At 43.0% G+C, this 121896-nt stretch overlaps 6 protein-coding genes, 1 long non-coding RNA gene and 2 pseudogenes across 9 annotated transcripts in view; 3 read left to right on the forward strand and 6 right to left on the reverse strand.

Moving 5' to 3' along the window:
- LOC135520040 (zinc finger protein 407-like) overlaps window positions 1-15025 on the reverse strand; it is a 193947-nt gene extending 178922 nt beyond the window's left edge. The window contains exons 1-3 of one of the 2 annotated variants that reach the window (XM_064945356.1): window positions 14952-15025; window positions 8050-11755; window positions 2700-2814 (exon numbers count right to left, since the gene is read on the reverse strand). In XM_064945356.1, coding sequence (XP_064801428.1) covers window positions 2700-2814; window positions 8050-11674 — 3740 coding nt within the window. In that variant the 5' untranslated portion in view covers window positions 11675-11755; window positions 14952-15025. The remainder of the gene's footprint in view (window positions 1-2699; window positions 2815-8049; window positions 11756-14951) is intronic. The other variant, XM_064945357.1, reaches the window with a different exon arrangement.
- Window positions 15026-23985: 8960 nt separating this feature from the next.
- On the forward strand, window positions 23986-25922 carry LOC135520041 (nuclear receptor subfamily 0 group B member 2-like). Its single transcript, XM_064945358.1, has 2 exons — window positions 23986-24662; window positions 24923-25922. Exons 1-2 carry the CDS (start codon window positions 24131-24133, stop codon window positions 25162-25164), a joined length of 774 nt encoding a protein of 257 aa, XP_064801430.1. The 5' UTR covers window positions 23986-24130; the 3' UTR covers window positions 25165-25922.
- Window positions 25923-31288: 5366 nt separating this feature from the next.
- LOC135520042 (keratinocyte differentiation factor 1-like) lies at window positions 31289-37223 on the reverse strand. Its single transcript, XM_064945359.1, has 4 exons — window positions 36946-37223; window positions 35299-36419; window positions 34879-34956; window positions 31289-32139 (listed from the first exon to the last, which is right to left on the reverse strand). Exons 2-4 carry the CDS (start codon window positions 36398-36400, stop codon window positions 32051-32053), a joined length of 1269 nt encoding a protein of 422 aa, XP_064801431.1. The 5' UTR covers window positions 36401-36419; window positions 36946-37223; the 3' UTR covers window positions 31289-32050.
- A 14397-nt stretch (window positions 37224-51620) lies between these two features.
- Window positions 51621-54880, reverse strand: LOC135520045 (trophoblast glycoprotein-like; annotated as a pseudogene).
- Window positions 54881-54980: 100 nt separating this feature from the next.
- LOC135520044 (transmembrane protein 222-like) lies at window positions 54981-59167 on the reverse strand. The gene is made up of 6 exons (XM_064945360.1): window positions 58923-59167; window positions 58587-58671; window positions 58436-58467; window positions 58219-58315; window positions 57872-58002; window positions 54981-56454 (listed from the first exon to the last, which is right to left on the reverse strand). The coding sequence occupies exons 1-6, from the start codon at window positions 59033-59035 to the stop codon at window positions 56367-56369; spliced, it is 546 nt and encodes a 181-aa protein (XP_064801432.1). The 5' UTR covers window positions 59036-59167; the 3' UTR covers window positions 54981-56366.
- Window positions 59168-60250: 1083 nt separating this feature from the next.
- Window positions 60251-72692, reverse strand: LOC135520046 (WD and tetratricopeptide repeats protein 1-like). The gene is given in 16 exon segments (XM_064945361.1): window positions 60251-62372; window positions 62828-63020; window positions 67083-67251; window positions 67505-67761; window positions 68009-68179; window positions 68341-68434; window positions 68828-68900; window positions 69116-69231; window positions 69476-69570; window positions 69902-70084; window positions 70877-71064; window positions 71173-71284; window positions 71386-71432; window positions 71554-71637; window positions 71820-71955; window positions 72434-72692. Coding segments are annotated over 15 exon segments (2052 nt in total). The 5' UTR covers window positions 71886-71955; window positions 72434-72692; the 3' UTR covers window positions 60251-62168.
- A 1264-nt stretch (window positions 72693-73956) lies between these two features.
- LOC135520047 (centrosomal protein of 85 kDa-like) lies at window positions 73957-93846 on the forward strand. The gene is given in 18 exon segments (XM_064945362.1): window positions 73957-74029; window positions 74413-74539; window positions 74621-74675; window positions 74884-74986; window positions 75074-76050; window positions 77972-78103; window positions 82928-83407; window positions 83410-83729; window positions 87237-87370; window positions 87795-87912; window positions 88055-88240; window positions 88437-88589; window positions 88840-88994; window positions 89230-89347; window positions 89485-89535; window positions 91246-91353; window positions 91669-91912; window positions 92331-93846. Coding segments are annotated over 13 exon segments (2349 nt in total). The 5' UTR covers window positions 73957-74029; window positions 74413-74539; window positions 74621-74675; window positions 74884-74986; window positions 75074-76050; window positions 77972-77985; the 3' UTR covers window positions 92495-93846.
- Window positions 93847-94445: 599 nt separating this feature from the next.
- On the reverse strand, window positions 94446-108501 carry LOC135519651 (UBX domain-containing protein 11-like; annotated as a pseudogene).
- A 226-nt stretch (window positions 108502-108727) lies between these two features.
- Window positions 108728-116635, forward strand: LOC135520048 (uncharacterized). Of its 2 annotated transcripts, none has more exons than XR_010452338.1 (5): window positions 108728-108814; window positions 112074-112166; window positions 113357-113545; window positions 113736-113762; window positions 116337-116635. It is a non-coding gene; the product is annotated as an uncharacterized LOC135520048 (long non-coding RNA). The 2 variants fall into 2 exon arrangements; XR_010452339.1 differs by having other exon boundaries at window positions 108800-108814; window positions 112079-112166.
- The last annotated feature ends 5261 nt before the right edge of the window (window positions 116636-121896 follow it).

A 121896-nucleotide genomic window follows, 5' to 3' on the forward strand; every position in this document is an offset into this window, starting at 1 on the left:
GGTATCAAAAAAATAAATGTAAAAAATTATTTGAAAATATTGAATTTGGTCTTTACTACTATAGCCCATAGAAATGCATTGTATAACACTTTCATAAATGGCAAAAAAGACAGTCGCAGCAGTCTAAAGCACTGCATAAGAGTGTTTGAGGCATCACTACAGACCCGAGTTTGATCCCAGGTTGTGTCTCAGCCGGCCGTGACCGGGAGACCCATGAGGCCGCGCACAATTGGCCCAACATCGTCCGAGTTAGTGGAGGGTTTGGCCGGCCGGGATGTCCTTGTCCCACCGTGCTCTAGCGACTCCTTATGGCGGGCCAGGCGCAGTGCACGCTGACTCTGGTCGCCAGTTGTACAGTGTCTCCTCCAACACATTGGTACGGCTGGCTTCCGGGTTAAGCGAGCAGTGTGTCAAGAAGCAGTGTGGCTTGGCAGGGTCGTGTTATCGAAAGACGCATGGCTCTCGACCTTCGCCTCTCCCGAGGCCGTACTTGTCCCAGTGATGGGACAAGACTACTACCAATTGGATATCACGAAATTGGGGAGAAAAGGGGGTACAAAATAAATACAATAAAATAAAATAAACTTGCTGTAAAAAGCAGAGGATATCAGCTAAGAGACGTGTCAATCTGAAGGACAAGAAAGACACAACGAAAGAGAGAGGAACCGAAACAGAAAAGAAGAGAGAGTAACTGTTAGCTAAAAGAAGAGAGAGAGAGAGAGAGAGAGAGAGAGAGAGAGAGAGAGAGAGAGAGAGAGAGAGAGAGAGAGAGAGAGAGAGAGAGAGAGAGAGAGAGAGAGTGTAAAGGCATGGTGTACACACGACACAGCCTACCTATACTGAACAGCCCTCTCACAGCCTTCTCACGTTTGATTGGCAGCTGGGTCAGAGGTGCCTATCTGTCCTGGCCTTGATTTGCATTTGTTAATTAAATGCCACAACAATATGATCTTTAACTATCAACAACTTCCCAGAGTCCTCTGCGGAGACGAGCAGCCCTCCGTGGCTCTCGGCTCAGCTAAAGTGAGGTGGACAGCAGAGGTGCACCACATCCATTTGGGGGCGTCTCAATCGTTAGCGCACAGTGTCAAAAGCGGGTAATATTCGCAGCCACAGAGTTCACCGGGGGGGAGCGCCAATCGATGGCGCAGGGAGAAGGACCACACGCGTATTTAGATTGAGTTAAACAAACGCTGCTCCTCCTCAACATTCTAATGAGAGCAGGATGAGCTCACTCTGTGACAGCAATGGGAAATGAATGAACAGACTGCTGGTTACGTTACATTGGCTTGTCTTGCAAAGCAGGGAAGCCATGTAGAACCATAGAAATAGAATTACTGATGAATGTTCCAGTCAAATTGCCATGGTCTGAGGGGCTTTGTGCGTTCCAGTAATTGTATCTCTGCGTGTAAAACCACCCCATTTTGCTTAAACGTATGAATTTCAATTTTGTAGTGCCAGAAACGTTGGTCGAGTGAACTTAAAACGAACGCTTCAGCTATAGTAATCAAGATGATAAATCGTAATAACGAGAAACGATTTCATTAGATAAAGAGGGTTTTGTTTCGCAAAATATCACCTCACCCAGTGGGTGTAACAGAATGCCTAATGGCCAGCCTACATTGTAATCTCACATTCTAGGTCAGCCCAAACCCGAAAAAGGGAAATTACATTAACTGAGACATGAACAACCATTAGCAACATCTCTGCATTCAGATTAACCACCAAAACGTAGGCCTATATTATCTAATCGGAATACTTTAGGAAGAGAGAGTATGTCTACTTTGGCCTTAATGAGGGTGTTTCTGGTCTGTTCGTTGTTTGCTGCTCTTTAGTCAAGAGGAAAGTTGCCCCAGTGATCAGTCAGTAGTGAGCGCGCGTGCGCACACACACACACTCACAGGGCCGATTTGTCACCAGTGTCTGGCTCAGGCAGGAGATAGCTCCTCCATCCGCAGTGATTTGTGAAACCAGAAGCTGTATTTAGTACACTCATCTAAAGGCAGTCAGGCACATTGGAAAACTGCTCTCTCTCTCTCTCTCTCTCTTCCCACACACACACACACACACACACACACACACACACACACACACACACACACACACACACACACACACACACACACACACACACACACACACACACACACACACACACACACACACACACACACACACACACACACACACACACACACACACACACACACACACACAGAGAGAGAACGTGGTACAAGCTGAAGATCCTGCTATTTGGTCCATTTCCAAATGACACAGAAACACTCCCACGTGTCTATTTGAACACAGTAAGATGGTAGGAAGCTCAAGCATGGGAACACAGTGCTTCTGTGGCCGTAGGAAAGAGACGCAGAAGTCTTTTACGTTGAGTTTATGGGCTTTCATGTTGACTTACGGTGAGATATGACAGATTGTATTGAAACATATCACAATAAGAGAGGAAATAATGGTTTGCCGAGCAAGAGTGTCTTTTTCTTGTGATCCAACCTAAATGGCAAAAAATGACTTAAAAACTCAATAAGACCGTAGCAACGTAAAAAGGAAAACAAGCGTTTCTTCAGATAGTACCTTGCCGGTTCCTTCCGTTTAGGACCTTTTTTCTTCCGTTTGGAACTTAATGAACACAACCCGGGCATCCCCAGTTAAAAAGGTAGTGACTAGTCACTGACTGTGGTACTCACCCACAGATGTGGCACTTGTACTCTCTCATGCCCAGATGTCTCTTCACGTGGTTCCTGGCGTCACCCAGCTGGGCGGTGGCAAAGTTGCAGATTTTGCACTTAAACGGCTTCGATCCTGCAAAACAATAAGTGGCGTCAATTTATCCTACTTTATGTATTGGAAAAAAATACACAAATGATTATGAACAGTATAATAAAAAAGAAAGGAGTGGTTGTAGACGTAGGGGTGAAGGTAGAGGAGAGCTATAACGCCGAGGAGGGAGGGACATTCTTTACTAGCATTCTAACAGAAAGATCTTTGCACAATTGCAGAGATGGTGACACTGTGAACGATGGCGTGCTGTATTCTGGTTGTTAGTCAGGTTGTTGAAATCTGGAGTATTGTTAACAGCTACTGTACTACTTTACTACCCAAGATTGACTGCAAAACAACCAGACGGCCTGAGTCCAGGACATACATCAAAACTATGAAATAAGATGGTTGAGAGAATTCCAAAAGTGTGCAAAGATGTCATCAAGGCAAAGGGTGGCTTGGAAGAATCTAAAATCTAAAATATTTCTTTGGTTAAGACATGATTCCATATGTGTTATTTCATAGTTTTGATGTCTTCACTATTATTCGACAATGTAGAAAATAGTACAAATAAAGAAAAACCTTTGAATGAGTAGGTGTGTCCAAACTTTAGACTGGTACTGTAAAAAAAAAAAACACACACAAGCTCCTACAGTGAGTACATGGCTTATCTCTCCTTCAATCTCCTCTCTATCTTTCCTCGTCACTCTCTCCATCTCTCTTCCCTACTCTTCCTTTGCTTCTGGATGCATAAATTGGATACCAAAGGTCAGGCAGAATACGTAAATCAATTTTGTGTGCACTCACTACCACGTTCCATCATTAAAAGCGCTAATCACTCTGCCTGGCTTTGCAGGGAGGTTTCCTTCTAATCATTGTCATTAATAAATGGGGGGGGGGGGTGGCGCTGGCGTTTGAGAGAGGGGCACAGTCTCTGCCCGCCATTTGTCATTTAAGAGCAGCAGAGAGAGAGGGGGCTGCTATGGATCATCAGCGCCCATGATGGCTAGAAGGGACACCACACCCCTGGCTAATAGAACACACCTACTGGGGAAGGCCTATTCAATCAAACAAGCGCTGCAGCATGCTGCAGCATAGTACTGTAACATTGTAAATATGCCACAAAATAACAGTCCAATGCGGTTGCAGTTTGACTAGTGATAACATTTATGCTTAAGTCAATTCATGATTGCAACAACAGTGCTATTTTTCCTAAATTAATTGAACCCCAGCCATTGCTATTTCTTTGTGTAGATAGAATATACACAAGATGTGTATGCAACTACAAGTAAGGGCCATTCATGTGGATGGGCCAGGTCCCATGCAGACAGCAGGCGGACAGACTAGGGCCAGGTCCCATGCAGACAGACTAGGGCCAGGTGCCATGCAGACAGACTAGGGCCAGGTCCCATGCAGACAGAATAGGGCCAGGTCCCATGCAGACAGCAGGCGGACAGACTAGGGCCAGGTCCCATGCAGACAGACTAGGGCCAGGTGCCATGCAGACAGACTAGGGCCAGGTCCCATGCAGACAGACAAGGGCCAGGTCCCATGCAGACAAACTAGGGCCAGGTCCCATGCAGACAGACTAGGGCCAGGTCCCATGCAGACAGACTAGGGCAGCAGTTCTCCAGTATGACAAACCATTCTGTCTGGGAACCTCCTATAAAATACTTGCTATGCATTTTTTACAATCCTTTCTCCCAGTGAATATCCCAAGACGCATTGCAATATTTATTTCAGGGGCAGCCGCTGATTTGATTAAGCACTTTGTGTAGATTACTAATTCGTTCATACACGGTTCACTTGCCGCGAGCTGGAAGTACGACGCGTTGAATGTTAAACTTGTAACGAAGATTGAAAGGCAAGCGCGTGCTAACAAGGCCTGCAAACAGATGAGGGAGGGGTGTTATAGCACATGAGTGCCGGTGAATCGGGCCTCTTCATTGAGCCTCGACACACACACCCCTATGATGCGCACCCAAAACAAACATACAAATACACACGCACAGACACACGGACACGCGCCCAAGCCGAGGTGAAGCGAGAGACAGGCGCAGAGGGAGAGGATCTGGCCAGATGGCTGTGTGAGTGAGTATGAGACATGGCAGGAGGAGAGAGATGTAGTATTCCTCCCTTCCCACGTCTCATCATGTTAATACACCACCACTCCACTTAAACAGCCTACATGAAACTGAAATTGACCATCAATGCAGTGTCATGTTAAATTAATATTGCCAACCACAATGTGGCTCCCTCACATCCCAGATGAGATGGGTAATGACTAATTCATTTCCTTGAGAACCCTCCCGCAATGTTTAACCCTCTCTCTCTCTCTCGCTCGCTCTATCCACCCTCATCTCTCCCATATCTAAAGCCTAAGGGATACTTCAGGATTTTGGCAATTCTTGCAGATACCCATAGACTTCCAGTCATTGCGTTAACGCTAGTTAGCATTAGCTTGCACAACTACCTCGAACTTCCTTCATAGTGGACACTGAGACATAAACATGGTGTCCACGAGTTCATCTGACTCTGGGGAAGTAGATAAAGGGCATCGTTGCCAAAAAAAAATAAAAAATCCAGAAATACCACTTTGAAAACGGAAAACCCAGTTTTAAAACATATTCAAAAGAAACATCTTTTTTTCCCAGGGTTGAATATTCAATCAAATATCGTGGGAACATAATATCCATGTCTGTCTACCACCCCAAGATAAACGTTTTTTTTATCAAGAGAGGCCCGATCAGACATCATAGAGCCAGACCAACACATACAAACCGACCTTCTGTAACTAGCTTTTATACACCTTCAGAAACTCACTGTGTCTGTGTGTGTATGTGTTAGAGAGAAGAAGTGTGTGTGTGCACGCATGTGTGTGATGATTATGTGTGTGTGATGATTATGTGTGTGTGCCCATTACTTCAACCCACCCCAGGCCTCAGGAGGTCAGACAGTTCTCTCAAGTGAAAAAGTGACCAATTTAGCTCAAAATGCAAATCCAGTTGCATCCTCATTGGCAAAAATGGAAGTCTTTTTTTTCCCCCAGGGGACAAATTGACAAATATGCGTGCAGCCTCCCACCATCTCCTGATTTCACTGATTAATCAGGTAAATAAAATCTTGGTTTAATTAAAACCATCTGGACGTGCTCCCAGTCCAAACACTGGCGGAGCCCACAGTCCTGTTCCACAGCACTGGAAGAAGTGTACACGATAAATGACCACATACAAATAGAGAATAACTCAATGTTATGAGGGAACTTAGCGATAATAATAGCTAGCATAAGCTGTCAAAATGCTAAGAAATAGGTGCATTCTACAAATAGGCAACAAAAACAAAAAGAAGAAGAGCAAACTCATAAATAAAAAAGATAATTCAATCGAAAAAGCCACCTAAAAATAAATAACGACAATACTCAGTCGAGACCTCCAAATGTGCCCTTGACTTTGATAAACACATCTTCTTAAAGTGTCACTGTTTTCATTTGCTTAAGTAACACTTTTCCTCAGCTGGACCCAGAGTAATGGCGTTGTTTACATGGCAACATGAAATGCTGTAGTAGGCTCATAAACGGATATTACAGATTCAACAAATATCACACAAAGGATACATCAAAATGTTGACCATTGGGCCTCATAAGCTTTCTCTTGTTCATGTTGTCCGTCCTTTCTGACTACTCGACTGTACAACAAACAGAATTGCATTCAGTCTTATTGTACAGTAATGTGTGTCTCCCCATAACCACGTAACCACAAAGAGTGGTTTTGTTGAGCCATTAGAGACATGAGGGGAATGCCAAAATAAAGACAGTTAGTTGCTCTGCTCGTATGCTTTTATTTTGCGGAATTAATCAATAGTAGGACGTACCCCAGAAAAACAGACCATTTGCCAACCTGAACCGGTTCGCAATGGTGAAACCACGGTGACTCCTCCCCCATATTAGAAGTTGAGAGGTCATCACAAACAGAAGTAGGCCTCATCATGTCGTCTCAGTGATGGGTGAGGGCACACACTTAGAGAAAGAAGCAGCAGCCTGAGTAGGTGAGGATTCTGACCCACATGACCAGACTACCATAGTGCGTGGTGGCAGCACTCTCATTGACTTTGCTACTGGCAACCTCTCCGTCAACTCTCCGAGACGGTCCACACATCTTAACACTCCTCGGCCATTAGTCAGTCACTCCACACACACAGAGAGAGACACAGACACAGACACACACACATAATCCACCCAGACCTGGCCATAGAGCTCTGCCTGTAGTCCAATTAAAGTCCCATTAAAGTTTGGGCGGTAAGGGGGACGGACCGGAGGAAGCAGAGAAGGGCATTTATTGATGGCGCCCTCACTTCTCATTCCTACATTAAGTTGATTTTAAAAGCAATTAATACACATGGTCAAGGAAGAGTAATGGAGCGCCCTCTATTCTTAACCCGCCAGACATACCCCAGTCATAGACCTGACCAGCCGAACCCTGATTTGCATTATAAATGACAAGATAAATCTTAATGGATTGAGGATAATCAGCTCACCATGTAGGCTGACACACACACACAAATTACACATACAAACACATACACACACAAATTACAAACACATACACACACACAAATTACACACACACACACACACACACACACAAATTACACACACACACACACACACACACACACACACACACACACACACACACACACACACACACACACACACACACAAGGGAAATTAAGGGCTTTGAATACGCCTGCATTGATTATTTTAAATTATTAGCCCACCTCTCTTTGGGTCTCCAATGCTTTTAGCCTAAGCTTTAACACATTTACAGAGACTTATTGACTATAATTACAACTGAGTCTTGGTAATGGACACATCAATTATGAGTCGCACATGTCTTTGACCAGGCGGTGCACAGGGAATCCTAATCCGTGGTCCATTAGCATCTCTCCTCCTGCAGCTCAGTCTTTACCTCCTCCTTTTCTCCAACGTGTGGCCTAAGCTCACACAACTACACAAACCACGTCTCTCCTCTGATACCTGGCCAGCCCCTAATATAGGCTCGACCCCAGTATCTCAAAACCTGATGTCCAAACGCATGCAATGATTGACACGGATGGTAAATTCTAAGTGGGGAATACACTGTATAATAACACCGATGAATGAGTGACGCAGTTACCATTGACTTTATAATAACTTGCAAAAAAATGAAGTATGTATCATAAAAATAAAAAACTATATCAGTGAAGGTTTTCAAATAAGTGTGTTGGGAGACAACGTACCTGTGTGTGTGCGGATGTGAGCCAGGAAGGCCATGGAGTTGCTGCTCTTGCACACCTTTCCGCAGTGCTTGCACACGCTGCCCTGGTTCTCCTCGCGCTCGCGGTTGATCTGCTCCGTGTCCTCCAGGACGTACTTGTTGACCTCGCGCAACAGCTCCTCGTGCTTCTCCTTGATGTGCACGAAGAGCTCCTGCTCTGTCTCGAACGGGTCCGTGCACTTCACGCACTTGAAGGTGGCGCCGCCCTCCGGAAGCTCCTCGATGCTGGCCTGCTCGTTGCGCAGGTGGGCGGCGCTGGTCAGGTGCTGGTGCAGGTTGCTCTCCGTGTAGAAGGACTTGCCGCACAGCATGCAGTGGAAGTGCTTCTCCTTGGACGGGTGCTTCATGGAGATGTGCACATTGAGGCCGCTCATGCCGTCCGCCACAAAGCCACAGTCCTCGCAGCGGATGCGGGGGTTGGGAGTTAACCGCTTGGACAGACCTGAAGCCCCTACAGGTTTGGTTCTTTTGATCTTCTGAAAACTGCCCGCCCCGGCCAGGCCACTTACAGCCGGGCCAGAGTGTCCCTCAACAGAGTGAGCCATTCGTTCTTCATGCAGAGCCAGCTCGGCTTCAGTCAAGGACTTGAGAGGTACGATGCAAGCGTCGAATGGCAGTGCCCTGGTGAGCTGTTTCTCTGGGGAAGAGATGTGAGGTTTCTCATCTGCCATCTCAACGTCGTCGTCGGAACAGACTGGCTCTGCCTCTGCCTCGACCCCTTCCTTCTGGACTTCCTCAGGCGGTGTTATGGTGATTTCTGCTGGTGCTTCCTGAGGCTCAATTGTACCTGGGGCATCGTTGCTGGTTTGTTCCGTGCCACCACCGGATGCCTCAACAGCCACCTGAATCTCTGTGTTTTCCTCAACAACAGTGCCACTAACTTCCACTATTGGGGCTGCATGCTCGTTGCTCAAAACGTCAGAGGTCTGTGTGGAGTGTTCGGTGTCTGTGGGCTGGTCTGTAGCTGTGTCTGTCAGTTGCTCTGTATTGGTGATAGGGGGCTGTTCTGTGTCTGTGATGTTGGGCTGGTCTATGTCAGTGATGTTGGGCTGGTCTATGTCTTTGGATTGGTCTGTATCTGTGTTAGTGGGTTGGTCTGTATCAGTGCAAGGGGGCTGGTCCAATTCTGTATCGTTGGGCTGGTCTGTGTCTGTAGGTTGGTCTGCATCTGTGTCTGTGGGTTTTTCTGCATCGATGATAGGGAGCTGGTCTGTGTCGTTGGGCTGGTCTGTGTCTGTAGGTTGGTCTGCATCTGTGTCTGTGGGTTTCTCTGCATCGATGATAGGGAGCTGTTCCGTATCTGTGTTGTTGGGTTGGTCTGTGTCTGTAGGTTGGTCTGCATCTGTGTCTGTTGGTTTCTCTGCATCGATGATAGGGAGCTGGTCTGTGTCTACAATGTTAGGCTGGTCTGTAGTTGTGTCTGTGTTAGTGGGCTGCTCCATGTCTGTGTCAGGGGGCACTGAAGGGGAAGGATCCTCAGTGCAAGCATTGTTGTCAGCATCAGGGTCAGCTCTGTTCCCCAGCTCCGTGGCCTCCTCCTCCGGCTGCGCTAGGTCTTTCGCCACGAAGCTCTCCAGGTTCTCTAGGTAGACCTCGCTCTTCTGCTTATGCTTGTCTGTGGAGGCGTGGCGAGACATCTCTCGACGCGTGACCGCATAGTAGCTGCACGCCAGGCACACAAACTCAAAGTCCCGGGTGTGTCTCCTCTTCACGTGGAGGTCGAGGGAGGGAATCGAATGAGCTACGAACTTGCAATGGCTGCAGGAGTTGACCAAGTCGTACTTGCTCTTTTTCGGGCTGCTCACTTGTGCTTTGTCGTCGTCTTGCGACAGCTCCCCTTCTTTGTCCATGGCCCCCCCCTCTCCTTTGGACCCTCCTCTGACTGGACTATTCTGATGTATAGCCTCACCCTCGCTGGCCTGAGAGCCTGACTCTGTACTCACGACCTGCACTGATGTATCCAGATCCACTTGGCCATCGCTGCTAGCATCCTCCACGCGTTTAAGGTGCTTCTTTGTGACACTGTGGCGGTCCATGTCGCCTTTCGTCACACAGTTGTAAGAACAAAGCCTGCAGGTGTAGCTGTACTGCCGGCTGTGCTTACGACGAATATGCACATTTAGATTGGTACTATTGGAGGCAAGAAGGCCACAGTATTCACATGTAGTTGCAGCGGGCCCCTTTGGCCTGCCTCTCCTCCTCTTGGGGGGGATTCTCTCGTCCATGTGCTCTTCCATGTTCTCCAACACGGCCTTCGCAGCCTCAACAGCTTCCTCATTAACATCAGGGTGCAGCTCTCCATCATGTCCGATGACCCCTACTGCCATGTCATCTGTCAGCATGTCGTCACCGACCGCATCTACGCTCACCTTCTCAACGCAGTCCTCAAAGGAGGACCCTGCGTTTTTCTCCTCAGCCACACGCTGGTGGCTCTCCGAGGACACGTGTGTGTCCATCCACTCAGATGTAGCGGTGTAGTAGTGGCAGACGTTACAGAGGAAGCGATGCTCGCCATGGTGCTTTAGCCGAGCGTGGCTCTCCAGCAAAGCAGAGTTGCTGACCCTGAATTCGCAACTCCCGCACTGCAGCTGGAACCTGGCACCGAGGGCACGCTTGGACGCCCGGGTCTGAGTCGTCGTGGAGGCAAAGATTTGAGCCTGTTCGACTGTCTTCTTGTCCGTGGGTGACGAGAGGCCAGGGGATTCCCTGCTTTCCGTGACACGTTTGTTGTGCTTGTTACTAAGACAGTGCTTTTCGTAGTCGCACTTTGCCACACAGGCGTACAAGCAGAATTCACAGAAGTAATTCATCTCCTTGGTGTGGCGTCTCTTGATGTGTGTATCTAGGCTCGGCTTGTCCTTAAACTCGTGACCACAGTAGCTGCAAGCATGTATAGTCTTTGGCTTGGTGACCCGTTTACCTACCATCTTCTTACCGGGGGTCTTTTCTTGCTCCTCCTCTGCAATCTCCTCTGTAGCTATTGCAGTCACCTTCCTGTCAAAAGCATCTCTCCCTGTCCCTTGTTTCTCAGCTATTTCTTCTTTGGCTATTATTGTAGTCACCTCCCCCTCAGAACCTCCTGCCTCTGAGCCCTGACTCTCTGGGGCATCCTGCTGTCTCTCTCTGCTGCTCACTTTCCACTCAGTGTCTCCACCTGTCTTGTAATTTGAACTCCGTGCTGTTGCTCCGGTTGTGGAGCCATCTATTTCAACAAGTACCTCAGCTGAGCTCACACCCCTGGTCTTTCCTCTACCGGTGTGCTTCCTCTTGGAGTGAATCTTCAAGGAAGTTGGAGTTTTGGCCACAAAGCCACAGATGGGACAGGCACAGCTGTAACATGTCTCCGGGGTAATGTTCATCTCAGCCCGAGGGGGCTGGTCTGACTCCTTCCCATCAGCCACCTCACCGCCGGTGTCCTCCTCAATCTCTCCTGTGCTGTCAGCTGTGACATCATCAGGCCTGGCCCTCTTTGCTAGGGAAGGACTTCTTCCACTCTCCATTTCCTCTGTGGAGACATTTCCTGTGTCACCATGATGAGGCACCTTGTCCTCATTAATTTCCTTCCCTGACCTTAATTCTCCATCCATGTTAGACACCTCCTGATGCCTTTACATGAGAAGAGGAAATTGGACTCTGTTCCAGCAATCAATTAAGTTATGATCCTGTTCCTGTAAAGTAACATTTAAGATGGGCAATCCTCATATAATCCTCATATAATTGACTGTGAACAAAATAATCATCACATAACAAAACTGTGTTTCAAATTGTATAGATGGAGTAGGCTACTCAGAGATCATTCTGCATGTACAAAATGAACTAGGCCAAATGTAGCTATTGGTCGCCATCTAGTGCTTTTAGAACGAAACTGTTAAATGATAAGGTGGTTGATGTTGGATATTTGCATGTGATCAAATAACTAAATCTAGATAAAAAGAAGCTAAACCCTAGGGAAAGACAGTGAGTGGTCAGTAGCATAGATTGAAGTAGGTTACAATTAATTAGGCCTCGATTCGATCTACCTCTCCCTTTTAAATATATTTAACTTCAAAATATTTTACAATAGACTTTGCACAGCTGATGGTTGACACAGACGAGTCTCCTAAAAATATTTCACTCTCCCTTCTAGTGACCTATCTACTTGTTATGGGATTTTTATGAATAATGACTAAATTGTGTATACATTTAACTTAGAACCATAACTAAACAGAATACTACTATGTTACTGTATGAATGTATGAATCTTATTATAATCATAATACTGAATATAATGTGTGTAGTTTTTGTCAAGAATTAGAACAAGGACTTTCTGTTCCTTGTTAGAAACGAATGGAGCTATCGTCAGACCGGCTGGAATACTGTGTTCCTTACAGGACATTCTGTCCCTACCCAGGGAGGGGAGAGACCTTGGGCTTGTAGTAGATTGTTTAACAGGTGGCAGACAATGTGAGAAGGCTTGTGAACTATATTGCCATGGTATCTGAGAGGAAGAGGGACATTTATGACGAAATGTGAGGTATATAAACCAATGTACATGGTATTATGACCAGAGCTCTCGAGAATAAACGCTATTGGCTAATTTTGGTGGCTGGTCTCTGTCCATTTCATGTAAATAAGAACCTTACAAAGTCTTAGAAACGGACAGAGTGTTTTAATTGAATTGGTTATCCAACAACACTGCAGTCTACATTTAGGCACCATCTCTCTGGATGTGGTGCCAATCACTTGTGAGAATTTTGATCAAAACCTCATTGCTATGCAATATCTTTTTCAACCTGATGCCAAAAATATAATTCCCAATTACATGGGACTTCGCCCCACCTTGACATTACATTAACTCATTTTTGTTCCCCATCAAATTTTATGACTACTCTCCTCAAACTTTTAGATACTACGTCAAATGAATTATATGCGTGGTCAAGTTTGGTTTAAAAGTAGGCAATGATTTATACAAAAAAAAATCGAAATTAACTAAACCTGACCTGAACCTCATCCCACCTGTTCCAGTAGCCAGTCTAGCCACCCTCTCATATGCCTTGCCAGGACACGTCGTCAAAGTATTGATTTATCTCAAGATAGTTTCCAAATTGATGAGAGATTACATGGTATGTATACTAAACAAAAATATAAACACAACATGCAACAATTTCTAAGACTTTGCTGAGTTACAATTCATTTAAGGAAATAAGTGAATAGAAATAAATAAATGAGTCCCTAATCTATGGATTTCACATGACTGGGCAGGGGCGCAGCCATGGTTGGGCATAGGCCCACCCACTGGGCGCCAGACCTAGTCAATCAGAATTAGTTTTCCCCCACAAAAGAGCTATATTACAGACATAAATACTCTTCTGCACCCACCAATCCCACAAGTGAAGAAACCAGATGTGGAGTACCTGGGCTGGTGTGGTTACACATGGTCTGTGGTTGAGGTTGGTTGGACATACTACCAAATTCTCTAAAACTATGTTGGAGGTAGCTTATGGTAGAAAAATTAACATGTAATTATTTGGCAAAAGCTCTGGTGGACATTCCTAAAGTCAGCATGCAAATTGCACTCCCTCAAAACTTGAGACATCTGTGGTATTGTGTTGTGACAAAACTGCTCAATTTAGAGTGGCCGGTTATTGTCTCCAGCACAAGGTGCACCTATGTAATGATCGTGCTGTTTAATCAGCTTGTGATATGCCACACGTGTCAGATGGATGGATTATCTTGACTAAGGATAAAATGCTCACTAACAGGGGCGTAAACATATTTGTCCACAAAATTTGAGAGAAATAAGCTTTTTGTGCATATGGAACATTTCTGGGAACTTTTATTTCAGCTCATGAAACATGGGACCAGCCATTAACATTGTGTTTATATTTTTGTTCCGTGTAATTTAAAGATTTGAAGTCAGGTGGTTACTGGAGTGAGAAAATACCGTAAATACCGTACTAGAGTAGAATCATTAAGGGCATGTTTAATCAGTCAGGGAGTACAATTATCTGACGAGCTGTGTTTATCACTTGACAGCCAACCAGGTACATTTCACATATTACTACACGAATTCAAACTTTATTTTCCTGCTGAAGACTCGTTTTTTCAGTCCCTTTCTCCAGGCTACCCTGGACAGCGGAATGTTAAGCAGAGCTAGGCTCTGGCAACTGGGAGTCCAGCTTTCCCACCTATTAGCTCCTTAGCATTAGCCAGTTACAGCCACGCGGGTCTAACTAGCTAGCTATCATGGTTGGTCCGGTGGTTATGCATGTACGAGATAGTTAATGTCGACGGTATGCATATAAATTGGAAACAAAATTACTAACGTCAGCTAATTTGACGACACTGCTGGTCGGCTATCACACTGGCTAGTTGCTACCAAAAGTAGCTCAAGTAACCTTAGGTGCGGCAAAACTTCTCAATTTATGGGTCATCCTTCCAAACGTATTTCAAATAATTTGAGAACAAGGGTATCAAGTAATAATCGACTTTTGGGAAATTGGCGTCAAACTCGGTTCGGATGTAGCTATTTGATTTCGACTGGTTCCTATTCGTGTCAACCATCAATCCGATTCCGATATGTTCAAAATATTCATGAAAATACAGAAGAGACAGTAATTTAAGTTACGTGAAGCCAGCCCTATCAAATAACAATATTTTCACTATCGTCCAATGAGTGCGGCATAGAGGTGGGACTTGTTTGCGCTTAAGCTCTAAAAACGACGGCAGCACAGAGGCCCAAAAAGGAAGCTAATGTTGACCTTTGAAATACAGGTGTTTGTAAGCTAAACAGTTGCTGTACATAAATTGGAAATATCCATAATGCTTTAGGAATTACAGACCCGTATTTAAGTAATCCATATGATGGTAGTTTTAATAGCTTACCTACAATTTCCCCAGTAATTCTCAATGTCCGCGCTTTTCTCCCTTGGTCACAAGTGGCGTACCGTAGCACGTACTATACGTCACTCTAGCAAGCTGATGCCGTGTTCAGGACAATTCGGAAAGTTCCGATTTAGATGGATGGTGGACACTTCATTTTGGAATTTCATCCGTCATTATATCTTCTCCCGTTTTGGTGGCTTCAATTGTATGTTACTTTGTAACAATAACATTGATAAGATTCCTACAAAATGATCTGCTGTTCATAGACAATTCTTAGCGTGGTCGTTAATATATAAACATTTTTTTTACCCACATAGGTATTTAATTTGGAACCACAAGGATATTTTGTATAGAAACCAGTCTTTCATTTTTAAGAACTGTTTTAATAATCATATCCAGCGTTTGAGTCAACTTTTTAATGCAGAAGAATTGTTACTCAATTATGACTTTATTTATTTATCTCCTTACAATATCCCGGCAACACCTACAGAGTTCGCCATAGTCTTTGATGCTATTCCATCTGGAACTCTCATGTTATTTAGAGGTGTAGCCAGACCTCTTCTTGCCCTACCCTCGCTTAATCCACTCTCCAATGGGGAAAATATCTTTCTCTTTGCTCTATATGTGCTTTATTTCAAAGGGACATTGTATATTTTCCTTATGTCATAAGTTACTGGAATACATTGGTCACTAATATATGTTGGGGAAAAAGTCTGGTTATTACCACACAAATATTTGCTTGTTAACAAGGTCAAAGAGGTCTCTTTCAGAATGATCCATAAGTATTACCCTGCGAATCATTACCTGAAGAAACTCAAAAAAGACAATAACGTTGATTGTACTTTTTGTGTTGCGCATCCAGAAATAGTTTCGCATTTATTTTGCCATTGTCTACATGTAAAGAAATTATGGCAAGATATTCATAGTTTTATAATTGTTAATATTCTTTCTTTATAGGAGAATGTGCTGCTCGGTTTCACGAATAAAAAAGCACTCTTCCTTGTTTTCTATAAGGAATTCAAGCAGTACATTAAGATCATTCTACATTATTCTAATAAGAAAGCTGTTAAAACAATCAATACGTTTGTATATTTTCATCTTTGTGTAATTTGTTGTACCCCCTAGCCTAGCATGTGTTATCATTGTCCGTTTGTATTTATCCTGTTTTTTGCGATTTAAAAAAAAAGAAGAATGATTATGGATTGGGGTTTAATGCCGCGTTCATATGCTAGTCGGAACTAGGAAATTCAGAAATGTCTGAGTCGTTGAACGCAGCACGTGTATAACTTCAAATTGTATAACTATTTCAGAGTTTCCTAGTTCCGACTAGTACGTGAACGCGGCATTATGGTGGGGACATCCCAATGATCACAGATGGCACTGACCAAGATTCAAAACAACTGGGAGCTCGAAAATCTGCCCTCAAAGACATGATAGCCTGGGTGAAATATGGAGGCTGATAACCAGGCTTTCACTTGTAGGCCTATGTTCTTACACATAATTGCAGATGAAAGAAATTAGATGGCAGAAAGGAAACTAGCCTAGTTTTTAGACAATTGAGATGCTCAACAACAGGTATCAAATTATCTCAAATGTGATCAGGGGCTCAGTTCCAACAAGGCAAGGAAGGCAGAATCAATCTCATAGTGAGTAGATTTGGGACGCAAGGTGATTTGTAGATCAGTGATTCTGCACGGTCTGACTGCAATGTTGTTGATCTCAAACATGCACTATTTCTCACTGTAATTCACCTTCGACCCTAGACTTCTTTTGCACTGTCCCTGTATTCCACTGCTCTGTTTCATTGGCAATTGTATACAGCCCACAAGTGGGAGCATCACTCCAGACAGACACACAATGTATCAATTAACATTGGTCAGTGATTAATCACCGTAGCCGTGTGACATCCCTGTTCGTTGGTGAAGTTTTGAAAATTGATTAATGCATGTGCCTTAATTGATATGGTAGTCTATCAGGTCAGTAGATGATAAATGATGCCCGTGCATTGAGTACACTGTTTACTTTCCCAGTAATTTTGCTTAATTCATCACAGTCAAAATTATATGACATGGATGGTTAGAAACGCAGCCCCCGTCTCCAATTTTTCACAACGTTCATTAGTCATTTGTACCTAGCGGTCTTTACTAAGAGAGGATGGGTTGGCTATGTTGGACACTGATTGAAACTCTGCCTGTCTTCCTTGCAGGATGCCTCGTCATCAATAAATAGATTTCACGCAACAAACCAGCATTTGCTCTTTGGTCCTTTTGATTAGTTATCTCAAAGAAGCATGACATAATTGCAAGTAGAAATGCAAATGGTTATTGATTTTTAATGACAGCTTGATATACAATTTAATGTATACCCATTGCAAATATTTAAACAATTAAAAACACTGCTTGAAAGACTGACCATGTTTCTCCTAGAAAAACACTAGAGGGCGCTAAAATATTCCCAGGGTTAGTAATACATGTAATAACACAGAACCCATAATATCTTCTTTTAGGTATTTGCCTGGATTAGATACAGAATGGATGGTGCGCAGTATTGCTACCAGGGTTGTGTCGTCTCGTCATTTCTCATTCCTTTATACTGAAGGGGCTGATTTGCGATCAAATCGCTCATTTGCGATCAAATGTCCAGGTGTTTTAGATCAGTGCAGAAATTGAGATGAGAAGAGGACCCCACTTAGGCTTTTAGGCTGAATCCCAAATTCCCTACCCAGAACCCTGAGCAGTCTTGATAAGATGGTCATATTTGACAGGTTTTGTCCCTCCAACGTAGACTTTGGGACAGCAGGTTACTTACTTATTTGAATCCATGAATCACAACCTTATTTTCCACAAGGACGCTCTGTGTAAAACGTAACAACATGTCATGCAATGCCGTGAAAATCAATCTCTTTCTGAGTTCCTTTGTTACTACTGTCTTGCCCTCGACACAACTATTGTAGAATACCTGTAGGTTATCACAGTTCAGCAACCTGGAGATGAGGAAGGCCTCTCCTTGGCCTTGAACTCTGCTTTTATGGCAGTATTTTTTAATTGGAGACAATAAAATGAGAAATATAGGTGGCTTCTGGGTGCTGACACACCAAGTGACACAAATCCACTTCAGCCTGAAAAGTCTAGATAATGGGGCTGATGAAATGCGCTTTGACATGGGTCTCTCAACTTTGAATTCAGAACCCTTCAGTAAGAGTTTAGGATACAGGTCAAATTAAAATAGAGTTGGAGAAATAAAATGGTGGCAACGTTTAAGTCTCCAAAACTACAGCAAACTCTTGAGGAATTGAAAAAAATATTTGTATTTTCCCATAAAACTGAATTAATGGTGAAAATAAGAAAAAGCACCAAAAAAAGACTGGTCATCCAATCAGTGAAGCAATGAAAATCACATGCTTTTGTAAGCGTCATGATATACACATTCTAGACGGAGGAAGGCCAAAAACTACCAAAAGACTCCAGTCACCCAAGTCATAGATAGTACTCTCTGCTACCGCACGGCAAGCGGTACCAGAGCGACAAGTCTAAGTCCAATAGGTTCCTTAACAGCTTCTACCCCCCCCCCTGTATATATCCTAATTATTGTTATTATTATTATTTTTTTGTAAATATTTTCTTTAACTCTATTGTCATAGAACTGTATTGATGGTAAGGTCTACCTATTTTATTCAACGCATGTGACAAATAAAATGTGATTTGATTTGATATTGGCCTACTGTACACGTTTGAGGGAGCTCCACGTCCAGTTGGGAGTTCGACATGCTGTCACGAGGAAGCGACGTCACCGACCGGGTCTGGTGCCCACAAGAACGTTGACTCGTTAACCTTTGTGACATGTATAGTAGATCAAGGCCACTAAGAGTTGTGCCTGTCACACACCGAGTTAGACAGGATGGTATTCCCCGTTCTAGAACTCAATGACCGTGGTAGCAGAGAGGAGAGATGCTGCAGTTTACTATCTATTTCTGTGCTTAGTAAGTGATATTGTTCTGGGGAATTGAATATGACAAAGAAATATACCACGATAATTATAGTTGTATAGTAAGTTCATGGCAATAATTAAATTCTTGGTGGAACTGCGCAATAAACTTCCTCATGGGAAAACGTTCCAGTAATGATTGCTGTTACTATCAAATGTTTCTGTTTTTCCAACACAGTATAAACAGTGTAACAAGCTGAAAGTAGAGGCATTAGACATTGGCTAGGGTGTATTAAAAGCAGTGTGAAAGCAATAAAGCATGTCAACAACTTGTTGCAAGTACATCACCGCAGGTGACCGCGATGGCCATTGCGTCATACGCCTCAGAGCAAATGTAGCACTTTAGGGGTCTTGTTCTCCAAAGATCGAAGAATGCAGCCCTTACGACATTCTTCCAGAATGAAGGACAGTGTTTTCTTTTTTTTTTTTACTATCTCTACGGCGATAAGCGTCTGTCCTCCGTGCCCGTCTCAGACTGCTCCTCACCTCAATAAAAAACCAGCCTTATCAAAGGCATTTACAACTGCCAGGATGCCTCACGACTTACAATACCTGGATGCTTGGCCTGGGAAGTGGAAACCTGCATGTCTGACTATATCCCTGTAGAGAATGTATCTGGCAAAATATCCCCATGTTTCCGTTAAACTAGCTAGTTACGCCCTTGAGAATACAGATATATTACAAAAGAGCCCTAGGAGACGACGCAATACGGATCTCACACCTCCCTGTGCAGACCGTAACAGGTTATTGCCAGAGAAATGTTGTCTGTCTTAAATTCAGTTGCCTTTTTAGCCAGTTTGCCTCTTCGTCCTTACTCAATAAGGGCTTTATATCTGAAATTATGGATTTCAAGTCAGACGCACACCAATTATGCACACCACTCCACCAATGTATTTCAGCAAACCACATCTTGCATCAACCACATGTTGCGTGAGCACTGGCCTCCTGTGAGCTACTCAATTTGTTATGGGGGAGAGGTTGAGGTGTTTGGCCTAGTGTAGAGTGGCTGAACCAGGGCAGATCCTATTTCCACACCTTCCTCTAAAATCCTCCCAGCCAAGTCCATGGGCCTGTCACACCCTGACCATAGTTTGCTTTGTATGTTTCTATGTTTTGTTTGGTCAGGGTGTGATCTGAGTGGGCATTCTATGTTATATGTCTAGTTTGTCTATTTCTATTTATGTTTGGCCTGATATGGTTCTCAATCAGAGGCAGGTGTTAGCCATTGTCTCTGATTGGGAACCATATTTAGGTAGCCTGGTTTGTGTTGGGTTTTGTGGGTGGTTGTCTCCTGTGTCAGTGTTTGTACCACACGGGACTGTTTCGGGTTTTCACGTTTCTTTTTTTGTAGTTTATTCATGTATGGTTTCATTAAAGAACCATGAATTATAACCACGCTGCATTTTGGTCTGCCTCTCCTTCACCAGAAGAAAACCATTACAGAACCACCCACCACAACAGGACCAAGCGGCGTGGTGACAGGCAGCGGAAGCAGGAACAGCACAAGGAGGAATGGACATGGGATGATGTATTGGACGGCAAGGGTTGCTAACCATGGGAGGAGATCCTGGCGGGAAAGGATCGCCTTCCATGGGAACTGGTGGAGGCTGCTGTGAGAGCAGATGCAGCCGGAGAGAGGAGCCGGCGATATGAGGGAACACGGCTGGCAAGGAAGCCCGAGAGGCAGCCCCAAAATTTATTGGGGGGAGGCACACAGGAAGTATGGCGAAGCCAGGTAGGATACCTGTGCCAACTTCCTGTGCTTACCGGAGGGCGAGAGACCGGTGTCCCAGTGCGGGTGCATAGCCGGGCTCGAGTGAGCATCGAGCCCAGCGCCATGAAGCCAGCTCTACGTATCTGGTCTCCAGTGCGTCTCCTTGGGCCGGCTTACATGGCACCAGCCTTGCGCACGGTGTCCCCGGTTCGCCTGCATAGCCCAGTGCGGGCTATTCCACCTCGCCGCACTGGCAGGGCGACTGGGAGCATTCAACCAGGTAAGGTTGGGCAGACTCGGTGCTCAAGAGCTCCAGTGCGCCTGCACGGTCCGGTCTATCCGGTACCACCTCCACGCATCAGCCCTCCGGTAGCAGCTCCCCGCACTCACCCTGAGGTGCGTGTCCTCGGCCCAGTACCACCAGTGCCGGCACCACGCACCAGGCCTACATTGCGCCTCGTCTGTCCAGCGCTGCCAGAGCCTCCCTCCTCTCCAGCGCTGCCGGAGTCTCCCGCCTGTCCAGCGCTGCCAGAGTCTTCCTCCTCGCCAGCGCTGCCGAAGTCTCCCGCCTGTCCAGCGCTGCCAGAGCTTTCCTCCTCTCCAGCGCTGCCGGAGTCTCCAGTCTGCCCAGTGCCGCCTGAGCTACCCGTCTGCCCAGCGCCATCAGAGCCGCCAGTCTGCAAGGAGCCGCCAGTCTGCCAGTCAGCCAGGAGCCGCCAGTGCCGCCAGTCAGCCAGGATTTGCCAGTGCCGCCAGTCAGCCAGGATCTGCCAGTGCCGCCAGGATCTGCCAGAGCCGCCAGTCAGCCAGGATCTGCCAGAGCCACCGGTCAGCCAGGATCTGCCAGAGTCGTCAGCCAGTACGGAGCTGCCCCTCTGTCCCGAGCTGCCCCTCTGTCCCGAGCTGCCCCTCTGTCCCGAGCTGCCCCTCTGTCCCGAGCTGCCCCCTTGTCCCGAGCTGCCCCTCAGTCCAGTGGGGTCATTTAGAAGGGTCGCCGTGGTTAGGAGGCCACGGAAGCGGACAATGGGGTGGACTAAGACTATAGTGACGTGTGGGCCACATCCAGCACCAGAGCCGCCACCGCAGACAGATGCACACCCAGACCCTCCCCAATAGATTCAGGTTTTGTGTCGAGGCCCAGATCTGGGGAAGGGTACCAAAAAAATGTCTGCAGCATCGAAGGTCCTCAATAACACAGTGTCCTCCATCATTCTTAAATGGAAGAAGTTTGGAACTTAAGCACTGCATCACGTATGGAGGAAATCTGTCACCATCCCTACGGTGAATCACGGCGGTGGCAGCATCATGCTGTGGGGATGTTTTTCAGCTGTGGGGATGTTTTTCAGCTGTGGGGATGTTTTTCAGTTTTTCAGGATTGAGGGAAAGATGAACAGAGCAATGTACAGAGAGATCCTTTATGAAACCTGCTCCAGAGCTCTCAAAACCTGAGACTGGGGCGACGGCTCACCTTCCAACAGGACAACAACGCTAAGCACACATCCAAGACAATGAGTGATCAGAGTGGTCAGCCAGAGCCCGGACTTCAACCCGATCGAACATCTCTGGAGAGACCTGAAAATAGATGTGCAGCGACACTCCCCATCCAACCTGACAGAGCTTGAGAGGATCTGTAGAGAAGAATGGGAGAAACTCCCCAAATACAGGTGTGCCAAGCTTGTAGCGTCATACCCAATACAACTTGTGGCTGTAATCGCTACCAAAGATTCTTCAACAAAGTACTGAGTAAAGGGTTTTGAATTTTTTATGCATATGCAAACATTTCTAAAAACCTGTTTTTACTTTGTCATTATGGGGTATTGTGTGTAGTTTGACGAGGAAGAAACAAATTAATCCATTTTAGAATAAGGGTGTAACGTAACAAAATGTGGAAAAATTCAAGGGGTGTGAATGTATGACATGCTCACATCCTGTCAATTTATCAGACTAATAAAGTAATCAGCTTATCTGGTTCAAACCTCTGTACTAGGCACTGCAAAGATAACAAACCATATCCACCAATTTTTCACATTTGTGTTTTTTCACTAATTAAATCATGGCGTGGAGTTGTTCAATGACATACGTATAAAATCGATCACTTGATTGTTTAAGTTCAGAGAGACAATTTTCCCGCTAATCCTGTTTTTTTTGCAAAGCTCTTTAAATATATTTACATACTTTAAATGGTTGGGTTAGTTGGAACCAGAGACGGGATCATGTTGTCTTGGTCTTGAGATCACACAATGCCACGTATGGTAAATGTGGTCATGGTCTTTTCACTGGGTCTGGATCCCAGCATCAATGTTCAGGTCTAGGTCGGGATCTCAGTTCATGGTCCCAGACCGTAATTTGTCTCTCAACTCATGTGGTCAAGATATCTCCTGTCAAAGTTACAGGATGTGACTAAAAGTAGTGACACAACACAAACGTGTCAGGTCACCTTGCTTTTTGTGGGAGCTGGGTCTCGTTTTGTGGTCTTGCTCTGGGTCTCATTCTGGATCTTGTTTTTTTCCCCCACATTTGAACTGGTCTTGGGCTTGTCAGGCTCTCGATACACTTGGTCTGGGTTTCAGTCTCAAGAGTTTGGTTCTTGGTGTGTGTGTGTCTCAAAATGTTGTGAATTGGTTTGGTTGGGGTCTGGTATTAATTTGGGTCTGGGTATCGAGAAGTCTGCCGGACAGATTTGCCCAGAAAACTCACATTGATGAGACAAGCTTCTGAGTCAGTGTGGAATATATGGTGGGGACACATGGCTGGGATCCGAGTTTAGGGCAGAAGGGCTGTAGCTTCCAAATCCTCACTGAATTACAATATGTTTCACTATTATTTTTCTTCACTAATTCCGTCTGTCATTCCTGGCATTGTACAAAACACATTTTTAAGCTTTTGTTCAATGTATCCTAGAAATCCATTCGGTTATGCAGGCCTATTGGTTTAGGAATATTTAGCCCTTGTAAGTTTGAACTAAACTTAGTAAAAAATAAAAAGTTCTGGTCGGGTACATCGATCAAGGACTTAACTGACAGGTCAGTGCTCCCTTACCTGTTTACGTTGGCCTGTGTTCAACTTAGGTGTGAGCTGGCAATGAACGGAGCTATATACAGTGCGCTTGAGTACTCCCACAGTCCTTGGTAGCTTGGTACAGCCTGGGGTAATGACCGAGTCACACAGATTAGGCTCACCCCGCCCAATATGCTCTTTACTTTGGTTTCCATTGAGAAAACCTTATCTGCTCTTTAGGGGACGCTGTCAGTCGAGTTGTCTGCTCTTAAGGGGCACTTTGTTTTTCACCGAGGGACTATTGACAGGTCAAGGTGCACAAGTTTAGCTCAGTGGGATGGCCTTATAAATAGAAGCATGGTGCAAGGCATCTGCACAACCACACACCACCTCAACAAGAGCCTGTCTTGGTAGTACAAGAAGATTTTCATGTATTTCAGCTTTTCATTTTGTTTTTGAGAGTTTGTTCTGTATCTCGTCAAAAATGGATAACGTATGTCAATGTACAGATTACAATGATAGGCAGTCAAATGCTATCCTTTACAACATCCTCAATCGAGAAAATGACAAGTCAAGCCACAACAACCCGAACTACAACTTTATGCCTCGTAGATGCAACTGTGAGATGCGACGGACAGTGTGCTTGAAAAGTCCAGCAGACATTTGCCAAGAGGCGTCGGGAGTGCTGGTGAAAACAATTCACTTTATGAGGAACTTACCTGCTTTCAACCAACTCCCACTGAACGATCAACTGTCGCTCCTCCAAAGTTGCTGGGGGCCACTCTTTATTTTGGGTCTGGCCCAGGAAGGCATGAACTTTGACGTCGTCGACACCCCTGCCGATAGCATGCTGAAAAGAATCCTCTTGAATTCTCAAGAGAGCTCAGAGATGGAAAGAGAGCAGCCCACCTTGGCCGGTGTGAACAAACTCAAGGCATGCCTCAAAAAGTTCTGGAGTCTGGATTTAAGTCCAAAGGAGTACGCATACCTCAAGGGCACCATGATATTTAACCCAGGTGAGGTTTGCCTTAAAGCTTCAATATTTCAACCAGTCAATGGAAATGCATGTTCGGTAGGGATTCTACCTCCCCACAGCTGCTTGATAATCCAATAAACCTCCCTACATACAGAATTCAAACATCAAATAACTTCAGCGAATCCAGCTGACCAGTAGGTTTACAAAAAGTCTATTGCATTGTCATATACAACTGAAAAGTTCAACGTTGCATAAAGCATAGCTTGTCCACTCATGATACATTTCTGTCCTCCTCAACAGATGTGAAAGACCTGACGGCAGCTCTATTCGTGGAGGACTTACAGCAGGAGGCCCAGCACGCTCTGAGGGAGGTGGTCCAACCGCTCCACCCCGCGGACCGAGGCCGCTTCGCTGGCATCCTGCTCGCGGCCTCCATGCTCAAGACCATCACACCCAACCTCATCACCGAGCTCTTCTTCCGTCCTGTCATTGGCCAAGCAGATCTACTGGACTTCCTGGTCGATATGCTCTTCAGTAGGTAGCTTACTGTGGAGCTGATGTACAGAGACCTGATATAGTTTCCCGCTGTGAGGGATATTGAGCCCCCCCAGGACTGAGTTGGAGTGCCTGGTCATGTGGTGAAGAGTTTGACAAATAAGTGCTCGTCATAAGGGGAAACAAAATACACGTGTATTCTTTATTCACAGTAACACTATCGCTGATAGGTTTTCATGTCTGACCAAATAGGAAAATGTTTTGTTTTTTTTTCTCAAAAATATGACAACAGTTTGCTATTGTTTACATCCAAATATGAATGAGCAACGTTTACTGTATATTAGCAACATTTTTGGTAGAAAATTGAGGTCACAATGGCGGGTAGTTATAACAGACATTTTACTGGTTATATCAGACAGGATACACTCCAGTCTACAATACACATTCCTTAAAACCATGGATATTGTGCAGAATACTGTTTAGATACATTGTTTGTTTTGTGTAATGTTTGCATGAGTAATGTAAATCATTTCTGGGACTGCCCCCAGAATATTCTTTCTAAATATATTTTTATACAATTACTGTGTTATGTCTTTACAATTTGGAATATGGTTTGCGAGATAGGAATACGAACAGAATTAGCCAAGCCAAAGTAGATTAAACGTCCCTGTTCAAGAGGTCTATATTACAGCAGGCATTGCCATTCAAGGAGCTCTTCAAGCTCAATTTAAACATATCTCTTCTTAAGCACTGGAAAAATATGTGTAGAATTTAAAAGCCCACATTCTCCCCCCTAACCATTGGATTAGAGTGAATCTGTGTTGGGAATTGGGAATGAGTGGCTCATCAGTGATGTTTTCATACATAGCCTTGTCTATCACAGTAGTGAGAGTGCTCCTCAAGTTTACAACTTCCTGCTCCGATTCCTGTTGATTCATAGTGTTTGAACAAGTAAGCTTTATCTGTATTACCTCACCCGTACAGAGGGCACTTTGGAAGGTGGTTTAACAGCTGGGTTACCCTGTACCGTCACCTTGCTTCCTCTCTCGAGTGGCTCACCGCAGCAACGAGACAGCCTCAACGGAACAGCATAGTGACTGTCTCAACAGTCGATAGCAGTCACTAAGCTCCACTTATCACCAATAAGATATGAGGAATAATATTTTCAGTCTAAAGGAGCCAAGGTCGGGCTTGAACGAAATGTCACTGTTGTGCATATCTAAATAAAGAATACAAATCTCTACATACAGTATGTAGAGCGTCACACCGTCTAACATTAGGTTGTCCGTAGAGTGGACACGTGAACAACTATTTGCAACAACAAATATTTTCTATTCAGACTGTGTTGAAGTACAATGTTACCGAAAAATAAGTCTCTTACTGCTCTTTGAATACACAGTACAGAGAATTTATTTATGCTGCAATAAAGACAGATCTATCAGATCTCAAAAGATACATTCTACATGGTTTTATTACTTTCCTTTCACAAATTAGTATAGACATTTTTACAGAGCAATTCACAAAAGCAAAAGGCTTTGGAGCCTGGGGATGAGTCTCCAGAAAACATTTAAAATATATATAATACATGCATGTTCAAATCAAATTTATATAGCCCTTCGTACATCAGCTGATATCTCAAAGTGCTGTACAGAAACCCAGCCTAAAACCCCAAACAGCAAGCAATGCAGGTGTAGAAGCACGGTGGTTAGGAAAAACACCCTAGAAAGGCCAAAACCTAGGAAGAAACCTAGAGAGGAACCAGGCTATGTGGGGTGGCCAGTCCTCTTCTGGCTGTGCCGGGTAGAGATTATAACAGAACATGGCCAAGATGTTCAAATGTTCATAAATGACCAGCATGGTCGAATAATAATAAGGCAGAACAGTTGAAACTGGAGCAGCAGCACGGCCAGGTGGACTGGGGACAGCAAGGAGTCATCATGTCAGGTAGTCCTGGGGCATGGTCCTAGGGCTCAGGTCCTCCGAGAGAGAGAAAGAGAGAGAGAAGGAGAGAATTAGAGAACGCACACTTAGATTCACACAGGACACCGAATTGGACAGGAGAAGTACTCCAGATATAACAAACTGACCCCAGCCCCTCGACACAAACTACTGCAGCATAAATACTGGAGGCTGAGACAGGAGGGGTCAGGAGACACTGTTGCCCCATCCGAGGACACCCCCGGACAGGGCCAAACAGGAAGGATATAACCCCACCCACTTTGCCAAAGCACAGCCCCCACACCACTAGAGGGATATCTTCAACCACCAACTTACCATCCTGAGACAAAGCTGAGTATAGCCCAAGGGGGGGGCGCCAACCCAGACAGGATGACCACATCAGTGAATCAACCCACTCAGGTGACACACCCCTTCCAGGGACAGCATGAGAGAGCCCCAGTAAGCCAGTGACTGAGCCCCTGTAATAGGGTTAGGGGGGATCCAGGGGAATGAAGCAGGACTGACGAGACGAGGGACAGGGACCAGAGTCAGAGCAGACAGAACTGTAGCAGAGAGAAAAGCAGAGTCCGGCTAGAGAGAGACAGGCACAACAGGAGAACAAGCTCTATGCAGGAACGAACACAGACTGACTGAACAGAGCCTACAAACTGGCAACGTGGAAGTGGCAGGGTTGAGTATTCGTAGAGTCCTTGATTATGGAACTGTTTGCAGCTGGTGGGGATCTGCTCTTCCTCCAGCACACCTGTCTCCACTCACACAATCACATACACACACAGAGAGAGGGAGAGAGCACTGGGGGAGTGGCGGCAGGTCAGGGAGACAGGACGAGAAGTAGAGGGCATGGCAGGAGCAGATGTAACACTTGGCTGGTGGGCAGTGGCATATTTCAAACCATACTTATTTAAGTGTGATGTTCATGCCATCCATTGTGTGGATCCTGCTTGAATGCGTTCGGAGGCCACATTTCCAAATGAATGGGAAAGATTGGCACCATCACTCATTCGTTTTGGATTTAGGCCTGCAGATTTCTCCTGATGCAATAGAGGGATCTATTAAACAAATAGTATGGGCTCAAGGTAACTTTTGACTATTAAAATCTGAGCAATATTGAGGTTATGAGGTACTACAAGGTTTTCCACAATATAAACTGAACAAAAATATACATGCAACAATTTCAAAGATTTGAGTCACAGTTCATATAAGGAAATCAGTCAATTGAAATAAATTAATTAGGCCCTAATGTATGGATTTCACATGACTGGGAATATAGATATACATCTGTTGTTCACAGATACCTTTAAAAAAAGGTAGGGGTGTTGATTTGAAAACCAGTCCGTATCTGGTGTGACCGGATGCCTCGTGCTTGGGGTTATTTTCCTGCTTGAAGATCCACTTGCTGACAAGTTCCAGCCTCCTGGCAGAGTCAACCAGCTTGGTTGAAGCAGAAAGTTTCTGATGCTAAAGAAAAGTTTGTGATGCCGTTGGCCTTAAAAAGAGACCCAGGACCAGTGGAAGCAAATTAGCCCAAAAAAAACAGTGAAGATCCACCACCATATTTTACAGTAGATATGGGGTTATCTTCTGCATATGCATCTTTCTTTCAATGCCAAATCCACCACTGGTGTGCGTGGCTACGGAGCTCTATTGTCATGTAATCTGAGCATAGCACAGGTTCCAATTGTTGTTTAGCAAACTCCAGGCATTACCGTTTGTTGTTTTACCTGAAAGTTGAGCTCGTTGGCCATGCACACCAGTGGTGGGTTTAGCGTCAAAAGAAAGGACGTCACGCTTCCTGCTTAGCGAGTACCACTTCCTCCTGATTGGGCTCAAACCGAAGCTCGAACCTCTGATAAAGAATTCACCTCTTTATAAACAATGTTTTTATAGATTAGATGTGTTTATTAGTCACATGCAGAGGGTGGCAGATGTAATTGCAACAGCGCAGGTCAAAAAGAGAAGTGAACAAAACTATAATACAAATAATAATAATCATATATACACTGAGTATACAGTACCAAACATTAGAAACACCTTAATATTGCGTTGCACTGTGTTGTCAAGATATGACCTATCCTAAGTGTCATTTTGTATTTATATTTATTATGGATGCCAAAGCAGCAGCTACACTTTCTGGAGTCCCATCAAAATGAAGGCAGTTATATACAATTCAAAACATTACATTTCACAACGCATTGGTAATAGAAGTGACTGTGTGTGTGTGTGTATGTGTTCACAAAAATATGTATGGAGCCAGCACATGGAGACTTCCAAGAGGATTTGACTGACATGCATTGTACGGGCGAGACCTGGCATAAACATTTTACTAGACACAACTTTGAATTGTATTGTCTTTTTTTATATAATGAATGTAATGGTATCAGTCAATATGGGGAGGGAGAAACCCTGTGTGTTCTGCACCAGGATCAGGTAACTCCTGTTGTATACGGAATACCACACAGGAAGGTATGACCACTCCGATAGGCTTGCCAAGGTAGCCCCATTACCACCTGACAAAATTGTCGATAGGCACAGTACCTGTATTGGCTGTGAATGACAACAAAAGATGCACACTTATATTAGCAGAACACTGCTTCTACGGTATTAGGTAAAGCGTTGTTATTCTACATGGGCCCGTTTTACTACAGTTGAATGTTATCAAAACACAGTTTAGAATATTGACCTAAATTCAGCAATTGCATTCTTCTCATATGACCCTGTAAGCTACTGACCTATCCAAAGCTTCCTCCAGCTCCTCACCATACATATGGCTGTATTTATTAAACTCAACCTGCAGGAGGTTTGTTTGCGATTGCGTGGTGAGAAACGGCTACGGGCAAGGTTCTGACAGGTAGGTGTGTCTCAGTGTAGCAAGGACAGACCCGAGAAACACCCATACCAACTCGCGTTTGGCTTGAGTCATGGCCCGCCACCACCTCTTCTGGAGCAAGCCAAAAACAAGGCCAGATCAGCAGGTGCATTTCCTCTTTTAGCTGGAGCAGGGCAACAATTTTCAGTTATTGGTGGTACGCTGCTCCCTCCTGTGGTGGTCATTTAAACTGACACCAGGGCAAGAAGGGTTCGGCTGTCACCTGCATTTGGTTCATGTTTTTAACACAATACAATTCTTCCAAACAATCATGCGCACATGAATCGAGATAAAACTCCATGACACATAAAATCTGTTATCCACTGCAAACATGGGCTCTGTGTACACTTAGTGAAACATGTTACCACGTAATAAGTCTATTGAAATATGTCAACATCCAAGAGAAGAGACATTCTCTGTGCCACTCGGTTTAGAGAAGGTATGTAATAATGTCATGTGACCGGGTGTGAGGTGTTAATTGTGAAACCATTATTTCACGATGCCTCACACAGGTAGAACTGGAATGCAGAGAGGGGTGCAGAGAGCCGGGGAAAACATAAATGAATCTCAGAGTGCCGGGACACAGAGAAATTCTTAAAAGCAGGTTTTCGTAGTGCTCCCCTCTGCAATGAACTACTCAGGACAGACGGCAGGATTTGATATCCTTTCTTTTGTCAAGACCAGTCAAACGAGTTCCTCCTTTTTTTGCTGAGGGCGGAAATAGACTGACGACACACTGACCCGGGGTGGGGGCTGACAACAGTAATGAGAGAGACGGGAAGAGAGAGAGAGAGAGAGTGTGTGAGGTGCTGGATAAAGTAGCACAACAACATTGCACAAACATGTTGCTGTGACAGGGAGAGCAAGCAAAACTAGAGTTTAGGAGTAGTTGGTGTTGAAGGAATAAACAGCGATGCCCGTTACCACAATACATGGTTATGGAGAGATTGAAAGCTTGACAATTACCAGCACGGGCTTTTTTTAAATGTAGTAGACTACATTCGATCTTTTTAACCTTCTGCTGCATAGCTGACCATTAACATATGATCAAATGACAAATTAGAGATGAACCCAACATAAAACACACCATCCCTAGTGTTCCTCAATAACACACATCTGTGTAAACATAAGCAGCACAAAGTAATTGAAGACCCAACGGACTGAATCCATCCTTGAGATCTGTGTTTCACTCAAGCGTTGGTGTCAATGGAGATCAAGCACAGATCAAGTTAAAGACGCAATTCAATGTGCATACCGAATCCCATACTCTATTAGATTTAACTAGATTATCATATATTTTAGATCAACAGAGTTGAATTAAAACAGTAGCAAGTTGGCATAAAAAGGCAAGGGTATTCATTGCTTTTTTTATTTTTATAAAAATGTACCTATACATTGACCAACAACAAAAAAAAGTTTAAAAAATGCCCCTATTCCAATTTCAAAAGAGATGTTTAGACAAACCAAAAATGCAACATACACTTGGAAAAAAGTTTTGTACAAAGTTGACACTGAAAGTAAAGTATGAAGCTAAACCTGCTACTGGGTCCAAATGGTAGGGTGCCCTAACACACTGTCACACACACACACTAAAACAGGGACGGTTATGCGTTAGGGTTCAGTCACTTGACTGAGAATGGAGTTAAAAATGCATGGAGTGATTTTGGTGTAACAACATAGGCAACAACATAACTGGTATAAAAACAACTTACAATATAGCATGCAAATACACAACAAAAGTCCATAGTTTCTTTCCCGTAAAAACAAAAAAAAAATCCCCTTGTTTTTTTCCAATGTTCAGATATGTGCCAATTGGGCACCTGTAGACTGGTGCCACCATCTCGCCCTTCCAAGCAGGCCTCCCTCACAGACAGTTCCATGGTTTGGAAGGACATGCTGATTCCACACCAGAGAGAAGAGATGACTTCAATAGTCCCACACTTAGGAGCCTCTCTGTCATTATAGGATGTCCTATTAGTTCCAGGAAGGCAAAATGACGGCGTTGGAGGAGCAACATGTCCCACTATCACACAACAGCCGGCCCCAGTTCGATTGAGGCCCTTGAGAACGTCGTGCCCTGGATGTTGGCGTTGACCTTGTCATGTCGTTCAGAGGACGTGCAGCAGTGGGACCCCTGACGAGTCCGTCTCTGTGTCATGCTGGTAGGGAGAGTAGGCTGTAGCTGAGCTGGAGTCAGCTAGGAGGGCCAGAAGAGAGAGAGAGAGAGAGACATTCACCAGTCAGTATTTGAAAATGGACAGAGACTATCAAATAAAAGACAGAAATGACATTGACAGCTGATATCCTGGCACACTCCCACAGATGCATATGGTGTGAAAACACTGCAATGTTCCTCCATTCAAACGGCACTGTAACAAGACTCTTCCCCCTCACCATCGTACAACAACAAAAAGCTGTAATCAGAGTTACTCCCCAAATTCCATAAAATTTACGGTCACCTGATACGCTGCCCGAGGGGGGCGATATGCACCGCCACTACCACCTACCCAGAGCATATAGAGAAACTGAGGTGGGATGCAAGGTGTGTATAGGGTGGCAGAGAGGGAGAGGTGGTATAATAGCCAGGGGAAAACAGCACACGGAAAAAAGAGGAATGTGAAGGCTTTCCTTCTCCAGGAGTCACGTCAAAGCAGTGTGCCACTGGTGATCAGAGAGAAGGTTAGAAAACGCCTGCAGCTGCACTGGGCACTACAGCTGCGTTGAACAGAGCCCCTCAGCTACAATGACTTAGCGGAACAGTCAGTTAGGCCAGAGGATAGGCCTACTACCTCTGCTGCCGCATAGAACCCAGGATTGTATTTATTAGGCCACGCAGATAGAAGCGTTTTGCGACAGAAAATTAGCGTTTCTAATTGGACAAGTCTAGCTAGTCCTTCCCTGTTCCAGTCACTTTTCTGCTGTTTGGTGCCTAAATGAAGACTGCCCAGGACATGTAAAGAGCCATTCCATGAGCCGCAACAAGGAAAGAATGTGTTATTGTTCTGAAAACATGTATCGGATCAGATATGGGAGAGTATTTCCAGTGTAGAAAAATTACACAGATGCTACAGAACCCACCAAACTGTAAATAGATGCTGGCTCAGATTCAAGATATACAGTGCATTCAGAAAATATTCAGACCCCTTAACTTTCCACATTTGTTACATTGCAGCCTTATTCTAAAATTGATCCGATTGAGGGGGGGAACAATCTCCACACACACACAACAGTCCAAAATGACAAAACTTTTTTTTTTTAGAAATGTTTGCTAATTTTTTTTTTTTATAAAAATAAAAAACTTAAAAAAACACATTCACATAAGTATTCAGACCCTTTACTCAGTACTGTGTTGAAGCACCTTTGGCAGCGATTACAGCCTCGAGTCTTCTAGGGTATGACGCTGAAAGATTGGCACACCTGTATTTGGAGAATAAATCCCATTCTTCTCCGCAGATTCTCTCAAGCTTTGTCAGGTTGGACGGGGAGCGTCGCTGCACAGCTATTTTCAGGTCTCTCCAGAGTTGGTCGATCGGGTTGAAGTCTGGGCTCTGGCTGGGCCTCAAGGACATTGAGACTTGTCCCAAAGCCACTCCTGCGTTGTCTTGGCTGTGTGCTTAGGGTTGTTGTCCTGTTGGAAGGTGAACCGTTGCCTAAGTCTGAGGTCCTAAGCACTCTGGAGCAGGTTTTCATCAAGGATCTCGCTGAACTTCGCTCCATTCATCTTTCCCTCAAGCCTGAATAGTCTCAGAGTCCCCGCTGCTGAAAAACATCCCCACAGCATGATGCTGGGACTACCATGCTTCACCGTAGGGATGGTGCCAGGATTCTTCCAGATGTGACTCTTGGCATTCAGGCCAAAAAGTTCAATCTTGGATTCATCAGACCAGAGAATCTCATTTCTCATGGTCTGTGAGTCTTCAGATGCCTCTTGGCAAACACCAAGCGGGCTGTCATGTGCTTTTACTGAGGACTAGCTTCTTTTTGGCCACTCTACCATAAAGACCTGATAGGTGGAGTGCTGCAGAGATGATTGTCCTTCTGGAAGGTTCTCCCATCTCCACAGAGGAACTGCGGAGCTCTCTCAGTGACCATCGGGTTCTTGGTCACCTTCCTGAGTAAGGCCCTTCTCCCTTGATTGCTCAGTTTGGCTGAGCGGCAAGATCTAGGAAGAGTCTTGGTGATTCCAAACTTCTTCCATTTAGGAATGATGGAGGCCACTGTGTGTTTGGGGACCTTCAATGCTGCAGAGATTTTTTGGTACCCTTCCCCAGACCTGGGCCTCGACACAATCCTGTCTCAGAGCTCTACGAACAACTCCTTCCACCTCATGGCTTGGTTTTTGCTCTGACATGCACATTTCAACTGTGTGACCTTATATAGAGGTGTGAGCCTTTCGAAATGTTGTCCACAGGTGGACTCCAATCAAGTTGAAGAAACATCTCAAGGATGATCAATGGAGACAGGATGCACCCAAGCTCAATTGAGTCAAATGGCAAACGGTCTGAATATTTGCGTTTTTTTTGTTTTAATACATTTGCAAAAACGTCTAAAAATGTGTTTTTGCTCCGTCATTATGTCGGATTGTGTGTAGGTTGATGAGGAAAAACATTGTATTTAATCCATTTTAGAATAAGGCTGTAAGGTAACAAAATGTGGAAAAAGGGATACAGTACAACATCTATGGTATGGGAAACTACAGGGTCTTGATACAGTAGTAGTCTAAACACTGTAAAATAAGTGACAAACAATGTTACTGTAGGGGCAGGTTTGGCCTAGACTAGGGCATGTTTTCAAAAAGCATCTCAGATGAGTGCTGATCTAGGATCAGGTACGCCATGTCCATATAATCTCATTCAATATGATAAAAAAATACTAAACTGACCTTATATCAGCACTCCTACTGTGAGACAGTGAATTCAATTCAAGAAGTACTTACTTCTTCCACTGTAGTACCTCATCTTTCTGGCTAGCTCATCTGACTGTGTCAGCTCTGACACTTTCACCTCAGGCTCCACTGTGGTAAAAACACAACAGAGTTACTCAAACATAGATGTATATGAACGAATAGAAAATGGAGACTCAATGATACCGAAGAGGTGAGACAACAAACACTAGCGCACAAAAAGCATTTCAGCAGAGTAATCTATGGTTTCGGTATGCAACATAAACATGAAGTAAGAATAGGGGAAAACTGGGAGGTTAAATGGGAAAGTAAGGTGGAATCGAATTCATTGTTGGATTTTCTGACTTAAATTGAAAGACAAAACTTTGTCACCCTTATTCTCTCAAGACCCTCAATACCTGAAATGCACTAGTTATTTTGAATGGATACATAAATGTAGTAACCCTCTCTTACTCTCACTGCTGTTAAAGGTGTACGTCATTGTTTCATTGCCACTGTCAGGAAGGAGGGTCCCTCGGTCATTCCCCCCGTTTGCTCGCGGCTGCTGGTGCACTGGCTCCTGGGCCTGGGAGTTGGAGTTTTTGTTCCTCTTGCCTTTGCGCGTGCTGATGCGGATGACGCCATGCACCAGCCTGCACTCTGCCTCCCGCTGCTCCAGGTTGTAGTCCTGAGCAATGCTGCAGATCAGCTCGCTGATCTCATTGGTCTTCCTTGAGAATGACGAGTCAGACGTGCACTTGGCCAGTTGGTCGATCTGGTGCAGCGCATAGAGCTCTAGAAGTTTCTTAGTGATGAGCGAGTCAATGTCCGTGCCGCTGTCGCTCAGGTCGTCCAGATCCAGGTCCTCCCGGGAGTAGATGGTGCTGGTGTTGCTGACGGGACGCTGGCTGTCGCCCTTGCCGCCCGTACGCGTCCGCTTGGGGCCCGACGATGATGTGGGATAGACCACCGTCTGGCCCCCGATGCGGACATCCTTGTAGCGGAAGCTGTCACTGGGAGGCAGCTTGGAGGGCTGCTTGGAAGGCTTGATGCTGGGCTCCAGAGGGATGCCGCAGGTGGGCTTGGACACGGACATGCCGTTGGGGGGGTGGGGCTGCTCAGGGTCGGCCTTGCTGGGGTGTTCCGTGGAGCTCTCGTTGTTGGCAGGCAGACAGAGATCCCGGCTGCCACAGAAGCCACAGGTGAGGACACAGCAAAGGAGCGCCTTGCAGCCACTCCAGCCCATAGAGGCACACGAACCACATGCATTTGTGCTCTGGGGGGAGTCTGCTGAGCCAGGGATGAAGCCCAGTGTCTCTGACCCCCGCCCGTTGACGTGTCGTGTCGAGGGGGCTGCTCTGCGGCCTTGCTGCCCTTCAGAGTGACGGGTGTGGTCACCATTGTACTGTTCCCGTGTGTTGTGGTCAGCATGGGGGTCCTTGTAGGACTCTTGGCTGGCGGTGCGGTCTCTAGAGATGGTGTGGCCCTGCTTGTACCCGTCAGCCCTGGTGCTGTGTCCCTTGTGCTGTTTGTTGTGGCGGGACTTCTGAGGAGCCCCTGTGCTGTGGCCAGGCATGGCTCAAAGCTCCCGGGACCTTTCAATGTGATAGGAACAATGGAATATGGGCACTTTATAATAGTCATATCTAAACACAGTAATTATTATGCTTACTAATCAGCTCTTTGCCAGTCACATTAATCATTTCCTGTTGCAACAAGTAGACTAATGACGCCAAACATTGAACTAATACTGTATTTTGAGATAGGCTACTTGTAGACTACTTTGCATATACGTGTTTTAACAATCATGCAACTGGAGAGAATGCCATAGGAAAAAGTCAAATTCTGATATATTTAAAGTCAATCTAAATCGTTTATCAATTTGGCCTGTGGAACCGTCACAACGACTTCGTTATGGATACATTTTCCGTGCGTGCATTTGGTCTATTTTGATCGGGTAGGCTACCTTTGTAGGGTAAAGAAATTGAGAAGTTTTAAATATGACTTTTCAAAACACAATTAACATGTCATCTATAAGATCACTCTGTCAGGCTTGAGTTTAGCTTGTTCGAAATTAGGATACGCTTCTTCATATGGTGAACATTTCAGAAGTCAACTTACCGCATAAATCGCTTGGGTTACTTTTGTTAACTCTTGACACCGATAAAATTACGGAAGTCCGTACGGAAAACGTTCTTTCTTCGGATCGAGTTTGTGTGTATCGGTTTCTCAACTCTCCAACTGTGTTTTCTTTACAACAAAGTCAAACGATTTCAAGACAAATAGCGAGCTACCAACCCTAACCACTGAAGACTAAACTCATTTTGGTAAATTCCACAGTGTTCTGCTCCTTCGTCTTCCCGTGTAGGTTATTACCTGCGGCTACAGGTAAATCCAAATTCTACAACACCCACCCACAGGGAAGACGTGACGATCAGAAATGTTCATAATAAAAGTCCCCCACGTAATAGTAGAAAAGTGTCAATAACCTGTATTTCTTAATAATATATGAAAATAATTGTCTAAACATGAAAAATATTCATATTGGTTCATATTTAAATTACATTTGCAATACATGTGTATTTTAAAACATGTCAAATAAATACCCCCAATGCAGAGCACTGTACAGGAAATATTATTGGCGTATAAAACAAATTATTCAATGTGCCAGAGGAAAAAATATTGTAGGGAATACTCTATAGGGTCTGTAGAAGGTAGGCTATATATGGTGTCTTTTCATGGGGCGCTAGATATTATAGAATGTTGCTGGTCTTTGCTCCAGCCATTCCATTGCCTACAATAAGAATCACTCTGCCCTCAAACTAAACTCTGGACCTCGAAGCCAGTTCCACTGCTTATTTTCATTGTCCCCCCTCTAATCAGGGAACGATTTAGACCTGGTAACAGCAGGTGAGTGCAATTAATTAGGTAGAACAGAATACCCGAGCAAAAACTAATTCTAAATGTCGCAATAAAAGTCATGTAGACAATACTCAGTTGGGTCTGTAGAATCTATATGTGGTATCATTTCATGGGGAACTGAATAATATGCAGTGTTGCTGGACATTTACTGTGGTCAAACATTTTAAAATGGGTTGCCTGAACGCTATACGGTACAAATATAGCGCTGTACAGGAAAAACGATTATTTGTGCCGATGTTTCATTTTTAATTTTTAATTTCAGTAATTGTAGTGACCGGATTTCACCAGAATCCTAAAAGTTATTTGTGCGTTGTTCAGATAATATGTTTCTCAACACTTGTGTATCTACCTGAGTGGCCAAACAGCGGATGTGTGCACCTTAAATGCAGCAGTATTATGAAATGACAATGCAAATGTCTCCCTCTATGGAGCTAATATATATATAGATATAGATATATATTCATGTTTATATATATCTATATCTATATATATATATATATATATATAGATATAAACATGAATATATATCTATATCTATATATATATATATATATGTGTCTGAAAATGTATGATGTCAAAAATGTACTACACAGTAAGGATTCTACTCTTTAATCTTTCCTGCAAATAGGCCTACCCATGAGAACGTTTGGAAATGCCTACCATTTCCCCCTGAATGGACCCTCTCCCATTCATCACGAGTCAATGTAAATGTAACAGTATAATTTTAGACCGTCCCCCTCGCCCATACCCGGGCGCAAACCAGGGACCCTCTGCACACATCAACAACAGTCACCCAGAGCAAGGGGAACTACCACTTCAGGGTCTCAGAGCAAGTGACGTCACCGATTGAAACGCTATTTTGCGCGAACCACCGCTAACTAAGCTTGCGTTTCACATCCGTTACATAAACACACCATTATCTGGAGTGGTATGCCTGAACACTCCATCCGACAAAACATTTCAGTGTATCCTCGCTTATTTCGACGTCAACCTCTCCCGTGACATGCTGCTCATCTAATTAAGTTTTGTCATAGAGCTTAATATTTCCTCATCTGATAAACCTCTACCACAACATTCTGGGTGAGTTGCACCAAAATGGATTAACACTTAAAATGGGTTAAATCAAGGTTTATCTATTCATCTTGTTGCACCAAATGTTAAACCTAGTTTTAAATGAATCCTAGTTAAAGTAAATCCTTCCTCTAATCTAAGTTTAGTTTTCACTTTAAACCTATATTAATTTTAAGTCTGTTGCTCAATGAATAAAAAAATATACAGTATATAAACTTAGATTGGAGATTAATTCTAAACTGCCACAGGTGGTTTAACTGATCAAATGGCAGCATATCTACTGTGGAGAGTTCCTATTTATGTCCATTTTGTGTAACAATTGAATTGGAGTTCATGATATGCCCAACCTTGGTACGAATTATGATTTCATGCAACATGCTGTAACGGGCCTGATAACGGTAAGATTGTAGTGAAGTAGCATTAATGTTAGTTATAACCTGCATTATACACAGTACATTTGAAAGTGTTAAATCAACATGTTAAGTGTTAAACTTAACACTGTCAGTGAGTACATATGGTCCCACTCTACACAGAGTAAAAAGTACACTGAAAAAAGTGTTACATTTCTAGTGTTCATTCAACAAAAAGTTAACACTGCACTGCACTGGCCGGTGTTGATAAACATTTACAGTGCCTTGCAAAAATATTCATCCCACTTGGCGTTTTTCTTATTTTGTTGCATTGCAACCTGTAATTTAAATAGATTTGGATTTGTATTTCATGTAATGGGCATACACAAAATTGTCAAAATTGGTAATTTTTTAAACATGTTTTATAACTTATTTAACAATTTAAAAAAACAAAAAACGGAAAAGCATAAGCATATGTATTCATCCCTTTGCTATGAAGCCACTAAATAAAATCTGGTACAACCAATTACCTTCAGAAGTTGCATAATTAGTTAAATAAAGTCCACCTGTGTGCAATCTAAGTGTCACATGATCTGTCACATGATCTCAGTATATATACGCCTGTTCTGAAAGGCCCCAGAGTCTGCAACACCACTAAGAAAGGCGCACCACCATGAAGACCAAGGAGCTCTCCAAACAGGTCAGGGACAAAGTTGTGGAGAAGTACAGATCGGGGTTGGGTTTTAAAAAATATTAAAAACTTTGAACATCCTACGAAGCACCATTAAATCCATTATTAAAAAAATGGAAAGAATATGGCACCACAACAAACCTGCCAACAGAGGGCCCCCCACCATTCAAGGAGTGCATTAATCATAGAGGCAACAAAGAGACCAAAGATATCCCTGAAGGAGCTGCAAAGCTCCACAGTGGAGATTTGAGTATCTGTCCATAGGACCACTTTAAGCCATACACTCCACAGAGCTGGACTTTACAGAAGAGTGGCCAGAAAAAAAGCCATTGCTTCCCAACCCACTGGTGGCACCAATGTTTCATTGTTCACCAAACTATTCACAATATTTACACGGGCCAACTTCATACACACTCTTCCCTTTATCTACTATCGAGCACCTCAACAGTTGAGGACTGTAGCCTAGTTGAAGGGCTCTTCTAACCCCTACCATGAGATTCACCCGTTAGCAGGTAACCCCAAAGTAAAGGAGACTGAAGGTCAGAAGGCCAATACGCGCATAAGGTCCAGGTCACAGGGCTTTGCCATCAAGAGATGGTGATTATAGCGGGCAAGAAATCCTGTCAACGAGATTAAGTGGCCAGGGCACCACAGAATAATACTAGTGGTTTACCCAAGGTCGGGAAGGCTGAACAGTAAGGGAGTTTGGATAAGAGGCGCATGCAAGAGGCCACAATAGTGAAAGGGTTCAGAACACAGGACCCCACCATTTAAGAATGGTGATGAGAATACAAGAAAAGTGTAACGCATTGATTGATAACCAAGGTGCAAACAACACTGAAATGGGCTATATATACCTGATTAAGGGCATAAAAGATAAAAGAAAGATAAAGATCAGGTGGAGGCCATGTAATAATGGAGGGCCGTCAAACTACACAGGTCTAACATGCTGACCGGACACGTTACGTGCGCGAGTGTCGCAAAATAAATGTAGAAATACCAAGTTATTCAATTATTGCACCCACACTGCTCGGCGCGCCAACGAGCGTCTGTGATGCCAAGGGCTAAAATAAAACTCCTTTCTATTTCTGGCGCAGATCGTGCTGCAAGTCCTGCCTCTCCCATCTCGTCATTGGTTTATAGAAGCAGATACCCTCAATGGTTATACCCACGTGGGTGATTGAAAGATGAACTGTTTTGCTGGTCGTCGTGGTAATACTAAGAAAGTGTGGATGCGATCACCATATAAGTTCAAAGGTGAAAAAGCCTGGAAGGAGGAGAGATGACTAGAAACGATTCGTTGGCATTTTTATGTGTGGATTAATTGTCCCGTGGATTTCAGGTAAAATAACAACTCACTGTTTATATCCCAGGACAAATTAGCTAGCAAGTGCAAGTTAACTATCTAAGTTGCCATACATGTTTAATACCTTTCGACCTGTCCCCAAATTAATGTAATTGGATATTTTAACCTGCGTGTCGTGATCGCATTTGGTTTAGGGGGACAAAATAAATTGACGAACTATAGCGCACAATGGCGCACGCGCGCAGCCCGTTTGGGTTCTGTGTAAGCTACAGGACCTTACCCTCTAGTGCATTGCAAAGTGAGAGGTTAAAGGAGAGATCAGGATGCACTTCCTGATTATAGAAAAAAATAAGCAAACACGTTTGGTGTTTGCCAAAAGGCATGTGGGAGACTCCCCAAACATATGGAAGAAGGTACTCTGGTCAGATGAGACTAAAATTGAGCTTTTGGGGAATCAAGGAAAATACTATGTCTGGCATAAACACAAAACCTCTCATCACCCTGAGAACACCAGGTTTTTCATCGGCAGGGACTGGGAAACTGGTCAGAATTTAAGGAATGATGGATGGCGCTAAATACAGGGAAAGTCTTGAGGGAAACCTGTTTCAGTCTTCCAGAGATTTGAGACTGGGACGGAGGTTCACCTTCCTGCAGAACAATGACCCTTAGCATAGTTATGCACGCTCAAGTTCAGTTTTTTTGTCTTATTTCTTGTTTGTTTCACAATAAAAAAAAATATTTTGCATCTTCAAAGTGGTAGGCATGTTGTGTAAACAAATTGATACAAACCCCCCAAAAATCTATTATAATTACAGGTTGTAAGGCAACAAAATAGGTAAAATGCCAAGGGGGTGAACACTTTCGCAAGACACTGTAAACCATGTTGGTGCAACCCATCCTCTGTCTCTGAGTGGTACTATTCATTACCAATATCTTGGGTGTCTGAGATTTGATTGAGCTGCACCACTAACACGTCCTTATATGAATTCTTGGCTCTTGGATGAAAATCAGAAGCAAGTTCATTACCCTCAAAAGTCTGTACACTTTGCATATTTAGTTGGCAGTCTGAGGGTCTTCTCTGAGCAGTTGACATTCGCCTAATTTAAACTCTCCACAGGCAATAGGTTTTGAACCTGAGCCTCATTTACATTCTCTGTTTGTACTATTTTGTTCAATCTCACCTTGTTGTCACTAGCAATAGAATGTATACATGTGTCACAGTCATACAGATATGACAGCCCGTCATTGTTGCAGTCTTTGAAGCAGTTGGCTTTTTAACAAATCGCCTGCTAATAATCAGTATTTGGCACCACCATTAGCGCAAGGCAAGAGTGCATTAAAGTCGTGTATGGAACGGCGTTTTATTTCACGCTAGGGTAAACAACAAAAAAGTGCTAAGGGTTTTGTTTTTCCAACTGATATTCAACACAAAAAAAAGTAAATTAATTCATTAATTTAACATGCAGGCATTACAACAATAACCAGCAGGCTGTTCGACACAGTCCCCTGAAAACGGAACATATTTGGTTAGCAGAACCCCAACTGGGTATCTACCACCCAAGTTTATCTGAGACAGGTAATAACATTTTCTCCTTACCAGTGTGTGGTCTAGCAATGACTAAAATATGAAATCACATTAATATGCTTTTGGGCCACATACATGGCTGACAGTGACAACATAACATGCTAAAAAGGTAGCTGTCCATGGTGCTGATATATGTCACACTGTTCAAATGTAAACATAAAGCTTCCTAAAGCTTCCTTTAGGGACTGTAGTGAGTAGACTGGACCCTGGTTTGATCAATCATTTTAGAGTGCTATATTTGTACAGTACAGTGTCCAGGCAAACCACTTTAAGCTGTTTGACCACATTAAAAGTCCAGCAACACTCCGTATTATTCAGAGCCCATGAAATGTCACCCTATAGATTCTACTGAGCCTGCTAAGTATTCCCTACAGTACTTTTACTGCGGCACCTAGAAATGTTTTTGCTCTGTAAGCCAATATGTACTCCATATACAGTGATTTGCATTGTGGTCAATGGAATGGGTGGAGGAAAAGTCCAGCAATACTCCGTATTATTCAGTGCCCCATGAAATGACTCCATACAGTTGAAGTCGGAAGTTTACATACACTTAGGTTGGAGTCATTAAAACTTGTTTTTCAACCACTCCACAAATATCTTGTTAACAAACTATAGTTTTGGCAAGTCTGTTATGACATCTACTTTGTGCATGACACAAGTCATTTCTTCAACAATTGTTTACAGACAGATTCTTTCATTCATAACTCACTGTATCACAATTCCAGTGGGTCAGAAGTTTACATACACTAAGTTGGCTGTGTCTTTAAACAGCTTGGAAAATTCAAGAAAATGATGTCATGGCTTTAGAAGCTCCTGATAGGCTAATTGACATCATTTGAGTCAATTGGAGGTGTACCTGTGGATGTATTTCAAGGCCTACCTTCAAACTCAGTGCCTCTTTGTTTGACATCATGGGAAAGTCAAAAGAAAACAGCCAAGACCTCAGAAAAATATAGACCTCCACAAGTCTGGCTCATTCTTGGGAGCAATTTCCAAACGCCTGAAGGTATCACGTTCATCTGTACAAACAATAGTACGCAAGTATTAACACCATGGGACCACGCAGCCATCATACCGCTCAGGAAGGAGACACGTTATGTCTCCTAGAGATGAACGTACTTTGGTGCGAAAAGTGCAATCCCAATCCCATCAATCCCAGAACAACAGCAAAATACCTTATGAAGATGCTGAAGGAAACAGGTACAAAAGTATCTATATCCACAGTAAAACGAGTCCTATGTCAACATAACCTGAAAGGCCGCTAAGCATGGAAGAAGCCACTGCTCCAAAGCCGCCATAAAAAAGCCAGACTACGGTTTGCAACTACACATGGGGACAAAGATGGTACTTCTTGGAGAAATGTCCTCTGGTCTGATGAAACAAAAATAGAACTGTTTGGCCATAATGACCATCGTTGTGTTTGGAGGAAAAGGGGGGATGCTAATTTGCAAATAAATTCATTAAGAATCCTACAATGTGATTTTCTGGATTTTTTTCCTCATTTTGTCTGTCATAGTTGAAGTGTACTTATGATGAAAATTACAGGCCTCTCATCTTTTTAAGTGGGAGAACTTGCACAATTGGTGGCTGACTAAATACTTTTTTTTGCCCCACTGTATGTAAACTTCTGACTCACTGGGTATGTGATGAAAGAAATTAAAGCTGAAATAAATCACTCTCTCTACTATTATTCAGACATTTCACATTCTTAAAATAAAGTGGTGATGCTATTTGACCTAAGAAAGGGAATTATTACTAGGATTAAATGTCAGGAATTGTGAAAAACTAAGGTGTATGTAAACTTCTGACTTCAACTGTATATACTTTCAACAAACCCTACTGATTATTTCCTACAGTACCTTTCCTGTGGCACCAAGAATAGTTTTTGCTCTATAGGTCAATATGTATTCCATATACAGTGATTCACATTGTGGCCAATGGAATGGGTGGAGTAAAAGGTCATTAACACTCCGTATTATTCAGAGGCCCATGAAATAACACCATATATAGATTCTACAGTCCTACCGAGTACACCCGTCCCCACTTTTACATCGGCACAAATAATCGTTTTTCCTTTACAGTGCCTGGACTGTAAAGTACCATATAATGTCCAGGCACACCATTTTAAGCTGACCATAGTAAAAGTCCAGCAACACTTCCTATAAGCTACCTGTTTGTTCAAACTCATCTGATTTGTATTCTAGGGACTTTACTTGGTAAGTAGACTGAACCAATCAATAGTTTGTTCTGTACATTGCAATTTGTTTTTACAATACAAAAAAAATACTGTTACTTTTCTTAAACATCACATTTTAAAATTGCATTCTTCAACAATATTACCAGTAAATAAACTAGAATACTACTATAAAAATAATGATATTTTTTAAATTGTAATTGTAGATTTATTTACTAGTAGACTATTATTATGTTATTGATATTCATTTACTTAAGCTCCAAACATTTCTCAATGTGCTCCACCTTATAGTTTTCTTTATCTTATATAAAGTAGTAATTCTCTTTAGTTTATATTTTCCTCCATGTAGTTATAATTTTACATTATGCACTATGCAAAGCTGCAAAAAAATATTGATTTCTTATCATACACATAGCTTTTTACCATGGACTGTTATTTTGAAGGCAAACCCAGAAAACCGGAAGTCTAAATGTGGATCGTCTCCGGCTAGTTTTGCTGCCATGATGTTCATCACGGAGTTTCTGAACCCAGAGGTGCAACATTGTGAAGTCAATGAGAGAAGTGAAACATTCTTCCTTAGTTGTTAATTTTATTGAAATCTAATGGCACAAACTAGATTTGAGCCAACGTCTGTAGTAGTTGGACATGTTATTACTACAACCTCGTGAAAGTGGAAAACTGACACGTTGCCATTTTTGTCAAAAACGACTTTATATCGAAGGAGTGTCTTTGATTTTTGACGACCTGCACATGCGCAGTTCGGTGCCAGACGACAGTATAGACCTGATGATGTGATTCTATGCATGAGTTTAGCTAGCCAACATCGCCTACAAGTGTGATCAGGGATTTCTATTAGAAAAGCAGTTTTAGCCTATCTTCATACTGTAGTCTTTGCGCTAATGAGGTGAAGTCCACAGTATATGTCATAAGGTGTGAAGTTTTGATAACTGTGTAAATCTCTCTAGGACAAGGTTACTTTGATCAATATATTCGCCTGTATTTACTTCCCAAAAATGAAATGCAAATTAGCTTCTAATGTGGCTACCATAAACTACAAATGTCATGATGATCTGATAAGAATCTCTGGATGAACTATCTAATGTTAGCTAAATGTAGTAAATAATAAATTGGCAACATTTCTTAAAAATTGTACAATTCTGTGAACTGTCTTGTGCAAGTTATAAATTGACACAAATTACCTGTTAGCAAAGGTGTCAGTTAGAAATGACGTGCAGGAGCTTGCAAGGATTTGTAGTTTTGCATGATGTGTACTTTTTCATGATGTGTACTTTGACGCAAATTGGCATTTGAGTCTGAGAGTACAGAAAGCTGAAAATATTGATAAGTCACCTTGTCCAAGGGAGATTTGCACGGTAATCAAAACGTCACGCCAGGGTAAGCCTTCACGAAACACAGCACTCCTTTTAAGCATTTCTAAAATCTCCTATTAGCAAAAATTAATGTGGAAAAATGATTGGAACCCTTTCCCTATTTTCTGGCTTTCTTTGGCCCCCCTCACGTATTCTGAGCAAAATAACATTTAAAAAATGTGTGTGGAATTTTCATTGTTGAACATAACAGACTGTAAAAACACCAGGAAATCAGCTCCAAGTGATTTTAATATTTGAAGACACGGGATTGTCTACAAATGTAAGCTAGGTTTGAAATCATGATGTTCTTTATGTCAATTTGCAGTCTCAAATCATATCTTATTAGTCACATGTGTCGAATACAACAGGTGTAGGTAGACCTTACAGTGAAATGCTTACTTACAAGCCCTTAACCAACAATGCAGTTTTAAGAAAAATAAGTGTTAAGTAAAAAAATAGCTAAGTTAAAAAATATATATATATTTTTTTTTTTTACTTATCTATTTTTTACTTAACACTATTTGTTTTTATATATATTTATTTATAATAACAAACGAGCAGCACTAAAATAACAATAGAGAGGCTATATACAGGGGCTACCGGTACAGAGTCAATGTGCGGGGGGCACCGGTTAGTGGAGGTAATTAAGATCACATTATGTCCGCTCATCCTTTATTTCACCGCCCTCGTATTCAAGCTCCACGTCCGTTTCCTCCGTGTGTTGGCCACCAGGCGGATATCTATTCATATGACATATTTATCATCCAGTAGTCGGAGCAATTTGCAAAGTATCTGACCAGAGATCTGCTAATATGAGTAGCATCAGAGATATGGAACACCCAGTGTCACTTGAAATAAATACATATCAGTCGAGACATAATTAAACGTGGAAATGAGATAGATAAATAGAAATGCAACACAAAAATAAATAAATATCCGAGACTGATCAATTGGAAAAGAAATGCTGAAATAGAAAATAAAATACACAAATAAATAAATAGATAGATATAATGAGGATTATACATGGAAATAGACCGTTCAATCATTTTATTCATTTCCATTTTTATTTTATTATATTGAAGGTTTTCCTTATACTATTCTAATCCTAATGCCTCAAACTGTTTTTTTAAGTAATTTAAAACCTAAAATTTAGCACACAATTTAGTGCAAACAAAAAGTATATTTTATTATCAAAAGTCATATTAAAAAATGTCAAATCAGAATAAATGATTCCCCATATTGGTAATCTGGATAAAATGCTATCTAGTATAAAAGGTCTTGAAATTCTGACCCTCAATATCTAAGGGTTTTCAGTCATCAGTAGGTTGGTGAGTGACTCCCCTTATTTGTGGGGCCCCTCTTCTTTATTGAGCAATGGGAGGTTGATGCTGGTTTGACTTCCCACTCAACTCTATTCTGCTTCTCCTGTCCATCAAACTCTGACACGTCCGATATCTGAGGGAGTGAAGAAAAACGCATGGCTAAAGTCTTGGTTGGAAACAAAACTATATACAAAGTGCAGTTTTTCATTCATCTTGTTGCCTTTCCACTGGGCTCAGACGTCAATTCAATGTTGGTTCAACATAATTTAATTGAAATGAAGTAGAAACAATGTTGATTCAACCAGTGTGTCACCAGTGGGTTGCTACCTAAGTATTGTGCTATCTTATAGCCTTTCAAAGACATCCTCATACCCCCAGTGCCCTTCACATCACTGTACCTGTAGAAGCCTATGCCACCCAACACGCAGAAGATCTGTCCAAATGTATGAGCAGAGAGGCCCAAAATACACATCTTTCAGCCTCCTTCCTTCTTTCAGCACTCACATTGGCCTCTCCAACCCTCTTCCTCCAGACAGGTCTGCTCGATCCTGCGCCCTCCCCAATCCCAAGCTCAGTTAGTCGGGTAAGAGGTTCTCCAAACATGGCTCCAAACCTGGGTGTATAAGCATCTCTGATGATATGGTGAGATCTTTATCCAATGGTGGTCTGTGTCATTGTCCAGTGTTTGTAGATATTTCTCAGAGCTGGCTGTGTGTCTATGTTGATAGGAGGGGTGCTGGCCCATTGCTTCAGGATCCAGGGGGGCACCAGGGTATCACAAACTGCCCCCCCCCCGGTTGGGTTGTTGTGGTGCTGCCATTAAGTGGCCTATGGTGTGACAGAAGGCAACATGTCATCCCTTTGTTAGATATGTCCATAGAATTAGTGTTCTAATTCTATGATCATGTCCAACAGAGACACAGTAGACTCATACCAGTAGAGGGCACCCTCATACATTTGACCCAAATGGGTTGGTTTCCTGAAGAGTACATTTTTTTAAACCCTGGCCTAAACCCACTATATGAGCGAGTCACAATAATAGCAATGCCTCAGCCTAAAAGTAGCATTAACTTTTGTATACTTTTCACTTTACTGCATTAAATAACTGATGAGAGTGGAGCTTGCTGGTGTCAAACAGCTGCCTGGCAAATGTTGTTGGTGTGGTGAGGCGATCTTATTCCTTGGTAAAAGGGTGAAAAGGAACTGTTTCTATCACATTCAGTGTCTATGTCATAGATTTCTGTTTTCAATTCATAAAGCATAGAGCAAAACATGGGCTCATCAGTCACTTAAAACCATTAAAACGCTTCCAGGTCACGTTTGTTTCGAGCATACAAACCTTATATCTCCTCTCCTTTGTTTTGTGCTGACTTTCTGTAGTTTATGCCCCTCTCTTCCAACAAATAATGAGTGAGCCGGGAGGAATGCGCTGCCTCTTCTGCTCCATGTGCATGTAATCAGAAGACTGGCTTTAACCTTACTCAGTGCATGGTGAATCCCAGCCCATTTACTGTCTTCAGTAGAGTGCATGTAGACCTTGCTGGGGTTATTGATGATAGCCAGCGTTTCCAGGTGTTTTAGAAATTCTGTCTGTGCGCACCACGTCCTCCATACACCTCCATCATTTTGACAGCGGCTGAGGCCTGTGTCACTAGTGTATCAGTGCAATACATCACCTGCCTTGGGATGACTGCGCATGTGTACTTTAAGCTGAAGATACCACTTAATAAATGACTAATTAAAAGGACTCGACATCCTTGAAAACAAAAAATATAATCAATCTGTAAAACGATTTGCACTTTACGTTACTACAACAACATATCAGACATCATTTAGTGCGATATAAGATCACTCAAATATGCTTACTGAATAGATAAACTCACACAGACCAGAGCCAGTTGCATTGTGGTGGGGAGGAATATCTGTCAGTGCTGCTTTGATCAATAGCGATCATTAGGTAGAAAGTCCTGCAAATAAACTCGCACACAGGATAGAGAGATGCACCGCTGCCTGCAGAGCCAGCAGGTGCAACTCTGTCTAGCATCCTTCATCTTGTTCCACTTTCCCCCTACAGACACACTTAATCACCTCCCTTTCCCCCCATCTGCGATAAGCAGGAGAATCACACTGGCACTACACTTAGTAACAGAAGGGGGAAACGGGAGAAGTGTCATTCCCAAGAGTTTCCTGAAAATTTGTAAAGTTAATTTAAGAGTAAATGGAAACTTACTGCAAATGTGATTTGGATAACATTTTGGAAAAAAATGGTTTAATTGAGCAGCACAAAGTTTGTTTTTTTACAATTGTTTCATTTAAATTATCTTACATAACACGGGTAAATTATGCACATGAGTTTATACACCACAGGAGATCCTGCTTCATCACTTCAATGCCATGTCACTTCTGCACTCTGGAAACAGTGCCTTGCGAAAGTATTCGGCCCCCTTGAACTTTGCGACCTTTTGCCACATTTCAGCCTTCAAACATAAAGATATAAAACTGTATTTTTTTGTGAAGAATCAACAACAAGTGCGACACAATCATGAAGTAGAACGACATTTATTGGATATTTCAAACTTTTTTAACAAATCAAAAACTGAAAAATTGGGCGTGCAAAATTATTCAGCCCCCTTAAGTTAATACTTTGTAGCGCCACCTTTTGCTGCTATTACAGCTGTAAGTCACTTGGGGTATGTCTCTATCAGTTTTGCACATCGAGAGACTGAAATATTTCCCATTCCTCCTTGCAAAACAGCTCGAGCTCAGTGAGGTTGGATGGAGAGCATTTGTGTTTTCAGTTCTTTCCACAGATTCTCGATTGGATTCAGGTCTGGACTTTGACTTGGCCATTCTAACACCTGGATATGTTTATTTTTGAACCATTCCATTGTAGATTTTGCTTTATGTTTTGGATCATTGTCTTGTTGGAAGACAAATCTCCGTCCCAGTCTCAGGTCTTTTGCAGACTCCATCAGGTTTTCTTCCAGAATGGTCCTGTATTTGGCTCCATCCATCTTTCCATCAATTTTAACCATCTTCCCTGTCCCTGCTGAAGAAAAGCAGGCACAAACCATGATGCTGCCACCACCATGTTTGACAGTGGGGATGGTGTGTTGTGGTTGATGAGCTGTGTTGCTTTTACGCCAAACATAACGTTTTGCATTGTTGCCAAAAAGTTCAATTTTGGTTTCATCTGACCAGAGCACCTTCTTCCACATGTTTGGTGTGTCTCCCAGGTGGCTAGTGGCAAACTTTAAATGACACTTTTTATGGATATCTTTAAGAAATTGCTTTCTTCTTGCCACTCTTCCATAAAGGCCAGACTTGTGCAATATACGACTGATTGTTGTCCTATGGACAGAATCTCCCACCTCAGCTGCAGATCTCTGCATTTCATCCAGAGTGATCATGGGCCTCTTGGCTGCATCTCTGATCAGTCTTCTCCTTGTATGAGCTGAAAGTTTAGAGGGACGGCCAGGTCTTGGTAGATTTGCAGTGGTCTGATACTCCTTCCATTTCAATATTATCGCTTGCACAGTGCTCCTTGGGATGTTTAAAGCTTGGGAAATCTTTTTGTATCCAAATCCGGCTTTAAACTTCTTCACAACAGTATCTCGGACCTACCTGGTGTGTTCCTTGTTCTTCATGATGCTCTCTGTGCTTTTAACGGACCTCTGAGACTATCACAGTGCAGGTGCATTTATACGGAGACTTGATTACACACAGGTGGATTGTATTTATCATCATTAGTCATTTAGGTCAACATTGGATCATTCAAAGATCCTCACTGAACTTCTGGAGAGAGTTTGCTGCACTGAAAGTAAAGGGGCTGAATAATTTTGCACGCCCAATTTTTCAGTTTTTGATTTGTTAAAAAAGTTTGAAATATCCAATAAATGTCGTTCCACTTCATGATTGTGTCCCACTTGTTGTTGATTCTTCACAAAAAAATACAGTTTTATATCTTTATGTTTGAAGCCTGAAATGTGGCAAAAGGTCGCAAAGTTCAAGGGGGGCGAATACTTTCGCAAGGCACTGTATGTGCCCTTTCTTTCTTGCCCTGTCACGTCTGGTTACAAAGTCAGTTAAGGACGAAAAGATGACTTAGTGCAGTGTGGAATCATTCAATCTTCCCAAAAGAGTAGACATTCAAGGTTAGTTTTGCAGTCAAGACCCTTCAGATAGGCAATATTGCTTTGGTTCCATCTAGATATGTCAATAAGACCCACAAAGTATAATAAAATAATACATACAACACCAAAGACAGATGGCAACTTGGTTAAATCTATGCAAGTCAGTAGAAATGTGGCCACAGTAAAAGAGGTATCAAGGCTATGCAGGTACAACGAGCCCGGCTGTTCACACTTAAAATAGGCTCTCCATTAAATAGCATAACTGTTCTGCAGTTTTATGCTTACATTAGTGATGTAAATTATATTCAACACATTGTACAGAAATGCATGATACAGATAAGTCCCTCACAAATGTGAGCAGGGTTGAGCAGAAACTGATTATATGTCATCTGATTTTTTAAATATTTTTTTTTACTTGTAATCAGTTATGTTACCTGCAAAGAAATATTGTAATCAGATTACAGGAAAAAAAAAAGATGATTACTTCTTGGATTACTTTCAAATTCAGAAAGGATGTTTGCTGTTTTCTCAATTACATTTAATTCAGCATTGATAAAAGCACAGGTTTAAGTTTGTTCCACCCGAGCGAGAGTGACCACAAGTCAGAGACCACATGTGTGTGTTGATCCTTTTTTGTCTACTTCTAATAAGGGGAAAGTAATCTGATTACTGAGTTTGGGTAATCCAAAAGTTACATGACTTATTACAATTTTGGACAGGGAACTAAACTGTAACAGATTACCTTTAGAACGTAACCTCCCCAACCCTGAATGCAAGTTCACTCCAGTCCAGTTCCATTCCAGGGAATGAGGAATCACAAATCCAGAGATGGAGCCTGGCTTGACCTGTGTGTCTGAGGAGATCTGAACTAAACAGGTGTCAGTGGGTAGCTGTGATAAGCGGTTATCTGAGTGAGCCTGTTCAAAACTACCATTTGTCGGTGGCTTCTCTTCGGCTCTGACGTCTTTTGAGAGGTAATCCCGGCGTGGGTCAGTGTCGATCTCATAGCGGTGTTGATACCCCTCCAACACGTCATGGCAGGCATCTCGCGTCTCCACCACCCACTTTTTAATACCTTGCCAGTTGAGGTAGCGCACAAAGAGGAAGACCATGCCCACAAAGCCCAGCACCAGACCCAGGAGGACGTAGGAGGTCTACAGGGAGAGGTCGCCCACCTTGTCTCTGATTCCGACCAGAGGTGGTGAAGTGACATGGCATCCGATAACTTGGATCCCGAGCCCTTTCAGGGGCCTGTCCTGAAACTCCCAGGGTGAGGCTCAGGTCAGGGCTTCTGCATCCCCCACCTGAGCACGGGAGCTCGAGCCACACGGCAAAGTCTTGGATCTCACATGTGCAGACATAGGGGTTGTGGCTCAGCAGGATGCGGGGGGCTTGCACCAGCCTCTCCAGCTCCCCCAGAGCATCGCTTTCCGAACACCCTGAAAGAGTTGCTGGTCAGGTCAAGCAGCTCCAGGCGGCGCAGGCCAAAGAAGGTGCCGTTGTAGACTGATGCTAGGGAGTTGTTACCCAGGAGGAGGTGCTGCAGGCTGGGGAGGTGGGAGAACATCCCTGGGGGTAGGAAGACCAGCCAGTTCCCGGAGAGATCTAGGCTGAGCAGCCCTCCTAGGCCTCCCCAGCGCAGTGGTGAGATCAGTCAGTGAGGTGTAGTTATACAGGGAGTGGCTGAGGTTGAGCTCCTTTAGAGGACTCCCTGGGATGTTGAGGGCTTCAGGGTGGATGAGAGCCAGATGGTTGCAGCTCATGTCCAGGTAGCGCAGGTAAGAAAGGGTAGAGAAGCTGTGGGATGCAACCTCTGTGATTCTGGGAAGACAGATGGTCCATGTTTACAGTCCCCAAACCGTTTATTGGACTTAGAAATAATGTTTTCCGGAATTATTATCATGCTCAAATAGAGGTATCTAAATATTTCATAAATTGGTGTGATGACATTCAGGAGAACATGGAAAAATCATTTTGTTGTAGTTTAGAATCTTAACTCAAAGCTTCAGAAATGTATAGGCAGGTAAATACAAATGCATATGTCTCAATCGTTGAAAATGTTTAATCTCTGCAACGGCAAGAATACAATACCCTTTATTTATATATATTTTTTCTACCGCTTTTTCTCCCCAAATTTGTGATATCCAATTGGTAGTTACAGTCTTGTCCCATCGCTGCAACTCCCGTACGGACTCAGGAGAGGCGAAGGTTGAGAGCCACGCGTCCTCCAAAACACGACCCTGCCAAGCCGCTCGGCTTCTTGACACACTGCTCGCTTAACCCGGAAACCAGCCGCACCAATGTGTCGGCGGGAACACTGTACAACTGGTGACCAGAGTCAGCCTGATGATGCCAGACCTGCCACAAGCAGTCACTAGAGCGCGATTGGACAAGGACATCCCAGCCGGGCCAAACCCTCCCCTACCACGGATGACGCTGGGCCAATTGTGCGCCGCCTCATGGTACTCCCGGTCACGGCCGGCTGTGACACAGCCCGGGATTGAACCTGGGTCTGTAGTAACGCCTCAGAAAACAATTATCTTTGATGAGAATATTTACTCACCCATTGTTGCTCAAAATGATGGTGGTGACATTTTTCAGTTCTTTAAACGTCTCTGATCCAATTCTGAATATATTATTTCCTGTGATGATCACATTCCTTGTGTATCCTGGAATATCTTGTGGTATGGCGCGAAGGTCCTTGGAGACGCATTTCACTGTGCTCGTGTCAGCAAAGCATCGGCAGCCTGATGGGCATTCCAAGCACTGGTGGAGCGCACAGAGTAGCGCACCAAAAAGTACAATAATCACCAAATTATGCATAACTCAACAGAAAAGTTATAAACTTAGAAATACCAGAATATGCAGAAGGTGATGGTGAGCCATATTACGCCGTATCATGCACATCAAGGCGTAAAAAAAAAACTCCGATTCCGGTATGAGGTGTTAGCCTTTCTTTAGATGGTGCCGAATGATAGCCCAATGGTTTCTGTCTGCGTTGAGTGAGAAGGAGGTTTCCTCTGCTGATCAACAGGACCGCCGAATTGTTAGCTTGAGTTTAAATACCGGCGCAGAAACAAGGAGAGGAATAACAGTGAACGTCTTTTAAAGGCACAGACGCTAATAATATTATACTACACAGAAGTCGACCTCTGTGGTGTCTTTGTGTGATATGATTTAACAGTTTATACACAATGAACAAGTAGTCTATGCATATTATGTACACTTATATTTGTTACAATAAATAACAACACAAAACAGAGGGTCGTGCGCATTGCCCGTTAAATATAATAATTTGGGTGGTGCATATATTTGTCCTGCTACACACAAGTGTGTAATATAAATTGTTTTTTTTTTTGTTTTTTTTTTTTGGGGGGGGGGGGCATATGTTAACTCCCCTGAGACACCCGCAGTGAGTGGGGGTCACGGACAGGGTCGCCATTGTCCAGCCCCCCGGGAGCAATTCGGGTTAAGTGACTTGCTCAAAGGCACAGCGACAGATTTGTTTTTCACCTTGTGGATCCGTTATTCGAAACCCAACGCTCTAACCTCGAGGCTACGCGCCGCCCTCAATAACAGGCAGTTAAAGACTCCAACCATCCAAGTCATAGACTGTTCTCTCTGCTACCATAAGGCAGGCGGTACCGATGCATCAAGTCTGGAACCAACAGGACCCTGAACAGCTTCTACCCCCAAGCCGTAAGACTGTTTAATAGTTTAGCTAAATAGTCTGGGTAGTTATTTGGTTAACTATCTGCATTGACCCTTTTTGCCTCATCACATATGCTGCTACAACTGTTTATTATCTAGCCTGTTGCCTAGTCACTTTATTCCTAGTTATATGTACATATCTACCTCAATTACCTCGTACCCCTGCAACATCGACTATGTATATATAGAAAGGTTAGCGTTACTCTGTGTATTTAGTATTACCTTTATCTCTGCATTGATAGGAAGCACTTCACTGTTAGTCTACACCTGTTGTTTACGAAGCATGACAAATACAATTTGTTTTAACTTTACTAGCCTATATGGTACAGCCTATTGCCCATAATTACTGTAATTCTATCAAATGCTTGGTCATGATTATGTACTACTGCACAGCATATTAACATTCCTGAGCATGTTGCTTCAGAGAACTTACAGTATTGCATGAACAAATACTGTCTGATAAAATACAGTAAACAATTACAAAGTAAAATGATGTTGAGCTGTTATTATACTGGTTATATGGGGTTCGGTAAAAGAGACCCGTATGAATTTGACCATAGACAATATATTTACGTTCAAATTCTTGTCATTTAGCAAATGCTATATCAATTCTATATTTATGGTTATGACTATCCCAAGACAAACATTCATTTATACGACATTCCTTTCTGTTATGGAGTAAAAGGTACTTCAAAACCAGCCAGAACAGCTGGACATAACTGCCCTCTTGAGACACCTGTCTGATGAATGTCGGAGAGTGTGGATATTAGTACTGCACAAAGAAGTGTCCCATCGGAACATTCCTCTTCTTCATTCACTTTCACGATTACAACTGAGCAGGAAAATCCCTTGTGTTATCTCTCCCCTCCTCCATCTCCCTTGTGTGGTCAGTGCAGGTTGAGTGTTAGGATGAAGGTGACGAGGGCTCCAGTCAGCATGAGGAAGGGCAGCCAGGTCTTGAGGAACGACACACAGCTAGGGAAGGACAGAGAGAGAGAAAGCACAGTGAGAGTAGTAATTACAGTCATTAAATCTTCACATTTCAGCTGTTGGTCAAAAACACATACTCTAAGACATTTAATCTATACTGCCCTACAAAGGCAAAACGCAGGAACTACACTTTGTTTTGGTCAACATTGAGTTAAGACTGAAATCAGGCTTTGTAGTATCTGTTTTATCTTGTGACAAAGTGACTTGGACCAATTATGTTCTGTTTCATAGAAAGTTTGAGTTAGAAGTTTGCAGAAACTGAAGTTACTGCACTTGGGCTTTGTTCCACCATGTTTTGACTGTAGTTACCCACTCTGCCATACAAAGAGCAGTGAAACTCAACGCAACAGTGAAACTGAGAAAAATGTCTTTAAACTTGTATTTGTTGTCCAGACAAATATGTTTTAGGTAGATAAGTGATAATGCACTGATGTAGTATCTTATTCTGACGTAATTCTTTATGCATTCAACCATGACCCCTGATTTGACCTATGACCCCCTAAGTCAAATAAATGACCATTCAAAGTCAAACAGAAAAACAACAAAGAGTGTTGGATAAACTCATTTAGATTGTAGAATCTACACAGTCAAATATTTTTTTATTTAGATATAAACATTCAATGTGATGAAACAGTCCTTACTTTATGGCGGGAAAAATGCTTGAGGGTCACCTTTGCCTTTTGTAGGGCAGTATACAGGGACAGGTAAGGATGTGCAGTCAGTTCAATTTCCCCGAAGCCAGGGTAATTTACACAGGGCACTGAGGGCAGGAGGGCAGACCAACTCTCCCAGAGGTTTACCCCACTCCCTTCCCCTCACTCCCTCCCCCATCCTCTACCTTGTCCTCTACCCTGTCCTCCACCCCTGTCCCCCCGATCCAGCAGTGGGAGCCCCAGCAGAGAGTTGATGTGGTGATGCAGGGGCCACATCTGGCAATGATTAATTACACGCTGCCCCACTGTTGAAGGACGTGGCGCCCTCGGACGATAATGTGCAGGCTGCACATTACTCGGGGGAGAATAATGAGGGGGTTTCTCAACCGCATATGTTTCCCCGTGTCTGGAGCTCCTCTGTCCCTCCTGCAGAGCGTTGCCTGCTGCCAGGTGCATGTTCACTTGTTCAGACTCGGTGATGCGGTTTTGCAATACAGACCGGTGTTGCATAGTTTGATTCTGCCCATTTCATCAGCATGTCTGATTCTAGTCCTTCCCACACCAGTTAGTCAAATGATCCAGAGGAGAAACACACACACAGTGATTGGTCAGTCAGAATGATGCTTTGTGAGTGGTAAGTATTGTTGTACAGAAGGTTCCGTGTTCGCGCCTTGGTTAGGACAGGAATGAGCATACTCTGTTACATAAAGTAGAGTACCTCTTCATTGCATGATTGCATGGTATCTCACCTGACATGCCTGCCATGGATAAGGGTCTGCAGGCATAGGTTGACCATGTTCCAGGACGTTCTGTTGTCATAGCGCATGAGGTTGAGGGCCCGGGCCACGTGGGAGTGGCAGTTATCACAGCAGAGGTTGTGCTACAAGAGACAGAGGAAGAAGGCTAGTCAAGTCTAACTCTAGGCATTTGTCACTATCGCTCCAATGGGCCTTTACAATCACTGTACAAAACATGTACATATTTACCCTTTGAAATAGGCCTTACCTGAAGATGTTCATTAGAATCTAGGAAAAAAATATAATTCCACTACTAGACCTTCCTGTCTGTCTTATTATGACACTGTCGATGTTCATACCGGCCTGCATTTGTACTCCTCCGATGCATCGTGCACTGCTTTGTCCCAGGCAGTTGAGCCAGTGCCACACACCTTATCAACGTCAAGCTTCCAGTACCTGTTAAGAGACAAGCATTGCTGCAGATACCTTACCACATAACCGCAATGCCTGCATGTCAATTTTGAGCACAATAAGCCAGGCCTAGCTCCAAGCATTGAACGAACAAAGCCAACTTACTTTGTTGGTCTTCCAAAGGCCATATTATCTTCCTAAAAGGAAAGATGGGAAATGTTGAGGAACTATCACGAAACAGATGGTCCAATGATATTAGGTTATGCACATAAAGCTGTAGGCCTACTGTCATATTGCATGATCTGCATATACTCACAGACACCAAGTAAGATCCAGCGAAGTCTCTTATCACGCCTGCAGAAGTACAGATCCCCATGTGACCAATGAAGGGGAGCAACCACCTGAACAACACAGAGGTACAGCACTGTATTGGGGGGTCCTGGGTGCGCGTATATTATAAGGCATCTAACGGTATGGGCGTTTTAATTCCAGCCCACATAGTATTTGGAAATTTACTAGCTATAATGCAAGCTAAAACGATGTGATAAACATCAATGGTCATGTAGGCTATCAACATGATCTGTCACGTAAATAGTGTCTCCATTTCAGATGGTGAGAGCAAAAGAAAACAACCGGAAAAGTAGCTACTCACGACAGTATTGGAATGGGTGTCCAAACGATACAATAAGGATAACGGCTGTTTTTCCGGTCAAATTTTTCGAATCCGCCGTGATAATTAATCATTATGTCCGCCTCCTGCGCCATCAGTAATTTGGCACTCTGACGAAACACACAGCTCAAAAATGGCGGCCGCGTTCCAGGCCGTCTGCAAAGCAGTCACGCACCAAATATCACAAAGCCAGCCTGGATATGAATTAAATGCCAAATGCAGACGTTTTTAAATCAATATCAAATAATTTCTCGGCAAAAATTAATTCAATTTAGATTTCCATTAAAATGGGAAAATAGCTTTTCTTTTTTTCTTTTTTTGCAAAAAACTACTTCTCAAAGGTCCAATGTTAAGAAGCCGAATGTGGTGGTCCTGGGCTGGCATGGTTAATTAAACGTGGTCTGCGGTTGAGGCCGGTTCGACATCCTGGCAAATTTTCTAAAACGACGTTGGAGGTAATTTATGGTAGCGAAATGAAGATTCAATTCCATGGCAACAGCTCTGGTGGATATTCCTTTTGTCTGCATGCCAATTGCACACTCCCTTAAAATGTTAGATATTTGTGGCATCGTGTTGTGTGACAAAACTGCACATTCTAGAGTGGCCTTTTATTGTCCCCAGCACAAGCTGCATCTTGTCATACTTGAGTAAAAGGAAATATTCCTTAATATAAAATGACAAGTGAAAGTCACCCAGTACAATACTACTTCAGTAAAAGTATTTAGTTTTAAATATACTTAGGTATTGAAAGTCAATGGAATATCTAAAATGTACTTAAGTATCAAAAGTAAAAGTATAAAGCATTTAAAATTTCTTATTTTATGCAAACCAGACGGAACCATGTTATTTTTTTATTTTTTATTATTTATTTAGGGGCACACTTCAACACTCAGACATAATTTACAAATTAAGCATTTGTGTTTAGTGAGGCCGCCAGATCAGAGGCAGTAGGGATGACCAGAGATGCTCACTAAGTGAATTGGACCATTTTCCTGTCAAAATGAAAATACTAGTTTTGGGAATCAGGGAAAATGTTTGGAGTAAAAAGTACATTATTTTTATGAATGTAGTGAAGTAAAAATTGGCAAAATAGTAAAGTACAGATAACCCAAACAACTACTGAATTAGTACTTTAAAGTATTTTTACTTAAGTACTTTACACCACTGTGGAATGGGTAGTTGTGGACCTGTGTGTAGCCTATTTCTGCACCTGGAACAGTGTGCAGGTGGAAAACATTAGTAATAAAATCCAAATCATCATTACCCTGGTTAAATACACATCGGAAGTGAAACAAACTCAAGACAAGTGGTTCAACAACATTAGACCTCTTTTATTTTTCTCTTGCTGCAAACTTTGTCGTGGGATTTTTCCCAAAGAAAAATAAACATAAAACATTTCTTAAATTATTTTTTAACAAAAGAAATTACACATGGAAGCCTAGTGTTAGAGGACTCCATCCTTAGGTTTTCTTGAACTCACGTCATCAGTGAGCTGGTAGTTTGCTGGTCGGCTAGAGGACCAAGAGGCTTATTGTCTAAATTTGCCATTTACAATGTTACCTTTAGACAAAATCTCATAAGTAAAACTCCAACTGCAGCAGAGGACTCATGCTGGGTCCAAAGCTACAGGAAGGGAAAAATCCCTATTCCATTCTTTCCCCCAAAATGTTCTGGGGAAAGCTGAAAGTGCTTGTATAGGGATCCTGAACCCCAAAAGCCACCAAATGGATTGCGTCTACGAAATTGTCTCTATGCCATGCATGAGTGATATTAGGACTGGTGGTATTGCCCTAGTAGTGATAGTGAAATACCCTTCTCTCTTCATCACTTTCCCTCTCTGTTCAGAGCATCACTTTCCCATAATTCCCTGGTTTTCCAGAAATACTGGTTGGAAGATTCATGATTTCATGCTTATTCCATCCGGATCCTGGTTATCTGCCAACCGGGATATCTCGTAAAAACTGGGAATTTTGTGGAAATTACCAGAATTTTGCAACCTTAGTACAACAAAGTTCGACAGATTCTGACCAATCAACACCTGACTATCAATTAAATCAAACCCCTTAAACTAAACCCCACAACCCTTCCGACTCTACATCGTTATCAACAAATGACAGAGGAGCAAATGTCTAAGTGTTGGAGAAAATGTGCAGAGCTACTGCTTCAGTTTGACAGCTTTGTCTTAACCTACATAATAAAAGTAAAAGGGAAACATTTTGCATACCTGTCAATAAAATAGGCATCTAGAGCGACAAGAAGAACTTCAACAGACAAAGCAAATGCAACATGGATCCTTGGCCATTATTTACTCTTAAAACTTTGAACAAATGAAGATAAACTTTTTTTGCTGTTGCCAGACCGAGTTTAAAAGAAACAAGGTGCACAATCCTAACAACACAATTAATTTGAGTTGGAGAAACACTTCTAGACTTGTTAACACTTAAAGTCAAGACTTCTTCTGCTCTGTTCCTGTTGACCAATATTCCAACAACTTTAAAATAAGGACTGTAAATCAAAAAATTTAGGTAGAGACTTTCAGAGCTGGAGAGGGGCTGAGAGTGACCTCTTATACTCCAATTGAAAAGCACACTAGAGATGAAACAAAGCAACTTCCTGTGGCCTCAAGTCTCATCCTCCAATGAAGACACTGACTATTGGGGCCTCGCTTTGACCTCTAACCTCTGAGCCGTCTGCAGCCTACACTACCAGAGGCCTGGAGCTTCTGCTTGTAGTGTTTCCCTCCAACGCACTTCCTCTTGGGGAGGGTTTAGAAGTGGTTGACTCTTAGCTCATAGTGAGAGATTAGGGAGTGATGGAGTACTCTCTTCTTTACCGTATAGGCCCAATACCTCCAGCCTTGGAGCAACGGAGGGAGCGGCCGAGGTGATGTTGTTGGTGTTCTTAAAAGGGATGAAAGGTCGTTGTCGTCACCCCCATGGAATCCCCTCGCCAAACTGGTTTCCTCCAATCCTGCCTCGGGATGTGGAGGAGGAGGGCAGTGCATAGTGCAGAGCTGTGACATGACATTCACTCGATGTTGCTTTCGTTTTAGAGGGGCGAATGAAACATTGACAAACGGAATATCTATGGTGCTTTTTCCCCCTCCTCACAGACACACACACAGACGTACACACACACACAGACAGCCTCAGGGTTTGGGAGGGGGTAGGGGAGGAGTGCCTTGCATCCTGCTGCCTCCATACTGTATGTGGTGTTGGACCTGCTAGTCTAGCTGGGCCGGCACTGCACCTGGCCATCTGAGCTGTCCTCATCGTCTGAGCCCTCTGGCCCGCGGCCACTGAGGCCCGTGATGCGGTAGCCCATGTTGAGCAGCATGACCTCCAGGGGGTCGGCATTCATACGCCGCTGGTTGGCTGCAGCGGCGCCCTCCATGTCCTCCACCACGCGACCGTTCCCACTCTCACTCTCCGTCTGGATGACAGAGGGGAAAGGGATAGAGAGAAAGAAAGGTTAAAAAAAGGGTTAACTTCTGGTGTTTTGTAAAGTCAGACTTTTTATTATTATATTTTTATTTTTACATTTGACTATTACAAAGGAGGCCATAGGAAAGGATAGGTCATAGTGCAGCCTCAATTGTGACAATCCAATAATCAGATGTACAATTGTGTTTATTTATTGCGTAATCCTTGATAGTTTTTAATGCATGTATTGGCAGTAAACATTTTTTTTTATCATCAAACAAACATTCAATCAAAGAATCAATCATGTCGATGATTGAATGGATTACTTTTTAAAATGCATCAACTCTATGTATAGTGTCCTTGGTGCTGAGGTGTGTTTTTACATGTATGTAAAGCCTACTATTCCACACAAAATAAGTTTGCTCATGGGGAAAATGAAGACATTTGAATAATGTTGTTAATGACCTCTGGCCTGGGGTTCCAGAGCCGCACCACAGGGTCGATGCCGCTGGTAGCCAGGAAGCAGTAACTGGGGTGAGGCTGCAGGCAGTTTACTATGGACTCGTCCCCCTGGAGGATCCGCACCAGGTTAGCAGTCTCCTTCTCCCAGATGAAAAAGGAGCCGTCGTCGGAGCCGCTCACAATGTACTGGCCTTTACTGTGGGTGGGGGATTATATATACACTGAACAAAAATATAAAACGCAATCATTTCAAAGATTTTACTGAGTTACAGTTCACATAACGAAAATCAGTCAATTGAAATAAATTCATTAGGCCCTAATTTATAGATTTCACATGACTGGGAATACATATCTGTTGGTCACAATTTTTTTTTTTTTTTAAGTATGGGTGTGGATCAGAAAACCAGTCCGTATCTGGTGTGACCGGAGGCCTCATGCAGCGCGACATCTCCTTCATGTGGAGTTGATCAGGCTGTTGATTGTGGCCTGTGGAATATTGTCCCACTCCTCTTCAATGGCTTTGAGAAGTTGCTGAATATTGGTAGGAACTGGAACACTGTTGTACACGTAGATTCAGAGCATCCCAAACACGCTCAATGGGTGACATGTCTGGTGAGTATGCAGGCCATGGAAAAACTGGGACATTTTCAGTAATTGTGTACAGATCCTTGTGACGTGTGGCCGTGCGTTATCATGCTGAAACATGAGGTGATGGTGGCGGATGAATGGCACGACAATGAGCCTCAAGATCTCATCAAGATCTGTGCATTCAAATTGCCATAGATAAAATGCAACTGTATTTGTTATCTGTTGCTTAAGCCTGCCCATACCATGACCCTGCCACCCCTATGGGGAACTTTGTTCACAACGTTGACATCAGCAAACCGCTTGCCCACATGACACCATACACATGGTCTGCAGTTGAGGCCAGTTGGACGTACTGCCAAATTATAAAATATGGAGGTGGCTTATGGTAGAGAAATGAATATTTAAATTCTCTGGCAACAGCACTGGTGGACATTCCTGCAGTCAGCATGCCAATTGCACGCTCCCTCAACTTTTGACATCTGTGGCATTGTTGGTTGACAAAACTTCACATTTTAGAGTGGTCTTTTGTTGCCCCCAGCACAAGGTGCACTTGTGTAATGATCATGCGGTTTAATCAGCTTCTTGATATGCCACACCTGTCAGATGGATGGACTTTCTTGGCAAAGGAGAAATGCTAACTCAGGGATGTAAATACATTTGTGCAATTGTTGGTTGTTGAGAAATACGCTTTTTGTGCGTATGGAACATTTCTGGGATCTTTCATTTCAGCTCATGAAACATATGACCAACAATCTACATGTTGCGTTTATATTTTTGTGAGACAGAGAGAAGCAACTATTAGACCTTGTTTGATACTGCACACAGGTGGCAGAGACATTTCCGTAACATTTAATTTGAAGGGTACTTAAATAAGGACGTCATAACGCATTCATAATCAAAACATAAGCAGTACATGAGCATTCTTTCATGCTTATGTCAACTACCCCAATTTGACACCTTATGAACTGCTCATGCCTTATTAAGTTCTTCAGGAGGCACCGACGTTTCTATAGAACATCATCATGTTTTTTCTTCAAACATCTACAAAAAAATTACTGCACGCTTAGAAAAAAAAAGTTTGGGGTCACTTCGAAATGTCCTTGTTTTCCACAAAAACACATGAAATGAGTTCCAAAATGAATAGGAAATATAGTCAAGACGTTGACAAGGTTATAAATAATGATTTTTAAATGAAACAATAATTGTGTCCTTCAAATTTAGCTTTCGTCAAAGAATCCATTTGCAGCAATTACAGCCTTGCAGACCTTTAGCATTCTAGTTGTCAATGTGTTGAGGTAATCTGAAGAGATTTCACCCCATGCTTCCTGAAGCACCTCCCACAAGTTGGATTGGCTTGATCGGTACTTCTTTACGTACCATAAGGTCAAGCTGCTCCCACAACAGCCCAATAGGGTTGAGATCCGGTGACTGTGCAGGCCACTCCATTATAGACAGAATACCAGCTGACTGCTTCTTACCTAAATCGTTCTTGCATAGTTTGGAGCTGCGGTTTGGGTCATAGTCCTGTTGTAGGAGGAAATTGGCTTTAATTAAGTTCCGTCCACAAGGTATGGCATGGCGTTGCAAAATGGAGTGAGCCTTCCTTCTTCAAGATACCGTTTACCCTATACAAATCTCCCACTTTACCACCACCAAAGCACCCCCTAGACCATCACTTTGCCTCCACCATACTTGACAGATGGTGTCAAGCTCTCCTCCAGCATCTTTTCATTTTTCTGCGTCTCTGCGAATATTCTTCTTTGTAATCCGAACACCTCAAACTTAGATTCTTCTGTCCAATCTTGCTCTGTCCAGTGTCTGTTCGTTTGCCCATCTGGCCAATAAATATTTTTATTGGCCAGTCTGAGATATGGATTTTTCTTTGCAAATCTGCCTAGAAGGCCAGCATCTTGGAGTCACCTCTTCACTGTTGACGTTGAGACTGGTGTTTTGCGGGTACTATTTAATGAAGCTGCCAGTTGAGGACTTGTGAGGCGTCTATTTCTCAAAATAGGCACTAATGTACTTGTCCTTTTGCCCAGTTATGCACCGGGGCCTCCCACTCCTCTTTCTATTCTAGTTAGAGCCAGTTTCAGAAGAAAGTTATTGTTTCTGGCCATTTTGAGCATGTAATCAAACCTACAAATGCTGATTCTCCAGATACTCAACAAGTCTAAAGAAGGCCAGTTTTATTCCTTCTTTAATCAGCACAACTTTTTTCAGCTGTGCTAACAATTGCAAAAGGGTTTTCTAATGATAAATTAGCCTTTTAAAATGATAAACTTGGATTAGCTAACACAAAGTGCCATTGGAAAACAGGAGTGATGGTTGCTGATAATGGGCCTCTGTACGCCTATGTAGATATTCCATTAAAAATCAGCCGTTTCCAGCTACAATAGACATTTTCAACATTAACAATGTCTACACTGTATTTCTGATCAATTTTATGTTATTTTAAATGGACCAAAAAAAGTGTTTTTCTTTCAGAAACAATGACATTTCTAAGTGACCCCAAACTTTTGAACAGTGGTGTATATACAGTGCATTCAAAAGTATTCAGACCCCTTTCCTTTTCCTACATTTTGTTATGTTACAGCCTTATTCTAAAATGGATTAAATAAATAATCCTCAATCTACACACAATACCACATAAAGACAAAGCGAAATACCTTATTTACATAAGTATTCAGACCCTTTGCTATGAGACTCGAAATTGAGCTTAGGTGCATCCTGTTTCCATTGATCATCATTTAGATGCTTCTACAACTTGGAGTCCACCTGTGGTACATTCAATTGATTGAACATGATTTGGAAAGGCACACACGTCTATATAAGGTCCCACAGTGACAGTGCATGTCAGAGCAAAAACCAAGCCATGAAGTCAAAGGAATGGTCCGTAGAGATCCGAGAAAGGATTGTGTCGAGGCACAGATCTGGGGAAGGGTACCAAAACTTTCTGCAGCATTGAAGGTCCAAGAACACAGTGCCCTCTATCATTCTTAAATGGAAGAAGTTTGGAACCACTAAGACTCTTCCTAGAGCTGGCCGCCCGGCCAAACTGAGCAATCGGGGGAGAAGGGCCTTGGTCAGGGAGGTGACCAAGAACCCGATGGTCACTCTGACAGAGCTCCAGAGTTCCACTGTGGAGATGGGAGAACCTTCCAGAAGGACAACCATCCCTGCAGCACTCCACCAATCAGGCCTTTATGGTAGAGTGGCCAGATGGAAGCCACTCTTCAGTAAAAGGCACATGACAGCCCGCTTGCCAGAAGGCATCTAAAAAGCCCTTAGACCATGAGAAACAAGAACATTTCCAAAAACCTGTTTTTGCTTTGTCATTATGGGGTACTGTGTGTAGATTGCTGAAAAAACAAACAATTGAATTCATTTTAGAATAAGGCTGTAACGTAACAAAATGTGAAAAAGTAAAGGCGTCTGAATACTTTCCTGAACGCACTGTACTCTCCCAAAAATGGAACGGGGAAACATAACCAACGTTTCAGAATACAGTGTCTTCTTCAGGGTTGACTATACGATTAGTCAGCACCTCGACAAAAAAGAAATGTGTACGTCAGCTCATGCTTTTGACTCTTCCCTTACAGGTCAACAACTAATATTAACAGTTTTTTTAGAATGTATAAATCATCGGTGTCTAAAATGCTCCACTGACCTGCCAAAGAAGTTGGCCTCCTTGATGTCTGTGGTGGTGTTGCAATGACCACAGTAGCGGTGTTTGTAGTCGTAGCTGCGCTCTCTCAAGACGACCTCGTCTTCCGGGATGGACTCCTTCCTGTTGAACGTGTGGAAGCGGATTGAGCTGTTGCCCTTTTTGTCCTCAGCTACAAACAGACATGACATGGAAATAAACGCAAAAAAAATAAATAATTAAACAATGAATGATATCAAATCCATACCCTAATTAACACGGTATTCATTTGCATAATCTCCATTGTGGAATATATAAGGTATTTTGAATTGAATCAACATGTAAAAAAACACATTGTAAGTCAACATGGAAAGGTGACGGAAAAGTCAGAGGTCAGCCAAAAACCACACTTAATTTTTTTGGGGGGAAACAGACGATTACCCAACATCACCATTAAACCCTTCTCACCAGAGTCCATCTTGGAAAAGAGGCGGCCTTGATATCCTTATCCAGGGCGTCGCAGGCGCTGCTGTGGGCTTGCTCGGGGAACTTGCCCTTGAAGTCATCCAGGCACTCCAGAGCCTCGGCCACGTACTTCAGCTCAAAGAGGCAGCGCGCCAGCCGGAAGTGGGCCTTCAGGTGCCCAGGGTTGAGGGACAGGGCCTTCAGACAATCCCTCAGCGCATCATAGTGATCACCGTCCCTGGGGGAGAGAGAGAACACATCACACACACAACCGTATATACCACACAGTCACACACACGTGTACCAGCATAGTGGTAAACTGTTTTAAACGCGATGAAACAAGGACGTTATACCTGAACTTCAATGTTTTCTTTTTAGCTGCAAAACATTTTGCTACAGTATGCCCTACTGAACATGATCATTTTCTGTAATAGGAGAAACACAGAAGGAGAGTAAATGAGGCTAGGGGTTAACTAGCTGCCTACCACTTGCGCTTCATGTAGGCGGCGGCGCGGTTCCCGTACAGCATGGCGTTGTGGCTGGCCTCGTGGATGCCCAGACTGTAGAACTGGATGGCCTGAGTCCACTGCTGCCGCGCAAACGCATCGTTGGCCTGCTGCTTTATCCGCTCCAAGTGAGGCGGCAGCTCACCAGAACTAGGGAAGAAAGATGAGAGGACGACACGATGAGAGAGAAACTAGGGATGTCACTCCCCATAGCGTAGTGTTTCTAGAAATACACTAGGGCTAGGCTGTTGCCAAATGTAATATGTGGGTGAAAATGAACGATTAAAATCAAACATGAGAAAAAAAGTTACCCAGAGAAGACTTTGCTTTCTGCGAATCGAAGTCGGCTGGCTGGCAAGTGAATTCCATTTGACACACCGTTGGTTGTCTTTCCATTCTGAACATCTGTTGGGATATCACCCAATACAGTTCTGGGCATTACAAAGTTGTACTGCAGCACAGTAAAGAACGTTTGCCGAAAAGTGGATGAAACTGCACTGTCAGGAACATTTAAAAAAAAATGCATTTCATCACATGGGTTATTGTCAAGTGATTGATAATGACCTTGGTGGTTGATGTCACCTCAGAGAGTAATTTGTCACATAGACAATGTACCTTGATGTACATTGCTGCTGCAATATTTAATGCCCAAATCTGTATATAAACTATGGGCAGACTTTTAGCAAGCAACTACACTCCTCCATATAACTCATTGGTCATAAATAATACATACTGTAAATGTCATTTTAATGACAAAATACTTTAGTAAGCTTTGGGCGATTTCCATAATCATAATACCTGTTGATTGACACTTTTTGGGAAGCAGATAGGTGTACGGCTTCTGTTTGAACGTCAAGTCAAATAGATACACCTGCAGACAAGAGAAAACACATTCCTGGCAAAGTTACCCTTTTGAACCAACCACAGGTAATCATCAACTTTAATGATTTGGTTTGAGAGTTAAAGTAGTATGCTTGTTGGAATTCAAACCTGACAATCTGAGAAAGAGATGGATTTTTTTTGCCTAGTGGGCTGACCTGGAGGTTGAACCTAAAATAAGAGTTTAACTTCTAAAGCCGCCTTTACCTGTTCCCCTCCCATGTTAACTAGCAGCTCAGTGCCGTCGGGGCTGAAGGTGACATAGGTGGCCACTAGGACCCTCAGGCGGTTATTGTAGTCAGGGAGCTTCACTGGCAGGTGCCCTGAGGCAACGGAAACAAGGAGAAGAAGTTGGGTGAGAGGCATACAGAATCACCTTACATGTCCCACTAGTTTAGTTCCATATATTGTAAATGACTGCGTTATAACACATTTATTGTCCATGTGTGTTTTTACTGTTGAAAATACATTGTAGATACTGTATGGGCTTCATAGAAAATGTTCACAGCTGTTTCTTATTAATACATTTTGTGCAATAAGCCAAACCATTCGATCACACACACACACCTGCGACATAATACTGCCCCGCTCCGTCTGGGATGGGCTTCTGCCTGTCGCAGAATGTGTGCACTCCTGCCGATGTGCTCTGACTCGCAGACTTCCTGTGAATGGGAGTGGAGGAGAGAAACATAAATGATTACCAAAAACACTCAAAAGCTGAGAAAATAACATTGGTATGACTTATGATAGCCCAGAGTAGTAGGGAGACATATTGGATGTTATATCCAGTAGTCGTGCATATTCCTTATGTGATACAAAATTAAAAACTATTCAATTAAAAACTGAAATTTGACAGTCAAGCAGTGAGAGCGAAATCCTAACTTCAGATTTGAGATGTCTTGAACTTTCAGGTAAATTATGCATTGATGCCAATGGAAACATGAGCCACAAGCGTCGACCTCAAGTTATGATTCGAGCCCGACTACTACACACCTGTGGTTGTGGATCATGCGCATGTCGTAGAGGCGTACAAAGGGCCCGTTGGCCCCCACTGCTAGGTAGTTATTATTTTGCGGGTTGACAGCCAAACACTTGGCCTCCACCAGCTGACCACAGTATTCCGTCAGGTCAATGAGCACTTCTGAACGCTTACTGCTCTCCCTCAGGTCATATTGCCTAAAATAGTAGAAGAAAGCACATCATGACATCAATCATCTCCAGAGAGTCAGAACGTAGCTCTTTAAAATATTGTTTTGAATTCTAATCAAATACTAGACTTTTTTGGCAAGGTTTAATTGCAAGGTTGAATTAAAACTGCAATTTGTGTCCATAGCCAGCTTGCTCAAAAATAAACAACTAACTACTATACTCTGTACGTGGGAGCCATATTTTGAGGTTGTAGATGACTGGTTGGGTTAGTCAAAAAACAAAAACACAAGCCACTATTGAAACATTGGCCCTTTGAGTCATAAGCAGCGGTGGCAGTCAGGCAGTGATGTACTATAGCGAGAGTAGGATACTAACTTCCTGGGTCTGAGCTGAGCTATGGGAACCATCGCCTGAAGCCAACCATGCATCTGCAGTAGTCCACAATGCCCACTGCACACCTGAGCTTCGAAGGGTAGTTAAAGGGTATTCTCAGGAGATACAATAACCCCCAAGACAGGGTGTGTGATGAAAGTGCTGCTGGAGGCATGTGGCCACAGACACCCATTGAAGAAGTCCCTGGGAGAGCCAAGGAACTGATAGGGAATACAGCTTGAGGTAAGAAAGGGGCTCATTGCATAACACTTCCATTCCAACCTTACTGTTTCACGTCATCTTTTCACCTTCGATATTCTACTACAAGCCAGTAGAAATAACATGATGCATCTGACAATGTATCTGACGCAGTGTCCGCTTAACCAATGAACATCTTTGGATGCGACAAGGATGCTCCAATGGTTAGCTAGCTACTGGGGCTCTGACCTGATGATGCCGTCCTCCGCAGCACTCCAGAAGATGTTAGGCCACATGGGGGCTGTAGCGATGCGCTTGACGCGGTTGGTGTGGTCGGAGAACATGTGGATGGTCTCCTTGACAGACACGTCATGCACGTGAACCTTGGTGTCCGCTGCACCCGTCACAAGGATACGGTCACCTGAGTGAGGGAGAAACTACAAGGGAGGGGATGGGACAAACAAGAGGATAAAATAAGAAACTATAAGAAAGAAGCTTCATTTCTCCACACATAGACTTTCCCGTCAAGCAGTTTCTGTTTTTACCTTCACAGAGAATATGTTTGCTGCATGCCCTGTGTGCATAGTGGTGAGCTTCTTGTGTTTGAAGGGGTCCCAGATGATGCAATGTTGGTCATCTGAGCCCGATGCCAGCAGACTGAATAGAACAAGAATAAATATTACAGATAGGCCAACATAAAATGTAGAAGTGGTAAATACGATCATTAAATAGAACCCTGCTTTCAGCTCAGGACTTACTCTCCCCGTTCGTTCCATTCCAGGCAGTTCACACACCCAGTGTGGCCCTGTTGACACAACAGATACGGGCTGTCAGGTTGGCAAAGACGTTAATGTTGTATGTGCGCAGAAACACACACACACACACACACACACACACACACACACACACACACACACACAAATCACCTGCAACTCTGCCTCCAGTCCAAGTCTATTGATGAATGGGTCTGTGACATGATACTGCCTTTGGAAGCCCAATGCTCTCTTGTCCTACAGACATTAAGGCAAAACATCACCTATCTCACTCTGTCCAACATAAATAAAGCATTTTTGGTGAATACTAGTGTTCATTGTTGAATAGATTGCATTGCAGGGTTGTTAGCAAGGGCAGTTTGTTTGGGTAAAAGAGTACAGTATTTCATAAAAACAAGGTCTTAAAACGTTGGACCCACTCTGATCTGCCTGTGCAAGATGTCTCTGGTGATGTTCACAGCAGACATGGCCTCACAGCAAGTCATAGAGCACGGACTAGAGGTGCAGGGTCCGAGGGTCAAAGGTCAGATGGCATCTGCAGTCTCTAGGAATGGGCTGCAATTTGAGGAATAGAATAGAACTGACATCACACAAAGAACAAGCTTACTTAGATGGGATTAATATGTAAACAGAGATGTTTCTTTCTCTTCTAGGTACATCAGTCAATGGACACTGGAGTAATGTACACCTAAATTGAAGAAGGGTTCCCAAGTGTTTGAGGTTTAAATACTGAGACATAACTGTTAGCTAACTAGAACAACAACTGGTTATATCTCTGGTAGCCAAGTGGTGGTCTTCAGATAACCATGTACACACAATTCCTTCCTAATACTAGCCATTGCGACTGGTGATGTTTACATTAGCCAAATAACGTTAACCGTAGCTAGCTGGATTAGCTGCTGGGATGCTAGCTACCAATAATAACAAGCCGTATACGTAGTGACAGCAGGCTGGGTTGGCCTCCCAAAAAGACAGACATACAGCTCCGTCACCGCAGATATTTCTGACATTACCTAAAAAAAAAGCGTTGTACCTGTGTCGTCTGGCATTCAACTCGAAATCGTTCCCAATCTTTGCCCAAGTTTCCAGATAACGACAGCGCCTGCTCAGTTACAGTAGCTAGCTAGCTGAGCTAACGTGAGATGATTTATTCAAGAAACAGGGAATTCTCAATGCTCTAGTTCTCTATCTAGCACTTTAGCTACTCCTTACCAATGAAAGTCAAACTGTAACAAGAGCGCTTCATATGAAATATTTTGGTACAAATGTACAAGTGTTGACTGTCACTGCTTACTTACATGGGTTTATCAATTGACTGAACCCTCCCACTACCCTTACGTGAACTAGCTGACGTGAACTAGCCTTTGGATATTAATTTTAGGAAGAGAATTATGAGTACACCGCTCTGTGAATTGCACCGCTGTTTTTCTTCCGTTGCGCGACTGTACTGTTGAGTGACAGGTCAATTAGACAAATGAAAAAGTTGCAAAGTTCCTTAGAATGTTTTTTATTTTTTTCCAGTGGTGTAAAGTATTTAAGTAAAACATACTTTAAAGTACTACTTAAGTATTTTGGGGGGATATCTGTACTTTACTATTTATATTTTTGACAACTTTTACTTCACTACATTTCTAAAGAAAATTATATAATTTTTACTCCATACATTTACGTTACATTTTAAATGCTTAGCAGGACTGAAAAACATTGATTATCCCGACTGCCTCGAATCTGGTGGACTTGCTAAACACAAATGCTTAATTTGTAAATTATGTCAAAGTGTTTGAGTGCCCCTGTCTTTCCATAAATTAAATAAATCATGAACATTGTACATCTGGTTTGGTTAATATAAGGAATTTGACATTATTTATACATTTGAAACCTAAAGTATATTTTAGCAACTGCATTTACTTTTGATACTTAAGTATATTTAAAACCAAATACTCTGACTTTTACTCAAGTAGTATTTTACTGTGTGACTTTTACTTTTTACTTGAGGGATTTTCTATTAAGGTATACTTTTACTCAAGTATGAAAATTGGATACTTTTTTCCATGTCTGTATTTTTCGATTTATTAACCTAATCTGAGATCGCCAGTGACATTCAGCACTGTTTTCCTGGTGAGATGTATGAAGGAGTGGGGCCTGTGGGACAAAATAATGAATTAATAATAAATGAATCCTGAAATAATTAATTGTTTGTGTTGCGCTGCTTTGCTTTATCTTGGCCAGGTCGCAGTTGTAAATGAGAACTTGTTCTCAACTGGCCTACCTGGTTAAATAAAGGTGATATAAAAATATAAAAAATAAATAAATGGACAATTGTCTCGAAATGGAAAGCACCTGTAGACATTCACTAGTGCTCACTGTTGTATCTACATTATGATATCAGATCAGTGCAGATGAGGAGAGGAAGCTGCTTTCGAGTATTGACTTTTTGAAATAGAGAAGCAAAGAACTCGGCTTTGTGGAAGTCACAGGCGAACCTTGCTGCTTCTGCAATTAACATAACAACCAAAGAGGTAGTGATGGATTTCCCCAAACTTCTTTGCAGCTTCTATTTATTACAGCTGGTGGTCTGTCCTGGTCAGGCAAAGTGTTGAGTTCACAAGCTGGAGACAGGCATCTAAGGGTAAGCGCCCATTCTATGATTGTTCAACTTCTTTCTTAGTGAAATTCTGAATGTGTTATTTAACCCTTGGCAAAGCTTGGTACAGAGGCTTCTTCTACACACTCTGAATAAGGCATAGTAGCCAAAACACGTACGTATGTGGTTTTAATTATGCTTGTGGACATGACAAGATCATAAAGGCATTAACTTGCACCAAAAATGAAGAGTGACATGGTATTTCTTCAAATATGAACATTTGATCATGAATAATCCAAAGACCACCTTCCAAATGTTTGTACACCTGTTTTCACCCAGGCAGCACCCTCTGCCTCTAATTCTATGATCGATTTGTCGTGCCATAAAATGAAACTTCTTTTTTTTCTTCTTCTTCTGTGCATGTCAAGAAGTCAATGCCATGGTTCTGGAGATTGTGTGGAGACTATTGTCACCAGTGCAGTGGAGTCTGTGTCTTTTATCCCTTCTCCTGCTTCTCATAGTATCAATGTTATTATGTGCGATCCGTTCAAAAAGGTAATACTTCTTCCTGTATTATGGCCCTTTATGAGCATTTTTTTTAGGTATTGCTGACAACCTGTCTGCATTTTCCATTAGTAGAAAGACATCCAGGTTGTCATTGGCTGAAATGGGACCGATCTCTGGTGAAAGGGTCAGTGTACAAAATAACTGGGAATGTCCCATTCACCTTACCAATTCATTTACATGACCATTTGCTGTTGTTTGTGGATGTCCTGCTCCAGAAAATAGTAAATAAATAAAAACTTAATGTAAAGCTGGAATTCAAATATATGGAATAATCAAACTGAACTGAAACCAATGGCTCCCTCTGCTGGTACTTATATGATTGCTCATTGCAGCCTCCAGATTCAATTGAGGTCACGACCTCAGAACTAAGGAAGAACATCATTGGACCAGCATCCTCAAAAAGAAAGTCAACCCAGTCCCAAAGAGAACACAGAGGTCAGAGTCAGTTGTTCATCACACTTGCAGTTGGACATGTTTCCCCACATCACACTCAACTCACTGTTTATGTTTCACTCTGTGCAGAGTCTTTCCCAGGGCAGGATACCCCAAGTCCGGTGAAGAAGGCTTTGAGGCAGTTGCCTCCCTTACCTGAGCTGGAGAAGAGCAGTGTCCGACGACACAGCAGCTACACTGGGTCCGTAGTGTACGACGTTGTGGCCACAGAGGTCTGTAATCTATGGCCCACTACAGACAACCAGGCTTCTCAACAACATACAGCAGACTACAGCAACCACCTGGAGGAGGAAGATGAAAAGGGGGAAATTCCGTTCCCTGTCTATGCCAAAGTCAACAAAACCAAAGTTTGCTCGAACTCATCAAGACGTTCACCACTGTATGCCAAAGTGAACAAGACTAGATCCCGGATTGTGAAATCGGAACTACTGTTCTGCAGTGACTGATAATAAGTCAACACTGTGACTTGACATGTCCTCCAAATGCTAAATACTCTACTATGTTTTACGCCAAAAGCTTATTTGAGATAAATACTTCAAATGCCAATCTGATTCATGTAAACGGATGACAAGTGTAATCCAATAGACAAGAGAGTAAAAAGTATCACTCACTCACAGAGCCTAATTCATCAAGTTGTTTTGAACTTTCTGAAATGTTCATATGCGTTTCTTATGTTGTTTCCCAGGCCCACAATGCTGCAAAGACACATGAATGACTTCTGTTGTAATTTACTTGAGTCTCAAGACAACAAATTAAGTTGGTTTGCTCTATGTTCAATAATTCTACTGCATAATCTACCAATTCTATTATAATCAGATCTAGACAAATGGAACGTTCCCATGTCTCCATTCTATTTTAAAATGGGCGGGACTCTGAAGTTGCTAGCAGCTTGTGGTGTTGTTTGAGTCAAATCAGAGACGGTTAGCTAGCTAAACTCTAGAACAGCAGCTCTGGCAAAGGAGAACGATTTCTTGAGAGCGACTGAAATTACACATGTGCTAATCTCGTCACATTTAAGACGTTAATTTTCAAGTATTGCAGAAAAGGTAGGTTTAGGTGACGGAAGTGTTGTTACACTGTCGCCATGGGTTGCTAGCGTTACTGATAGCTAATGTTATGTCATTAACGCAACTTTGTTAGCTAGCTTGTGTTGTTATTTGTATTGAGCTAACGTTAGTTAGCTAATTTGCTAGGCTATGCAGCCGACTAACTTTGAGCTTTTTATTAAACAAACAAGCTAGATAACTAACAAACACAATTGACATGTAAGTTAGCCGTCGACTTTATATTACAGTTGCGTTAGTTAGGTAACAGTAGGTAGCTAGCTATCTCGTTAGTTCAAGTTGGGGTCCGTGGCTATTCTTTCCCCCCGCATTGACGTTAACATTTTAAATGGTTACGGTAGGGTTTAGTGAAAACACGTCCCAAGAATCCCGGATAGCACTGACCGTGTTCGCTTGGTAAACGTTATTTAGCTGACCAATAGCTAACTGGCATAAATTATATCTAGGTAGATGGTTAGCTACACAGATCTCGCTTTCTAACGCAATCAGAGCGAGAATCGTCTGTTTTCCAGTCATGTGGGCTAACTTCAACTGAAATATGGGCTCTTCAGCAGATGCTATTGAGTGTTTCTGATACAACTGTGTAACATTCCCCTCGCCCCCTTGGCTCTTAAATTCAGTTTAGACTCTCTCACACCCCTCCATTAAACCACTCAAGCTCCCGTTATGTAATTTCGAGGTGTTTGTTCTTGCCAGCACAGTTGGTCTGTGCCCAGAAATACTGTTCCTGTGGCCCTACTTTGTGGTCTCTTGAGCAATTGCTGGGTTATTATATAACAAGGGGGAGGGAAGGCTTGTGTTTTATATCTTCCTATACTGTTCTGCAGTTCACATTGCTTTAGAACAATTTGTGCTATTTGTCCGCTCAAGGAGCACGTTCAGCAGGACACAACATTTTGAAACGCTCAGATGTAAATATAGTATGTAGAACATTATGGCATTTCTATCTGCAACTGAAAGTGGCCCAGAATTTCACAGATGTTCCTAATATCACTCCTTTCTTGACGGGTGACATTTATTTTTTTTTAACTATGCAAGCCAGTTAAGAACAAATTCTTATTTACAATGACGGACTAGGAACAGTGGGTTAACTGCCTTGTTCAGGGACAGAACGACAGATTTTTACCTTGGCAGCTCTGAGATTCAATCTAGCAACCTTTCGGTTACTGCCCCAATGCTCTAACCACTAGACTACCTGCCTGACGTGAGTGGAATGACCACCTCACAGAGATACCTGTAGTCTAAAATGACAGGTAAAGCTTACTGTATGCTGGAATGACCACCTCACAGAGATACCTGTAGTCTAAAATGACAGGTAAAGCTTACTGTATGCTTCCCAGTCTAAACAGTTTGCGCCTATATTATGACATTTTGGTCTTTGGCAGGTTTTTTCCCCCAGCTGTTTGTGCACACAGTGTGTTTATTATTATTTTTGTAGCAATTTCAAGTTTTGTAGCCGAAGTCTACGCCCATTTGTTGGTGATTGGTCAACAGTTCTACTCCTAGTAGGAGTGGGAACATGAAGTGTTTGTCAAACCACAAAAAAATATATCTAAGATGTCCTCTGAAAAATCATCCAAATGAATGACAGTTTTCTTGATTTACCTTAGATTAATAAAGACTATTTTGAGTGTTTCTGGCAATGTTGTTGCTACGGTGGCTCAAGTGGGACAAACAACAATATTGCCTTGTTTTTTTTCTTACGCAGGGGTCTTTAGGGAGTATGAGAACACACTCGCTTCGCCTAACCAAGTTCTGCTAGGAGCAAACAGAACCTATTTAGCTATAAGGATGCCTTCAGACTCCATCAAAATGAAGAGGGGGGATACCTGCTTGTCGTGAAATGCTATCAGTGTCACCTTGTGGATGATGGTTGTATTTTTCCCACATGTATGTGTTTCAGCTGGGTTTCCTGACATGGAGTGGCAGACGCCAGCTGTGTCTGAGAAGTTCCAGAGCCGTTTTGGCCGCCGGCCTGGGACAGCGGACAGTGGGGACACGGGGCTAGACGTCACCCCATCTGACAGCACAGAAGGTGAGAACGTTCACTCTTGCTCTACCTTCCTGGCGTGTACTACCATAACACCCATGCTTATTATGCAGCACGTGGTATAGCTCAGTTCTGTTACACTCCCCACACAGCCATACACGGTACACACTGTTCTCTATGTTCACCGTGGTGCGTAATGTTAGTTACACTGCTGAGTGCTGACTAGCTCACAATTTTAATGTCTTAAAGTTAGCTTTTTGTTCAGATCGACCTCTGTGAATGTCAATTTGAAATGCCTTAGTTCCAGAGATGCCAGAATTCATAGAGTTGGAAATCGATTATCAGGTGTATGAGGTGATTGTCAGGTTTATTGGCTTTATCACAAAGCTGTTGTCAGATCAGCGCACATCAAGGTACGTGTTACTCACTGGACTTACATTTAAGTCATTTTGCAGATGCTCTTATCCAGAGCGACATACAGGAACAATTTGGCTGGGGGGATTCAAACCAGTGGCCTTTCAGTGACTGGTCCAACACTCTTAACCGCTAGTCTACCTGCTGCCCTACCTACCATATCAACTGGAGAGCAGTCAATGGGAATGAAAAGGAGAAACCCACAGGCGGTTGCTGTTTCTCTCTGCAACTGTTATGTTTGGAACAAGGGGTCGGGGGTCAGCATCCTCTGTTGTTGAGTACAGCCTATTTATAAGCAGGGTGATGTGCTCAGGAGATTTACAAGGGGTAGATTATATTCCTTACCAGGTGGCTCTGCCAACTTAATTGAGGGATAGGGGGGTTGGAATGCCAGGACTGGACAGCTAAATGGAAACACTGAACCCTTGCCCCCCTTCTTTGCTGAGTGATACATGTAATGCTCACAGATTAGCTGCACCCGACGGGGTTTAAATGAGAACATAATTTGGGAAGTACAAAGACTGGAAGTGAATGTACTGTCTGTATGCCCTATTGAAGGTGAGACTGGTGTGCTTTAGTAGTAGTAGTGTGTGTGTGCGTGCCTGTGGTAAGCCTACTTGTGATTCTATAGTACATTTCCTAATAATTGGGCGTGAGTCCATTAAACTATTGTAATCACGCCATGCCATCTGCATTCACAATTGAACACCTAAAAGGAGAATTGCTTTTAACGAGACATTGCAACTGTCAAGCAAGCTAGTGCAGCTGATTTTCCCCCATGCTGTAACTGATAACAGTGCTTAGCAACATGAGTCTTGACTCCCTTACTGCAGTCTAAACTGTCAAAGGAAGGGGTCAGTGTGGACATAGTGTCGTGTCAGAGAGTTCAAAGGTCAGTCTGACAGGTCATCCTTCATCGGCACTGATGCGTTGTTTTTGGGGGCTCTGGATGAAGTTGTTTGGTCTTTGAATGCCCCTGATTGTATCCTACTATCCAATTGTCTATTTCTATTTATGATAGATGTATGTTTTGGTCACAGTTATTCCGGTACTGCTGGAGTAGCATTTTATATTATATCTTTGCCGAATTAGGTTTTGAGTGAGTTTACAAACCATTACCTGCTGGAGAATTAACTCTCAACTTCAATTCCACATAGGCCTAGTTTGTTCTCCCTCAAAGCGTCAGAGCAGTTTGGACTTGTCCTAGCCAGACAGACTCATGAATCAGTCGAGCCTTGAGGGCACCTGAACGTTTAATTTGAAGAATGTTTTCACTGGAAGAGCCTCTGTCTTTGCCAGTTCCTTCCCGTTGTGTGCTCACTAATTGTTATTTTCCCCTGCCATTGCTAAGCACGTCTCTGTTCAAAATGAGCCGTGTTTTTTGGGGGAGTTTTTTTTAGCCTCCCTCACTGTTTTTAGTCTTGCTTTTGGGGTGTACGCATGTGACGTATGCGGGAAGGTGGGAGAGGGCTAGGTGCTTAAATAAGCAGCCAGCACGGATCACTCTGTAACCTGAGAGTGGGGCTATAAATACCCCTAACCTTTCCTGCTTGTGTCTGTTTGTGTGTGGTTGCTCCGAGCGCTGTACAGGGCAGCCTGGCTTGGTTATTCTCTAGGACAATACTCCCTGCTGTACAAGGCCTTCCTGCCTGCGACACTACACTGCTGTCAGCCTAGAACCTTCGAGCCTCCAGAAAAATGCATTGGAAGGAATTAGGCAACCGCATTAAACATCTTGCAGCTGCAGCTCACCCCTTCCACTGGGCTGTTAAATGTCACAGTTAATAAGACGTTTCTCCCAGTGTCGGAGTGAGTGCCAGGTGAGCAGTGCTGTCTGTTTCTCTTGAAATAGCTGTAATGAAATGGGGCTTGTGTGTGGGGTCTGCTGTCACACAGGCCCAGTTGTTTTTTACTAGTTTACCAGTGCTTTAAACGCTGATGTTTCTTCATTTGAGAACCAATGTGTCTAACGGTTTCCATTTCAAAATATTGCTTTGTAGCCGTTATCACAACATCAAAATGAGGTGCTTCTTTGGTGTGTAGTCTCATGATCTGAGGTTAGGCTATTTGCCTGTCTGTTCTTGTATGTGGTAAGGAGGCTGAAATGGGTTTCTCGGTTCGCGAATGAATGGTCTTTCTGTTGGCAATGAAATAAAATCAAACACGACTGTCTCTAAGGTTTATTTGAATTAGTCGCTGCCCTTTTTAAATGCATTGGGATGGACCAGGAATGACCCCTAAGATGCATGTTCTAGACCTGTTACTTTTAAGTTTGTTTTAAAATTGTTGCAACCCCTATTACTAGCCTTTTCAACCTCTTTTGTATTGTCTGAGATTCCCAAAGATTGGAAATCTGCTGAGTTCATCCCCCTCTTCAAAGGTGGTAACACTCTAGACCCAAACTGCTACAGACCTATATCTATCCTACCCTGTCTTTATAAGGTCTTTGAAAGCCAAGTTAACAAACAGATTACCGACGATTTCGATTCCCTCCGTACCTTCTCCGCTATGCAATCTGGTTTCAGAGCTGGTCATGGGTGCACCTCAGCCACGATCAAGGTTCTAAACGACATCATAACCGCCGTCGATAAGAGATGTTACTGTGCAGCCGTATTCATCGACCTGGCCAAGGCTTTTGACTCTGTCAATCAACACATTCTTATTGGCAGACTCGACAGCCTTGGTTTATCAACTACTTCTCAGACAGAGTCCAGTGTGTCAAATCGGAGGGCCTGTTGTCCAGACCTCTGACAGTCTCTATGGGGGTGCCACAGGGTTCCATCCTCGGGCCGACTCTCTTCTCTGTGTACATCAATGATGTTTCTCTTGCTGCTGGTCATTTTCTGATACCTTTACGCAGACAACACCATTCTGTATACCCTTCTCTGGACACTGTTAACTAACCTCCAGACAAGCTTCATTGCCATACAACTCTCCTTCTGTGGCCTCCAACTGCTCTTAAATGCAAGTAAAACTAAATGCATGCTATTCAACCGATCACTGCTCGCACCTTCTCGCCCGTCCAGCATCACTAATCTGGACGGCTCTGACTTAGAATACGTGGACAACTACAAATACCTAGGTGTCTGGCTAGACTGTAAACTCTCCTTCCAGATTCACATTAAGCATCTCCAATCCAAAATTATATCTAGAATCGGCTTCCTATGTCGCAACAAAGCATCCTTCACTCATGCTGCCAAACATACGCTCGTAAAACTGACCATCCTACTGATCCTCGGCTTCGGTGATGTCATCTATATAATAGCCTCCAACACTCTACTCAACAAACTGGATGCCGTTTATCACAGTGCCATCCTTTTTGTCACCAAAGCCCCATACGCTACCCACCACCATTGCGACCTGTACGCTCTCGCTGGTTGGCCCTCGCTTCATACTCGTTGCCAAACCCACTGGCTACAGGTTATCTACAAGTCTCTGCTCGGTAAAGCCCCGCCTTATCTCAGCTCACTGGTCACCATAGCAGCGCCCACTCGGAGCATGCGCTCCAGCAGGTATATCTCACTGGTCACCCCCAAAGCCAATTCCTCCTTAGGTCGTCTTTCCTTCCAGTTCTCTGCCTCCAATGACTGGAACGAACTGCAAAAATCTCTGAAGCTAGAGACTCGCATCTCCCTCACTAGCTTTAAGCGCCAGCTGTCAGAGCAGCTCACAGACCACTGCACCTGTACATAGATGGGCTGTTTACAGATGGGCTATCTACCTACCTCATCCCCATACTGTATTTATTTATTTATTTATCTTGCTCCTTTGCACCCCAGTATCTCTACTTGCACATTCATCTTCTGCACATCTACCATTCCAGTGTGTAATTGCTATATTGTAATTACTTCGCCACCATGGCCTATTTATTGCCTTAACTCCCTTATCTTACCTCATTTGCACTCACTGTATATAGACTTTTCTTTTGTTCTACTGTGTTATTGACTGTTTTGTTTATTCCATGTGTAACTCTGTTGTAGTAAGTGTCGAATTGCTATGCTTTATCTTGGCCAGGTCGCAGTTGCAAATGAGAACTTGTTCTCAACTAGCCTACCTGGTTAAATAAAGGTGAAATAAATCAAATCAAGTTGAGTTGGCTAAGGTCTACTTACTAGGTCTGTCAGCACTAGCGGTGTCATCTGACAGGCAAAGTCCACCACCCACTGACCCCAGTCACGGTGTTTAGTATGCTTTACATCACCATCTGAAAATAGTGTGGCTGGTATTGGGTAGGTACATCATACCAGCTCTCTGTAATGGAATCTTAAGCCAGAGATTGTTTGGAGAAAGGAAGAGTTGTAGTCTAAGGCCATTCACTGAATTCAATGCCACCCGAGTGGCAGTTTTGTTCACCACTTCCCAGTTAAAGCAATGTACCTTTTATTATTACTGAATGAATGCTTCTGCTTCAAATTCGTAACCAAATCCAACGGTTCCTTTCTTTTACCCCTCCAGATTTCTGCAGTTCCAGCAGCAGCCCCTCGTTCCAGCCCATCCGCAGCCAGATTCCCATCCCCACTGCCCATGTCATGCCTTCCACGGCCGGACCACCGGCCTCCAAGCCCCAACCCTGTTCCCAAGAAGATTCCCAGGCTTCTGCCGAGGCACACAGGCCCTTCTCGGGCTCCCGAACCTCCAGTGGAACCTCCAGCTCGAAGTCGTCCTCCCTCTCCAAATCAGCCTCTTCCCCCAACCTGGACATGGCACAAGACGGCATGGGGGGAGCCAACCCCGCCGGACCCAAGCCAGACTGCTTGAGCCGGTACCGCAGCCTTGTGAACGGACTAGACCACTCTTTGTTCCCCTCGGGGGACCACTCTTGCATGGAAGAGGGCCAGAGGTTCGACATGCCTGCCATGGAGCCCACAATGAACCAATCTGCCCTGCTGGCGGGCTACTGCCCCGACGTCCGACTCAGGCTCCAGATGACCAGCCTGGGGTGACTCCCGAGTGCAGCGGAGAATCCTACAGGGGTGCCATGGAGCACTCGTACAAGGCTCTCCCCGAGACAAGGCCAGGGGTCCCCGGAGCTCCAGACCCCTACAGCCAGAGGAGCAGCCAGCCCGGTGGAACTGTGGCTGGGTCAGCAGGTGTGTACCCCAGCTCTCTGTATCTGCAGACCCAGGCTCTGTTGAGGGAGGCCAAGGCCTATGAACCCATGCTGCAGGAGAGGTGCAGCGAGCTGCTCAGCTGGCAGCAGCAACAGCAGCACAAGCAGCAGCTGGAGAGTCTCCGTGTGCAAGTGGAGCAGATGCAGGTGAGCTGAGCATTTAGACGTAAGAACAGCTAGCGTAAGACTGACCCATTTCACTCTGGAGTACACATGTAGTTAACATTAGACCTGATCACAATTCCCATGTTAGGACAACAGAAAACATTTTAAGTGAGTAAAGTGGTTGAATGTTGCCAGATTTAGAGAAGATGGCTTCCTTTTTTACATTTTTTGTATTTATTTTAGCTTTAATATGGTAGCTTCATCAGTGTAATTGTCTGCATCACTTCCAATCCCCCATATATTTTTTTGCATATACATACTGTCGTGTCATTGGCATCCTTAAAACTTAAGACCTATTTATCAAATAACTCTCTGTAATTATTATTACACGATTAAACTGATTAATCATGTAACTGTAATTTCCTAGGATGACGGGGCACCAAGGAAAATATTCAGATTATAAAGTTATATTTTTCCTAATATAACTTTCAAATATTTTGATATCGGATCACTTAGTCTTCTGATTAATGAATTATTATTTACCTCACGTTAGTCTCATTCCAAATGTCGTAAATTGTTGGTTATCTGCACGAACCCAGTCTTCATCATCCATACATCAGAAATGCATCACACAAGCAAACAAAATAGATATTTTTACAAAGAAATGATAGGGGGATGTGCCCAAGTGGGCTAAACCGGTATGGCGGCTTGTTAGACAGTGATAATTATAACAATTGAAATGCTAATCCTTTGCACATGAACACTCACTCATTCGGGAACAATTGCAATCAATATATTTACGCTCAGTGAGTCGTCGGGGTCTCTGTTGAAAAGTTTGTTTCTGCTGGAGAGTCTGTCCTCTCTCGCTCTCTGTGTGTGTGTGTGAATGACAGTCATTCATGTCATTATAGAATAGATGTTTCGGCTGTTGTCGGTCTTCGCGTTCAATGATACCGAATTCCTAGCTGCAGACTAGTAATTAATATCAAAGACTTGATCTTATTTTGTCGGTATCGATCGTCTAACAGTTTAACCACGTGGTATGGTTAAAAGATTCAGCCATCTACTCAAACTTTAGGTTTATGGTCTCTACTCAAACCTTGGCCCTCTCGTGGTAAGCTAGTCTGCAACCTTTAGCCATCTCGTATGGTCTCCTCTCAAACCTTGGCCCTCTCATTATCGAGGTAAGCTGGTCTGCAATAGAAAACCCGATTGGGGGTGTTATTTGGAAGAGCAGAAAAGGGCCTGTCCCAGGATGCCAGACCATAACTGTGCTCATGGGTGGTCCTCTGATTTAGTTAAACTCCAAAGGGAATTGGAGTTTCCTTCAATAAACAGCCCAAAATCACATTACACAATTTCACAAACAGTATCATCCTCATTCATCTTATACAACAATTAGATGTAAGCCCATATCTGAGGCTATTGTATAAACAGCGTTATGGTAATGTGGCTGTATTGTCTACAATGAGTTTCACAAAATTGTACCAAACGGACCAGTTCGTAGCTGGATTCTTCACCGATCTTTTATATGTTCTCCAGAACATAAATACTGTTCGGACCTCCAGTTCTGTGAGGTGGAAGAAATTCCTTTTATTCTCTCTGAAAACTCTCTCTATATATATATCTCTATATACTGTGGCCATGAGGAGATCATCTCCTCCAGGATTTTACAACCTGAGGTCGCAGCAGCCTGAGTGTAGGAGACAAAGAGGGGGATGGTGCTCACTGTACCCAAAGAGGGCAACGTCATGACAATACACACACACTACCAGTTAGAAGTTTGGACACACTTACTCAGTTTTTTTTTTTTTTTTCTACATTGTAGAATAATAGTGATGACATCAAAATGGAATAACACATGCAATCATGTAGTAACCAAAAAAGTGTTAAAAAATCAAAATATATTTTATATTTGAGTTTCTTCAAAGTAGCCACCTTTTGCCTTCATGACGGCTTTGCACACCCTTGGCATTCTCTCAAACAGCTTCAACTGGAATGCTTTTACAACAGTCTTGAAGAAGTTCCCACATATGCTGAGCACTTGTTGGCTACTTTTCCTTCACTCTGCGGTCCAACTCATCCCAAACCATCTCAATTGGTTTGAGGTCAGGTGATTGTGGAGGCCAGGTCATGTGATGCAGCACTCCATCACTCTCCTCCTTGGTCAAATAGCCCTTACACAGCCTGAAGGTGGGTTGGGCCATTGTCTTGTTGAAAAATGAAATTATAGTCCCACTAAGCACAAACCAGATAGGATGGCATATAGCTGCAGAATGCTGTGGCAGCCATGCTGGTTGTGTTCCTTGAATTCTTAATAAACCACTGACAGTGTCACCAGCAAAGCACCATCACACCTCCTCCTCAATGCTTCACGGTGGGAACCACCCATGCGGAGATCATCCATTCACATACTCTGCATCTCACAAAGACACGGGGGTTGGAACCAAAAATCTCAAATTTTGACCAAAGGACAGATTTCCACTGGTCTAATGCCCAATTCTCGTGCTTCTTGGCCCAAGCAAGTCTCTTCTTTATTATTGGTGTCCTTTAGTAAAAAAATAAAGAGAAACCCTTGAATGATTAGGTGTCAACTTTTGACTGGTAATATATATATATATATATATATCACACACACACACTGGTGTAAAAATCCTTTAAAGTACTACTTAAGTAGTTAGCTTTTTGGGGTGTCTGTAGTTCTGTACTTTACTATTTATATCTTTCACTACTTTTACTTCACTACATTCTTAAAGAAAATTGTGCTTTTTACTCCAAACATTTTCCCTGACACCTAAAAGTACTTGTTACATTTCGACAGGAAATGGTCAAATTCACGCACTTATCAAGAGAACATCCCTGTTTATCCCTACTCCCTCTGATCTGGCAAACTCACTAAACACATGTTTTCTTTGTAAATTAATGTGTTGTGCCCCTGGCTATCCATTAAAAAAAGAATTGTGCTATCTGGTTTACATAATATAAGGAATATTGAAATTAATACTTTTACTTTTGATACTTAAGTATATTTAGAACCAAATACTTTTACTCAAGTAGTACTGGGTGACTTTTACTTGAGTCATTTTCTATAAAGGAATCTTTACTTTTACTACAGTGACTTGTGTACTTTTTCCACGTTTGTGTGTATTTATTACCCTACCACCCCTGCCCCAACTGGAGCAAATTAGTGAACAACAACGCTTAGACCCTGTATTTCCAGCTTATACATACTATATATATTTTATGGACACGCTAATTCTATTTTGCTTGCTTTTAGTCCTGGCCTTCCTCTCCCATCTAGTTCTGATGTCCGTCTGGTTTGATTTCTATTTGCCATATCTTTCAAACTGCTCTTTCCAAAAAGTTCTTAACCTATATACGTTTTACAGGCACAGTTTGTTTTACATTTTAGTTATCTTGCTATTAGTTGTTATTAGTCACTACCTTCAGCTACATTCAAACCCTCCTTGGTTATAAGGCTGTTGGGTATTCTTTATAGTTGAGTCGGACATCGTACATGTCCAATACATTGTGTGTGTGTGTGTGCAGATGATGACTGCTGGAGTGGGCCAGTACCCTGCTCTCTACTCCACCCCCTCCATGCCACCAGAGACCAGGAAGTGGGAGGCTGCGATCAAAGCCAACGAGAGCATTCTGAAGGAGAAGGAGCTCGTCATCGAGAGGTACACGCCTATTACTTCAGATTGTAAAGGTTAACCAAACTCACTTCGGCCTTGCTTGAACAAAATAATCAGGTGCGCGATTGCTGGATAATCCCAAGAAAGTATTCCTTACCCCAGGACACTGCAACTGGTGACTATCCAGGAAAAAAAGAAAAGTGCCTGCGTTGATCTGTCTTTTGGGGGGGGTGACAAATGGGCCAATGTTCTGGCATAGCGCGCCTTTATCACAGCCTTGGGCAGACTGAAAGTAATCTCTGATCCATGAAGGCTCTCCTTTAAAGTGTCCTGGGGTGAGGGATATCTAATAACCTACCTGGGGAAAAACAAATATTTTCTATACACTTCCAGCGGGCTGTGTCAGGGGAAGTGTGTGTGGCATCTGACCATGTCACTGGTGTTTTACTCTGGGCTGTGTTGTGTGTAGACAGAAGCAGCAGATGTCCCAGCTGGAGCAGCGGCTGCGGGAGAGCGAGCTGCAGGTCCACGGCGCCCTGCTCGGCCGCGGCGCTCCGTACAGCGATATGTGTCTGCTCCGACTGCAGGTGAGCGAGCGGAGCACACTCGCACATCCTTCTACATTTTGTAATTTAGCAGACTCTCTTATCCAGAGCCCCACACACACTTCATGGAGCTGAAACTGCATGACCATGGATGACCTCGAAGTCTTTCCTATGTGCCTTCCAGGAGGCTCAGAGGGAGAATGCCTTCCTGCGGGCCCAGTTTGCAGAGCGCGGTGACTGCGCCGCCCAGGAGAAGGCGGAGGCAGAGCGCCGCCTCGGTGCCGTGGAGGCGGAGACGCGGCGCCTGAACGATGCGCTGAGGGAGACCAGCGAGAGGCACGCCGAGGAGCTGAAGAAGCAGGAGGAGAGGGTGAGAAGTCAGGCCACAACATCACACTGCTACATTGATAGTCCAGTTGCTAATTACATAAACTGATTCCCTTTTCGAATTGCATAACGTCAGTTATTTCATGTGACTTAGTAACTAGGTGTCATGTTGCAGTCAGGGAATTTTTCTATTTATAAAAAGTGACCGTTATTCCATACTTAACGTTGCGCGTGTGTAGATTCGCAGCCGGGACAAGCACATCAACAGCCTGAAGAAGAAGTGCCAGAAGGAGGCAGAGCAGAACCGAGAGAAGCAGCAGCGCATTGAGACTCTGGAGCGCTACCTCGCTGACCTGCCCACTATGGAGGACTATCAGGGCCAGAGCAAACAGGTCAAAACCAGCACAGACTGCATTAAACACACACATACCTTCATCTCACTCAACACAACTACGTCCTACCTCATCAAAATGACTGGGTGTTTATGGTCACGTTCCAGGTCGTCTTTTTATTGCCATCTGGCGAATATTTTTTATTTATTTTTTTCCACAGTCTCAGGAGTCTCATTAATAAGATGTATAAATCGTCTGATTTGCCACACGCGAGCGGGCCGTCAGTTTAGTGCTGATGTGTGTGTTTTAGCTGTCGGAGGCGGAGCAGCGGGCGTCCCAGCTGCAGGGCCGGGTCAGAGAGCTGGAGGTGTGTCTGGAGGAGGGTCGCTCACACACCCGGGAGAAGGACACCCAGCTGGAGGAGCAGAGACGCAGGGAGAGGGAGCTGCTCACCACTGTCACCAGGTACACACACACACACCAATCTAAACTCGACGCTATGGTTAGAAAAAAGCAAACTCTCTGAGCTATCCAACCAGGGCCAAATATTTTACTACCACACACACAGCTTTACACACATTCTGAAATGATTGCATTCCAGGTGTGCATGCACACTTATTTTTAACATGCACGCCTACTCGTGTAACCTACGCTGTTTGTATAATGACCCGTTTTGGTCATTTGTTTTTGTGTGTGTCAGTTTACAAGAGCGGGTGCAGGAGGGCCTGGAGGACGGGGCAAGGTTACCCTCCCTGGATGTGGAAATACTCAGAGGGGAGAACAGCAGCCTGAGAGAAGAACAGCAGAGACTTAAAAAGGTCAGTCTTTTCATCTTGTTTCTTCCTTACATTGACATTTTCACCCAGTACATTACATTGTGAAATGTTTCTCTGCTTTTTGTGGTTGTCGTCTCGTGCTGGTTCTAAAACGTTCCCGTTCTTCTCTTCTTCTCCAGGTTCTAGAGAAGCAGCTGAGGGTGATGGAGAAACTGGGCGCCCAGATCGTAGTACGTGATATGAATTCAATCAGTTCACACCTCGGATGATACAGTGGGGCAAAAAAGTATTTAGTCAGCTACCAATTGTGCAAGTTCTCCCACTTAAAAATATGAGAGGCCTGTAATTTTCATCATAGGTACACTTCAACTATGACAGACAAAATGAGTGGAAAAAATCCAGAAAATCACATTGTAGGATTTTGTATGAATTTATTTGCAAATTATGGTGGAAAATAAGTATTTGGTCACCTACAAACAAGCAAGGTTTCTGGCTCTCACAGACCTGTAACTTCTTCTTTAAGAGGCTCCTCTGTCCTCCACTCGTTACCTGTATTAATGGCACCTGTTTGAACTTGTTATCAGTATAAAAGACACCTGTCCACAACCTCAAACAGTCACATTCCAAACTCCACTGTGGCCAAGACCAAAGAGCTGTCAAAGGACACCAGAAACAAAATTGTAGACCTGCACCAGGCTGGGAAGACTGAATCTGCAATAGGTAAGCAGCTTGGTTTGAAGAAATCAACTGTGGGAGCAATTATTAGGAAATGGAAGACATACAAGACCACTGATAATCTCCCTCGATCTGGGGCTCCACGCAAGATCTCACCCCGTGGGGTCAAAATGATCACAAGTACAGTGAGCAAAAATCCCAGAACCACATGGGGGGACCTAGTGAATGACCCGCAGAGAGCTGGGACCAAAGTAACAAAGCCTACCATCAGTAACACACTACGCCGCCAGGGACTCAAATCCTGCAGTGCCAGACGTGTCCTCCTGCTTAAGCCAGTACATGTCCAGGCCCGTCTGAAGTTAGAGAGCATTTGGATGATCCAGAAGAAGATTGGGAGAATGTCATATGGTAAGATGAAACCAAAATAGAACTTTTTGGTAAAAATTCAGCTCGTCGTGTTTGGAGGACAAAGAATGCTGAGTTGCATCCAAAGAACACCATACCTACTGTGAAGCATGGGGGTGGAAACATCATGCTTTGGGGCTGTTTTTCTGCAACGGGACCAGGACGACTGATCCGTGTAAAGGAAAGAATGAATGGGGCCATGTATCATGAGATTTTGAGTGAAAACCTCCTTCCATCAGCAAGGGCATTGAAGATGAAACGTGGCTGGGTCTTTCAGCATGACAATGATCCCAAACACACCGCCCGGGCAACGAAGGAGTGGCTTCGTAAGAAGCATTTCAAGGTCCTGGAGTGGCCTAGCCAGTCTCCAGATCTCAACCCCATAGAAAATCTTTGGAGAGAGTTGAAAGTCCGTGTTGCCCAGCAACAGCCCCAAAACATCACTGCTCTAGAGGAGATCTGCATGGAGGAATGGGACAAAATACCAGCAACAGTGTGTGAAAACCCTGTGAAGACTTACAGAAAAAGTTTGACCTCTGTCATTGCCAACAAAGGGTATATAACAAAGTATTGAGATACACTTTTGTTATTGACCAAATACTTATTTTCCACCATAATTTGCAAATAAATTCATCAAAAATCCTACAATGTGGTTTTCTGAATTTTTTTCTTCTCATTTTGTCTGTCATAGTTGAAGTGTACCTATGATGAAAATTACTGGCCTCCCTCATCATTTTAAGTGGGAGAACTTGCACAATTGGTGGCTGACTAAATACTTTTTTGCCCCACTGTATCTCTGAGTAACCAAATGAACTTAGTAGCCATGCCTAACCCATGTCCAACCTCTGACCTGTCTGTAGACCCTGGAGGAGCAGGTGTCTCAGGAGGAGAGCAGCTCCCATGCTATGAGAGAGGAGGTTTGTTCTAAAGAGCAGGGGCTGCTCCAGCTCCGCACAGCCATGAAGGAGGTGAGATGGTAGGACAGGGCTACACGGCTACTGGAAATAATGCTCTATTCCATGTTCTGATGGGGAATCCTCTTGAGAGCCCCAGAGTTCATGTTCTGTCCTAATGCATAAAATGATGAACTGGACAGTAGGTTCAATTTCAATAGTTATTCATTAATCATGACATTTTGGAGTGCTGGAACTGTCCATTGTATTTTACATGGAGTATCTATGACGATTCTCCAGCACCCAACAATTTTAGGTGTAGAAACACTTGAGTTGAATATGTTGCCTATTTCTGTCATTATTAACAGTGTTTTCTCTGCGTATTCCCAGCTGTCGGCCCAGAACCAGGAACTAATGGAGCAGAACCTGACCCTCCATGAGCGTCTGGAGGACTCGGAGAGGGTGAACCTGGACAGGACGTCGTCCTCGCTGCGGCCGGCCGGGGCCCGCCTTACCCAGCGTCTCCACGGGGAGATGGCCTCGTGCCTCTGCGACCTGCGCTCCCTCTGCAACGTCCTGACCCAGCGGTCACAGGGCCGAGACCCCAACCTCTCGCTGCTGCTTGGCATTACATGTGAGTGAGGGTTTAGTAGCATTAAAAGAAGGCTGCCGCTATTTTTCACTTAATCCTGAAATGCTGATCAGTTGTAGCTTGAGCAATGGTAAAAGATGAATGTTTGATCAATTTAAGTATTGTCGCCCTACGTCATACTTCCAGGTCTGTCACTTATCTTTTGAATGGGCTTGATGATTGTATCATCAATTTCCTGAAAGTGTTTGGTTGTTTAAGGTGTGTGTGTTTTTTTGGGGGGTTGATGAATTTACTTCAGCCAGATGACTTATGTTCCTGTGCTGGAAACCATATGCTCAACATTTTTGCCCGTTGAAGACCATTCAAAAAGCCTAAAGTTAAAAAACGACAAGGCTCCATTCTGAAGAGAAGAAAAAAATTACTTTCATAGTGTGTAGTAACTGTTTCTTCTTCACCCCAGCTCCCCCGCCCATGGCAGAGCAGGTGGAGGATTGGCTGAGTCCTGAGGTCCTCCAGAGGAAGTTGACTGAAGCCCAGCAGCTGCGTCGTGACGTGGAAGAGCTCCGCACCACCGTCTCAGACCGCTATGCCCAGGACATGGGAGAGAACTGCATTACCCAGTAGCCCCAGCTGCTAGCCTGTCTCTAAAACAGACTGAACCATCAGGCTAATTGGTTTAGGCTTCCATGTTGGCCTTGCTTCTTCCATACTCCATTGAGTATGAAATGGAATCTCATGTTGGCCCGTTGGGGACGGAATCCTTGATCAGGTCATGCATTTCAGTCAAAGGGCTTATGGTGAAAGAGCTGTACTCAAACCAGTGTGTTTTTTGTTTTTATCAATGTTTTACTGATACATTTGTTTCTTTGTGTTGTCAGAGGCCCTCCCTTCTATTTATGACACACATGGATGGGGTTGTTGTCTTTTTCAATAAATAACACTATTTTATTATTTAAATCTTCCCTCTGGGGAAATAATGTTGGATGTGGTTGACAATCAACTGAAAATATTTAAATCTGTTTTTGAGTGATTCAACAGGAAATGTTACTAACCCACATTTTTTTTTATTTTAATGGCGTATTTGTAGCATCTGACTGGCATGTGGGTGGCTTTTAACAGTGGTAGGGCTAATACTGAATAGACATTCTGTCAGCCTTTATAACAGAGATACTGTTCAGAGACCTCTGTCCCGTCTGTAAATTATGATTTTATTTTAATGTTAGCAGATGTTTCTCTCAGGTAGTGGGCTTCCTTTGATGTTCAATCGTGCCTGTCTGTGCTTTTGCTGCCATCACCATGCAAGCCAATATACTCCCAGGCAAATTTGCTAGTGGCTTTCTTTCTCTCAACTTTACTTATTTTTGGTGTTTCAGCCGACAGAGCAACTCAATACATTCCTTAAACATTGCTTCATGGGTTGTCCTCGAAGATATGTCAAAGCTAGTTATGGGGGATAATGGTCTGTGACAATGTGGACTGAAGCCATTTTTACACACTCAACAGTATTTGTGGGACTGGTTGTTATGGGTCTGTTTACTCTTGTGGAGCAACATACTGTAATCTAACAGGTGAGTGCCTGTGCCTACTTTGTCCTGATACACTGTTCACTTTGGTGCCCTCAACTGTACTAGCAAAATGCTATCTAATAGCAAGAAATGTTTGGTTTCAAATGAATAACATAACTAATGGTTGTCAGAATTTTGTCATCAAAAAAATGGGACATGACTGACCACTAACTTTATTCTAGTTTGTTTCAGTGGTCGAAGAGCAAAAGGAGTTCATTTATTGCTGGGATGTCACATCAAATGCTTTCCTTCAGTTGACGAACATCATGACACTAACTTGGGACAGACTTGTCTAGATGAGACAGTTCTCATTTGAGCTTGAACAAAGTTAGACAACTTGCCTTATGTCATATTTTTATATTGAATTTATCCTTAATTGTATTTACACTGAAATAAAGTTTGTTTTCAATAAGTTGGCTTGGCGATCTCCACATAGTGAATAGTAATTTACTGGTTTTAAAATCTTTCCATTTTAAAAGGTAGTCAGCGACTATAACGTAGCTGCAGTGGATACATTTTCCACAGCAACTAAGATCATTGGTGCGCCAGGCTGAACGTCTGCTGTTTTGATCCCTTGGCTACGAAAAAAGAGCGTGAAGAGAGCCCATGCCCATGTGCAGATACTGTGTGACAGAGCAAAGTCTTGCATCTTGCTCATTGCAATATCTGCGGTGTTGCTCGTGCACCATTATTTTGTTATCTCTACCTTGTAAGCAGTCATGGTTCAAGGTGAATTATCAGCATCAATAATTATTGCAAGTATTCCTTTGGAAATTATGATTTTTCCCATGTCATGATGATCCTGAAGAGGATAGTTCTGTATGTAAGTGTTGGCACCCCCTAGTGTGGCATCCCTATGAGATCAGAATGTACATGCTTATGAAAGTCAATACAGTATTTTATAACCACGAGGAGAGCAACAGGTTGATTGTTGTTCTGTCATTGAGGTGGGCCTGGCCTAGTCCTGAGCAGCAGAGCAGCATTGGGAGTGAGCCCACAGGAGAGGACTGTCAGTCCTCACTGTACCAGCGCTGTGGGAATGCACTGATGATGTCATGCTGGGGCATCTGTCCATCTGAAATTATGAGGGAGAGTTGATAGTGATGGTACAGGACTGGGCTTTCATAACATGTCAAACAGATGGATGTGACTTCGTTCTGGTATGCAGATTGTCACTGATCATTTGGACAAATCGCGATTCCCCAGTTAGAAGAGTGGATACTTCTCTAGCCTCGTTGATACTTTTTTTAGCACGTATCCCCCGAGAATATATATTTTTTTCAATGTAGTAGGTAGATCAGCTTTAATATTGCAAATAGAAGCCACAACCAATGTAATTGTCTACATTTACTTTGAAAAAAATATATATATTACCAGACAAAAGTTTGGACACTTAATCATTTCTTTATTTTGATTTTTTACATTGCAGAATAATAGTGAAGACCAACTATGGAATCACATAATGAAAAAGTGTTAAACAAATCAAAATATATTTTATATTCTTCAAAGTACCCTTTGTGTTGATGACAGCATTGCACACACTTGGCATTCTCTCAACCAACTTCACCTGGAATAATTCCAACAGTATTGAAGGAGTAAGCACAAATGCTGAGCGCTTGTTCTGCTTTTCCTTCTCTCTGCGGACCAACTCATCCCAAACCATCTCAATTGTGTTGAGGTCGGTGATTGTGGAGGCCAGGTCATGTGATGCAGCACTCCTTCGCTCTCCTTCTTGGTCAAAAATCCCTTACACTGCCTTGAGGTGTGTTGGGTCATTGTCCTGTTGAAAAACAAATGATAGTCCCACTAAGCGCGAACGAGAATGGATGGCAGAATGCTGTTGTAGCTATGCTGGTTGTGTGCCTTGAATTCTAAATAAATCACTGACAGTCACCAGCAAACCATCCCCGCATCATCATACCACCACCTCCATGCATCATGGTGGTAACCACACATGCAAAGATTATCCGTTCAACTACTCTGTCTCACAAAGACATGGCGGTTGAACCAAAAATCTCAATTGGACTCATGAGACCAAAGGACAGATGTCCACTGGTGTAATGTCCATTGCTTGTGTTTCTTGGCCCAAGCAAATCCCTTATTATTGGTGTCCTTTTTGTAGTGGTTTCTTTGCAGCAATTTGACCATGAAGGTCTGATCATCTGAATAGTTGATGAGATGTGTCTCTTACTTGAACTCTGAAGCATTTATTTGAGGCTGGTAACTGAGGCTGGTAACTAATGAACTTAATCTCTGCAGCAGAGGTAACGCTGGGACTTCGTTTCCTGTGGCGGCCCTCATGAGAGCCAGTTTCATCATAGCGCTTGATGGTTTTTGCGACTGCACTTGAAGAAATGTTCAAAGTTCTTTAATTTTACATAATTGACTGACCTTCATGTCTTAAAGTAATGATGCAATGTCATTTCTCTTTGCTCATTTGAGCTGTTGTTTCCATAATATGGGCTTGGTCTTTTACTAAATAGGGCTATCTTCAGTATACCCCTTACCTTGTCACAACACAACTGATTGGCTCAATGCATTAAGAAAGAAATTCCACAACTGAAATTTTAACAAGGCACACCTGTTAATTGAATTGCATTCCAGGTGACTACCTCATGAAGCTGGTTTAGAGAATGCCAAGAGTGTGCAAAGATGTCACCAAGGGAAAGTGTGGCTACTTTGAAGAACCTACAATATATTTTAATGTGTTTAACACTTTTTTGGTTACTACATGATTCCATGTGTTATTTCATAGTTTTGTTGTCTTCAGTATTATTCTATAATGTAGTAAATAGTACAAATACAGAAAAACCCTTGTTAACATTTGACTGGTACTGTATATGTTATCCTTATATATATATATATATATATATATATATACATTTTATATAAAAAAAATATATATATATATATATATAAAATAATAAATATATATACAGTGCCTTGCGAAAGTATTCGCCCCCTTGAACTTTGTGACCTTTTGCCACATTTCAGGCTTCAAACATAAAGATATAAAACTGTATTTTTTGTGAAGAATCAACAACAAGTGGGACACAATCATGAAGTGGAACGACATTTATTGGATATTTCAAACTTTTTTAACAAATCAAAAACTGAAAAATTGGGCGTGCAAAATTATTCAGCCCCTTTACTTTCAGTGCATCAAACTCTCTTCAGAAGTTCAGTGAGGATCTCTGAATGATCCAATGTTGACCTAAATGACTAATGATGATAAATACAATCGACCTGTGTGTAATCAAGTCTCCGTTTAAATGCACCTGCACTGTGATAGTCTCAGAGGTCTGTTAAAAGCGCAGAGAGCATCATGAAGAACAAGGAACACACCAGGCAGGTCTGAGATACTGTTGTGAAGAAGTTTAAAGCCGGATTTGAATACAAAAAGATTTCCCAAGCTTTAAACATCCCAAGGAGCACTGTGCAAGCGATAATATTGAAATGGAAGGAGTATCAGACCACTGCAAATCTACCAAGACCTGGCCGTCCCTCTAAACTTTCAGCTCATACAAGGAGAAGACTGATCAGAGATGCAGCCAAGAGGCCCATGATCACTCTAGATGAACTGCAGAGATCTACAGCTGAGGTGGGAGACTGTCCATAGGACAACAATCAGTCGGATATTGCACAAATCTGGCCTTTATGGAAGAGTGGCAATAAGAAGGCCATTTCTTAAAGATATCCATAAAAAGTGTCGTTTAAAGTTTGCCACAAGCCACCTGGGAGACACACCAAACATGTGGAAGAAGGTGCTCTGGTCAGATGAAACCAAAATTGAACTTTTTTGCAACAATGCAAAACATTATGTTTGGCGTAAAAGCAACACAGCCCATCACCCTGAACCCATCATCCCCACTGTCAAACATGGTGGTGGCAGCATCATGTTTTGGGCCTGCTTTTCCTCAGCAGGTACAGGGAAGATGGTTAAAATTGATGGGAAGATGGATGGAGCCAAATACAGGACCATTCTGGAAGAAAACCTGATGGAGTCTGCAAAAGACCTGAGACTGGGATGGAGATTTGTCTTCCAACAAGACAATGATCCAAAACATAAAGCAAAATCTACAATGGAATGGTTCAAAAATAAACATATCCAGGTGTTAGAATGGCCAAGCCAAAGTCCAGACCAATCGAGAATCTGTGGAAAGAACTGAAAACTGCTGTTCACAAATGCTCTCCATCCAACCTCACTGAGCTCGAGCTGTTTTGCAAGGAGGAATGGGAAAAAATTTCAGTCTCTCGATGTGCAAAACTGATAGAGACATACCCCAAGCGACTTACAGCTGTAATCGCAGCAAAAGGTGGCGCTACAAAGTATTAACTTAAGGGGGCTGAATAATTTTGCACACCCAATTTTTCAGTTTTTGATTTGTTAAAAAGTTTGAAATATCCAATAAATGTCGTTCCACTTCATGATTGTGTCCCACTTGTTGTTGATTCTTCACAAAAAAATACTGTTATATCTTTATGTTTGAAGCCTGAAATGTGGCAAAAGGTCGCAAAGTTCAAGGGGGCCGAACACTTTCGCAAGGCACTGTATATATATACACGCAGTTGAAGTTGGAAGTTTACATACACTTAGGTTGGAGTCATTTAAAACTCGTTTTTCAACATTTCTTGTTAACAAACTGTTTTGGCAAGTTGGTTAGTACATCTACTTTGTGCATGGCACAAGTAATTTTACCAACAATTGTTTACGGATAAATTATTTCACTCATAATTCACTGTATCACAATTCAAGTGGGTCATACATTTACATACACTAAGTTGACTGTGCCTATAAAAGCATGGAAAATTCCAGAAAAGGATGTCATGGCTTTAGAAGCTTCTGATAGGCTAATTGACATAATTTGAGTCAATTGGAGGTGTACCTGTGGATGTATTTCAAGGCCTACCTTCAAACCCAGTGCCTCTTTGCTTGACATCATGGGAAAATCAAAATAAATCAGCCCAGACCTCAGAAAACAAATTGTGGACCTCCACAAGTCTGGTTCATCTTTAGGAGCAATTTCCAAATGCCTGAAGGTACCACGTTCATCTCTACAAACAATAGTACGTGAGTATGAACACCATGGGACTACGCAGCCATAATACCGCTCAGGAAGGAGACGCGTTCTGTCTCCTAGAGATGAACGTACTTTGGTGTGAAAAGTGCAAATCAATCCCAGAACAACAGCAAAGGACCTTGTGAAGATGCTGGAGAAAACAGGTACAATTATATCTATATCCACAGTAAAAACGAGTCATATATCAACATAACCTGAAAGGCCGCTCAGCAAGGAAGAAGCCACTGCTCCAAAACCGCCATAAAAAAGCCAGACTATGATTTGCAACTGCACATATCGTACCTTTTGGAGAAATGTCCTCTGGTCTGATGAAACAAAAATAGAACTGTTTGGCCATAATAACAATTGTTATGTTTGGAGGAAAAAGGGGGAGGCTTGCAAGCCGAAGAACACCATCCCAACCGTGAAGCACAGGCGTGGCAGCAACATGTCGTGGGGGTGCTTTGCTGCAGGAGGGACTGGAGCACTTCACAAAATAGATGGCATTATGAGGGAGGGAAATTATGTGAATATATTGACGCAAAATCTCAAGACATCAGTCAGGAAGTTAAAGCTTGGTCGCAAATGGGTCTTCCAAATGACAATGACCCCAAGCATACTTTCAAAGTTGTGGCAAAATGGCTTAAAGACAACAAAGTCAAGGTATTGGAGTGGCCATCACAAAGCACTGACCTCAATCCTATAGAACATTTGTGGGCAGAACTAAAAAAGTGTGCGCGAGCAAGGAGGCCTACAAACCTGACTCTGTTACACCAGCTCTGTCAGGAGGAATGGGCCAACATTCACCCAACTTATTGTGGGAAGCTTGTGGAAGGCTACCTGAACCATTTGACCCAAGTTAAACAATTTAAAGGCAAGGCTACCAAACACTAATTGAGTGTATGTAAACTTCTGACCCACTTGGAATGTGATGAAATAAATAAAAGCTGAAAAAAATCATTCTCTACTATTATTCTGACATTTCGCATTCTTAACTGACCTAACACCTAAAACAGGGGATTTTTACTAGGATTAAATGTCAGGAATTGTGAAAACTGAATTTAAAAATATTTAGATGAGGTGTATGTAAACTTCCGACTTCAACTGAAGGTGTGTCCAAATTTTTGACTGGTACTGTATATTTTCAACTGTGCTGTTATGTTTCACAAAAATTCTGAACCTATATACATTTTACGGACACTATATATTTTACATTAGTTTTCTTGTTTTTTTGGTGTTATTTTTAGTCCCACCATTCAGCTACCCTCAACCCCTCCCAATATAAATATTTGAACACCATCTAGTTTTGATTTCTATTTGCCATATATTTTTCAACTGTGCTGTGACGTTTCAAAAAAGTTCTGAACCTTTCTATTCTCATAGTTTCTACAGATTGTAAATGCGGAAGAAGCCTTTTCTGCACACGCCACAAACAGAGTCGCTTGAGGTATGCAAACGCACATTTGGACAAGCCAGCTTCATTTTGGAATAAGGTGCTGTGGACTGATGAAACAAGGATTGCGTTATTTGGTCATAACAAGGGACGTTATGCATGGCGGCAAAAGAACACAGCATTCCAAGAAAAACACTTGCTACCCACAGTAAAATTTGGTGGGGGTTCCATCATGCTGTGGGACTGTGTGGCCAGTGCCGTTACTGGGAATCTTGTTAAAGTTGAGGGTTGCATGGATTCCACTCAATATCAGCAGATTCTTGGGAATAATGTTGAAGAATCAGTCACAAAGTTGAAGATATGCCAGGGCTGGATATTTCAACGAGACAACGACCCAAAACACTGCTCAAAATCTACCCGGGTATTTATGCAGAGGAATAAGTACAATGTTCTGGAATGGCCATCCCAGTCCCCAGACCTGAATATCATTGAGAATCTGTGGGATGATTTGAAGCGGGCTGTCCATGCTCGGCAACCATCAAACCCCACTGAACTGGAGATGTTTTGTAAGGAGGAATGGTCCAAAATACCTTCATCCAGAATCCAGACACTCATTAGAGGCTATGGGAAGCGTCTAGCGGCTTTTATTTTTGCAAAAGGAGGCTCTACTAAATATTTATGTGATTTTTCTATTGGGGTGCCCAAATGTATGCACCTGTCTAATTTTGTTTTGATGCATATTTTACATTTTCTGTTAATCCAATAACCCAATTTCACTACTGAAATATTACTGTGTCCATCAGTTATTTGATAGATCAAAATGAAATTGCTGATCCAAACACCCAATTATTTATAAATGGAAATTGTCAGGGGTGCCCAAACTTTTTCATACGACTGTAAATTCCTGAACCTGTGACCAAAAACAAGCTACATATGGACAGTACCAAAACAAATGATGTAATGAGTATGTCTCTTCGCAGCAAAATCTGATGAGCTGGGATGGTTGATACAACCATCATATACAGTGGCTTCGGACCCTTAGACCTTCATCCACATTTTATTACGTTACAGCCATATTCTAAAATTGATTTAATTGTTTTTTCCCCTCATCAAACACAATACCCCATAATGACAAAGCAAAAACTGGTTTCGAAATGTTTGCTAATTTACGAAAAAGAAACATGTCACATTTACATAAGTATTCAGACCCTTTACTCATCACTTTGGTGAAGCACCTTTGGCAGCAATTACATTCTTGAGTCTTCTTGGGTATGACCTGTATTTGGGGAGTTTCTCATATTCTTCTCTGCAGATCCTCTCAAGTTCTGTCAGGCTGGATGGGGAGCGTTGCTGCACAGCTATTTTCAGGTCTCTCCAGAGATGTTCGATCGGGTTTAAATCCGGGCTCTGGCTGGGCACTCAAGGACATTCAGAGATTTGTCCCGAAGCCACTCCTGCATTGTCTTGGCTGTGTGCTTAGTGTCGTTTTCCTGTTGGAAGGTGAACTTTCGCCCCAGTCTGAGGTCCTGAGCTCTCTGGAGCAGGTTTTCATCAAGGATCTCTCTGTAGTTTGCTTTGTTCAGCTTTCCCTCGATCCTGACTAGTCTCCCAGTCCCCGCCACTGAAAAACACCCCCACAGAATGATGCTGCCATCAGCATGCTTGGATGGTGCCAGGTTTCATCCAGATGTGATGCTTGGCATTCATGCCAAAGAGTTGAATCTTGGTTTCATCAGACCAAAGAATCTTGTTTCTCATGTAGTCTTTAGGTGCCTTTTGGCAAACTCCAAGCGGGCTGTCATGTGCCTTCTACTGAGGAGTGGCTTCCTTCTGGCCACTCTACCATAAAGGCCTGATAGGTGGAATGCTGCAGAGATGGTTGTCCTTATGGAAGATTCTCCCAACTCCGCAGAGGATATCTAAAGCTCCTTCAGTGACCATCGGGTTCTTGGTCACCTCCCTGACCAAGACCCTTCTCCCACAATTGCTCAGTTTGGCCAAGCGGCCAGCTCTAGGAAGAGTCTTGGTGGTTCCAAACTTCTTCCATTTAAGAATGGAGGCCACTGTGTTCTTGGGGACCTTCAATGCTGCAGAAATGTTTTTGGTACCCTTCCCCAGAACTGTGCATCGACACAATCCTTTCTCGGAGCTCTACGGACAATTCCTTCCACCTCATGGCTTGGTTTTTGCTCTGACATGCACTGTACACTGTGGGACCTTATATAGACAGGTGTGTGCCTTTCCAAATCATGTCCAATCAAGTTGTAGCAACATCTCAACAGTGATCAATTGAAACAGGATGAACCTCAGCTCAACTTTGAGTCTTATTTTGCAAAGGGTCTGAATACTTATATTTTTAATACATTTGCAAAACTTTAAAAAAACTATTTTTACTTTGTCATTATGGGGTGTGTACATTTTTTATTTATTATTCCATTTTAGAAGAAGGCTGTAATGTAACAAAATGTGGAAAAAGTCAAGGGGTCTGAATACTTTCAGAAGTCACTGTATATAACATTCTATTGGTTGCAAGAATTGTATAATTTAAATTTAAAAACTATTAAGTTTTGAATCTGGTGTCATTTTTTGTATCAGTTCATAAACCATGTGCCTAGTACATTGAAAATCTCTTCGCAACTATTTTGCAATCTGTATGGCACAGCTGTCAATTTTTTGGTCCTTAAATGAAACTGGTATACTTTTTTATATATCACATTTTTCTTGAACCTATTTTGGTTGTTAATGCAGGGTTGACAGACAAGTTCCTTACCTTCTCCCCCTTCCATTTGCCTCTTCCATTTTTGCGATATGCAAGATTTTAGTTCTGGGTGTCCGAGATTAACATGACCCAAAAGTCACTGTGACTAAGATGAAGTACTGTGAACCTGATGGACTTCCTGGGCAAAATACTCTGCACAGCATTTTGTGGTAATGGCTCCCAACCCACCTGTGCTTGTCCAGATACTGGTGCAGGTGACCTATGGTCTCTGAGAAGTGCATCTTCATGATGTAAGTGTGCTCGCCATCCTCTGACTTTACCCTCAGTGTTGTGACATCACGGGCCGAGTTGGGGGGGGGATCAGTCTCATGCAACTCCAACCTAAGTTGTAGGAGACAACAGGTTCATAACCCACATTAGCAAATGCGTGTCCCTCTCCAGGGTCTCCTCTGTCACAAGGTCCCACAAGGCCCCCTAGTGGTGGAAGGGAAAGTATTGTGCATAATTCTAGACACCTGCATACCTCTTTCAAGGCCTGTAGCACTGGTGTGTCTATGAGGGTCACCGCATGGCTGTTTGAAGCATCAGAAGACCCCTAAACACAAGACACAGGCATGTACTAACGTATAGTATACTCACATTCATCATCTACAGGTATCAGCAGAAACATGCAACAGATCTCAGTCTCACCTGTAGACTGGCTTTCACTGAGTCCCTGATGTCAATCACCCTACCAACCTTCACCAACACTTTGGGCAGGCTTTTCAGCAATTGGTCCATTGTCAGTGTTCTGCCTGTGGCTAAATCTATGTTCAAGTCAGAGCAAAATAGTCTTGGGGTGAATCTCAAGTGACATGCATATAGTTGAACCAACTTCAAGTATGACATTCAATTATTTCCCTGATTCCTTGCGTCCCCTCCCCTCGCCTCCTCAAAGAAGATCCAAGGTTTCTTCCCATCTCATGCATCTTCAGGAGGAGACAAGGAGAGAGGAGTCAAGGAATCCAAAAAACACAATTGAGATTCCACCACTGCAGTTGGTTCAACTAGAGTGTAAAGTGTAGCACATGTTTTCAGGAACAAATTGAAGCGATACAGAGGGGACCAACCGGGTATCTGGGAGACGGCACAGTACGCGTGTTCTAGTCTGTCTGTTGATTTCTCCCCCTCTGTGCATCCAACAACAGCCTGCCCCATCCCAGGGAACTCCGCCCACGGTCGCCTCTCTTGGAACTCCTCCTCTCACCTGTTGTGAACCTGTGTACACCAAAAGACGACGTGCCACTACTCACCACATAACAAACAGGAAATACATTGTTCATGTAGTCCGTTTTCCTACCGTAAGCACATTTGAAATCCACACATGAAATCCACACACAAAGCACACACACACACCCGAAACGGCACCCCATCTGCAAACCTGTCCTGTAGGTCAGAAGGGAAGTATCCGTGCATCAGGTCTTGCATGCACTGCTGTAAAGTCATGAGCGGCAGGGTGTCAAACACATTGGACTGAGATACAAACGGAGCTTCCTGTACTTAGTTATTCTGTCCGCTACAATCTGAGAGAGAGTCAATGTATGGAAACATTGAAATCAAAGAATCTTTAGTGAAAATGTATCTAAAGCCATGCCTGGTTCAAATATCTTGTCTGCTTCAGTGCCTGGTCTAGATATGTTGTACTCTCTCGTAATAGCCTTAACAGTTGCTGATTTGGTTCTGGGAGCTGAGACTATGTACTGACTAGCCAGTTAGAGTGTAGAGAGTATTCCCTATACAGTCTCTGTCTGTACCTGTGTGCTGGCTTCCTGGTAAGAGCGGAAGGGCCCATTGAACATGAGGATGCCATTGCTGTAGAGCCTTAGTGGAAGGAGGTGCTGCTGGGCCAGCTGTGCCCCTCTGGACGTGACCCTGACGAAGGACTCTCCCTCTCCAGCCCGTATGTTCTACTGCTGGATGTTCTAGAGCACCAGGTCAAAGTTCATCTGGAGGTTTCTCCTGGCCACAGAGGTCTCTGCAAAACACAGGCCACCATAATAAGTGAATGCATACTTGAAGACGTTCTGTTTGAAAACCATCCGGGCATCACACGAGCACAGCTCTGTGAAACTTTACTGCTGCATTGAAAGAACATCAAAGTCGTGACAGAAACCACTCTTCAGGGTTGTTTGGCAACTACTTTGTACGGTTGGAAATGACAGTTTGAAGATGTGATGATTAGGTTTCACTTCACGTGTATATTGAAAGTCAGGCCTAAGGTGAGGATTAGTGGGTTACTGAGTACTGGGACTGCCTGTTACGGAGGGTGTACTGTTACAGCGTGTTCAGGTAGAAATGTATCATGTAGAAAGAATATTATTGTCAGAATAGGGAAATCTTAGCAGCTCTATTAACTGCTTTTCAGTCACTGCAGGCTTCCCTTTATGGTCTCAAACTGGTCTTGAATGTACAAAAAACTCAATTTATGACCTTTACCAGAGCTAGAACTCTGCCAGAGAATGTTCGCGTTGTCACATCTGGTGGCTTATCCATTGAAAAAGTGTCATCCTACAAATACCTAGGTATTTGGTTGGATGACAAGTTGTCCTTTAAAGATCATATGAATAATCGTGTGGCAAAGTTTACATTGAAATTGGGTTTTTATTTTTGTAATAAGGCTTGCTTCCCGCTTATGGCTAGAAAGAAGCTTGTTCAGGCCACTTTTCTCTCTGTAATTGATTATGGTGACTTGTTGTATATGCATGCAACATCCTCTGTCTTACAGAGACTGGACTCTGTTAATCATGCATCCTTGCGCTTTATTACAAATGCCAAGTCACTCACTCATTGCACATTGTACCAAATGGTAGGTTGGACCTCACTTTATATGCGCAGAAAGATACATTTGTACTGTATGTGTTCATCTACAAAGCCCTTTTGGGTGAACTACCCCTTTACCTCTGTAGTCTGGGTCTCCTTCACCACCAGCAGTTACCATACCCGGTCTGCTAGGTGGTTGCTACTTAAAGTCCCCAGGACACTCACAGTATTAGGCAAGACTACCTTCTCTTCTTGTACACCAGACGGATGGATTCATCTACAATCCATGCTTCATCTAGATATGTTAGTGCCACTGAATGAATTTCAAATATTGATGGGAGACTCTGTTACGGAGGAGTGTAAAATGCTTTTTTTTTGGTTGCCTGGATCATGTTGTACTGTATTGTTGTATGTTTTAATTATGTAATGTATTGATTGTTGCTGCCTTCTTGGCCAGGTCTCCCTTGAAAAAGAGACTCTGGGTCTCAATGGACTTTTCCTGGTTCAATTTCTATCTGCACCATAAGGTTCAGCACTTAATACCGCCCTGATTTATTTTTCTGGCTGCCACACCCCTCCCTCAGTGCTCTGGGTCTGCTCAGCTTCCTTTACTTCCTGTTGTGTTGAGCTCCTCTCCGTACCCCACTCAGATCATGCCGTAGTCATTCAGAAACCACTGGGTGGTTAAAAAAACCCACTGTGAGTTTAAAAAAAAAAACTATCGGTTAAAGAGGTGAACTAAACTATTTAGAACAGACTTAAAGATGAGTCAACCACCACAACTCAACGTATAACTATGTTATACTATAGGTAGAAAAGTTCAAGTCTAAATTGGACAAGCACTGACTAAGATATATTGTGACTCACACAGACACAGGTTTGTGCTTCCACGGCTTTCAATACAGTGCGGCCCATCCATGTCTGTGCAATGTACCAAACTGTTAGCTGAGGGCCGGAAAAAAACATTGCAACAAAAACATTGCTCCGTTGTGTCACCATGGCGATGAGAACACTGTATCGGCCTACATTCTATAAATATATACGAATACTAGACCTACGTGTGCTGTGACTGGAGCTCTGTGGTTCTAGAACTGTATGAGATATGCGATAGGCTGAAATAACTTTTTCCCCGATTACAGCCTCGAGTCTTCTTGGGTATGACGCTTACAAGCTTGGCACACCTGTATTTGGGGAGTTTCTCTCATTCTTCTCCACAGATCCTCTGAAGCTCTGTCAGGTTGGATGGGGAGGGGTTGAGTTGGATGGGGTTGTTGTCCTGTTGGAAGGTGAACACTCACCCCAGTCTGAGTTCCTGAGCGCTCTGGTGCAGGTTTTCATCAAGGATCTCTCTGCTCCATTCATCTTTCCCTCGATTCTGACTAGTCTCCTAGTCCCTGCCACTGAAAACATCCCCACAGTATGATGCTGCCACCACCATGCTTCACCGTATGGATGGTGCCAGGTTTCCTCCATAAGTGATGCTAGACTTTCAGGCCAAAGAGTTCAAGAGTGATTATTGGGTTCTTGGCACCTCTCTGACCAAGGCCCTTCTCCAACGTTTGGCCGGGCGGCCAGCTCTAGGAAGAGTTTTGGTGGTTCTACACTTCTTCCATTTAAGAATGATGGAGGCCACTGTGTTCTTGGGGACCTCCAATGCTGCAGACATTTTTTGATACCCCTCCCCAGATCTGTGCCTCGACACAATCCTGTCTCGGAGCTCTATGGACAATTCCTTCATTCTCATGACTTGGGTTTTGCTCTGACATGCACTGTCAACTGTGGGAGCTTATATAGACAGGTGTGTGCCTTTCCAAATCATGTCCAATCAATTGAATTAACCACAGGTGGACTCCAATCAATTTGTAGAAACATCTCAAGGATAATCAATGGAAACTGGATGCACCTGAGCTCAACTTCGAGTCTCATAGCAAAAGGTCTGAATACTTATGTAAATAAAGTATTTTCTACAAACATTTCTAAAAACCTGCTTTTGCTTTGTCTTTATGGGGTATTGTGTGTAGATTGATGACAAAAAAACAACAATTTAATCAATTTTAGAATAAGGCTGTAACGTAACAAAATGTGGAAAAAGTCAAGGGGTCTGAATACTTTCTGAATGCGCTGTATACCGTATATTCTTTTGGCGAAACATTTAATGGGTAGTTGCAGTAGCTACTTACACTGCTACATGGCAAAAAAGTCATTAACTACTGAAAAGACTACGAAGATTTGAATTTCGGTAAACTGCCATCAAGCTACTGCAAAATGTAGGTTCATGACTATTTCAATTACATAGTGGAACTACTCCCAAACACGGTATGTTTTCAACTCGACAGCACAACTTTGGAAAATATGTTGCTGTTTGAGGAGGTCTCTTATTACCTCATCATACAAACTATAATAAATATCTGTCATTCAAAATATGAGAAGTCTCTTATACAAACTATAGTATAAGGAGTCTCTTGTCAAGCAAACTATAAGGAACAAAGGTCAACTATGGAATACCGATGCAACATCCACACATTCACACATTTGGTAGATTTTGTGTAGAAAACATTTACCGGCACCATTTAGCTACTGCTCACACATACTATAGCAGGAATATGTGTAGACTCAACACTTGTATGACAGGCATCCTGTATGTACAACTTCATCAGCACTCTGTGGTTGAGCTTTCCTTTAAAATGCATGCTTTTGATTGGGTGTTGCGGAGGATCACAGAGGTCGATGTGTTTGAGGTCGATTTCAGATCTAACCAAAACCCTCGTCTTGCTGGAGGTGTTCACAGAAGCTGGATGCAGAGTTGTTAAGGGTTTCCCATCGTTTTCCCATTACGCATGTGCTAAATGACTCAAATGTAATGGCTCCCCTTGTGGTCAACGTCCAGGGCTTGGGTCTTCACCTTGGTCTCCAGCAGGGTCAGCCTCTGTATCATGGAGGGCATTAGCTCAAAATCACTAAGGGGTGCACTTGGAGGGTTCAGTCAGAATTCACCAGATCAGGCAGCGTACTACCTGTATAATAAAGGCTACTGTACGACACTCGGCAGATGTTTTTTTCTTTCCAAAGCGTCTTAGGTACAGTGATGCATACATTGTTACTGATTCTGAGAACACTACTGTATATTATCAGAAACTCAAGCTGGCTTTTTTTGAAACCCACATTTGTGACCACAGTGCTGTAGTAGGAAAACGAGACACTTTTTTGTGTGCTGTCCATGCACACAACATACTAATCTAACAACCATGCATGAGATTTCCAGTGTTATCTAAATTGTATGTGCTCACTGCACTTATTTTGAACATGACGGATGTGACGTTGGTTGTGGTTGTGAATATTTCGGCACAGGGCAAGTTGCAAGGACATCAAAGAAACATACAAAAGGAGTTGCTTTTCCTTTGTTTGACGGTAAGATTTCAGTTGTTGTGGTTATTTCGTTCTCACTTTTACTTTGTCACTATTATAAATTGCATGAGTTATGTTACGGGTCTCATTACCATCCCTCCTAGACTGTCAGGCCAAAAGGGATTTGTAACACCAGGTTTTTAAATAACTATATTCAGAGGTAGCATAGGTTTCAAATCATTGGATATCTCATAGTTAGACTACAGCAGGATTCCCCAACTGGCGGCCCGCTGGACGAATTCGGTCCGTGGGTGATTTTATCTGGCCATCCAAGTTTTATGAGCAATAAATAATACTAAAATGTTTTTTTACATTTTTGTTGTTGGTCATAAACGACTAAAAACATCAGCAAATCAGCTCCAAGTGATTTTCATTTTGGAAATCTATTCCAAAGTATTCCCACGCACCATAGTGATCGTATACAAATGTAAGCACAGTTTGAAATGATTATGATTAGTAAAATAGTATATGTTCTTGTGGTCAATTGTAACGATCTGGGTGTAGTGGGTGCGAAGTCAGGCGCAGGAAGCAGAGAATTCAGGGGAGTGCTATTTAATGCACTAACGGCGAACATAAGCCACCCCACGAAACACAGGGCGCACACAAACCAAATGCCCCAAACACGGGGACTTAAACAGTCCAGCAAAACCCCAAGAAATGGGAAACACGTAAACCTCATTCGTGCACACAAGTCACACAAAACAATCCCGCACAAAGAGCAGTCGGGCCTCCTGGTAATTATAGCCCGACTAATCAGCCTAAACACAAAACAGGTGAAACCAATCAACAGAAAGGGGGGAAAGGATCAGTGGCAGCTAGTAGGCCGGTGACGACGACAGCCGAGAGCCACCAGAACAGGAAGGGGAGCCACCTTCGGTAGTAGTCATGACAGTACCCTAACGTCCCTAGTCAAGGTGGGCCACCAATACTTCCCCCTGAGACCCCGCACTGTCCTCGCCACACCAGGATGACCCGAAGAAGGTAGGATGTGAGCCCACCGAATCAGTTGATCACGGACACCAAGCGGCACGTACTTGCGACCAGTCGGACCCTGAGGAGGCGCAGGTTCCACCCGTAACGTCCGCTCGATGTCCGAGTCCACCTCCCATACCACTGGTGCCACCAGCCTTGAGGTTGGAAGCATGGGAGTAGGATCGGTGGGCCGATCCTCCGTGTCATGGAGATGGGACAGCGCGTTGGCCTTTGTGTTCCGAGAGCCTGGTCTATAAGACAGGGTGAACCTGAATCGGGTGAAGAATATGGCCCACCTTGACTGACGTGGATTCAGTCTCCTAGCAGTCCCGGATATACTCCAGATTCTGGTGGTCGGTCCAGATGAGAAAAGGGTGCCTAGCCCCCTCAAGCCAGTGTCTCCACACCCTCAGGGCCTTTACCACCTCTGACAACTCCTGGTCCCCCACATCATAGTTACGCTCCGCCGGACTGAGCTTCCTCGAAAAGAAAGCGCAGGGGCGGAGTTTCGGTGGCGTACCCGAGCACTGTGGTAGCACGGCACCCACCCCAGCCTCGGACGTGTCCACCTCCACTATGAATGCTAAAGAGGGGTCCGGGTGCGCCAAAGCACGGGGGCATCTGTGAACAGCGCCTTCAACCTATTGAAGGCTCTGTCAGCCTCTGCCGACCACCTCAAACGCACCGGTCATCCCCTTCAACAGTGAGGTAATGGGGACCGCTACCTGGCCAAAACCCCGGATAAACCTTCGGTAGTAATTGGCAAACCGTAAGAACCACTGCACTTCCTTCACCGTGGTTGGAGTCGGCCAATTACGCACGGCCTTAATGCTGTCATACTCCATCACCACCCCCGAGGTGGAAATAAGATAACCCAGGAAGGAAACGGCTCGTTTGGAGAACACACACTTCTCAGCCTTGACGTATAGGTCATGCTCCAGCAGTCTACCAAGCACCTTGCGCACCAGAGACACATGCGCGGGTGGCGGAATAGATCAGAATATCATTGATATAGACAAACACGCCCTTCCCGTGCAGGTCCCTGAGAATCTTGTCTACAAAGGATTGAAAGACGGCTGGAGAATTCTTTAACCCATACGGCAGGACGAGGTACACATAATGTCCCGATGTGGTACTAAATGCGGTTTTCCACTCGTCTCTACCACGGCCTGCAACGAAAACATGCGGACTCTCCTTCACTGCAGCCGAGGTGAGTAAAACATTTAAACGTGTTAACCCTCGCAAGGCTGCAGGCCCAGACGGCATCCCCAGCCGCGCCCTCAGAGCATGCGCAGACCAGCTGGCTGGTGTGTTTACGGACATATTCAATCAATCCCTATCCCAGTCTGCTGTTCCCACATGCTTCAAGAAAGCCACCATTGTTCCTGTTCCCAAGAAAGCTAAGGTAACTGAGCTAAACGACTACCGCCCCGTAGCACTCACTTCCGTCATCATGAAGTGCTTTGAGAGACTAGTCAAGGACCATATCACCTCCACCCTACCTGATACCCTAGACCCACTCCAATTTGCTTACCGCCCAAATAGGTCCACAGACGATGCAATCTCAACCACACTGCACACTGCCCTAACCCATCTGGACAAGAGGAATACCTATGTGAGGATGCTGTTCATCGACTACAGCTTGGCATTTAACACCATAGTACCCTCCAAGCTCGTCATCAAGCTCGAGACCCTGGGTCTCGACCCCGCCCTGTGCAACTGGGTACTGGACTTCCTGGCAGGCCGCGCCCAGGTGGTGAGGAAAGGCAACAACATCTCCACCCCGCTAATCCTCAACACTGGGGCCCCACAAGGGTGCGTTCTGAGCCCTCTCCTGTACTCCCTGTTCACCCACAACTGCGTGGCCACGCACTCCTCCAACTCAATCATCAAGTTTGCGGACGACACAACAGTGGTAGGCTTGGTAATTATAGCCCGACTAATCAGCCTAAACACAAAACAGGTGAAACCAATCAACAGAAAGGGGGGAAAGGATCAGTTGCAGCTCGTAGGCCGGTGACGACGACCGCTGAGCGCCACCCTAACAGGAAGGGGAGCCACCTTCGGTAGGAGTCGTGACATCAATTTGCAGTCTACAAATGACTTGTAATATGTTCTGTCCCCCTGGCGATCTGCTCTAGAAAATAATCTGCTTTTAAATACCTTAATTCCATAGCTGCAAATGGATTCTCCTTGAAAGGCACTCATCTCTTATTTGAGCAAAATTAGCAATCATCAGTAACGCAAATAAACATGGACATCCATCTAATTGCAATATTTTTTCTCTTAGAAAAGATCCACTTTGTTTTCTCTCGAACATACCCTTGATGATTCATGGGCCCAGGAAGAGGAAGCTGTTGGTTTTTCCCCAACATTGAAAGTGGTGAGCTCATCTCCTCACATTCATTAAACACTAGGGTTCGATAGGATGCACAAATTGGCTAGCAGACTAGTTTACAGAGGTAATTTTGTGATTCAACAATGAATGTAAAAAAACACAATAGTTATGAGCACCTGGCTGACATTGACATGGTTGACATGCAAGCACATAGCAGCTAAAAACGCTAAAGAAATGTCCTGAAAGTCTAGACTTGGTTCAGTTATTAGACTCAATAAACGAAAGTAACTTTTATTTGCCATGCAATGAATTTAGAAATGACTTACAAGTGACTGGCACGAGATTCTGTAGGTTGGAATACTATTACTAAATGATTGTTTGGAGTTCATAGCAATTGGTAACGTGGATCGTGATATTTCAGTTGCTGGTTCCAGAATTCAATATACCCTCTTTCCCACCGTGAAGAACCCGCCAAAGGGATACGTTGTAATTCAAAGTATGTGTCACGATCGTCGTAAGGAGTAGACCTAAGCGCAGCATGGTTAGAATACATTCTTCTTTATTAATGAAGAACACGAAGAACACTTAAACAAAACAACAATTGACCGCTATATAACCAATGTGCTAACATATAACATAGACAATAACCCACAAAATACCCAAAGAAGATGGCTGCCTAAATATGGTTCCCAATCAGAGACTACGATAAACACCTGCCTCTAATTGAGAACCAATCTAGAACTACATAAACACCTAGATGGAAACAACCCCATAAATCTACAAAACCCCTAGACAGTATAAACACCATAGATGAGACAAAAACACACATACCACCCTCGTCACACCCTGACCGAACCAAAATATATAAAGAAAACAAAGAACACTCAGGTCAGGGTGTGACAGTATGACATTGTAATCAGCCATCGACAAACCTTGACATAAAATGAACGATGTATCCAAACACCAGTCTACTTTTATTTCAAAAGTTGTCACGCACCTAGCCCTAGATCAGAACACATACTAGGCATGCTATACAAAACATAACAATACAATACAATAACCGACAATACAATGCAACACAATACAACAAATAGGCTATTGACCTATATGGAAAAATAGAAGAATAGAAAAATACCCATCTCTTTCATTCGTGCCAAATAATTTGTAGGCCCTATTAAAGTTAATTTACACTGCTCATGACTGTAAAACAAATGTCTGTTCTTGTGCACATGCAGTCATGGTGCACACACCCCTTTCAGACCCATCCACTTCTAGCTGAAATAGACACAGATACACCTTTGCTGTTCAGAGACTCAACCCTCTTCAACATGAACAAAGCTCTGGTCTGTGCTGTCTTCATCTTGCTGGTGCTTTCTGTGTTCACAGAGGCCATGGAGGGGAATCCTATGAACCCAAATGGCAAGGTAAGAACCAAAATATCAGTATTAGTAAACTATTAAGTAGAGATTAAACATATTAAATGTAGAGTTCAGCAATTGTATACATATCATCAATAGCACTAACTTGTGGTGATTAGTTTCCATGTATTGTGTTAACGTATAGGTAACAGCCTAAAGTGTTGTGAAATGTCTAAAATGGTCCCATGTCTTTCAGGTGAATGCAACCAGCGCCCCAAACAAGGTATTCCCATTTTTTACAAATTGACTTAGCTATTCGGTGAATTGGGGATAGAGAGGGGAATTGTAAACTAAGAAAGTGTCTATAGGCCTACTCACCATAAGGGTTGTTCTTGAATGGCGGTGGTATTTGGGTGTGGCATTTTGGAGAAAAAAAGGAACTTAATTTTTCTCTATTTAAAAAAATTAGATGTATTGGGTACATCTTCCCATTTGTAAATGAACTAATATGGTAGCTTAATAATGACTTTTAATCATGTTTTGCTATTATGATAACATCGTGTCACCAGCAGGACTAGTTACACCAGTGACGGTAACTCCAATGGCAACATTTTGGTAATTGAGGATTTTCGAAAATGGAGGGCACAGATGCTCGAATCTAAGGTCATTAAACCTTTAAAAATAATTGGCCAAAGTGTTTTTGATTCATAATTTTTCTCCCATTGTAATTTCCCTTCATTTAACATTTGTAACACCAATTACCCTATTTAGACACACAAAATGATCAATGGAATCCTCAAATGTATGAGACACTAAAAGGGCGTGATTAGCTAAAAATTGTATTTAATATAGACCCTTCCAGTGCAACACTTTTCCACTAGAGGTCAATGCAAGGTCCTTGTAAATCTTTGTAATGAGTGATTTTCAAGGGGGTTACACCAATGGGGATAAAACTTAGGGACACATATTATATTTGTAAAAATAAGAGTAATTGTAATAGCCTGTTTTGTTTTTATTGATAAGTACAATATACAGTTGATGTCAGAAGTTTACATAAACCTCAGCCAAATACATTTAAAATCTGTTTTTCACAATTCCTGACATTTAATTCTAGTAACAATTCCCCTGTCTTTGGCCAGTTACGATCACCACTTTATTTTAAGAATGTGAAATATCAGGATAATAGTAGAGAGAATGATTTATTTCAGCTTTTATTTCTTTCATCACATTCCCATGGTTCAGAAGTTTACATACACTCAATTAGTGTTCGGTAGCATTGCCTTTAAATTGTTTAACTTGGGTCAAACATTTCAGGTAGCCTTCCACAAGCTTCCCACAAAAAGTTGGGTAAATTCTGGCCCATTCCTCCTGACAGAGCTGGTGTAACTGAGTCAGGTTTGTAGGCCTCCTTGCTCGCACATGCTTTTTCAGTTCTGCTCATAAATCTTCTATGGGATTGAGGTCAGGGCTTTGTGATGGCCACTCCAATACCTTGACTTTGTTGTCTTTAAACCATTTTGCCACAACTTTGGAAGTATGCTTGGGGTCATTTTTCATTTGGAAGAACTATTTGCGACCCAGCTTTAACTTCCTGACTGATGTCTTGAGCTTCAATATATCCACATAATTTCCATCCTCATGATGCCATCTACTTTGTGAAGTGCACCAGTCCCTCCTGCAGCAAAGCACCCCAGCAACATGATGCTGCCACCCACGTGCTTCACGGTTGGGATGGTGTTCTTCGGCTTGCAAGCCTCCCCCTTTTTCCTCTGAACATAACAATGGTCATTATGGCCAAACAGTTCTATTTTTGTTTCATCAGACCAGAGGACATTTCTCCAAAAAGTACGATCTTTGTCCCCATGTGCAGTTGCAAACCGTAGTCTGGCGTATTGTGGTTTTGGAGCAGTGACTTCTTCCTTGCTGAGCGGCTTTTCAGGTTGTTTTACTGTGGAGAAAGATACTTTTGTACCTGTTTCCTCCAGCACCTTTGCTGTTGTTCTGGGATTGATTTGCACTTTTCACACCAAAGTACGTTCATCTCGAGGAGCGGTATGACGGCAGCGTGGTCCCATAGTGTTTATACTTGCGTACTATTGTTTGTAGAGATTAACGTGGTACCTTCAGGCATTTGGAAATTGCTCCCAAGGATGAACCAGACTTGTGGTCTACAATTGGCTGATTTCTTTTGATTTTCCCATGATGTCAAGCAAAGAGGCACTGAGTTTGAAGGTAGGCCTTGAAATACATGCACAGGTACACGTCCAATTGACTCAAATGATGCCAATTAGTCTATCAGAAGATTCTAAAGCCATGATATAATTTTCTGGAATTTTTCAAGCTGTTTAAAGGCACAGTCAACTTAGTGTATGTAAGCTTCTGACCCACTGGAATTGTGATACAGTGAATTATAAGTGAAATAATCTGTCTGTAAACAATTGTTGGTAAAATTACTTGTGTCATGCACAAAGTAGATGTCCTAACCGACTTGCGAAAACTATAGTTTGTTAACAAGAAATGTGTGGCGTGGTTGAAAAACGAGTTAATGACTCCAACCTAAGTGTATGTAAACTTCCGACTTCAACTGCATGTAATGCTTTTGTTAACTTTATAGAATTAAAAAACTTATACATAGATTGATAGCTTTAAATCCCCCAAAATATTTCACTATAACTGTACTTTAAACAATGCATAAACATAATGTTTTGCATTATAAAGCACTTGCAGTATGTTTTATGACTGATAAACAGTCCAATTTAAACAGATAACATGTATAATGTGTAACTCTATAACGTCTCTCTCTCTCTCTCTCTCTCTCTCTCTCTCTCTCTCTCTCTCTCTCTCTCTCTCTCTCTAGGCTTCCGGGGCAAGCACCTTGACACTTCCGTTTTTGCTGCAGTTGGGGCTGATGGTTGCACCTGCCTTACTTCAAACTCTGATGTAGCACTTGCTACGCTCTGCTTCCACAAGACTCTGCAGAACTTCTGCAAGAACGGGGGCAACAACATAGCAATAGCTTCAATGACTAGGCCTACTATATTTACCGGTACTGTAGACCCTAGCTGACCCGTTTCCATGATTGAACACCGTGAAATTCTTAACCCAAATGATCTTGTAACAACCATACAGATACAGAAATAAATTTGTGTATCTACACTCTTCTTGATATTTTCTTTCTCTGTCTGATAGATGGAGCCATGTGCAGACTATGCCTATGACCTATTGTTGGCTAGGGATAGGCTAGGCCTTGAAAAAAATTACAAAACGTTGATAGTGCTGGAAAACTCACAGCAGGACATAGAAGAGACAAGATGTCAAATGAAAAGCAATACATCCAGCTGGTTTCAAAAATGCCTTCACACATACACTATAGAAAGTCTATACACCCTTGAACATTTATTTATTTATTTAACATTCCATAGTGGGATTGAATTATATTTAATTATATTTTGATTACACAAAATACTCCATATTGTCAAAGTGAAAAGAAAATTCTACACATTTGTACAAATTAATAGAAAATCTATAACTAAACAATAGTTGTCACATAAGTATTTACCCTCTTTGTTTAGGCAATCCTAAATTAGATTCGAAGTAAATTTCAGGGCCTCTCCCGAGTGGCGCATCTGTCTAAAGCTGCATCGCAGTGCTTGAGGCGTCACTACAGAACCGGGTTCGATCCCAGCCTGTGTCACAACCGGCTGTGACCGGGAATCCCATAGGGTGGCGCACAATTGGCCCAGCGTTGTCCGGGTTAGAGGCGGGTTTGGCGGGGGGCTTTACTTGGCTCATCGCACTCTAGCGACTCCTTGTACCGGGCCGTGCGCCTGCAGGCTGACTTCGGCTTTCAGTTGAACAGTGTTTCCTCCAACACATTCTTCTGGGTTTAGCAGGCACGGTTTGGCTGGTCATGTTTCGGGAGGACGCGTGACTTGACCTTCGACCTCTCCCGAGCCCGTTGGGGAGTTGCAGCGATGAGACAAGATCGTAATTGGATATGACGAAATTGTGGAGAAAAATAAGTCAAATGTAACAAATCACATACTAATAAGTTATATGGACTCACTCTGTGTGAAATAATATGATTTTTGAATAACTAGCCCTTCCTCTGTCCCCCATACATACAACATCTATAATGTCCCTCAGTCAAGTATTGAATTTCAAGCACATATTCAACTAAAAAGACCAGAGGGCTTTTCGAAAGCCTCATAAAGAAGAGCAGTGATTGGTAGATGTGTAACAATAACAAATCAGACATTAAATATATCTTAATAATAATTAATAATTATGCTGTAGATGATGCATTAAACTACTTAGACACATCAAAGATGCAGTCGACCGTCTCAACTGAGCTGCAGGACAGGAAATGAACTGCTTAGGGATGTCGCTGTGATGGTAAAAAAAAATGAGGATGGATCAACAGCATTGTATTAACCTAATTGACAGAGTGAAAAGAATAATACAAATATACAGACAAAAATTAATTAATTAATTAATTAATTAAAAATCCTACAATGTGATTTTCTGGAGAAAAAAAATTCTCATTTTGTCTGTCATAGTTGAAGTGTACCGATAATGAAAATTACAGGCCTCTCTCATCTTTTTAAGTGGGAGAACTTGCACAATTGGTGGCTGACTAAATACTTTTTTTGCCTCACTGTATAAATCAAATCAAATTTTATTGGTCACATACTCATGGTTAGCAGATGCAAAATGCTTGTGCTTCTAGTTCCGACCATACAGTAATATCTAACAAGTTAATCTAACAATTTCACAACAACTACCTTTTACACACAAGTGTAAAGGAATGAATAAGAATATGTACATATAAATATATGGATGAGCGATGGCCGAACGGCATAGGCAAGATGCAGTAGATGGTATAGAGTACAGTATATACATGAGATGAGTCATGTAGGGTATGTAAACATTATATAAAGTGTCATTGTTTAAAGTGACTAGTTATACATTTATTACATCCAATTTTTAATTATTAAAGTGGCTTGAGATTTGAGTCAGTATGTTGGCAGCAGCCACTCAATGTGATGACAGTGATTGCTGTTTACCAGTCTGATGGCCTTAATGATTTTTTTGACCTTCCTGTGACATCGGTTGGTGTAGGTGTCCTGGAAGGCAGGTAGTTTGCCCCTGGTTATGTGTTGTGCAGACCTCACTACCATCTGGAGAGCCTTACGGTTGTGGGCGGAGCAGTTGCCGTACCAGGTGGTGATACAGCCCGACAGGATGCTCTCGATTGTGCATCTGTAAATGTTTGTGAGTGTTTTTGGTGACAAGCCAAATTTCTTCAGCCTCCTGAGGTTGAAGAGGCGCTGTTGTGCCTTCTTCACCACACTGTCTGTGTGGGTGGACCATTTCAGTTTGTCAGTGATGTGTATGCCAAGGAAATCATGTATACTATGGAAGTTATAACAACTAATTATAACGCATTTTGGCGTTATGATTGAGCACTTATTTGTTATTGAATTAAATGGCTATTTAAATGTTTTATCTCACAAACTGAATTATTGAAGACCAAGTCCCATTCTCATACACTGAATATAAATAATGATTAAGTTATAACACCAAACACTGTTAGGCTAGAACAAAAGGCACACATTGGTACAGAAATTAAATCAGTCACTGGAGGAGAAGTGAACGAGGGTAGAAATGAGTGAGCCCATTTATTTGAATGAAACGCTGCCTTGGTATTTGGATTTAGTAAATTAAGTTCCTCTCCATTCCACCTGGTGTCACTGTAAATCAGAGCAATGTCTGTAACCATCCGGCAGACCAGAGAAGATAATAAAGTGCCTGTGCTTGTTTCAGATCTACTACATGGCAGTCGGACTGCGCATAATCACTGATCGACAGAAATCCTCTTGGGTAAAACAACTACTCATTATGTGATGAAGATTAGCGTATCTGCACAGATCCTTGCTCAAATGTATCCCCTCAAACAGGCTATCTACCAGAGGTGAGACCATGTCATTACAAGTCACAAGTAAGTCTCAAGTCTTAGCACTCAAGTCCCAAGTCAAGACCCAAGTCAAGACAGGCAAGTCCAAGTCAAGTCTCAAGTCAAGACCATCAAGTATCAAGTCAAGTCTCAAGTCCTAAACTTTGAGTTTCGAGTCCTAAACAAGTCATAATATGCTCTTCACCAAATGTAATACCATTTCATATTTTTAACAAGAGTAATAGTATATTACATTTACGCAAATCATGAATGCTTTTAAGAATATCTATATATTTATTACTTTCCAAATAAACTTTATATTTCCATGGAAATACATGGGTAGCCATGAGAAAGAATACAGGCTCCAGACATCACAAGCCAGCTAAAAGAAACTCATGAAACAAGATACACACACTCATAAACACACAACCTCGTGTGATGGACAGCTGTCGGCTATATTCATGATCGCTACCCGCTCCTACCCGCCTGTCCAACATCACTACTCTGGACGGCTCTGATTTAGAATACGTGGACAACTACAAATACTTAGGTGTCTGGTTAGACTGTAAACTCTCCTTCCAGACCCATATCAAATATCTTCAATCCAAAGTTAAATCTAGAATTGGCTTCCTATTTCGCAACAAAGCATCCTTCACTCATGCTGCCAAACATACCCTTGTAAAACTGACCATCCTACCAATCCTCGACTTTGGCGATGTCATTTACAAAATAGCCTCCAATACCCTACTCAACAAATTGGATGCAGTCTATCACAGTGCAATCTGTTTTGTCACCAAAGCCCCATATACTACCCGCCATTGCGACCTGTACGCTCTCGTTGGCTGGCCCTCGCTTCATACTCGTCGCCAAACCCACTGGCTCCATGTAATCTACAAGACCCTGCTAGGTAAAGTCCCCCCTTATCTCAGCTCGCTGGTCACCATAGCATCTCCCACCTGTAGCACACGCTCCAGCAGGTATATCTCTCTAGTCACCCCCAAAACCAATTCTTTCTTTGGCCGCCTCTCCTTCCAGTTCTCTGCTTCCAATGACTGGAACGAACGACAAATGCACTGAAACTGGAAACACTTATCTCCCTCACTAGCTTTAAGCACCAACTGTCAGAGCAGCTCACAGATTACTGCACCTGTACATAGCCCACCTATATTTTAGCCCAAACAACTACCTCTTTCCCTACTGTATTTAATTTATTTATTTTGCTCCTTTGCACCCCATTATTTTTATTTCTACTTTGCACATTCTTCCATTGCAAATCTACCATTCCAGTGTTTTACTTGCTATATTGTATTTACTTTGCCACCATGGTCTTTTTTGCCTTTACCTCCCTTATCTCACCTCATTTGCTCACATCGTATATAGACTTGTTTATACTGTATTATTGACTGTATGTTTGTTTTGCTCCATTTGTAACTCTGTGTCGTTGTATGTGTCGAACTGCTTTGCTTTATCTTGGCCAGGTCGCAAATTGTAAATGAGAACTTGTTCTCAACTTGCCTACCTGGTTAAATAAAGGTGAAATAAATAAAATAAAATAAATAAATATTAGCCATGACTTACCGTCTGTAACTTTCTTCCCGCATGTTTTGCAAGTTGCAATCCGTTTTTTGTTGATACAACGTTGTCTTTATATCCAAAAATAATAATTTGGGGTATCATCTTTCCAAGGGCTCCATCTGAATTCACCCTCCGACGTTCCTCTGCACTGCCATGCCCAATTTGATTGGCCGCTGTCCAATTCAACCTGTAATCTGTTAAATGAAGAGTTGATGCGCTGCACACTTTAATGCGCTGCACACTTAATATTTGGTCAAGGGGAGGGTATCAAGTCAGGTCGTGTCACAGCTTTCGTCTGGTGAAGGAGGAGCGGACCAAAATGCAGCGTGGTTGTTATTCATTTTATTTTAATAAGAAAACTAATACACAATTAAACTAACAAAATAACAAACATGCGAAAACTGAAAACATCCCTATCTGGTGCAAAACACAGAGACAGGAACAATCACCCACAAACACACAGTGAAACCCAGGCTACCTAAATATGGTTCCCAATCAGAGACAATGACGAACACCTGCCCCTGATTGAGAACCATATCAGGCCAAACACAGAAATAGACAAACAAGACATCCAACATAGAATGCCCACTCAGATCACACCCTGACCAACCAAAACATACAAGGTAACCTATGGCCAGGGCATGACAGTACCCCCCCCCAGGTACGGACTCCGGCTGCAAAATCTGAACCTATCGGGGAGGGTCTGGGTGGGCATCTGTCCGCGGTGGCGGCTCTGGTGCTGGACGTGGCCCCCACTTCACCGCAGTCTTCCCCCACCTTGTCCGCTTCCGTGACCTCCCAGCCACGGCAACCCTACTTAACAACACGGGACAGAGGGGCAGCTCGGGAAAGAGGGGCAGCTCAGGACAGAGGGGCAGCTCGGGAC

The sequence above is a fragment of the Oncorhynchus masou genome, chromosome 29, assembly GCF_036934945.1.
Source record: "Oncorhynchus masou masou isolate Uvic2021 chromosome 29, UVic_Omas_1.1, whole genome shotgun sequence".
Lineage (NCBI taxonomy): Eukaryota > Metazoa > Chordata > Actinopteri > Salmoniformes > Salmonidae > Oncorhynchus > Oncorhynchus masou.

What these genes read in the sequence shown, in the direction of transcription:
- LOC135520041 (XM_064945358.1), top strand. Translation starts at nt 24,131, where the DNA reads ATGGATAACGTATGTCAATGTACAGATTACAATGATAGGCAGTCAAAT. An exon ending in CACCATGATATTTAACCCAG is followed by an intron (nt 24,663 to 24,922) that starts GTGAGGTTTGCC and finishes CCTCCTCAACAG; the next exon opens with ATGTGAAAGACCTGACGGCA.
- LOC135520044 (XM_064945360.1), bottom strand. Translation starts at nt 59,035, where the DNA reads ATGGCGCAGGAGGCGGACATAATGATTAATTATCACGGCGGATTCGAA. An exon ending in AGGAGTACAAATGCAGGCCG is followed by an intron (nt 58,003 to 58,218) that starts GTATGAACATCG and finishes TGTCTCTTGTAG; the next exon opens with CACAACCTCTGCTGTGATAA. An exon ending in ATCCATGGCAGGCATGTCAG is followed by an intron (nt 56,455 to 57,871) that starts GTGAGATACCAT and finishes GTCCTTCCCTAG; the next exon opens with CTGTGTGTCGTTCCTCAAGA.
- LOC135520042 (XM_064945359.1), bottom strand. Translation starts at nt 36,400, where the DNA reads ATGCCTGGCCACAGCACAGGGGCTCCTCAGAAGTCCCGCCACAACAAA. An exon ending in CACCTTTAACAGCAGTGAGA is followed by an intron (nt 34,957 to 35,298) that starts GTAAGAGAGGGT and finishes TTTTTACCACAG; the next exon opens with TGGAGCCTGAGGTGAAAGTG. An exon ending in GAGGTACTACAGTGGAAGAA is followed by an intron (nt 32,140 to 34,878) that starts GTAAGTACTTCT and finishes TGGCCCTCCTAG; the next exon opens with CTGACTCCAGCTCAGCTACA.